Raw genomic sequence first — 115,714 nt, 5'->3', positions numbered from 1 at the left:
CACCTGTACACATAAACTGATACTCACCACAGGTAAAGAGCCGTCTCCGGTTATAACAATAACACTTGTTGGTATACTCTTGTTGGTGTAATACCATGTACAAATCGTCATTTTATGGCAGGTGATCCCATAATTATACTGGGGTGCACACAATGAATAAGAGGTCTTAGGCGGGCATTTATGATATTTCATAAAATTACGAGCATAAAACGGCTCTAAAACGTAATATCTTCAGCTGGCCAGAACCTCCACAGAGCACACATTTTTGTAGAACTATTATTACGTGACTATGATGGCAAGAGTCGCCAGATTACTTTACGATAGCAAGCATTATTATGACGAGATCATTATAAACTTACGTTAGCTACTCCCCAAGCACTATATACTCTGAAGCAACTAGTGAAAGGGAGATGTACATCACAGAAAAGTCGGTATTATGTGCTGTCTTTGTTGTATACCCAATATTTCTAATAAACAAGTTCACTGAAGTATAATAGGGAGCATCAACATCACACTATGCATTACCAAAGTGCTGTTTTTCGCAATAAACATGTCACGCTAACAACAACAGGATACAGTTAATGTCTAAGACACATTTAGCTGTTGAAAAGGAGAATATGTTTAAACTTACCGCTTGCTAAAAGATAGTCCTGACAGCTGTGGATGACCGTTTATCATTTTCCTCCAAGAGTTTAAAAAGGATCTGGAAGATGGAACGTGATTGGTCAAAAGTAAGCCCACAGGCCCAGGACGTGATTGGCCTAACGGAACATGAGGTCGTGCGCTGATTGCCTGGTATGGGCTTACTTTCAGGGCTTAGTTTGGGCTTATTTTGCTCTAACAGCAGAGTGCAGCAGGCGCAAGTGGGTTATTGGTCCACATTAGGCCCGTATGTGTTATATATCCTCAATTTATCGCTTTCCACTGGAGTTTTCCCAGCTTGTTTTAAATCTGCAATTGTTAAACCCTTATTAAAGAAACCTGGCCTGGACGCTGACTCCCTTACTAATTATAAGCCCGTGTCAAACCTGTCTTTTTTTGTGAAAGTGGTTTCAACTCAGCTATTGAAATATTTGTCATTAAATAATCTTTTTAGGCCTCTTCAGTCAGCTTTTAGGGCAAATCATTCCACAGAAACAGCGCTGACTAAAGTGGTGAATGATTTTCTTCTAGCTGCTGACTCAAAGGCATCATCTGTTCTGTTGTTGTTTGATCTCAGCTCGGCTTTTGATACGGTGGATCAAGGCATCTTATTGGACAGACTGGAGAATTATTTCGGCATCTCAGGCCAGGTGCTGAAATGGTTGAGGTCTTACCTGTCAGAGAGATCTCACAGTGTTTTCTTTAACAATGTGCTCTCTGAGTCCTGTGCTGTTAGACATGGCGTACCGCAGGGGTCTGTACTAGGACCCCTGTTGTTTTCTCTTTATCTGACACCTTTCAGTCAAATTCTGCACTCCTTTGGGATTTCTTTTCATTGCTATGCAGATGACCTACAACTATACATGCCCTTGGTCCCTCAAAGTGTTTTTGACACTGATAAACTCCAGGCCTGTCTCTCAGCTGTTAGGAGCTGGCTATCAACAAATTTCCTGCTCCTGAATTCTGCCAAGACTGAAATGATGGTGATTGGACCTGAAAGTGTTAATCCTCTGCTTGATGACCTTACTCTGTCTTTGGATGACTGTGCTATTCATTGTAAAGACAGAGTTAAGAATCTTGGTGTACTCTTTGATAAAACCCTCTCATTTAAATTCCATATTAAAGAGGTGACCAGATTGGCCTTTTTCCACCTCAGAAATATCTCTAACATCAGACCAGTTCTGTCATTTCAGGATGCTTATTGTTAAATGTATAGAGTGTTGCTTATTTTATTCTATTGCATTTAGGAATATGGAGTATTGATACTGTTTATTATTGTTCTCAGGTTTACTATTAAATGTGTAGAGTGCTATTTCCTGTATGTTGTTGTATTTTAAAATTTACATTACTGCACAGAACATTTCAGATTATTTTACCACAGATCAAGGGTACAGATTTTTGTTGTTCACTGTGTATTGGGTAGTACTCATTTTGATTTAGACTGATTAGTATACAGAACCCTATGATGTTTCTGGTTTACAGCTGAGAACTAGCTGCTAAAAGTGCAGAATATTAGTTCTTATTTTAGGTGTGATAATTTTCAGTAAATATTCTAAGAAGCGGAAACTGACAGGGTTGTATATAGTGCTGTTCTTGCACAATATTTGTCTCTTAATTGCCCTGAGGATACTGTCGTTGAGCTTACTAGTTTTACATATCAGGCAGATGTTGCAGCTAATGATGCTGTAATTCACATAAACAAGGAAACAAGTCATAACTTTCATGTTAACAGTCCAAAATGAAAAGGTGATATACAGCTTTCCTACTGTGTTAACGAAGCAAAAAACCATGAAAAATACTTTGCAAAAGTGATAGGTTGGTAGCAACTTTCATTTTTTCTTATAACTTTTCGGTGCCCCCCCAAAATATCTGTTGTACCCCCCTGTGCCCCCCCACTAAAATCAATCGGGATCCGCCCCTCCCTCGACAACATTTGAAATACGTTTCATGCTCTTCTTTGTGGGCAAAATCGATTTAGTTGTTTAACGTCACCCTAACTGTAAGTTTGATATTTAAGCTTCTTTTTGTTGGATTTAAAAAAAAATCAACCCATTGCATATAAAAAGAGAGGCCTCCTTTAACCGAAATGAAATGTGGAAGCAATTTTGGCCAAAGCTATCTGGCTTTGCTCCAAGACCAGCAGCTGAGGGAGAAAACTCATCCTTCAGTGACGTGAATGAGTGCCTCAGTTTCACTCTGGATATCCCTGCCACCTCCCTTTACCACAGAAGCTCAGGGTGACGTCAGAAGCAGAAGTGGCGAGAAGGGGAGTGGGGGCGTCTGCACTGCTGGTACACCACAGAACAGATACAAAAACAATATATTCCTTATGCACCAGCAGTCGTAAACAGCGAATCTCATATTTTATGGCAGCATTTGATGTGATTTAATCTGAAAAATGTAATCTTCAATGATAAATTAAAAGGGAACTTCACCACTGTTACATATTAGGATCTGTTTACAGGTTTGCTGCTTTTTGTTAAGAAAACCTGTATCTCATAATGGTGATAAAAAGAGTTAAAGTATTGAAATTAGCAAAATCCTTTGAGCGTATCATCCTGAACACTTCTTTCCAAAATTTTACCTAAAATTACCTTAAATGAACCCATTATTAAATCTAAATTATTGTTGTATTGATCAAATCAGAGGCAAACTTAAAAACAGAATGAGGAGAGAAGAAAAAAAGAGTGGGTGGGATTCATCCCAGCTTCTCTATTTCAGTTTGAGACCAGAGGGTGGGATGAGAGAAAGCAACAGATAAAGAGAGAGAGAGTGATGCCGGTGCACCAATGGGCCACACTAGTTCCAACATTATCAGAGGCTCTTTGCCCCATTTGGTGAATCCGCCCATACTAGGAAATGAGGGCTTCCTGTTGTTTTATAGAGCCTTCCTGCAAAAAGGTTGAGATAAGTAATCCCTACCCACCAGGGGAGACGGACAGAGCATAGTCAGGCAAAATGACAGTCACCAGACTTGTGTTTTCTGGCTGTTTTGCGGCTCTTCTCATCTGGGGTAAGTAGAGGATTTTCACTGTCCATTTCTCCACTCCTCTGATTGAATGTCTTAACTTTCCCTCTAGCTCACCTCTTAAGAGGAAATCTTAGGAACTTTCAGTAATTGAGTAGCCTTTAGAAAGGAGCTTAGCCAGTCCCGTGATCGAGTTTTACACTTAAGCAGTTTGGTTTAAGGGTCAAAGAGTGATCAACCTGAGGTAACAAGTTGATTTTTAAAGCATTTTGTGTTACTTTTTCTGAATATTATCATCACATTTATTTAATTATTTTTTTTAACAATTTATGCTGTGGTTATTATTTGCTGTTCTGTATTGAATGGGAAGTTTTATTCTTGTGCAGAGGGAATGATTGTAGACTGTTTAAATGTCCTTGAGTTGAATATATTAAGACTTCCTCAAAGCAGTGGCAGACAAAGGGAGGATGCACTGATGTGCTCACTCCCCACAGCTTACTCTTCGTTACTTCCCATACCTCCTTCTCAGCCACAAGTTCAGGACAGGATTTTTTAAAGGCAGAAATAGCTCAATAATATGACGTGTTAAAGATGGTAGTGGTGCTACTTTACAGCCTTATTCCAATTATCAGTTCTCTTATTATTTTTTTTCCTTGCAGGATGCACCACAGTGGTTTGTCTGGTTGATGAAAAGGAAACAGTGCAACCGACCATCACAGCAGGTATGTGTATTTTGAAGACAATAGAGGAAAAAGACACATTCACGACCTCAAATACTCTGACTAACCTGACATCCCTCCCCTACAGTGTATAACTCAACAGAGACGATGATTTCTGGTAAGTTTGTGATTTTTTTCCGACACATATCATTATACTGTCGACTAATAGCAACATGTCTGTGTTGTCCTAGCAAATTAGAACTACAAATGGTCAAATTGATTTAAGCCTTCTTAAGTCATTTAGCAGAAATACATGGATGCAGTTCAGGTTTTATATATTTCACAGTTCCAAACAGCGATTACATAATTGTGTCCGTTGGGTGATTTTTTTTTTTTGGATCGCTTCCTTAAACTTATTTGCTTGGCCTGGAACTGACAAACCCAGAAAGCAGAGCTCAGAGATCCTGTTGTCTGCCAAGATACCTCCTTGTGTGTATCATCATGAGAATCCAAGATAAACTCCCGGGGAGGTCTCTACCAGTGAGGGGTCAACAGCAGTAGACATGAGGCCCATAATGGTTCGGGGTTGAAGGTTAACTGAAACCTCATTACGAGCAGCCCCCACCTGGCTCAACTTCCTGAATTTGTTCGTCATTCGCCCCACGCAATGTCTGTGATCAACGCATGAACTCCGAGTTGTGAAACAACTGCAGCTTTGGAGCAGCGCCCCTTTCACTGTTCCTCATCCTGTGCCTTCCCTTTTTTTTTTCCTTTCCCCAACTGTCCCCCTCCTTCCCCTGCCAACTCCCCCCCCAACTCTGAGCTCCTCCTCTGCTCAAAAGACACATTTCCTGATGTCATTACTAAATCAAAATGCTGCTCGGCAAACAGATGTTGTGAGAGGCCCAACGTGTGGATTCAGTGACATAAATGAACAAGTTAGTTGTGGGAAAACATGGACTGTAGATTTCATTTATTCATTCATTTAGTCATTCTCGAAATCTGCTTTCCAAAGTGGTGACAGTGGAAAAACTATCTTACAGACGCACTCTGAGCTACTCGTGACATAAAACAAAGGTTTCCCACATTTGTTAGCTTTCTTTACTAGCACAGATGTGTAAATAGAGTTGTCCATTTAAACAGCTTGTCAGCTCTGACTAACAACTTCTTGCAGGTTTGGTCAAATTAACCCAAATATGAAATCATGGCTGTCTGCAAAGCACACCCTGCAGAGTCATGATTACATCCACCCCAGAACGCTAAGCCCTAAATGTTTACTTATGTTTCCTATTTGGCAGAGGCAGCCCAAAAGGCAAATAAATCACATGCTGTGAGCTGGCCAGGCCTTCGACTGTGAGAAACTGAGACTAAAAAGCAGAACAAGAGTTAAAGAGTAAAGGGTTTTCAGATGTGAGTCCAGCCCCAGCTTGGGTGTGCTCCCTTTTATTTGGGAGAATGGAGAGGACAATCTTTGTTGCCTCCACCCCTTTAAAAAAAAGGAAGAAAATCTTAAATAAGCGTGTGTTGGAGTGGGGAAGAGCCGCTGCCAAGGCGGAGGGCCATCAGACAGATCTTCGAAGAACATCTGGTAACCGCGGGTAACATTGTTTGGACATCTGGTAACCGAGGATTACACTGCGTCTCTTCCATCCTGTCGGGTTTCCTGTTATGCCTCGCTGTGCACAGTCTAAGAAGTTTAGGTTTGTTATACATGGTCATCAGCTGGGGGAAACGTATCTTTATTCTTTTTTTCTGACATGAAGCGAGCACTTGGTTTCATTGGGGTATTCCTCTCCTTTCTCTCCGGTGAGTGTGTGGTCTCGCTGCTGCAGCTGCAAATGCCTGCCTCAGCACTACAAATGTAAAAAGGCTACAATAGGCAAAAAAATCTCATTGTATTCAGTTGTATTTCCTAGGAAGCATGTGTTCCTTAATGAATTAGAAAGGGCTTGCATGGAAGAGGGTTTATGTTGAGTGTTTGCCAGTATCAGTGTTTGATGTACATGTTTTTAATCTAAAAGGGCTACTTTTCCTGCTTTTTAGATGTCACTGGACAGACTTCCTTGCCATTCGGTAGGTGACATAACCTTACAAACATACGCCATCTCTTATATCATTCTGTAAAGAGGAATTTGATCAAGCTCTTTGAAAAGATTTATTTTTATTGTCATGCTTTAACTTGCCTCTCTCTGCATCTGTCTTTTGTCGCCTCCTTGTCTGTCTTCCACTCCATTTCAAGCAGCTTGTGGAGATAATTCTCACCAATGTGTGCGTTTGTGCGGATTATGTCATGATCACAACATCCCAACAATGGAGTGCCTCCCCGCTCTGTATCTCCATCTATGTCTGACCAAATTTGAGGATGCAATGAATTCACTGAACAGCAGCGAGTGGTGCATTTGGGGTAATGTGAACAGGTAAAGATGCATGCTTCTATTCACATTTAATTATCTGCTGTATTAAAAAATATCGCTTAATATTCGCCAATTTCTGAATAGGCTTCCGCATTCTCCCTGTCTGCAGTTTGTATAGCAACCTAAGCCATTGCACAGAGGAGATATCCGACTGTCTCCTGATCCCGTGGCCCAACCCTCTGGTGGAACAGACCTTTGTGGACATTCACTCCAGGTTTTTCCAGGATTGTCCCACAGAGGAACTAAGCGACCCGCCACCAGCCATCATCTTGGCCCTGGTGATCACTCCCATCTGTCTGATCCCCGTCATGGTTAGCCTGGTGGTGCTCAAGACCAAAAACGGGGATGGCAGCTCCTGATGATCCAGAATCTCTGCTCTAAGATGGACCTTATCTTCCTTCTCTCCTGGCCTGAGGACTGCTTGTTAACTCGTAGACCGCTGCTATGCTTTATATCCCCACCAGTGACCTTGCAGAGGACTGGATCTTTCTGGCAGGTTTACTTGCACTTCACAACTTGGAAGAATTTTGAATTGAAGATTGAGAGATAACACCAATTTAGAGTTAATGTTCTGTGACATCACAATTATTGCTGTTCACTGACAAATGTCTCGATGTTAATAGAAGCTCGACGTGACAAAATCTATGTCCTGTGTCCTGTACTATACTGTATCTTGACTAACTTTAGTCAAAAGACTGTGACAAAAGTTTTGTTTTCAACCACTTGACTGGACCAACGATTAAACTATTGTTCACATCTAGTTTGCACACAATATGCAGAAAACAGAGCTTCGTTCATACTGGAGAACCCAGTATTCAGGGTTATTATGACAAAAGCTCTGGAGCTTGCAAAAAGTAAAGGCAAAATACTGTATATTCATGTTGACACTACACATTATGTAGGACACTGGCTGTGCCAAAAAAGACAAGGTAATTTTTTATTACTGAACTACTTTTTGTATGCCGTTCTCTTTATTTGCTGCTCAAACTTAACTATGAAGGGAGACAACATGCAAGCTCAACTGTTTGTAAGTCTGAGTTGGATAAAAGTGCCCATGTCCTCTATGTGTGTGTAGGGAGGACAGGAAAACAATTGAGTCTAATGCATGGATCTGGTTATGTGAGTCATAGCGTATGGAAAGTTTGGGGTCAGAGGTTACAGATGGGACACAATGAATGGGTGCGCCCAGAAAAGGAGAGCTCCAGGTATTCTCTATTTTTGAATAGGAAATTTTCCATCTGTCCAAACCCTCATATCGTCGCATCATCTTATAACGATAAGCTAACTGAAGGAAAGTAGACAGAAGACATTTAAATTGTCTGTGCAGCATCGTGATAAACACTGAGCAATGACAAAAAAGATGAGTGTTATCTTTGGCCTGAATCATGCTAATGTGGATATGTATTGTTCAGTTTCGACGACAAAGCCGTTGTAAGTGCTTCTAGATTGGGAACAAAATGTGTATTTATATACTTTGTTATATTTCTGCTATTGTCAGGACTATCGTACTGTACAGTCTGAGCAAATACATCCTGCCTGCTCTCACACCATGTACTGTTTGCTTTTTTATACACTTTTTTATGATTATATTTTAAACCATTAAACCGACTGTTGGATTGTTGACTGTTGCTTAATCTTTTACTCATCTGGACAGTCGGGTAAATGATTGCAGAAACTTCCACTAACATGAAAGAGGCAGATAGTATCAAGTCCGGCTCATGTTCAGCAGCATCAGTGTGGTGAAAGTACCCTTTCACCTTTGTCAGTTTTTGATTAAACACTCCTTTCCCTCGAGTGTAAGGCAGACGGCAACGCTTTTAGGCCTCAAGTAGTGTTTCACTGTATCTTCGGCGAACAGTATATTGTGGTGCGGTTGCTATGCTGCGCAAGTGCTGATGTAGTGAAGGAAGCAGTGACAGCAGTCATGTATCACACCCTCATCTGGCACACACAACACTGTAGGGTGGGCTTGCGTTAGTCTCTGTGTGTGTATGTGTGTGTGTATGTGTGTGTGTGTCTGGCAGGGCTGGGTGGGAAAGTGTGTTCGGTGACCTTCTTCCTCTCTAGATGCCGGGTCATCCTCGTCCCCACCCCCCCTCTGACCTCATCCATTTTTTGTGTTACTCCTTATTGTTACAACAAACCAGACACTGTTTGTGATGTCGTTATGCAAGACGGGATTGTGCAAACAGTACTAATCATATTTTATCGGTCACACTACATCAATTGTTTGGGGGGGGACTAAAAACATTATGTGTGTATGCTCCTCTCAGAATACAAGTACTGAAGGTCAATATCCAGGACATGGGAGTTTTAAAGTGTTTCCATTCGGGAAACTTTGCCCTCTAGTGGCTCCAGGCGATACAGAGACAAAGTGCTTTATGAAGTTTTAAATACCAGCACTTGACCTCTGAAACAAAAGTTAAATGTTGAGGAATCTTCTTGAAAATAACTCAAAATCAAGCCTTTCCCTGAGCGACATTTGTATCAGAGAGGCTCCTGGCTGACAGGCTGTTGTTTATCTTTGTACACAGACAAACAGCTGATGTGTATGTGTGAAATCTTCAGAAAGAAAAACAGCATCTTGTACTCTTTTTGGGTTTTCAAGGAAGGACAGAAAACTAAAAACTAGACAAAAATAGAGACAATTTCACTCATTAATATGGTAAACATTGTGATCATTCTCTGCAAGGTTTGTTTTTTCTTTCTTCATTTATTTTGTGCTTGTTTTTAAAATGGTTACAGCTTTTTTTCTCTCCAGTTTGTAGGCTAATCATCCTAAATCTGAATATATGTGTTTTGTCTGCGTGTTCAAATTTGACCAGGATAGAAGTAGCAAGTAGCTTAATTGCCTCCATGAACTGAGCTTTAAAGCCTCTCAGCTCCAACTTATTGGTGGCATCTTTGCATCTGACGTACTAAAAATAGTCATATTTCTTAAATTATTTTAAAAATACATAATCTGTGACATCTGACCATCTAATGTCAGTTACTGTAAGAACTTCCAATACAAAATGGTGTGTTTGAATAAATATTTGAATATTTCAATGAGGTATTCTATCACCACGACTCCGCCAACAGGTTTTCCTCCAACCTCCCAGCTGTGTCATCACACAGTTACATAACATGCTGAGCTGCCTTAATTCGTATAAATCAAGGGCCTCAGTTTCAAGGATCTCTGTTGACAGTGAAGTGGGCTGACTTGATGCTGTGGGGCTGGAATTATTCTCTGAAATGTATCAGGGAGCATGTCAGCAGCCCTACAGAGACATTTAGTTATGTAAAATCTGATGAAGTTAGTTTTGATTGACACATTAGCAAATTCAGGGACCGTGCAATCAGGAATACTTTCAAAAGTCATCGAGCAGGATTCAAATACTTCTGCATGTGTGAGCTTAAAATACTGATAAAGCAACAGCTGAAAGTAATAATAAATACTGCTAAATATATTTATATTTTTGTTCTATTCCACACAAGTTCGTGATGAATTACAAAGACACCACAGTTATACATTCTTTAAAAAATTATTCAAGGAATATATGGTTGCAAGATTTAAAAAAAGAAAAGAAACTAATTTACTCCTTTAGATAAACTATTTAAGCTGTAAAGATTATTTTAAAAGTTGAGCTGACATAAAAATGTTGGTAGGTCTATCAACTTAATACTGTATGTAGTTTGAATCTGCATATATTAATTTAAAACTAAAATTCAACTTGAGGAAACTTAATGAAATAGACCGAACAACTTGTATTTCTTCATTTTGAATTCAGGATTTCAAGTCCCCTTAACATGAATGGGCAAAATCTGAGACTGATAATTAAAACACCTTTGATTGAAAAGGTAATGCTAATTCCTCTGATTTGATATAGTTTGTGGGTTGAACATAATTTCATTAGAAGTTATCACAACTCAAAAAGACTGAAGCAAACTGTCATTCTGTTCGCTGGGCCTAAATACTATGTTTTTTGGAGTGTATCTGATATATTTTATTCTGTTTCATGCACCTAGTTTCACAAAACACAACCTCTAAAACTGTGAAGTAAAAGCAATATTAAAAACAAGCACATGCCTTTTTTTCTCTCTATGTAATGTAAAAAAAAAAAAAAAAAAAGGCAACCAAAGCTGACAAGGTACAAGAATAACTTAGAAACTGGTAATTATTTTCTGATAAAATGTAAACATCTAATTGTAAAGTATCCTTACTGTGTGTGTTTATATATCTGTATATGCAACACGGGCTGGTATATGACGGGTGTGAAGGCTGGGAAGGCTTTCATGAAGCTCACTTTCTTTTTCACACAGCCACAGATACATGAATGTATATTTCTAGAACTGAGACAAGGACTAGACGGTGTTTGCACAGCACAAACAGACACCAGAAGTCCTCGTCTCTCTGCAGCAGTGACCACTGAGCCTGGTCTCTGGTTGCAGGTGGTGGGTTTTGGCTCTGGCGTTGGGTGCCTCTGGGTCTCCTCACCATGGGACTGTTATGTCCCAGAGATCTGGCAGGATGGTTGGCAGGACGGCAGGTAAGGGCATCTTTGTATCAACTGCTGCTTGCTTCGGCAGATTTAGCAGCGTGGCTGGGGAGTTTGGCATCATAGGTGGCCAACAGTATCAGCTTCACTGCTTTTATGTGCTGCATTGATTAGCATCAACGACAGCAGACGGTCCTCCACAGCTGGCTGGGGGAGAGGCAGCTTCTTGGAGCAGGTTGTGCCAAATTATTGATAAGTTATTGATGAGTTATTAATTTTGCATTTGATTTACAGATGCCTTTATTCATAAAAATCAGTTTGCATTCAATTTTTTCCCACTAACCACTTCAGTGGGCACTCATGGACACGGGAGTGTTTCCAGATTTGATGAAAATTAAAAGATTGCACCCACTGAAGCGAGTCATTCAGTGTGACATGAGTAATTACTTTGTTGTGTGAGAGGCAGGCAGCTGGCGCTGCTGTGTCAGAGCTGACCCTTCAGCTGGCTCACATCAAGCTGGCAGCAGATGACTGTACATTCAAGTAGGTTTGACATCAAAACTGCTGCTCGATCACTCAGAATAAACTCAAGGAATTACAGAGCATGAATAACCCTGTTTCACTGCCAGCTGAAATTTTGAGTGACAAGTGACAAAAATGTTCTTCAGTTGGCCAACGATGATGGAAAAGGAGCAGGGCCTGCATTAGCCTGAAGGTCAGCGTTACTGGTTTGATGATTATCCTGAGAGGGATGGAGTTACAGCAGAACAACAAGAGCAGGCCTACCTGAGAAACAACCACAGGGAGTTGTAATCAGAATCAGGAAATTGAAACAATGCAAAGACAAACATTACCAACTGAGTTGTAACAGCCGGTTGAACTTGATGCAGCTCTGAGCATTAACAGCAGAGAACACAATGTATAGCAAACATGTACTGCACACGTGTATACAGAGACATATACTGTATATATTGCCAACACCGGAGAGAAACTGAATTGGGCACATTTTTGGGAGTAGTTTATCTAATTTTAGGTAAAAAAAATATAAATAAAGCAGGCTCATTAGTTCAACTCAGGCAGAGGGGGCGCAACATGAAAATGGACAAATTCATCTCCACTGAAGACCTGACGCTGGGCTTGAAGACACACAACATTGTGGAAAACAATATAACATAATTGCTATTTCTTAAAGCGGATTATTTTTAGATGAGCCAAACACAGCACTGACATAATGTTACCTTTTAAGCTGGCAACTAAAACTTCGAAAACAGACTCTTCTTTGCAGCCAGAAGATGAAGAGCAACATTAGCATTCAATTTAAGCTGTGTTTTCGGCCAGCTTGTGAGTGTAAAGTCAAGGATGCACGCTCATCTCCTTTTAAAGTCACTAACTTTGCCTGCTGTTTAGTCTTCGGCACATAATAAATAGAGCTTTTTGCTAAACTTGGATGTATATTGTGGACAAAAACGACACTGATGAAAACAATGACATTGAATCTAAGCAAAGTTTCCGGCTGGAAAGCTAAACAATGAGGCTAAATAAAGTTTCACAGAGCTGAGTGGTTGATTTGTTTCCTTGGTGGCATTTTTCCCATACAAGTGTTGATCATTGTTAACATAAAAATAGTAATTATAGTGGCTTTGAGGAACAATATAATGTTCCTGTTTTCATTATTACATTGTATTCTTGGAAACAAGGACGATTCGCTTTCACTGAAACAGAACTTATGATCACTGTCATCTACTTTAGCTTGCGTTCTTTCTTAGAATCACATCCAATTGAAGAACTGTGACAAAGGGAGTTTCTGTAAAACATGACATTATTCTAATACATATAGAAGTGGTAACAGAAAAGCAACATTTCTTATCCAACATGCAGCATTTATTACATGATTCATTGATTTTGAAGGAATGAAAGCAATAGGAAAGTCTATTCTAATACTGTAATAATACCAAGACTTTTAAATGTCCTTTCACAAGTTGTCTGTACTGTTATAAGATACTCATCTGTGTCACTCTGCATGCTGGGAGTTTCCGAAATAACAAACTAACATGGTGAGACAATTCCCCGAGCCTGCCAGGAATAACACGACTTTCAACCCTCGCATATCAACTGAAGGAATTCTGAGGAGTCAGCAGAATATAACCCACATAAATTTTGAAAAACAAAACAAACATGCAGGTCAGTGAGGCTCCAGCTTAGCTTGAAAGTATCTGACTGCTTTCTTTTACCCTTGCAGATTCTCTAGAGGTGAGCCTGACTGAGACCGAAGCCTGCAATTGAGATCCAATGATGGGGCTGCAGGCGTCTTCTACCAGCCTGACACACATCAGGTCAGACACACAGCGAACTATCAGAGAGTGCCAGGCCCTGCTGGATGTCAAGACATGTTTGCAGCTGGGGGTTGCAGAAGAAGACACAGGGTGATGAACTTTTTTAAGGACACAAAGGCAACTTTTTCTCTTAAAATCAGCCTTTTCCAGGTGTCTGAGGCCTTGTACAGCATATACTATACATTATAATGTGCTGTCATTGCATGCGGTATCTATAAATAGTCTAGAAAATATTTTGAGATCATTATTTTGTTCTTAAAATTGCTTTTTTTTTCTATTCTTTATGGCATGGCCAGAGCGCTACATTGTCTCTAAATTGTGTGAGCACACTTTATGTGAGAGCAGGCCTCTAGATGGCAGTCTTTGAGAGCAAATTCTGCAGTTGAAGACACTCAAGAATTGCAGCTTTTGAGTGTGCATCTATTCATTTCAAGTGAGCAGAATAGCTATTATGATGCTGATTGTGCTTTTTGTCAATGGTTTGTAGTGGTTTAAGCTGTCAAAAGTGCTTAAACTCACACTCAAACCTCAGGTCATGGAAACTTGATCGTTTTATGCCGTTTGTTTGGACACTCCCAGTTTAACTCAATATACAATTCAGTTCTCATGTGCTGTTGGAGGAGTTTCAAAGGAAATACAATGAGTTAAATTCAAAAATTGTGCAAGTTAAACCTTTAATGATGCTATAATCTTGAGAATCTAAGAGGTGAAAGTGTATGGAAATCTTTCTTTTTATGTAGGGACGACACAAAGCTGAAAACAGGTGAAGGTGATAACAGAAAGAAAAAGACTCCACTTCAAGTACAAAGACAGAGGAGATGCATGCTCCTGTGTTTTCTTCCCTCTCCAGGCCTATTTCTATTCATAGTAATATAGCAGAAACTGCAAAACAAATACAGAAAACTTCAACACCAGTTCAACAAAGTAAATCAAGGAGGTAAACATTCATTTTTCTGGTGTTAAAAATACAGAAAATACCAACACAAAGTGAAAATTCCCACATAACATTTAGAGAGGATGCACCACCTTTAAGTGTCTCACAGTGCCAGGGGGCCATGTTTTTCCGGGTTTTCTGGTTTGATGTATTTGAGGTTCTCATTGCAGTTTGTTTCTTAGTAGTTTCTTCTTTATCCCTGCTTATGTTCCAGTAGTGGAGCCTCACTGTTGTTTTAACACGATCAGCTGATGTTTCTCTCATGAAAAGACATGCCAATGTGTAAACTTCAACGATGCACCTGCACTGATCCACCTCTCTTTCCTCCAAACATCCTGGAAGGGTTCTGACAGAAGCTTTTATCAAGAAAAACAACAAGATTCCCTCTTTTTTTATACCTGAATAGCATCTTTCGCAGTCCTCAAATGCAGAGCTTCTTACGTTTATCTACACAGGAAAAGATGCTTTTTCTCATATCTTTTTCTTTCTGTTTAAGAAGTCTAATCCGGCACTTTTTTTTCCGGAGGAAAATACAAATCACATAATGCACAATAGAATTTTTTCCATATAAAACATCCATATCTGCATGTGCAGGTGCATGCTGCCTAGACTCAGAGATGCTCACCACAAAAGCACGCAAACACACACATACTGTACGTAGTAATGCAAACGCACAAACGCATGCAGTCAACAAACCAATACAAAACATGAAAGTCAACTCATGCTCGTGTACAGTAAACATAGATTAGATATTGAAAGGAAAAAATATCAAAGGAACTTATCCTCATTTTTAAGCTGACACAAACAAAAGTTTCTGCTTAGTGTCCCCGCCTGTTTATTGGGGACCATGTGTCATTTCCACAATACGTCACTCAACAATGCTTCAGGGATTGAGCCGAAGCAGGCCTAGCTGATGCCTCTATATTATGTATGGCTTTTATACAAATGCAACAGTGACAGTGAGCAAAACCTTTGATCTGGGCTTATTTGTGACTGGAACAGTTAATGCTGCGAAAGCATCATGAATCTAATGGGAAAACAGCATCAGGTAGGCACTATTGAGATTGCAAACGGAACCGCTGCAACCTGATAACTTCCTATGAAATGTAAATTAAGAGCTGATATTCTGCCTCCTGCCTCAGAAGCCCGCATTTTCCGAAGGTTAATGACAGTATCCACATAGAATTGGCCGAGCCATTACGGCAAAATATGTTCTTTGATGATGAGATAACACGTCAAGATAGTAATGTCTGCCCAATTAGAGAGTTATAAAGCTTCTGGTTAGTGTAATGAGTCACTGAGCGGCCATAATAATAGGGTCTCCACCTAAATCTCGTTCACCGTGCCAAGATCATAATCGCAAAAAAAGAAAAAGCGAGTGTATCTTTTCTCCTTGAGTTTACTGGTTCATAAAAATGAACCAGTTATTGTGTTTTGAACAACAACAACATAATAGGAGAAATGTTCCCTCTGGCTCAGGCAGTTTAAACCTTTTTTTTATCTCCAAAACGTGTGTACAGACAGTGTTGTACAGATTTTAACGATGCAAGGTTGTATTTAACGAAGAACTTTTTTTCCCTTCAAGTGTTTGTAAAGATATTGAATGCTCTTAATTTTAGAATTCAAATATAGGTTGAGCAAAGATCGCAACCGTTTTGTTGATATCTTCCATTAAATAAGCTCAAAAAAATTGATCTGCAAAAGTTCTACCAAGTCTTTTATGTACTGTAAATACTGTAATAGCAGTCACATATGCCCTGAGGCTAAGCAACATGAGAATGGGTGTATCCCTGAGTTGCTCCCGTACATTCATTGGGAAAAACTGCTTCTTTTATTTTGGTCTGTATCTCAGTTCCACTCATCATTATCCAGATGAAGCCCTTTCAAACACACAGTGTATGTTGTGGATAGTATGCATGCATAAAAACCACGTAATTTCATATTCAGAATTTTCAATCTCATTTCTTTTTGAGGACTTTTGCACTCTTCTAAACTCTTTCAACAGACACTCATACACAAATAGCTTCGGCAAAAAGGTTTATTTTATTCCTCAGACTACAGTGTCAAGGTAAATACAGACACATTCTCTGTGTATTTTATTAAGCCGTGTGCCCTCATCCTCCGGTGAGTCATCCTTTGATTTCCATTTCTAAAGATGCCATTTTAAAACTGAATGCTATTGAAACAGAGAGAGGCTTTGGCTTTAAAGAGGGGATATTGCTGCCTGAATTTATAAACAAACTAAGCTGTGATCTTAAGCAGATTTACTGAAGGGTAATACCCAGGTATACAGACACATGTCAGCAACAATGCATTTGTTAAATCATGCGTGCTGTATTAGAAACTGTCTGACAGGTAAAAGCGTGAGGCGAGGAGATGGATTCTGTTGCTGGCACACATTACAGACAGACTAGCCAGGCGGGGTCTCTAGTAGTGCTGCTGACCCATGGGTGTGAAAAGCTTATCCCACACCTCCACCTTCATGATGGAGTTTTCCAAAGGAGACATGGTGGCCTTGATATCTAGGTAGTTGCCCACATAATTGATTCCCGACCCAGTGGCTTCCTCCCTGACAAACCCATGCTCCTGCTGTTTCTTCTCATAGTACATTTCTTTGTACAAATCCTCGTCACAGTTACGGCCCTTTTTATAGATGCCCACTGCAAACCAGTTCTTGTACAGGTTGTAGTCCCATGGAACTGAGAACATGATGGCCAGACTCTCGATGTAGTCGTTCTGGGACCTCTCGAAGAGGTCGTAGGTCAGCACACCGATGCTGCCGGTTAGTTTGCCCTTGGACTTGGAGAAAGTGCAAACCTCGATCTTCAGAGGGCGCACTGTGGGCTGAGGTGGGTTGTATGTCTCCCCATTCTCAAGATACACCCTAAAAAAAAAAAAACAGATACCACATATATTACACGTTTTTCTGGAACTATATAGTAGCTTTCATATAGGCCTGGAAAATTCCAGTGCAGTCAGGGCTTACCTGGGGTTGATAAGGCAGTAGTTGTTGGTGACATTGGAAATTTCAATTGTCACACTTCTCTTCCTGTCTATGTCAGCGGCTACGGCTTCAGCTGACTCCGTCATGTTGCAACAGTTGTGAGATTCGCCTGTAAAACAAAGGCATTTGTAGACGTAAACCTGCCTAAAGCTATGACAAGCGTATCCCTCCCGTCTGAAATGTGCTGGGAATCATGAGAAGCCAATCTAGAATATATGCCTGCTGACACACACTATTGGCACTACACTGACCTTCAAAAGCACACATCGACTGGTACAGAGTATGAATGATGCATTTCAGCAGCTAATGAGATTTCAAAACTTGTGAACAATCATGCTGCAGCCTCATAAGAGAGTGTACCACTTCAATTATAGCTCTAAGTAGCATGCAATAATGAAGTTAGAGTGAAAACGCTGGAGAAAATGAGCAGCTCTTTTATCAACGGATACAAGATACAAATCAGACAAATGTCTCATCAGACTTCTACATTCTACAAATGACTGTTTTAAGACTCACTAAACGGGAATAGTGTAGCTCTTTTAAATGTCCTTTACCCTAAAAGATCTTACCTGCTCAGAAGCTCTGTAAGTGCTCCGAGTTCCAAAATGTGAGAACGTTCCTGGTACCTGAAAGGGAGGTGCCAGTTAATTTTTTTATTTATTTTTTTAAAGGACGTAAGCCCTCACCTGGGAAACCCACCCCCTTGGAAAACAACCCCAGTTCGAAAGACACTCCCTCTTTCTACACACACTCATCAAAAGGAAGACTTGGAATACAAATATTTCTGTGGTTTTCCCTCTGGGACAAAACAACCACACCCTAGTCTGTTGGATCACAGCTCCTAGGTAAGCTGGGAATCATTCACTCAGCACTGCTATGTTATGGGGACACGGATGTCTGATTGACGAACTGAGGGGGTTTGGAAATCTCATTCCTGCTGTATTGTGCAACAGAATAAAAAGCAAACTGAACAAGTCAAGACAGACATCTCCAGAGCTACTTTGGTCTGTCTTTTGTAGAACCTCTCGCATTCCAAATATCGCACAATCAGGCAAGATGGAGAATCTCACAGCCAGTGAAGAACAACATTGTTATCAAGTCGATTAAAAAAACATCTATGCAGATATTCCATCTGTTGCTGCTCATTAGAATTGGATGGATCCAGATAGGAGATTAAAAAATGATTACAGTTCATCAGTAATAATGAAAGCATACTGAGTGAAAACATAAAGTAACACAAGGATTGGGTCTGAATGTTTTATTACCATAATCAAAGAAAAAGGGAGTGCACAACGTACATGAGCCCAAGAAATAAGCTAATGGGGAATCAATGAGCTGGCTGTCAGATATTGATATCTTTCAGCAGACACAAAATACAGATGACAGCAAAATCAGTCTTCCTCTCTGCAGTGTTTTTCAGGATGACAACAGTTGTCAGATCAAATGAAGTTTATTCATTGTGCGGGTACAAAAACAACAAAGTACAGAGGAGCAGAACATTAGCAGACTGCACACTAACGACCCATTTTATCATAGAGCTCCACTTTAACAATGGCTTTGCCAACTGAAGACATCGTGGCCCTCAAATCAACATACGTCGCTTGATATTGCAGCCCAGTACCACTCGTCTCAGAGCGGACGAAGTTGCTGAGATCTTTTCCGTCATACAGCTGGTCGTACAGATGTTTATCGCAGGCACGGGAAGTCTCAACCACACCTACAGCCAGCTTATTTCTGTAAATGTTGTGGTCATAGGGCACAGAGAACATGATGGTCATGCGGTCAGAACAAACCCGGCTCTGCATGTGGAACAGGTCATAGGTCAGCAGGCCGACGGCGCCTGTGGCAGTGTTGCCATCCTTGGTGAAGGAGCACACTTCAGTCTTGGTGGTGCGAACCGTGGGCTGAGGTGGATGGTGACAGAAGCCACTTGACATGTAAACCCTACACAAGAAACCAAGAGACGCATCTTTACCATCACTGCTAATGAAATGACAGTTTTATGTCTCATACTTTTGATGAAAAAAAAAGCACACTTTTGTAAGTTTGGCGGAGATCGTCAATGCACTTTTTGAGCGTTGGGCTTTCCAGGGTGAAGCATCTTATGCTGATGGATGGAGTGTGACTGGAAGTACTACTGTGGACTTCTAAGCAACAGTGAGTGTACCTGCATGCGATGTGCAATGAGGCAGTGCGTGTCACTGCATGATGGATAGGTGGATGTTCTCAGCAAAGTAATGTCACACATGAAAACCACCCATCCAAAATATGGCCTGTCCTGCCACAACTAGATAAATGCAGGAGCATGGCATAGATTCCAGTAGACACAAATTATTTTACTGATCCTATTGTTTTGTTTTGTTTATTTTCACAGGTTTATCAGATATGTAAGAAATAGAGCAGGTGGCTGTATACAATTAATAATCTATGAATGTTATACACTTTATTTCACCGGCAATATCTCTGAGGTCAAGTAAAGTAAAACCACACTAACATTTACTTTCTATGAGGGAAATCTGTGCTTTTTCTATGACTATTAGGAAGGAGAAAAAAGTTGTTGAAACTTGTGGTGAATATCAACTTAAGGATGCATTTTGCACAAAACGAACATAATTATATGCAATTAATTCTTTTTAATGTGCTTTCAAAACAGTAGGCAATCAGACCTAATTACACTGTGATAAGTACAGGTTATATGGCAGGAGGTAAACAGCCGTATTTCATTGTTTTTACTATGCTATTAGGTTTCCGCTGTTTATCATATCATCTTTGCATGGCACTGTAACACGTCATTCATTAACATGGATTTTATACAGTAAAATGCATCAGTGTTTCTTTATTCAATCAGGTTTGATCTGAGGTATTGTTTCCATTTAACACATTTTAAACAAATAAATACGTTTACAGACTTACTTTGGGTTGATGAGGCAGTAACTAGAGCTGACATTGGTTATTTCAATGGTGCAGTTTCTGTTGGTAGTGAGAGTGGCTGACACAGCCTCTGCTGTTTCTGGCATCTTGACTGCAAAAAGGACGCGACAGAAAGCTTAGAACAGTATATGTACTAACAGATTACTACTGTCAAAGCGAACCGATTTCTCAGTCACAAAACTTATGAAAAAAAATCAGTTAACATGGGTTTACATGTGTTTTTGTTTTCTCAGACAGCACGGAAACAAAGCTTTTTGTACCCAGGTGTAATTAAAGTAGATAAGTAAGCATAATAAGTAAGCATAATTATATTCACCTTTTAGAGTGAAATGTCCTCGTTGTGCCAAACAGCAGCGCGGAGTTCTTTTTCTTGGGTCCTGCAGAGAGGAGAGAGTCTCCCTTGTGTGATTACACCTCTACAGTGCTTGTTCCAACACAAGCACAGGCGTGTCCGCTGTGAAATAAAAGCACACCATCCATTATGGGAAGTCATATCTTAAAAAGAAGCACATTGGCCGCCTAATATTCCATGGTCACACTCTATGGTAATCATTATCAGTAATTTTAATTAGATGAACCATTAAACATATTAAAGAATTAATTCAATAAAATTTCGATGTCAGCATTACCTTCACATCATACATGAGTGGTGCTGACATCAAGAAAATTAATTCAGTAACTCAACAACTTTCTTCAGCATCAGATTATCTACTTTAAGTTTATTTCCTGTGTTATTTTGCACTTGTTTCATTCATAATTAGATTTTGTTTAATTGACTGGAATGCATTTTCCCCCAGTGACCCATCCACTGCTTTTATTAGAACCACTGCATGCCACTAAATGCATTTCGTAAACAAATTTATGGAACATTTCCTGTTCTGTCTTGCTTAGAACGAAACCAGCATTTCCCAGGTATTGCTCAACTGGTTGCTTATTATTCTTGCAGGTGATGGAAAGCGACAGATTCCTGTGGGAGCCTCCCAACAGTCACACATTTCAACACGCTATCTGACTCTTATTTCACTAATTCTGACAACTGAGCATGCTCCCAACGGAGTGTGGAGAAGAAGAGGAGACACTCCCTTCTTCCATGTAACTTTCAAAAACAATGTATTGTGTAACATGGCACAGTACAGTGCAGCGCTATATTTATCCATACGATTAGAAGGCCTAGAGGGTCTTCCCAATTAGCTATGTTTTGCAACGGGTTCATTATTCCACCAACCAGCTCGAGTTATACTATGGAAGCTGTTCTATTCCATTTATCAGACGCCTGGAACTTGATTGAAATCCTTCAACTCTGATGCTTGAAGTCACCAGATGGCACCAAACATGCATTTGCAAAAATGCATTTGCACTACACAGACAGTCAGCTGCTATATGATCATCAGCCAGTGACCATGGCAGAAAATCTCCAACAAACATCACATAATTAGCATCTAATGATGATAGCATTCAAACAGACAGTAAGAACATAGGTAATAGCACTGAAAATAATAATAAATACCAATAAATTTAAAAGAATAAAACTGAGCCAATAAAACAGTCACAGAGTAAAATATTTTTAAAAATCCTCACACTTGACCTCTCCTCTACTGCCACCCTCAGGCCAAACAATATATCTTTTGTTTGAACTAATTTTTGACTCAAATTTACATTTATTGCACCAATAGAAAAATGCTTTGTTTGACTGGTGAGCGTGACCTTGAGTCTCGTTTGAAAAGAAAAAGATACAACTATAAGTAGATATGTAACCACAAATACTAACTCTTGAGCTACACATCCAAATTTCCTCATCATATTCATAAGCAGGCCTGGAAAATTCAATCACACTTGAGTTATCTGCCCGAGAACAGCTAGTAAGATGCAATTAAGAGGGTGACAAAAGGACAGAATATCAGTAATCTCTATTCATGGGTTGCTGAGCCTTTTAAAGTGTTACGATGACAAAGATAAATGTACACTGAATACGAAACCATATTTAATTATAGAAGCTGCAGTATCAGTATCTCAGCGTCGTGTCACTCAAGTCGCTTTTTTAGTCCATTAGACAACTTTCCTTGCATTCCCTTTTCAGTCTGTTTTTATAGGAGAAAGGTGAGTGTCAGTGCCTTTTTGGAGTGACACTATAAATCATTTTCTTTAGAATAATATGAAAAATGGCAGTAGCGGTCATCATTAGCCCAAAATCTGAGCTTAGGCTGAACAAATACAGCATTTCACGAGGTACAACAGAACATCCTGTGCCCATCCTTGTGCTTCTTTTGTCTATCCAGCCTTGATTAAAGTGTAAAGTGACGTGTTATGTCAGCAAGTTGTCACCACTGAAGGTTTTACAGCTCTGGAAATAGCTGAACTAATCATGCGGGCTACAGTGGAAAAGATTGCACCACCGTAATCACCTTCCTGGTATTATATTGTTTTGTTTGCTTTATGGCTGTGGCATAAATACAGTACGCCTCTGAAACCATCAAAGATTAATGATCGCACTTTGCAGAAAAGGCTGGATTTTCTAATGCAGGATTTATAAAAGCAAGATGAAGTTTAAAGAATGAAAAAATTATAAACGTTAAAAATGAAACAGTGAGACAGCATCCACAATCTGTTAATGGAAATTTGTTTGGTGCAGAAGGTGTCTAACCATGTTTTTCTTACATGTTATTATGAATATTATTACACATTTATCCAGGTTGCTGAATTCATGGACAGTCACTTTGCACCTCTGAACCATTTTAGCACCTTTTGGACATTTGGGCTTCAAGATGTTTGAAAAATTAACCTTCTCTTTAACAATTTTCTGCTACATATTCATCAATAATAGATAATAAGCTGGGTGGTAGAGCAGGCCGTCCAATGATCAAAGGGTCAGCAGTTCAACTCCCGCTTTCGCCTAGTCATGTGCTGCTGTGTCCTTGGTGGGTAAAGTGGCAGCCACACTTCTGTCAGTCTGCCCCAGGGCAGCTGTGGCTACAAATGTAGCTTACCACCACCAGAGTGAGAATGTGTGAGTGAATGAATACTGGATCCATTGTGAAGCGCTTTGAGTGCACAGAAAAGCACCATATGAATCTAATCCATTATTATTATTAATAAAGCATCAAAGGCTTGATTGGCTCAGCTTATACATCAATGGTACCATTTTTATTCCATGTTTTATGTGTTGTTTGCTAAACCTACTCTAATCACAGCATATTCCACTGTAATTTTTTTAATTGAATTGTATTGCTGCTAGTTATTACTACCAGTCTGTGTCCAACCACTTTACCTGACTTGAATTGCCAAAAAGGGACAAATAAAGTTTTTGTATTGAAATTGAATTGCCAGTTGTAACACTAGTCAGTCACTAGCTCTATTTTTCTTCTGTACTGCTTATTTCATTTTCTTTTCTTTATTTTTTTTGCACATCATTTGGTTCGAGGAAAAAGAACTGCAGACCTTGTTAACTTGTTAGCTTAGCTCAAACAACTAACTGAACTAATAAGTTTGCAACTCCTGTCTCACACTATTTGCAAACCATTGCTCCTGTGCAGAACAGTTTTAACAGCTTAAATTAAAAGTGAATGCTGCAGCACGTCTATATTCTGCAAGTTCTTCTTCTTTTCTTCCTCCTTTCCAGCTCTCTGTCTTACTTAACTTACTAATTCTTGTGTCAAAGAAGAACTCTGTGCAGACGGGATTCATTACAGCTCCTGTGATCTTGATGATTTGAATTAATTTCGGATATATTTATCTATTCCGGGAAATTAGCAGTGTGAAAAGTATGAAGATGGAGGTGATGTGTCAGGAGTAACAATGCTGCTGGAAGCCAATGGGGACACCTACTGGGCAGGTGTGAAATAGCAGGTCTGAAAACAACAGAAGAAACAGTGAAATGAATCACCCGGTGGAATCAGGTGCAGAGAAGCAGCCATGTGGTTAGGGAGGGACAGCTGTTGCCATGACAACGCCAGTGTATCATTCACAAATAATGTTTGGAGCAATAATGCAATAATGTCTGTAGAAATATGAAACTGTCACCGGCTTTCTAATCTGGTTTGTGATGTTTGTTGCTTGAAATTTCCACGGCTAAATTCCAGCACAAAATACAAACATCAACAGAAACAGTGGTAGGACGATCTCCTCCACTCATTTCTATCAATAATCAACTGTACCTCTATCTGAAAAGAAACTGAATTTTATTGCAGCGTCTGTATTTTAATACCCAAAGGTAATTTAGATTCAATGATATGTAACACAAGATTCTCAGCTTTCCTAAATTATTTCACAGTGAATTTTCAGGTAAGTTACTGTGCAGCTTACAAGACATAGATATGAAACGGCCACAATACCACAAACACATCAATATACTCCCGATTTTGCACAAATCTACAGAACTGCACCAGGCAGTTGTAATTAAGACATCTCATCTTTTCCAGAACATTTCACATTTTACTAAAAAAGATCATAAATTGTCTGTAAGAGCACTGCTAATTCGAAAGTTATTGATCCTCTTTTTAAGCGTTTCTTTTTTAATGTGACAGACTGTTAAGGATACCTCCCAGTTCTGACAATAAGTCCATTATCAGACTCGCAGTCACGCCTTGTCATCCAATACCTGATGTCTGCTTTTGTTTTGACCTCTTCCCAGAATCACTCTTTCACTTCCAAATGTGATATCAACATTACAGAGCTCTGGGATGCAGAATTGGCCACTTAGGAAGTGTGAAAACAAAAATCATTGTAAATTGCTCTTCTGTCGCCGGCTTTGGCAGATGTGCCAGAGCGATTTTAGATTGATGTGGCTTTGTTTTGTCTAAGCAGTAGTATAAAGCTGCAGCAATGCAATGGTGCATGTGTTTTCACCGCTGTTTGATCGTCTGGAGACAAAGCATTGCTAAAGATTTATAATGCTATCGCTCATTACATAAAAGGCTCCCTTTTTTTAAACGTAGTAATTGAAAAGTAACAAAACACTAGCAGTTTCGCTTCAGTTAAACGCTAATGTCTTATGACTTATGAGCACATTCACGTTCCATCCCCCCCTTTTTTTCAGCATACCATATGAAGTCAGCTACTTTGCAGCTCTAATGATGTGTAACATCAGTGACATTTCTCCCTCTTCAGGGAACAATGTGGTTTTAGCTTAATCTCTTTATCTCTGCTGCTATACCTCACCATAAGAGTTTGCCTAATGCAGAGCTTATTGCCACTTTTAAGACTTTTATGCCATTTTATAAAACAGTGTCCACCACCACCGTCGTTCTATATATTTCATTTATGGTGTAAAATGTATAAACAGTGTTTATCTCGGTAATGAATCAGTCACTTCAGCTCACTGGCTGCCACTTTTCCCACTCACTTTTCTTATGTTTATGTCTATGCTTGTAAAGCAACAGAGAGAAACAAGTGCTCCTCAATATACTGCCTACTTACATGGACTTATTTCTTTTGCCATTTGCATAAAGTGAAACTGTAAGATTTTTAGAAACCCCGAAACAGATGGCAACATCTAATCCTACAAGTCTATGTAAACATAAAGCACTAGGGGGAAGCCAACGGAAAGGTCACATCGCTGCGGTTTGTTTGTTTCAGGAATGCCGTACTAAATTACATTTTTATTTAAGGTCTCAGGTAGATGTACCGTACTGAGTCATGATTAGAATTTGTAAAATTGAGCGATGCTGTTATTAATACTGATAACCTTTCCGGGTTAATCAGTGCTCTCCAATAAACTGTCTTGGAAGAAAGTGTGGGAGATTTTTTATATAAATCATACGTAATGCTGTTAAATCACCACAGCTGATTTAATTACATAATGCATGCTGAATTAAAAGTACAGCTCTGACTGAAAAATGCATTTGACTGTCCTTGAATATTTTTAGCTGGAATTCTTTAGTTTTTGCAGCAGATATTTATCTCCAAAATGCAGATTATATGGCGACACTATACTCGTTATAAATAGCATATAAGAATTTAAACAAATGTATCTACACATGATAATATAGTTTTATGAAGTTACACAGACATTTCAAGCTTTCCAATAAATTAGTATATTTGCAGAGACCTGCACTATAGTGTGTGATTAATTATTGATACGTAGGGGTCACTGACAATGTATTTACAGTATATATTTTTTTAAAAAAGCAGCAATAACTCTCCACATTGTGCCATTTTACAATTTTTAGTTAATTACTTTTATATATTTTATTTATTTTGCAAGCGTGGTGGAAAGTGAAGCCTAAAAATTGCTAACATATGATTTGTTTAAATAATTTGATCTAATTTATAAATTATGGTTAACAGGGATACAGCAGTTTCTAAGTGTAAATTGTCGTATTTGCCAAAAAAATGCTTCAGCAATATATGTGAGTGAATATTTACTGCTTTTTACACCTGGGACAGATAATTTGACTGCAATTGTAATTGATTTTCCTCATTTATATTTGCATAAAACTTGTTTGTTCTTGTCATTATGATATTATTTCTATTTCTCATCTGAACAAACTAACAGTATTACATGTTGCAAGGTCAAGTTTATTCGTTTGCCCTTCTGTTTCCAATATTTTCTAAGAGATTTGTGAAATGTTCCGTAAAATTTGTCTAGCAAATTTAGGAAAGGAGAAGTTCAATTCTTAAGTTGGGATCAAACATTTCTGTTGTGGCATTTTCAGCATTTTAGCTGATGCACTGGCAGATCTCTCATCAGATTCTTCAATCTAGAACACACAAACAGCTGAAAAAATGAATTTTCAACTTAAATATTTAAAGCTGTCACACATTTAACCACCGCACACATTTCCAAACAAATATTTAGAGTCACAACAATCAAAAGAGGAGACCTTCATGATAATCAGAATACTTTTAGTCCTTTTCATCACACACAAAAAAATCCCCTTTTCAGACTGTCTGATGAAATCGAGCACACTGTAAATTACAAGCTAGCGATGTTGAATCTTTAATGATGCACAATCTCATACAGATTCTCAAAAGCAGCAAAGTAAAATTTCCAGTTAAGCCTGAGATTCAATCGCTGAATATAAATACCTCCTTTTTTATATATATATATATATCATATTATTCATTGCATAAACTGTTACAATTTCATCAGGCTTCAGAATGGGATATTCTGATTAATCCTTTCAGTCATCAAAATGGTCTTCAAAGGTAAAGGTTCCCAAACGCGGGGTAATGGGTGTGGGGGAAGTGGAGGGATTATGCAAACTTCACAGTGATTAATTTTGGCCAGAGACGTATCTGCAGTGATGGTAGCCGGGAGAGGAGCATATTGATTGATTGCTGCAGGGGGCGCGAGGTTCTGCACATTTACTTTTTGATGAATAGGCTGTCAGGGCCACGAACAACCAAATACGGCCCTGTAAATGAATGTTTAAGCGATTATGGTATAAGTGTAAATATTACACATCCATTAAGGAGGATTACATTTGGTGCCACTTTGAGAGGGGAGGAAATAAAGGGGACAAGCCTGCAGAATATCCCACAGCAGAGTAGGTGCATGGAGAAATGTGCTTTTAATCTGCATGTATAATGTTTTAGAATGCTAAATAGGAAAGTCCTTGACATTAATCTGTGCGTGTGTTAGTGTCTGCGCATGCATGAGTGCAAAGTGTGTATGTTTACGTAAGCTGGTGTGTGTTTTCAAGAGGGCAAGACTGAGGATGAGGGCTTTAAGTTGACAGAGCATGCCAGTGCATCCAGCCGCTCAAATTACCGCGCAATAAAACGCATCCAGGGTGTTGCACTGGAGGTGAGAGTGGGAATAAACGCCTGCTTCAAAGATGATTTGTGCTCAGCACGGATTAATTCCCCCACCTAAGAAAAATCAATAGCACCGTGTGGAATAGGAATACATTTGTGTCACCTCTTGGGGACAAGGAAGTGAAAACAGAGCTCAGAAGCAGGTTTAGACAACACACATCAAAATGAGTAAAACCCAGCCAACAACTAAACTGGTTACAGCGCTCATTCTGGAGAGCTGCCAGTAATTAAGGACTTTGTCTCTTTGTCTCTTCCTCTGTATCTCCCTCCATCTCGCAGCTCAATGTGAATTAAATACATTTTCCAAAATAGCACTTGTGTAATCTTTAACGTTTGAAACTCTACCATTTGATCACTCAAAATATGCAAATATATTCACCATATTCATCATTCATTGTTCAAGTAAGCACTTTCCATCTCATTTTTGGCATTCAAATCCCTACATCCAACCCTGGTCTCAGCAGCCGTTTTAAACGGGAGTCAGGCTATTTTGCTTGATTTATAATTATTGAAGAGCACACTTTATGTATTTAAATTCACAAACTGATGCACAAAAACACAAGCGGCTGCTGGGCATACACACTGAAAACATACACAAAGATGATACTGATTTCAAACACAAACAGAGAATCCACTGGGAGAAACCCAGTGTTTTTTTCCCCTCAACAACATGTCAAAAGACTGAAATGAAAACAAATCTGTTGTCCTCACTGTGCTCATTCTGTTACAGCTCTGCTACTTAACATATGTGAATACTTAATGCTGTGTCTGTGCTTTAACAGCTTGCTGCTTTGAGAAAAACATCTTGACTTTTGCCCTTTGCGGCCACGTTATCTTTCAAAGACATTTTTGGGAAAATGTCTGCATCGTGCAAACATGCTGCATCTCAGCCACCATTTCCATATCCCCAGACGGCGCGTCCTCATCCTCGCATTGACTGAACGATAAACACCAGGGCCTCTGTTTGCCACTGATCTTCTGAAGAGGAGACAGACAGGAGATCAATAAGCTCCCCATCCTCTTGCCCATCTGTACGCAACGGCTTTTCTTCAGTTAACACCCCCATCCCCACAATTGCCCCCCCTCAACCCCACTCTTTCTCCAAATTGTCGCTTCTGTCATCGCATCCCCCTTCCTTTGCCTTTCACTCACACGCCCACAATCCTGTGCCGCCCTTCCTGCCGCCCCCGCTTTCCTCTGCACCGTCCTGCTTTATAAGAAATATAATCCCATTGATCCAAAACCTGATGGGAAGCGTTGATCTGTAAACACACGAGTGCTCAATAAGAGTCGTCCAGTCCTCCAGAGAGGAGATGGAGGGATGGCGGCGGGTGTCGGGGTGGGCAGGTGGTGTTATAGGCGCAGCTGGTACTGTAGAGGTGTGCTTGTGAGAAGGGCTGCTGCGAGAGCAGAGAGGGCGGTGGTGGCAGCGGCGGCGGCGGTGGGGGATCTCAGTATTTGAGTGTCTTGGCGTCATTTATCAGTTTTATTGCTTTCTTGTCTTGTTGCTGGCTGCCATCGCCTCTCACCTGGCCCTCCTGCTCCGGGTAAACCTCGCTCCCATCCCTACTGCAGCCGCACTTCGATCAAAGCATGTTCTTCCCAGGCAATTAAAAGTCCGCAGCTCAGGGTGAACAGATGAAAGGTGTGACATTTTGCTTTTGACTGACGATGAATTCAGAGTGACAGGCCAGACAGACGCATCCAGGCACGGATATGGATTTATTTTTCCCCCCATTACGTTCCCACACTCTCCCGACCAACCCCTCCTCTGCTCTCTCTCTCCTCCAGCCTTCCCTGCTGTCTTATTTTGCCTCTTCCTGAGGTGATGGGGCCTCGCTGTAAGGGAGTGTGCCCCACACCCAACCTCATCCTAAATCATTACTTGACAGTTTAAAAGGGCACAAAGCAATGGATGGCTTTTTCTTCTGTGTTTCCATGGTTATTTTCTTTCTCTTAACCCTTTCCCTTTTGTGCCTTTGATAAAGTGAGTGGGTCTATCTGTACTTACACTGCTTCGGTGTCAAGGTCATTTGTCACTGAAAGAGTGAGGCACCGACTCCGTAGCCAGATGGAGGGTTTTTCGCAAGCTGATGTCTGAGAGGTGCAAAATTAGGATTGTTTCTGGCTGTTACATTTTTTATTACGGAGAGTTATTGGCGTCATTTCAGTCTGACTATACTCCAAGAGGATTTACTTCTTCCGTGTCAACTGAACTTGAGCCACAGATGGGGGATGCCTGTGCAGTAATGACGTTTTGTGGTCAGGCGGTTGATTTGGCTTTGGAGGACACCTCAAGGGGTTGCAAACAAAAAAAAGAAATATACAGAGAACAATAAAATGTGGTGGAAGGCTGTGCATTTTAAGATCACAGTCACAAATGTATTGTCATTTTCTCTTTCAGAAAAGTCATAAGACAAGGCAAGGCAATTTTATTTGTATTGCACATTTCATGTAACAGTGACAGCCCAATGTGCATTACAGTAAAGGCATATATACATTCAAAAACAAAATAAAAACAAATTGATAAAAGTTACATTAAAACAGATTAAAATACAGTTAAATAATTCAATTTCCATAAACACAAGAGAATAAAAAAGTTTTCAGCTTGGACTTAAAAATTGCCAAAGTTGAGGCTTGTTTAATTTCAATGGGAAGACTATTCCAGATATAGACCGCGTGATACTGAAACGTACCCTTACCACGTTCTGAATTTATTTTGGGAATCTCCAAAAGACCCTTTCCTGAGGATCTCAGAGTGTGGGATGGTTCATAGGGTACTAACATGTCAGAAATGTACTGTGGGGCAAGACCATGAAGAGATTTATAGGCTAATAGAGCTGCCTTGAAGTCTATTCTCTGGGCAACAGGAAGCCAGTGCAGTGATCTAAGCACTGGACGAATGTGGTCATATTTCCTGGTTCCAGTCAGAACCCTTGCAGCTGCATTTTGGATGCTTTGCAATTGTTGTATGGCTTCTTTTGTAAGACAAAGCAAATGATACATTTTTTAAAATCAGTAATCAAGACAGACAAGATGTAAAATGTAGGGCTATAAACAATACATAAAGTCAATGCAGTAACACTGTATCAACAATACATATAGTGTTGGTTAGAGGAGCATTACTACTGTGCAAAACGGTACTTTAAACATGCTATCTTGATGATCAATTTATGAAATCTGTTTGGATGACATTGTAGAAACTGCAGGAAAGTGCTGGCCAGCAGCATTGATCCATGTGCCAACATCGGCGCATTCATGGACACGCCCACGGTATTGACTGGAACATTCCGCGGAACCAACAGACGCGCTAAGGTCAAAGGCACATTCTTGCTAATGACCTGTAAAATAAACTGTACAGATAAAAGGTGGCATCAATACTGCACCCTGAACTCTTCTAACAGAGTGTGCGCCTCCATGAAAATTCTCCATCTCGGGATTCGTTAATCCAAAACCAATCTAACTTGAAAGGTAGGAGCTTAACACTGTGTGAAACACGTGTGTTCAGACTGTACACGGCTCAGACTGGCACAGGAGAAGCTGTTTCAAGGCCTGTCCACACAGCTCTCCGTATCTGCTGGGCTAGTATACAATCAGCTGGACGGTTTACAAAGAGTAACACTCAGCAAGCGTGTACAGCGTGTGTTCTTGCTGTAAGCATGCCTTAAACATAGATTAACAAAACCTCCGTTCAGTTTTCCGGCTCGCTCAAAATGTCACAAATACTGCAAAGATGCTGCATACAGAGATACCAGCAGGTCTAGTTCTGATCTGAAATGGGGTCAGCAGAGGTCCAAAGTGTGTGCTGTGCAGACAGAGAAAGTTGTTATTTCCACTTTGACCTGTCACACAATAGGCAAGAGAGAAGCTTTTCGATTTACAATTAAGCGGAGATGAAAACAATGCCTCCTGGTTTACACATGACATACACACACAAACTGTACGCTCGCATGCGTAGGCAAGAAAAGTTTGTCTTTTGAATTAGCAGAAAAATCACAAGTGACAAGCAATCCATCAAAACCCAACATGACCCATCAGGGCAATTGATTCTCCAATGTTCCAAGTCAGCAATAATCAGGTGGCTCTTAAGCTCCGACCGTATTGCATTTCAGATTCGAACACATGATGCCATTTTCTGAAGATAACAGAAATTTATTTCCATATTGGTAGAGAATAACAGGTTTTTTTTTATTTTTTTTTTATCCAGACAAAGGTTGAAAATACAGTAGATTGGTCCAAGAAGTCCTGGCAAAAAAGCAAACCTGACTCATGAAACAAATGTGCAGCATTGCATAATTAGAACAACAAATGATCATTTAATGTGAGAGGTTTATCCAGCATGTGTTTCTGTTTGTTTTTAAAATGACTAGACTTGTGCTAAAGCTGTACGTTGTCCAGAATGGATTATCACACATAAGGGCAGAAGCCAAAAAAAATTATTAAACAGATTTCCCCCCCAAATCTGAGCTCAAATTGGATATTTTATTATTATGGTTGTTGAACCAGCTGTAACCTGCCTTTATTGCTTCTTATTGTGCTGTCTGAGAGAATATTGTAATTCAGATATCACAATTATGACATATTGGTGTCTTCTGTGTCTTTTGTTTATTTATCTATTTTGGCAATTTATCACTGGTTCTGCTTGTGTTGTGTGAAAATCTGTGAATTTATGTTGTATGATCCTCAATAGTCTGTCTCTTTGTTTTTTTAATTTATTTGTTTGCACGGTTTTCCTATATTTCTGTTGTTATAAAACCAGATATTTTAACTCTAACTAAATTCAAGTATGGGAGTGCAACAGCCTTTTAAGCGTCATCATCATTTCACTGTGTTTATATTACTGGCAGGATTCCAGGGTGCAGACTTGGGTCTATTTGAACTGAGAATCAGCTTCAGTGAACAGCACTCGGGCTAGCTTTAGGCGGTATTGGACTTGGAATTCGTCCCAAATATAATCAATATACTGTGCGGTATACACTGTAAACTTTTATTTCCCACGGTAATGTTGAGTGTAATGTGTCTTGTCAATTTCAGTGAGTTAAAATGAGTTCTGTCAAAAACACATTTTGCCCACTCTTCAAAGTGTGTTCACACCTTTATCCCCCACAGCATTCCAGATCTTTGGGGTTTCCTCTTTGTCAGGCACTTGAAATATGAACTTGTGCTCTGCTGTACCAATAAGTTTTAAATAATATCGTAGATATTATAACTAGTGTAAACAAGCTTGAAAAGAAAAGTAATTTAAAACCTGAGAGATCATTCCTTCATGGTCGATGTCCTTGATAGAGTAATCAGCGTCTTAGTCATCAACAAATTGCAGTTGCCAGGCGTACTAAAGAGTCAACTCAGCAAGCAGACAGATGGCTTCAACAGAAAAATCATAGTCCACTAATATTCATCAATATTAATTGGCTGGTTGGTGATTTAAACTGGATATGTGTTATTGTAGTATTCTAAATGATCAAGACTGGTAGTGCAAGGGCATTTTGACCCCGGAGGATAAAGCTGCTGCAGGCGTGATGAGCGAAGTGAAAAAAGTTTTGGCAGTGGGGAAGTCATCAAGGTTGATTCCTGTGAAACACGCAGAAAGCAAAATTGAATCTGGACCAGCCCAGCACATTGGCAAGGTTCCCAGATGAAGGAAAACATGTTATTTGTTGCAAAGTAGCTCTTTATCGACTACCAACACATTCTGACAATCTTCTGCATCAGCTTTTCTACTTCATTCAGTAAAGCAGCGAGAAATTTCAGCCATTTACATAAGAGAGATCAAAAACAGTGTCGGGGAGCAGAGACGTGGAAGCTGCTGCTGTTAATTGTGATCGACTTGGCTTGTTGAACATGTATGATGGTGACATTGGCACTAGAAATACATTCTGCCACATGTTTAGCTTGGTAACCTAAAATCTTTTCTTGGTTTCTTTATAATTGCTTGGAAAGAAATTTCTCCCTCAAGGAAATATTTTCCTTTATGCCAAGTCTTTATGTATATTTGGAGGTAAAACTGAGAAAAGAGCAAAATATAAATGATAAATATCTCTGGATGTATCTGGTCCGATTGATATATAAAAAAGCTGTTAAAATTTTAAACTAGCAAAGAAAAAGTCCTTTTGAGAAGATTTGAATCTAAAGGGATAAAAGACTTCCACCTGACTGCTTCCATCTTCCCATTTTCAAAAATAATTACCACATCTTTACACTACACACCCCTTTTCTAAGTAACCTCTATTGCAGTGAAGAGTTAGGTTCTTTCTAGACAATAGAAAATGGCCACAGAAATATGAGTGATGCCTCTAAAACTTCTGGTAGGAGACAGACAAATTGGGTGCAGCATCGCATCATTTACACTGAAGACTGATATTGAGACGTTGCACTGGTCTTCAGCCTCTGCTCACAGCTGGTGCTCACACTGGAGAACAAAGGTGTTCAAAGAACATGAGGAGAGCCCTCAGATGTAACCTCTACACTGATGCTTGAGGCTGGAGAATAGACTCGTAGTGCCTTTTTACTCGCTTGCCTTTTGATTTCTTTGATTGTCTTCAGCCTCCACTACACCTCCCTATAGGCTTCTGAGCTTTAACTGAAGGACTCTGATGCTGCAGGCTTCACTTAATTGTTTTGTTCACTTCAGAAAAATCATTAGGTGTTTGCCTGCGTGTGCGTGTGTGTATGCATGTGCGTGTGTGTGTGTCTGTGTCGGGGAATGAGCATGGCAGGCCATCCTCCCAGCCGAAGGGACCAGGGGAATAATCTCAGATTGATCCATGAACATCCAGTAGAACTCCCAGGCTGTTTTGGCACCTGTGCAGATGGCAGACCTTAAAATACCAGTTTCATCACAGAGGTGAGAGCCTGAGAAAGTGAAGCACAAGGCTCCATAATAAAGCTCACACCAACACACTGTCAAGGGAAAGCGAGAAACAATGTGCAATGCGGTGCTAAGGTTTTGGTTGGAGACGTCTGATTGTGCAGACTACAGAAGAGTTACAAAAATTGAAATAAATAATAATAATTATAAGAAGTGTTGGGCCCATTGTTGCGACTCTCTACAAATACGTTCTGCTGGTTCACTCTGTATCTTTTCTTCTTTCAATGCTAGAAACAATGCTCATAACGGCATGTCCTTGTGGTGTGCATACAAAAACATCTATTGTATGTACATGATTTACTTTGCTCAACCTACCATAAAAAGACATGCTCACAGCAGTTCTGTTGCAGTATTTATACTAAAGGAGACACGTGTGCTCCACAGCAGGGTCAGAACAGAAAGTCTGAACTTGAGGGAGCTTTAATGCTGCAAAAACAAGAAAAAAAAGTGGAATGGCTGTAGCACCCAGTAATGTCACATAGAATTAAAACTGAGTGTATTAGATGATTTTTAGCTGAGTTCTCATGTACCATATATATGATAAAGGAGGAAAGTTTAGCTCTATAATAATCTGAAAAAAAAAACGTGCCTCTGACTTCACAAATACGTCAACAAAAAATAAATGAATAAGAATTATTGTTTGTCATTAATTCTGAGGGTTGAAAAAGTGACTGTCATTAGTTCTGATTAGTTTGTGAGCTACTTCGAATTGCTCCCATCTGCAGAAAGAAAAGTATTATTGTCCATAATCAGATTATCATGCAAATATACCAAACAACTTATTCATCACATTTTAACCAAATCAACCTCAAAGGCAGTGTTTTCCTTTAAATCAAAGAAACAATGTGGAGTCCAATATTTGCCTGATTTCTTTAGTGCGGAAGACTTTTTATTGTTTGGTGCCTGAAATGCGATGTTAGAATCTTTGAGCTCACATATAAAGACTGACATACCACTACAGGCCTGAAGTCAGTCAGATGTCAAATGTGTCACCAACAACAACAGTACAGACAAAAAATGAGTAACAAACAATTCCCTCTACTACCAAGCAAGCAAAATGCAACCTAAGAAACTGCCATAATAATACAATGCATGTATAAGACATAATTTTTCATTCTGTTTCAACTGGATGACGACGACAAAGTGCTTTTGATTGGTCACCTTATGACCTTCTGACTTAGATCTAGCAAGATTATAACCTGGCCTAATGGAGAGCTGTTTGAAAATAGTTACTTTTTCAGAGCAGTCACAAAATTCACTGCACATACTGAAGCATAATTTCCCAGTGGGCGCTCACCATCACCCGTGGGTGTGTGAGCTCCCGAGCACCTACAGATTCAGCACCTATGGCCATCGGTACTGAAGCAGAGGACAGTATTGCACATTTTGCTCAAGATTTTACAGTAAAAAAAATACAGTTGTTAAATGGCCTTTGCTACTATCCGACTCTCTTATATTCAGGATCAATAGGTAATCTACTTTTTCTACTCTCCACTCCTTTCTCCATGCGTCGTCTCTTTCTGGGGACAGCAAAGTTGCTCCGTTTGTTGTCAGAAAAAGTGACATTTCTCTGTAACTATTTGATGGACCGCCATGAACTTTTTCACAGTCCTTCATGACAGCCAAATGATGAAACCAACCACTAAAATCCTCCTTGGCGATCCTCTGACTTTTCATTTATAGTTCTACCAAGAAGTTGAAAGATGACACTAATCCAGATATCCATTTATATCATTGTATGCAAAAACACTCACTGACTAATGTTAATATACATTGTTGTAATGCAAAAATGTTTTTTTAGAACAGTGTTTCTTTGGTTTCATCCATTCACTTTTGTTTCTGGTATGTACACTACTGTTCAAAAGTTTGGGGTCACTTAGAAATGTTTATTTTTTAAATAAAAGCAGTTTTTTCAATGAAGACATCGTTAAATGAATCAGAAATACAATCTAGACATTGTTAATGTGGTAAATGACTGCTGGGTACAGAGGAACATTTCCAGCAACCATCACTTCAGTGTTCTAATGCTACATTGTGTTAGCTAGTGGTGCTGAAAGGCTAACCGATGATTAGAAAACTCTTGTGCAATCATGTTAGCACATGAATAAAAGTGTGAGCTTTTATGGAAAACATGAAATTGTCTGGGTGGCTGCAAAGTTTTGAACGGAGGTGTCGTAAGCAATAGCCTCTGTAGTCAGACATACAACTGCATTGTTCTCCTGCACAAAACAGGAGTTTGCATATGAGAGAGACTGCAAATTTTCATGCTTGTATATAGCAGTGCGAGTATAACATTTATTATTATCCAGCGCTACTAATGTACAAATAATTCACACTGATGTAGGTCTAGAGACATAATAATGCTTTGATTACTGAGCCAATTTCTGTCTGACAGTATTTTTTTTTCTAAAAAGCTACAGCGAGGAATCCGCAGCTTGATGGTTGTGAGGTAAATGGAAGTGGCACGGGACTGACAGTCAGAAAGACTGTGTGAAAAAAAATGTAGAAGATGCCAAAAAAAAATAAAAAATAGAAAGTGAGAGTGAAAGTGGAGGCAGGCAGAGCAACAGAAGAAAAAGATGGGCAGATGAAATTACACCTGCAGGTCTGTTAGCTTTAGCAGCCAGAGTCTAGCAGTGTGATGTCCCATAACATACCCCAAGGGCCTGTGAGGAATAAAGAGTGAGTAAACCTCACATATCAAAGTTTCCTTTCTCACACACTTCTGTTATTGCTCCTGTGCCTCTCCTTGACAGCCCTGTGATTCATTTCTTCCTGCCTGAAAGACGGGAAATGAATAGAAAGCTTGGATATTGTCAGGCGCTAAATGGGAAAGCGGCTGCTCTGGAGACACAATGCAGGTGCAGGTAAGAATGCCGAGTTCAGTTTAAAATGCCACTCAGTCCCATGACACCGCACACGGCAGCACCTGTCTCACATGGCTCAAGAAAAATGGAGGGACGGTTGATTGGGTGTATAACATTCACACATCAGCGTGGTTTATGTTTGAGGGGCTATTCATCTCTTTGCTGTCAGGCTACAGCATCCTGGTACTTTATTATACACCTGCACCCTGGAATGAGGGGAGCTTTTCCGCATTTGCATTTAATAAAGAAGAACACAGCTGACCTCAGAGTTTAACCTCTTTTGATGAAAAAACAAACAAACTGGCAACTGGTCAAGTCGGAGCATTGCCTGCAAGACAAATCTGGAGCGATACTGAGGAGTGCATGTGGGCTGAGCATATCCACAACACCTCTGATGTTTCCTCAACACCTGCTTAGATGTGCTTACTGCTGAACCAATAGAGCACCACATGTATTTGCTCACATGCTGATACACTCACGCAGCAATTTCTTACAGTGTGAGGGATGGATATCACATGAATGAGGTATAAAGCTGAAATGTACATTACAGCACTGCAAAGTGGGATGAGTTATTTCTGGGGGTCTGGGGTTGCGGACGGTTCATTTCTTCTTACTGACACTGGTAGATGACTTGCCACTGGAAAATCTCCAAGACTTAGATGGGTTTGAAACTCTTCCAGTTGAATCATCAGCACTAAAGTTAAAAATACAGGATTCACAGGACAAGAAAAGCAAAGATAAATACCAGCGAGCATGAAGACGTAAGAGGAGCAGTAAGGGATCTGGATTTTGCCAGCTTGAAGCACCCAGGTGATTAGCTCCTCAAGGTCCCTCAGGATTTACCTGATCTTGTTGATAGCCTGACTCAATCATCCACAATGAATTTCATGTGGGATTCTTATTTATTTATCTGCTATCTACATGCTAGCATGTTCATAATCCCCTACATTACGGGAAACAACAACAACCAATGGACATCCTGAAAACTGCAAGTTTTAGTGGATTAGCCATTTTGACGAAAGTGCTAACGATCCCCTCAACCCTATTTTGCAGGAATACAGCGGCTGCATCTTAGGTTTAGGGTCACCCAAGATGACTGTGATCAGTTTAAAGAAATACAATCAAGCCTGAGGACAATTATCTTCTATAGCAGAATGATAATAGGTCCAGTCAGACCATTCTCTAGTGTTGACAGAGTCTTGGCAATCTCTTCGATTGTGGCATCAAATCATAAAACACCGCTGTGTTTGTTCTGGAGAGCATGGATGACCAACTATTTTGCCATAAACCTGGAGGATTTGCGCTTGAATTTAAGTCACTTTTGGGTTGTAGGTCATGTAGCCCAGTGAAAAGTATTAATAAATATTTGTTCATGCAAAATAAATAGAGAGTTATAAAGTGTATTAAAAAGTGGTTAAATACATATTTTTTTGGTTTGTTAAAATTGTGTGTATAAAAGTTCATGAGAATGTTTAAAATGGTTAAATGTATTTTATTTCATTAAGAAATAAAATACATTCATTATAGAAAGGGAAAGGCTAAATCTTTCTAGAGAAATGTATGTGGTAATGAGTGCATTTTACTTTAGGTTAACTGGTTCACGTGAAGGGCATGCAGTGAGGACATGTGGATGAGACAGGAGACAGCGGAGAGGAGCCTGCAGGAGCGGATCGTCTTAGGAGTTTTCCAAAAGTTTTGCACTAAGGTGTAGTAATATGAGTGTACGCATTATTAGTAATGCAACGGGCTACAGTCAATTTTATGGCATAATATTTAGTTCCCAGCATTCTTAATTTGCTACAACTCTGATTCACTTCTTCTCCAGGCTTAAGAAAACTAAAGTACTCTGAAAGACACTAATGACAATGTTTAAAGAATGCTCTGACATGGTAATTTACTGGGAGAAAACATGAAGACTAACCGCCTGACCGACAAGTTCAAGGTTTCAGATGCGGCTTTAGAATGCAAAGACTCACTGTCAGCCACTCAAGGTTTCTATACTTGAGGATAGTGAGCCGCACTTGAGGTTGTTGAACTTTGTGATGTGTCTGAGTAGGCTGAAGTACTTTGGAGATAATCAGGGTTAACGTACTGTATCAAATTCAAGAAATCACTGCTTCCAAGTAAGAAAGACATATGGATGCATGCCTTGTAAAAATAACAGATTTCATGTGACTGAAATGTCTCCATACATTTTTATTAGGGTGAGCTTTAGGCCACATGGTGGTAGTATGACAATAACAGGCCCTGGCAGGCATGGAACGTCCAGAATCTGAAACAGGGGCAGATCTACAAGTTGTGGTCTCAGACATGGTGGATGATGCCGTTTGTGTTCGCCTGGTTCAGCGCAGTCTGTGACCTTCTCTCCACATGTGTCCTCAATGGGGCCTCGCTCTTTGTTTGTGATGGTATTGGTCCTGCTGGGGCATGCTGCTCAGCATGGCTGTGCCTGAGGTGGAACCCCGCTGGGATCTGGACTCTTCCAGATGTGAGGGAGTGAAAATAATGTTTGCTAGGCTATAAACAACTCCACTTTTCTCTTCCTGTTTGCATTCTATCGTTGGTTGAGTCGTGAAAGATAAAACTTTCTATGCATGTTGCAGTCTTTTGTTTCTTTGCGAAATACGGTGTTTCTAAATATGAGAATTACTGATTATTATATTTTGAAATCTGCCTAAAAACGGGAGAACACACTGCAGTTGTTTTCCATTCAAAAGTTAATAATAAATGCAGAGAACAAATAATATGCATGTTGTGTGATTAATTCACAAAAAACCCAAAACAAAACATTATAATGGTACTGATATTAGCCCACCTAGGAATTTATATAAATTGTGTTTAAAAAATTGTAATTCCTTGCTGTAAAACGTAATGTTTTCCAATGATTTGGAGCAGAATGTTTGGAGTGTCTTGTTCAATAACCATCCTCTCTACCTAATATTGCAAAAATAAAATACAATAAAACAGTCTTTCTTCTATCTGATTTTTAAAATCAATCTACAAGATAACAGTGGACGTTTCTGTTTGTGATTACAGTTTTCATAATACGACTTAATTCAGAAAGACAGTGAAAGACTGTCATCTTTTTTTAAAAAAAAAACTGCAGTACTGTTTAAAAATGTTCCTGTTTAAAGTAAGAAAAAGTTTTAAAAACTTGCAATGTAATCGCAATGAGTAGTAACTAGCACCAGACGTATGACATTAAAAAAAATCTTATATAACTATAAACACTTGAAGCATAACATAAACTAAAGGTTTCCTCCCACTTTGTTTCGCAGAAAGATCGGAGGCGCTGTGCGGAAATCACGAGTTTTTGACAATAATGCAATTATGTGTGTTAAGTAATGAAACTGTAAGATCAGTTTCTTAGAAGGATTGTTAAACGTCTCATGGCTGCGATGAAGACAGAAACTGGAGAAGGAGGAGATGAGTTGACTGCTTTATTGAAATGGGAGATTGCTATGTTGAAAGGGAGCAGCAGTAGTAATTCAGTGGGAAAAAAACCCCCAACAAAAAACGGTCTCTTGTCCCAATTCTGTGTAAGACAATAGACTGAGAGATGGAGACCAGAAGAAGAGCGCATGGGGAATAGATGCAGCAAGCGCGACAAAAGGCTCGTACAATGATGTCGTTCTCAATTAATAACCTCTGTCATCTTTGGGTATCATGGACAAAATTTTACCCCGAACAGAAAGAATAAAGTTGTAAAAAAGCCAGTCAGAGAGATGCACTGGGCTGATTTCAGTGGTGCTCTATTGCTAACTGTGTCACATTTGTTTGTTGAATTTTTCATTCAACGAAGTAGGTATTAATTATAGCATACTCATTTCATTCAAACCACTGTGCGGCACTGTAGAAGTGGGTGCGCATTATTGTTTGCGACGCTGGGGATTACAAGTAAGTCTTGTCTGTGCCAGAGCCTGCTGCTGCAGAGTCAGACCGGCTCTAGATTTAAAAGTCTTCATGCCGGGATGCTGAATTAAACATTGCATGCATGCCATCCTCAATCTGCGCCCCTTCAAACACTCCAAGAGTGTGTAATTAGTCACACAGTGCTGTCTTCTCTTTCGGAGAAGTGACACGCTGAACACACAGGAGGCTAAAGTTGGGATTACCGCATATGGACAAAGTGTCCCACAAAGAGGAAGGACAATTATGACAGCTTAAATCCCACAGCATGTCCCCTTAGACACCATCACTTCTCAAGACGTTTTTTTTCTCTTTTTTTAACAGATCTTTCTTCTGTTTTTTGTCAATCAAGCCACCTGTCAGTTACTGTAAAACACTTGCAAAGAGATGACAGAGCATCCAGTGGAGACGCTGCAAAAAAGAAAAAAAAAACTTATTCTGTTTCAACAAGCATGCATGATAGTGTGGATTCATGACAAGCCTCAGAAGAGGAGAGATCAAGATCTGTGCTTCTGGTGCCACAGAGTCAGAAGAGTTAAGTAGCCCCCTGTAGACAAGCCATATGGCCCAGGAAGACTTTCATGGTTGCGTATATGTGTGGCAGAAAGCACCATGCCAGTCTCTCTGCTGATTTCTCATTATCGAGGAATAAATAGAACAAGACAACAAAACAGTGGCCCTGTTGTGTCATACCCATTCTGACTTCGGTGTGAGACAGATGGTGCAAACTAAATGGCAAGATTTGAATAGTTGGGAAACTGGGCAGCAGCACTAAGCACAACAAACAACAAACTGTGATAAAGAGAGCATTCTATTCTGCCCCTTTTCGCCACATTTTGTGAATAACACCATAATTTTCCTTCTTTGTCACCTGTTTTGCGCTTCATAACCCAGCGTCACTTTGAACAACAACCCGAATGGCTGCACTCGCACTAGCTCTTGCATTATTGCCTGCACAAGCTGAGTGTGTGTTTGTGGCAGTGGCGTGGGAGGCTGTAGGGGAGTCACAGGGAACAGCAGATGCCAGGCCTCTTCCAGGGTGGCTGACGGGCGGGCAGGCAGGCAGGCAAGGCAGACAAGCAACGAATGCAAAAAAAAAAAAGAAAAAGCGAAGGCAGAAAGGCTACCTGTAAATATAGCACAGCAGCTCAGAAGCTTCGGTTTCCATTAAATAGCCATGTATTTCCCAGCTCCTGGCTTTATTGCACCGTTGCTTCGGGAGTGGGAGCCCAGGAGGCTCTTCAACATTATTAGCAGCTCACAGTACATAATCCCACAGCAGATTCTCGTCTATCTTCAGACCAGACTGAGATATATAGAGAGAGATGAGGAGTGAGAACAAGAGGGGGGGTGTTGGTAGTCGGAGAGTAGAAGAGGAAGACGGGAGGGGTGGTGGCAGTTGCCAGCCTTTGTGAGTTCAAGCCATTGATGCAAAGAGGCAGACAGAGAGACATACATTGTAAAGCCTCTGTGTTTCTCATCATGGAGTCAAGCTAATTCAATGACAGACAGCAGATGGTGGCTGGTCTACAGAGGTCCCATGTGCCTCTCTAAGTCATGAGGCCAGACTCGCTGCCAATGCCCTCCTCTGCCATTCCTTCAGAAGAGGGTGAAGCCACCTCATTCGGCCTCCCCGATGTCTCGGCCTGGTTCCACTTCTGTGATGTTGGACGCTCTCAGGTGCTGTTTGCCATCAGAGTGACCAGAGAAGGAGGGGGGGAAAAAAAGACAAAATTAAAAAAAAAAAAAACGGTTCCTGTTCTTTTGGACAATTACTTTAAAAAAAATGCTAACTTTGACTCTCAAGCGTCATCAATCTTCATGTTCACAGAGAGAAAGAGAAAAATAATGGTTTTAATCCGTCAACTTTAAGGGTTGGACAGCAAATGTGGCCTTGCAGACCAAGACAGTTTCTCATTATCATTTAATCAAACACACTACTGAAGGAAATTTGTCGTACCAACATTTCTATTTGGCACGTTTAGGACACGCTTGTGCATCATACATCATGATGCTTGTTTTCTATTCTGGTGACTACTAGGAAGTGCATTGGCTATTTGGTAATTAACAAACAAAGGAACAATTATGTGAACAAACAGCTCTCTGAAACCAGGAGGTGCCTCATATCTCAAGAGGCAGCAATCTAACTCACCACAAGCAGATAATTGGAAGATTAAACGATAAAGATCAAAATAAACTGTTGTGAGATATGCTCTCTCCTCCAGTGAAAATCTTGAACAAAAGCCTTATAGTAAACAAACTGTCTCATCAGCATCAGCTTTATAGCTAAAGAATCTGAAGGAGGTTAGGGGGTTTTCAGCCATTTGTGTCCCACTTGGATTTCTTAAGGGATCAGACGCATCAAAAACAAGTGTGCTTTGTGTAGTTTATTCTTCTTCAGATTTTTGTAGCCTCTTAAGGCTGACAACACGAAGCTATCTGACGCTGCGTGAATGCTACCAAAACAGTATAGACTCTCCAGGAGCGACAATATTGAAACCTCTGATACGTAGAGAAATTACAGAAACTGGACCAAAAGAAGGAGAACAAAAAAGATATCAAACTGGAATTCAATGCTGCTGCAATGTCACGTGAGTAAGTTCTTCAAATAGACATGAGGACGCTCTGTGCACACACCGGCTCATCACACACTGCTGTTGACTTCCAGTGTTGGAAGGTGAAGATGCAATCACAATATCCTTCAGTGAAATGTCTCATTAACAGTGTTAACGTATGTGCTATTCATGACTTGTGTCACTAGCCTGTTATTAGATAATGACACGATTAGGAGACTTGAGGCACAGGATGCTGGAGGAGAAGCGCCGCATCACAGCATCCCTCAAATCACACGCTTTTCCGATGTCTGACATGCAGAGAAATTTGTTGCTGTGGCACACACACACAAAAAGGAAACAAAAAATGAAACACCTTATCATCCTGAAATGACTGTCTGTGCACTCTGTGATTACAGGCCCATTGATGGCACAAATAAACAGTGTCACGCCATCAAAGCGGCCCACTCGACTGACTATTGGGCTATTTGTTCTCCTCCTTTTAGTTTGTGATGTACAATCTGTAATTTTGCCCACATGGATTTGTACTTTTGTTCTCCTTATCCTTTGAAAATTAAAGAGATCTGAGTTTAGGCTTGCAGCCAGATATTCGTAGAAGTAATGTAGTGTGAAAAGAACTGGGGTCTGTGTTATTTAATCACCACTTTTCTTCAAAATTGTGGTGCACAGTTGCAGTTCTTTCTGATATTATCTGTATTAAACAAAAAGGGAAAGAAGACAATACAATAAAAAATAAAAAATTCTGCACTGGTGTTTATCCAATGATGTTATATCGCACTAATAAGCAAACAAGAAAATTGAAATGCTCTGCAAAAATATTACACCATTACCAAGATTTTTGTAGTGAAACACTAAATATTAATCTCTCTTCATGTGTAAATGCACAGTTGATGGGCAATTTTGAAAAAATAAGGTAATTGCGGTTTGTGCAAAAGTTTAGGAGCCACCCCTTGAAAACTCGTTCAGTAGTAAAGAATGTTTCTAATCTTGTTTTATGAATTTTCACCCACTCTTCCTTGCAGATTATTTGAAACTCTGAAATATTTTTGGCTGTCGTGTATGCGCAGCATGTTTAGGATCTTCCCACGCACATTTTCAGTGAGGTTCAAGTCAGGAGACTGTGAGGACCAGTGCAAAAGATTCAGCTTCTTCAAGTTGTTCATGGTGGATTTTGAGGTGCATTTTGGATCATTGTCCTGTTGTAGAAACCCGTCACTTTTCACCGTCATTTTCCCTACTGGCTGCATGACAGGTCTCAAGAATTTCAGTGAAATCTCCCATCACAGGTAAGGCTGTGCCCAGCGCACAACTGTGTCAACTGAAGGAGAATGCAGCAAATGAGACGCTGTGGTGCAGCAGCTATAAGATGTGACACACCAGTGGACCTCTAAGGCACGAAGGAATACGCTAAACCGGGCATTTGGATACAGTATTATACTTAGCAATAGTAAAATCCTTGTTAACTTGGGCTTTTTCTCATAGGCATTGTTACATAGATATAATAATGCCTATGAGAGAACGAGCTATCTTTGAACATTTCAGATATTGGATATCGGTGCTGGAAGGATACAGGCATACATTTGCTTCTTTCTCATATCTTCAGTCAGTTTCCTGTATTGAATAGGATATGGAAATAAATATTGAATGTACAGGGTTTGAAAAATGTATTAGGCTTAACATTTGTCAATAGCTGGAAAGGGCTAATGGCAATTCTTGACTGGCCTTAGAAATCCTAATAAGTCAATCCAGTTAATGAAGTTCTCAAACTTTACCAATGGAAAAGAGCCACATCTCGCAGTTTTTCAATTCAACAGCAATGACGCATATCACGCCATTCATTTTTTAAGCAGTTCTAAAGCACGAAAGTTATGTCAGTGCACTTTGAATAAATGACATCAGTGGTCTTCTCCCAGAAAAAGAGCATTGGACCTGCTGTATGTACATGTCATTGTCACATGTGTTTTGCCTCCCAACTTCCCTGTGGCAAAACCCCTGGCTGCCTTTCACTGGCAGCTCAGCAACTCCGTTTGGCACGATCACTATCGCCACTCACCACTTAGCATCGACCCAGTAGCAGAACTGCAGCATTTCACATCTTGCTCACTTCTCCACCCCTCCACTCAGCGACCCACCCTGCCCCCGCCCTCTACACTAACTTTACACACCGGCTCACTTACTGTCGTCCTGCTCTCTGTAGCCTCTCTGCTGCCTCTGTGTGACATTTGACATTTAGACAAGGGAAGAGGGACACCAATCCAAACTCTGACCTTTCCCCTCCTACTCTCACTCTGGCATCACTGACACACTGGCAGCCAAGTTCAGCGACAAAGAATTTCCCAAAGTTAAAAGTGAAAATAAAATTTAACATATTGTATTTATTTGACTTGTGTTTTGAGTTTGTTTGAGCTGACTTCCTCTATTCAGTGATCTTTACTGGATAATGTGTCTAAACACTATACCTAACTGCCTCACTTAATTCAGGTAGCTGCTGCAGCTGCAGTAAAGGTTAATGAATGCTCAGTGAATGCCACATGCCACGGGTCGCTCTGGGGCATTATGTATTCAGCTTATTCACGGGTTGGCCCAACGACGAACTACTGTACATTTTCTGTCCACAGCACAGCAAGTAGAAATTTCCTCTTGAGACGGAATAAATACCTCATTATACCCTAACTGCATGTGAAGGACAAGCACTTTAAGTGCTGCTATATTATGAAGATAACTTTACTGCCAGAGCAGTTAAAGGACAGCTAACAATCAGGCAGGCTGCTGTTAGACAACAGGTTTCTACTAATTTCAGTTATAAAGGGGCTCAAGAGTTCCGAAGTGCTTGTCAAGATGAGGCTTACCTGACATGTCAAAGCAAGAGCCATCCAACAATCACCTTGTCATCGCTGTGATCTCCCTTTCATTCCCTCCAGCAGCAGCAGTGGCAGCACAGTAGGGTGCTAGTGACACATATGGCCAATTATAGGTAGAAGTAGAGAAGATGTGAGCTGAAAGCTTGTTCACACGTGGCGGGTGTCCAGACGGCCATGGGCTACATGGTGGAGGGCCGTGGGAGAGAAAAACTCATCAATAGCTGGCCTCTCCTCTCCTCTCCTCTCCTTCTCCTCCCCTCTAATCTCCTCTCCTCTTCTTTCCTCTCCTCTCCATTCATCGGCAGATCTGTGGCAAATCAAAGACTACTTTTTAGCTGATCAATACTGCCCCTTAACTCCCCTTTATTACTCCGCAGCCAGAATAAGGGGTAGAGAGGGAGATGCAATATTCAGTTCATAAATCATGCAGTAAAAAAATGTCAGGAGGGTAATTGTGGTTTTCTAACACCCTTTAAAGGAAGGCAGATTTTATTAGTGGGTTAATGCTGCTGGGCGACCCTCATTCCTTCTCATTATGGGCTCACGGAGGCATCTACAAATCTTAACCGTTACAACACTTCTCAGCGGACCCTGTCCTCGTTTCTCAAATAGACCTGCGGATACACAAACAAAGTGAGTGACACTAAACATGATTTACTCCCACGTGAACACCATGTTTATTTGTAATACTTGGCAAGATTGTCGTGGTCAGACTGATTGTCTGGGTTGTCTTTATTCTTTATCAGTGACGTGTTTTGTGCATTGCTCTCATCATGGCCAGTTTCCTGAATTTAAAAAAATAAATACTCCTTTTCATGTACAAATAAATAGCACAAGTAAGTGGAATGATTGCCTAGTTACGGTGCAACCGAGAACGGATTTCTGTAGGTCTTTCTCCCCTCTCTCCAATGAATTTCAATTGACCAATAATTTCCCACCATATCCCCAAGTTACAGCGTTTTTGTCACATCTTTTAGTGATTAAATGGATCGATTTCTGTTCTCTGTGGGTGATTAATCCCACAGGGTTAGAGAGATTACAGAGAGGGAGCCACAGTGAAGCTTTCTTAATGGATTCACACAGAGAGCCTTCCATTCATAGGGCTAATGATATTGGATTAGGGAGCTGGAGCTTCAGAGAGGAATGCTCACAAGAGTTAAAAAGCTAGCAGGGAAAAAAAAGAAATGAGGTTGTATGATGAGAAAAATCTGGGGGCAAAGGATCACATGCACAGAGTGACCTTGAACCATGAGCTGTCCAAGTGACCCTCCCCGCTGTTACTGACTGGAGCTGGAAAACTTAACACCTGCTTGGCTGGTGGGGGATTCATATCTCACCTCCTATCTCATGCGATATTCTTTCAGCGAGGTCTCACATATGATTGATCATAGTCATTATTAGTCAGTGGGATGGATAAGGAGCGCAAGGGCTCATTGCAGTGAGTCACTGCAGCCACTACAGTCATTAGGGTGTCCAACATCGCCCAGCTGCTTGCAGCTGGAGGGAGATGGAGTGAACCAGGCGCTGCTCGGGCAGTGAGGGCGCTCAGATGTTGGTGACGGTGGGTGGGGCTGGAAAAATCATATCTCTCCTCCACAGCTGGGCATGGAAGCCGGAAGGGAAGCCGTGACTCTCGTGGTCCACAGGACTGGAACTCTCCCACAGCCTGGCGATCTGTGTCACACCCCACAGGGCCAAACCTCCTCTAAAGCTCTGTCAGATCCCGACAGGAAACAGCGCCTGCCCAGTCCAGGAGAGGGGGTTAAAACGGGAAGCCGGAGGTGAATGAACTAGAACGGGAGGTGGAGGAAGGAAAGCGTATCGTTGGGTTTGAAAACACACGTATGACCCATGAGGGGGATCAGAGGCCCCAATCACAGCTGGAGGTCATCCGTGTCACTGGGAGGGAATAAGAGGCAAAGCTGGCTGAAGCTGGTGACTCCAGGTCAACGCACAACATATAGCTCCATTACATGTGGAGTGTATAGACTTAACTAGAGAATGTAGCAGATTACAGAGCAGAAAGCACAATCTTCAATCTTCTTCTGGCCTCTCATTGGACATCTGAGTCATAAAATGGCATGTGTGTCTGTAAACAGTATTTGGAGTGTTTTTTATAGAAAAAAATTCCACTAATTTTTGACCACACGTTGTGACTGAACAGCAGCTGCTTTCACATCTGGATAGGTGCAACTCCACACTGAACGACAGATGAAAGGAAGCTGTTTTTCCCTTCGAATTAAGGCACTCATTTTTGTGCACAACAGAGAACAAATACAATCTTTTTGATATCTAGATGAAAGAAATGCATTTACTTTGGCGCATGTTTGGAGTCTGTCATACCACTGTACAGTCAAACGAGTAGTGACAGGTCATGAGGGGGCAACGAAGAAGCAAACAGCACCCTGAGGTCTCGTGTCTCATCCGAGAGCAAAGGGCAGTCGCTGTCAGGAAACTGTGAAGCAACTAAAAAAACAAGCAAGTGACTGGGTGCCCCGAGCAAGCCGTCACATACTGTCCCCGACCCACCCTGTCTGCTGCAGCCTGGCCAGGATACCCCCACTATCACTGACTCTACACACATACAAATAACTGTAACACTACACATGCTCATTTTCTAATGGGATTTCCTATTAATAGCACAACTGTAAAGCATTTAATGTGAACTTTTACAGCTTATGCACGTCAGAGATTCAATACATATCATGTGGAGTTCAGTATTATTGAATGTGGGGGGAAGAAAGTGATCTTTTGTGGCAAGTGTGTCAAATCTGATCAACCGCCTTAATTGATTTAACGCGAGTTGGAGTCAGCTGGGGTTGAAATATAACCACAAGTTTGAAAATAGAAAAAAATCTGCGGGTATGGATGTGGAAAGAAGTGCAACCTTTGTAGTCCGCTGGTCATCTATGTCTGAACCTAGCAGCTCCAGACTGCACTGGGACCAATTCCTGCTTCTTGTGCACAGGCTGAGAAGTGGTCATGCACGCCCACACAGCTGTGGTCATACTACAATCACAGTCTGCAATTTGCCCCTCATGTCATACACAGAAAAACAAGAGGACAGATTATGCAGTAGTAACATATCAATATGATTATTTCTGAGGTTTGCCCGGCACAGTGGGTGGACATAGTACCTGAAGAAATTCCTACTTCCTATTATGTTTGTGTTCCATCAATAAAAAGTACGTACAAATCAAAAATCCTCAAAGGTTTGGCAATTAATCATTTAATTACAACTCTTTTAATGGCAAATTATAAAGGTGTGAATGACGGACAATCACTATTATATTATTTTAAGTGCCATTTCTTTGGTGTTTTTGCTTTTGCTCATAGTACAGACAGTCTTCGCAGTCACAAATTTCGGGCTATATGCAGAACTGTGCAGACCTTTGTGGATTTGGATAGATGACAAAATTTACACACCCTCATAAGAAAGCATGAATTAAGCTTAAGTCTCTACTAGCAAAACACGACCAGATGTACTTCTAAACTATTGAGTATATATATGCACAAAATAGCTATATTTAGCTATTGGCTAAACAATCAAAGCGCATGCACACAAAAAGAGTTCACTGCTCAAAAATTGAAATGTTTCTGAATCCTGACTGGTGCACAAAAGCATGTGACACATCTTTCCCTATCAGTATCCTGTTCACTTCAAACCAGGAGAGCCCAGGAGATAAAACTACAGAAATTTTTAATGAGAAACGATCAAAACTCATTACATTCTGAAAGAGAAAAAAGTGTGCTCATGTAGAAACTCATAAGAAGAAGGCATTTAACAAAATACATTTTTTCAGGCTTTTAAAGTTCAGATAAATAATCTGATAGTTACTGTTTTGTCAAACTGTCAAAAGTTTGCTCAGTGAAGTAAGCAGGTAAAACGTGGTGCCAAAAAAGCATGCAAAAAAAAAAAAAAAAAGGAATCATGTCAAAGCCAAACACATAATAATTGTCTATATTGCATGGTGTTGCCGTTTTAGTTACTGCTAAACTTAATGGAATTTCAAAGCTTCTCCTTATTTATTTAAAATGAATGACTGAATATTACAGCAAAAAAGCACACAAAAATAAAATAATCACTTAGAAATTGTCAAAAAAAAAACTAGCCAAACCCCATGACGCACAACCACTTAGAGAATTCAAAAAGGTATTTTTTGCAAAGCTTTTATGACTCATAAAAGTTACATATCTGGGTTAGTCGTGTGCTTGTGCGCTCACCCTGGGTGATTTTTTTTTGGAATCCAGTCCAAGGTTAGTTTTGTGTCAAACACTTCTGACGTCAGACAGTTGCAGTTACGGGGGCTAATTATGGACCGGCGCAGGGGGATTTCTGCCTCCAGTGATAGCTGCTCACATGGAGGGGTTAGTTGTGCTGCTGACTCTTTCAAAAACTGTCTGTCTGAGTGAAGCGCTCGTATATGCTGTTTATATATATATATATATGTACACACACCCTCCACACACACAAACCAAACGTAGCCTATATTTTTTTGCAGTGCAGAAAAGTCTCCAGGTAGAGAGGCGAGAGTTTTCCCTCAGTGCAGAAGCCATTAGTCAGAATGGAGGTGATTTATGGGTTGTCTCCTTGCAGAATTTAAATTAACTGCCGTGCTGTATGGAGGTAGGAGGGAGGGTACCACTGCTTTTTGGGTTGCTCCCCTTTGCACTCCACCTCTCACTCTCTCTCTTTCCCTGTCTTGCTTCCTCTCTCTTTCTCATGGGAGAAATTTGGATCGTTTTTTTGTCCAGGTGTGTTGTCAGGTGGTCAGCTCACTCATAGATCTCGGAAGATTTCACTGCTCAGCCGCTTGAAAACATTTTTTCTTTCCAATAAGCAGAATCATAAAAAAGAAACACACAAGGTCAAGGTCAGCAGTTACTGCTGAGAAAGTGCTATGTCTTATGCACAAGCTCCTAATACATCTGTGAAAGGCTGCAGTAGAGCTTCTTAAGAACACAATATATGTAAATATGTTGCATACTCTGTGTTTCCCTCACTTATGTTTTCAATGATTAATAATAAATGTAAGCCCAAATGTGTATGTACAGCATTACTAATCATGGGTTTCTCATTATTTCAGGATGTGCTCACCCTGCTCCCAGATCCATATTAATGATTTTCATATTAATGATGTTTTGTACTGTACTCTTTCCCCCCTGATGGCTGCATGATATATAACTAAGCTGGGTGACAGGGGAGCTTAAGGGACAGAAACTTCATCAGAATTCATCAGAAATTCCCTCCACATTGCACATGATTCATCGAGAAGACTTCATATACATAAATACATACTTATTGCATAATACTTAATGCTGTGCGGATGTTCTGTGCCATGAGGGCGGTGAAAGTGGCTTGATGGAGTCAGAGGTTGGAGGTCAGGGGCTCACGGGTGACTGGCAGAGTGACGGGAGGGTGAAGATGTGGAATAAAGGGTTTAAGGAGGGAGGATGGCTCTCTATGTGATCCCACTGTAATGAACCAAGATAGTCTTACACACAGTTTACTTTAAGGTTATTTCCTAGGTAGATACAGATACAGTCCACGTTTGTTTCTGCTGCATTAGTCCCACTTCGCTGATGAAGAGATGCACCTCCTGCAGCTTTATTGTTTACATCCCCAAAACACACACATACTGCACCTACACACACCTCCTGATTCTCTCCTGCAGGCTCAATGCGCTCGCAGTGAAATATGGGGCGATTTCATTATGCATCTGTTTCCGGAAACAAGCCTTGACCTTTAGTGTACTTGTGCAATATTGTCTGAGCCGAGCTAAAAGAGGGACGCAATTATTAGCTTATAACTTGATTTTAATATTAATATCACTGCAAGGCAATGCATTCATCACTTTGCATAATTTAAAATAATTTCAGGTTCACGTCGCTTTGCCTCAAGTTATTTAATGCTGAGGTAAGAAAGGAAGACAAAACAAAGCATATCAAAAAATCAGTAGGAACATACAGTAAACAACCTGGACTTGGACCTGGAACTGTGCTAAAATTGGCTTCCACACAGTTGGATGAAAAGATTAATGCTACTTACACGTCTAAGTATGAAGTTACAACCAACAGCTGGCTAACCTGGTTCTGTACAAATATCGGAGACGGGGGAAACGGCTAGCTCTTTCCCACACTAAACACAAAAAACAGCTGCCAGCTTCTCAATTCTCAGTAATTAAGATGCATCTTCTGTGGTACAAAAACTGCAAGACAAACATTACAGCTCTATTTATTTATTTGTGTGGGTTCATGCACAGTACTGCAATGTTTTCTATTTTATTTTTTTAACCTTGGATTAGTAGCTTTTTTCCGACTCCTGACCAAGCCATAGTTCAGAAAATAACCTCTTGTAAAATGGTGCAGACTGTTTTGGTACACAATAAAAGAACCAGATATATGTTAACTACAACACCGGGCAGTGTTACAGTAATGTCAAAGTGTGAAAGGTGATTAGACATCATCAAAAGTGAAGACATTTGCCTTTTTGACATCTTGATTGTCACTGGTTTGCTATATTTAACTTTGTTTGCAGATGGTCAGTACATGAATGTCTGAGTTTTGGAGAGCTGTGTGCACCCCCTGAGGCTAAAGTTGCTGCTGGACTGTCAGTAAATCCCTTCAAAATGTGGGACTGTCTGCTTCTTACATCACAACGTCTTGTTTTCTACTTCTAAACACTGAAGATGTGACATGTGGAGGCTTTGTGGTTGCTTAAATGCACTGTTAATTGACGCAGCAACAAGGTCAAAATACCACAATGCTTTACTTTTGCTGCTGAGCAAAGTAACCTTAAATGTAGAGCAAGTAGATGCACTATCGTAGAGAGCCTCACTAGTCGTTTCCCCTCAAAAGCTTCATATTCAGTGTGCATTAATCATCACCTCTAAATCTCACTGACAGATGAGCATGAGAGCTTGTTTCCCAAAATGTGCAACTATCTCTTTCAAACTTATGACTTTCTAAGTGTCTAGATCATAGCTTCAAGTGCAGCATTTTCACCGGTGCACTGAAAAATAACTAAACCTTCAGCATTTAAAGCATCTTCTGGTTGTGTTTTTCCTGCACACGCCCACTAAATCACAAGATAATAAATGCATAGAACACAGGAGATATAACACCTCAATCTTAACACTTTTTATCTCCTTCCTATCATCTTACTTGTGGGGAATTTGTCCATCCCAGTCCACAGACGCTTGATCGTCTTTCTTCGGAACAGAATATTCCTTTGTGGGTTTTTTTCCCTTTCTGCTGCAGCCCTGCCATGCTGGGAGCAAGACCAGACCACAGGGACTCTTTGCTGGACTCCAGCTGAGGATTTGACAGACTCTTGTCTTCACTGCCTGGATGAAGGAAACCACCCTGGGACATCCCCTGGGTCGGACAAGAAGAAAGAAAACAAACAGAGAGAGAGAGAAATACACAAAACGAATGTCATTTATCTCTAACATTTTCAGCACGTTAACAAGTTTTCAGAGCTGATCAGGAATCGAAATGAAATGTTGAGTTAAAAAAAAAACACATACTCACAGATTTAATTTACATTCTCAGGGTTAAATTAACAATCACTTGTGAGTCTCTGTATTTGTCGCATTTTACACAAGATTTACTTAGACAACTAAAATCAAAACACGAGTAATGCCTGACAGATGTTACTACCTGACAGATTTCAGACCACCCATTGGTTAACACATGACCCTCACTCATCACTTGTCAACAGACACCCCACGCACAAAGACGCACATAAACTTTGAATTTCATGACCTTGTAGCAGTAGGATGGATTTAGTCAGAGAAGGACTATCGATTCAAGGCTACTCTGTTCCACCGTTTACACAGAAACAAAATGGATCACTGAAAAACCTGAAAGTAAAAGAAATAAAAATATATTCTGAAATTCTCATTTTTCCTATGAAATATCTGTTTATTTATACTCCATACTTTCCTGTGTTTGTCCACTTAAATGCTGAATAGAATCCTTAACAGGCTGAATGCAGTCCTTGTGTAGAAATAAGTGCACTAGAAATGCACTGTGCAATACTTTTTCAGATGTTTAATTGCTTTTTGAAGTAACATGGAGTTCCTACCAGTACTGCACTGCCAATGAAAAATGGTGAAAAGCGCAGTCGTACACTACAGTGATCGACTAATTCATTGTTTTGTTTATAAAACATGAGACCAATAATTAAAAGCTTCAAAACACTGGATTCACCATAAGGAAGACAAGGAAAATCTACAAGTTCTGAAGTTTCACAACATGGAACCATCAAATTTTGTAGTATTTTGGATTGGAAAACGACTTAAGTAACAACAAAAATGGTCATTGGAAGTAGTAAATTATCTGTTATAGTAATTATTGCTGCTCTTCTGTATAGTTCAAAACTCAAACACTGTAAATCCACTGCATTCTAAGAATATAAAATGGGGATCTTTCTTGTAAGGCAGGATTCAAATCAGATGCAAGTGGCAGCAGAAAGCAGCGAGGAGAGTGATGTGAAGTGTTTAGCGAGGGGATGAGTTCTCAGTTCATGCTGTGAGTGACGCTGCAGTCCTGGCCGAGGTGGAAAGGTCATCCCATCATTTGGGAGCCTGGAGGGAGAGGAGTCAAGACGGAGTGAAAGCATAACCAGCTCGCTGCAGGCAAGGCAGACTGAGGGAACGTATACATGAATCATACACACTCACACATAACACACCACATTACCACATTACCACATTCATTATGATACCTGGATATAATGGTCAGCCCTTCAGCAGTGCCAGTCAAAGAGCAACTCTACAAATTCTCACTTCTCTTCATTGTATACGGACTGGAGGACCAAGAGTTAAACAACAGTTTACCTGGAGCCCTGCTGCTCAGTCAAGGACAAACTGGAATTACCACCTCGCGGTTTTATGCCTCCACCGACGAGTCGCAGTTTACATCCATGTCCGTCCAGGCTCATATAATACATGAAGTGAAGACACATCTTCAAGCTGGCAGCACAGCAGATCTACACAATCAACACAGTTTAGAGTTGGGCACTTAAGACTAGTGTCACCAATTCAGTATCCAGCCAAATGTGAAACATGGTTACAATCTCCCCTTGAGCTCTGAATAATGGCTGAAAAGTGATTTTACAGAACATTATGGTGTCACAGTGAGGCTGATCTTTGACATTTTGTATATAAAATGACATTTGCTTGAAATTTTGCCATAATTTGGACATGAATTCTCAGTTTTACGGACAAATTTGTTTTGTAAAGTTAGTGACAGTTGACCACCAAAACTGAAATCAGCTGCTTCTTGTGGCAAATTTCAAGAAATTTCCACAAGGCATTCCAAAGATATTGCATTCACGCGAATGGAAGGGTCAGACATAGATAGATAGATACTTTACTCATCCCCTTATGGAAATTCAAGGTATCCGGTAGCTCAAACATGCTGCACTGAAATTAGAGAAGGAAACAATGTACAGAAGAACATGCAAGTAATGTGCAAATTTTGTTGGCCGAAGAAATCGAAATCGAAATCAGTGTCATAAATGCTGGTAAAAAGGTGCAAAAATTGTTGGTATTTACAATAAAATAAACTAGTAGAAAAGTAATAAAAGGTACAACGTATAAATAGAAACCTATAATACGTACAGGATGGGTGCAGAACATGGGTCTTGGTTTTTGTACGGGTGCATGGATGGAAAACCAAACAGAGACAAAAGACGAAGACATGTTCTTGGTGCCAAACTTCAGCTGCACTGTACCTCTTCACTAAATTGTCTGTACAGTATCTTACTCTTGGCTGATGTGCATGCCTGTGCATTCAACTACTAAACATTAAATACTTCAGATTCTTGCATAGAGAGCATGCGACTGTAATGAGCTAAGTGCAGTGAAGAGTGCATGCAATAAGGCTGATTCGACTGCCCATGTGACATAACATGCAAAGCGGTTACAACATGTCATAATCGCTTTGGTAGCAGGATTTCCCGTGCAAACACGAACCCCCAAACACAAAGAAGCACCAGACTGACTCGCCTTTTAGTGGATGAGCTCTGATTTGCAAAGTCAGAGTTATTACGTCTTGTAAAAATGCAATGCTGTCACATGCTTTGGTGAACAGAGCAGACGTCAGGCTTGATAGAACCATTGCTGCTGTAGTGAGGAGGAACACGTGGCCTGAGGGTATTTTGTGAGTGTGTGTGTGTGTGTGTTGCTCTGTTTCCTCTGGAGTCATGTCCTTCACTGTTTCTGCATTCACCTGGATATTCTGTGCATTATAGCGTGCGTCAGCAAGAAATCACTGAGGCAGAGAAGGCATAAAGCAAATACATATTAATTTTCTCAGCACATATATAAAACAACTCCTCCCCAGACTCAGAGATTACCCTCCTTCTCCCTCCTCGCTCTGTCATGAACAAAACAACGCACACTTTTTCCACAGACACTTTGCAGAAGCCGTGGGCAATTCCCCCCCGAACGCAGCCTTTTTCCTTTCCCATTTTCTTTTAAATGCACAAATGCGCCATCTCCCCTTCACTCTCCACCTTCAATTTTGACTTCCTTTGCCTTGTCTTCTATATTTTGAAGCCACCTCTCCCTCCCCAACCTCCTTCTCCAAACCACCGCGGGTGCCAAGCAGTCACAGCAGTGGCTTGATCCTGGCACTTATGAAAGGGGCTCTTTGATAAGCCTCGGCCAAGAGCAACACAAGGGAAGCAATCAGAAACACAAACTCAACGAGAGATGAGGCATCTACTGTGTTTGCTTGTGTGTTTTTGATGTTGTTTTGTTTCTTTGACCTGTTAAACTTTCCTCCTGAAAAAAAAAAAATCAAATCCTTGAAAGTCTTTTTTTTTTTTTTTACTCTTCCATGTTATGTGGTTTTCCCTTGTGCACTTCTGAGACTCTTGGAAACACATTTGTTCTGCCTCCCCATCTCTTTGTAACCGGGGAGAACAACAAAGTGATTAAAAGCTTTTGAGGTGTGTTTGAATGTGGCTGATGTCTGGACACAGTGCTACTGAGGTTGCGGTTTCCTGTTCTTGCTATGTCCTCGCATCTGCTCACTTATTGGATTTCATAAGCTTACCCGCGCTCAGCTCAGTTTGATCAGCTGTACTGTGCAAAACCTGTCTGAGCTTTCCTTTAATGACAACATCCTGAAAAAGAAACACTCGGTACATTCAAGGAGAATCCTATTCTTGTAGTAGCGCCATCACTGCTCTTGTTTACGGTGACATAATTAATTTAAACAAAGCTGCTTCTGTGTCATTCAGCAACTTTTCTAATTATTGCATCCTTATGGAATATTTTTTGCAGGATATGCGGGTTCTTCAGCTTCAACATATCTTAATTTATATTTGGATTTTACTGTATGGCAAGTACTCAAAGACTCAATATAGCACAACTCAACTTAAATGCTGACAATATGTCAATATTGTGTTCAAAGCTTGTTCATACTGCCCTCAAGTGGCCAAAAAGTCAGCAGCTATTGCCTTTTAAGATGCAGATCAGTGGCAAATTAAAAGAAAAACAAGCACAAGGTGTCTGAGTGAGGTGCTGGTGCCATTATGTGCCACCGGATTAGCTTAAATGTATCGTGGCATTGATTGTACAAGTCTCCAGTGGAAAATTCCTCCAAAATATATCCCCACAGTTGCATTAAAATGTTGTCACTGTAAAGGCCACAAGGTATGATTCATATCATTTTCATGGATGGGGACATTGTCATTCTAGAAGATTAAAGCTGCTGTCCGGAGTTTCCGTTTGTTTTCAATTTATGTATCATTTTTTAACAAAGCTTAAATGTGTTAGTCTAGTTCGATACTATAATATAAAGTTAGTATAACACGATATGAAAATTTATTCCTGAGCTCCGCCTTCCTCTCATAGACCCCCATGTTATTCCAAAAAGCGCCAGTCGCTGCCGGCCAATCAAGTTCGAGCTTCAGCTTTGTCATGCTGTCAATCAACGGTTACGCGCACAGCAAGCAAGCCCATGCAGAGGTGGGCGAGCTACGCACTACGCAACCGCGCGCACATTTGTTTTGCTTGGGGAGGAGAGAGCATCAGGGATCAGCAACTTCCAGAAAAGTTACCAATCCCACGGCTTCTCAGGCCAAGAGACTGCAGGACGTTTTTTGGCTCGGGGTGCTCGCGTCGCTCCCCGACCACAGCCTCCATAGCCCGCCTGACGGCTTCGTTTAGATGCCCAACCTCTGGAGGAAGATGTTGGGGCGTCTGGGACATACTCTTCGTCAGAGGAGTCATGCAATTCTGAACTCTAGATAGAAATAAATAAACAATGTAACACATATACACGCGTAAATACACTAAGTTTGATAAACGATGTCATCGAGAGGGATACACGAGTGTAATCACATATTGAAACTTTACTCGTTCGTCCTAGCAGATTCATGTTATTTTGGTATTAGGACAAGTTAGACTCAATACAGAATTCTAACGTAATTCCTTTATTATTTACTAAATGTACTAAATGTAGAAGAGTGGAAAACAGCAAAACAGGCGAGATGCTGCAGCACTCCGGGCACTCCTGTCATGTACTGCGCGCGTGCACAAATAAAGGGGCGAAATCAGAGGGAGGGAGGGTGGGACCACCAGTGTTTTGGGAGACGCTGCGATTCAAACTCCGGACAGCAGCTTTAAGTAAGTAATTGAGTGGTAAATGCTGAAAATATGATAAAATATCAAAACATTAAAAAAAATTAAGATTATATCAATGTAAATTCTTTATCTGCATAGAAAAATTAGCCCTTAGTTTTTCGAATTTTGAAACATCTAGTTTAACTCACCTAGATAGAAGATGCAGTCATAAGTCTGCCACTGGTGCTAATTTCAAGTGGCTTTGTCCTTCCCTTCCAGTATCCATGTCTGACTGTTCCCTAAACGAAACAAACAATCTCCGAGCAGCAACCTACAACACTGAAAATTCTAAGTTTTTCAGAGGATTTTAATCGTGCACTGAGCCAGCCCTGCTAATGTAGTTTTTTTTTTTTCCCGGTGAATTATCCCATTTTAATTACAAAGCTCGTCTTTCCACCACAACAGTTTACCTGCCAAAGTTCTGAGAGAACACCAAATCCGTGGCCTTTGCTTAGCCCCGCCGCTCGACAACTGTGATTGGTTTGAAGGAATACAAACAAGTCAGAGCATTTTTCCCACTATAGCAGAATGATGGCGTGGTGCAGCCAGACCATTATGTTCTACAATACGGGCCAACAAACGAGACTATGTAACGCCTAATCCCTGAACACTGCTGTCCTTGTCAAAACCATCCTGTTGAGGGCAGCAGACAGAAAACAAGACATTTGGCATCAGAAAATGTCTTGTCACTGATGAGAATAACTGGACAATATGACGTTCGTGCTTCACGCTATCATACTCTACTCCATTCTTCACCAACCATTAGGAGTTGCTAGTACAGCAGCACTTATTTAGTTTCCCACCTGTCAATAATTCCAAAAGTGTTCAGAAATAAAAACGTGGAAAGGTTCCGTGACTGGGAATCGAGTCCTAACTCCTTGAGATGATCCAGAGCTCTGATTTGCAAATCTTTTAAATCTAAAATCTATTCGATGCAAAAATGTATGATATTATGTTGATCCGTCTCTTCCACATGCTGCTATTTGGGTTTTAAAATGTGCTGTCACTTCCATTAAATTCCATCTCACTCCATGAGTGGCTCTGACACTCATCGATTCGCTCCCTATATGTTGTCACTAATCATGCAAAACAAACTGATGGAACGCTCAGCTGTTACAGCAGCAACTCCCCCGCCATGCTGTACTTCCTGCTCCCCTCTCTATTGCTTCCCTTCCCATCTTTCTCATCTCTCCTCCATCACTATAGCTCTCTGTTTGTCCTCTCTCGTGTACATTGATCTCAGTGGTTCGGAGATTTAGAGATTTGGGGCACGGTGATCTGACTGGCAGCTACAGCCGGCAGGTGTGAAGAGCAAACAATGGCCCCCTAAACAAACCCCAAAACCAATTTAGGGCTTGTGTGCTTGCTCATATAGGCAAACTCCGTGTCTGTTATGAGGAATAAAACAAAACAGGCAAATATGCATCGCATGGCCACCTGGTGTGCCAGTTATTTGGGTATGTCTCACACGCTCTGCTCAGTGATAAATTAGACAACCAACTGGTGATGCCATAAGTTTGTGACTGAAGTTTAATGATGATAAAGAGACAGAAATGCAGAAAAATAACTGGTGATATGTCAAGTGCAGTAGTGACAAATAGGCAGGCATCCTGTGCATTGATCCATCTCAATCCGTCACAAGAGCTCAGTCCAGCTCTGGCACAAGCCGTTTTTTTCTGAGCCAGAAATAGGCAACTATGACGTGTCTGCAGAAATCTGCAGATTTCTACCAACCAATCACCACACAAGCTGATTTACCTAATTAACAGGAGTTTCAACAGATCAGTGGAATTTATCAGTGAAAACAAGGGGTGGGTTAAAAAAACAGCTCTTGGTTTTTGAAGGGAAAGACAAAACATCATCCAAAAATGAGCACATTAGAGGAAGAACACTGAATTTCTGCACCTACAAAGCATCCCGAGTCACTGAAACAGCCACAACTAAAATATGCAGCACAAACAGCATTAAACAGTGACTTTTCAGACATGATGGTAACAGACTGAACACAAGAGATAATTTAGATTCTGCGACTTTGAACTGCACATCAGTGCGTTGTGTATACTACAGTAGCTGTAGTCGCTTTTGTGATTCAAAGCCAAAGATATCAGTGCAAAAAAAAATGCCCACCTTGGCTGATCGGAATGGTTTTTTTCTCCCTCAATTGACAGTTTGTTTTAACATGAACGTGCTGAATTTTCTCCAGCCGCCTTACGTATGTGCCCAGTTTGTGTTTAGAACTGTATTAGACCAAAAGCACTGTCTGCAAACACAGCACTCATTTCACGATGGCTATGTTTGCCATCTTTGTCAACTGCTTTCTTACTTCACCATTCATCACTCCAAGGGATGAAAATGTCAAACAAATGACATCACTGCTGCATATAGATTTTTTTTCCCCTCCCAACCAGGACCCTTAATTTGATAAAAAACCATGAAATCAATACCTAAAAAAAGACACCGATAAGAAATGGTGTCAGCGCATTCAGGTGGAGAAACAGGCTTATTGACATGAGGGAAAGGCAAGTAGGGGAAACATATAAAGGCAGAGAAGTGTCGGTGTCAGTCACCACCAACAGAAGGATAGACGGCTGCTGTTACTCTTGAAAAGTGGCCCTGTGTGACCTGCAACCAAGATCATTAAAAAAAGTTCTTCTACGTGTGTGGTTGTATGTCTCATTTGTATGGACAGTTTGTCTATTGGCTCATGAGTCTGTACTTGGCATTAACTTTTGTAATTAGCACCTTTTTCTCCTGCAAAGCTGCTAGCATTTCCTGGCATTGCACATTTAAGTGTTGTCTAGTGTCTGTGCACATATATGCATGAATCTTTAGAACCCACCTCCAGGAAATGAAAAAAGAAAGATTGTCTTTCCACAGCTCCATCTTTATTTTTAGAGGCTGGATGCTGATGAGAGAGAGGAGAAAGCAAGGGAGTGAGAAACAACATCAGACGTGGGGTGGGGGGTGGGGGGGTGAAAGGAAGGAGAGCGAGGAGAGGAAGGAAAAGAAGGGGTCGAGAGAAGAGGAGGTGGAGGAGGAGGAGGAGGGGAGCAAGGTGGTCGGGAGGGTCGCGCCGGTTCCTTCGCCGTTCAGGAGAGTTGGTCGGAAAAAGAAATGCAATGTGATGAGAGTCCTTCCTCTGAGTGAGAGAGAGAGAGAGAGAGAGAGAGAGAGAGAGAGAGAGAGAGAGAGAAGGGGGACGTAGCCACACAAACCTCACACTCGATGGGGGAGCAGAGGGGGAAGGAAGGGAGGGAGGGAGAGATGGAGGGGTGGATGTGGGGGGGGGGCTCCGCTGCCGCCGCCGTATAAAAAGCCAAGCCTGAGAATCCGGCACCACAAACTCACCACACATACACACACACACACATGCACACACAGATCCAGTGGCTGCTCTGTATCTCTCACACTCACCCACTCTCATCATTTCCCTCTCTCTCTCTCTCTCTCTCTCTCTCTCCCTCTCTGTCTCTCACTCCATTCCTCTGGGCTCTGCATCCTTCCTGCTTCTTCTTCTTCTTCTCACAAGTCAGACTGTTTGTAAGTACGCGCTGAATGTCTCCCCGCGTATGCTTGGGCTTTCCATTGGTCTTTTTTCTATGTGTGAGTGACTGCTTGCCTACTTCAGTGTGACTGAGTGGAGCAGTGAGGTGTATCAAGTGTATGTGGGTCTCTGTCTCACCCTCACACGCTCGCCGCTCCTCCTGCAACTCTACTTGGGATCTCCGGGTCCCTTTCCTCGGTGACAGGCTCCCCACACCAAGCAGTCACCATTTCCGCCCCCGGGAGACCCACGCTGGCAGCACAGCCCCTTCCCCGACTCAGCATCGGGAGGAAGACCCTGGTGGCGGCTGCTGTAGGGGTTATGCTGGTCCTGGTGCTGGTGGTGCTCATCCCCGTGCTCGTCAGCTCCGTGGGTACAGATGCCAGCCACTACGAGATGCTGGGCACCTGTCGTATGGTGTGCGACCCCTACCTGAACAAGGGCACTCCAGCCAGCAGCACGAGCTCCACAGGTCTTCAGGCTGAGGCAGAGGCGCTGAGTGACCACAGCAACGTGCTTCCTCCCTCCACCTTACTGCAGGGCCCACAGGGGAAGCCTGGCAGGCCAGGCAAGCCCGGACCACCCGGACCTCCAGGGGAACCGGGGCCACCTGGACCAGCTGGGCCTCCTGGTGACAGAGGGGATCAAGGAAGGACTGGGATTTTGGGTCTGGGGGGTAATGGAGCTATCAGCACGGCCACCTACAGCACGGTGCCTCGGGTGGCCTTCTATGCAGGGCTTAAAAACCCCCACGAAGGCTACGAGATCCTCAAGTTTGACGACGTGGTCACCAACCTGGGCAACAACTATGATGGCATTTCGGGCAAGTTCATCTGCAGCATACCGGGTACATATTTCTTCATCTACCATGTGCTGATGAGAGGAGGGGATGGCACCAGCATGTGGGCAGACCTCTGCAAGAACGGCCAGGTTAGTGCTTTGAAACTTTTCCTGAGTTTCCTTTCCTCAGTGTGAGCATGCCTGACTCCTCACTCTTCTCTCCCTCTTTGCTTCTCTGTGGTTTAAAGAGTAGTGCATTGACATTTTGACAAATCTATTTCCATGCACATATTGTGTGCATTATTCTTTTGCATCTCTTCCTTTTTCTTGTGTCCTTTCAAGTTGCGTAGTCATGTTATTCTGGTAATTGTTGGAGCATGTGATACAAGACAAATTTCCTTGCGAGCCGATAAAAGTGTCATCTTATCTCATCCATTACGCCCGAAAATAAAAAGTGACATTGTGAGGAAAGCTCGGCATCTGCCGTCCGCCTCCAGAGCCCAGAGCGCACAGCTGTGGCACACACCGCGCCTGGAGATAAAGATGTGTTGACTGGTTGGAAGCGGCGTCCCCTCTTCTCATGATGCGTCCTGACATTGTTGCACCCCGCGTTGCGCGACCAGAGGACGGTCACAGTTTGGGCTCAGCGTGGAGGAGCAGTACGAACTGAGCGGGGTTTTTTTAATTTTTCTCCACCTTTACGCAACAAAATGTCCGGTTTTCTGTTTTGTTTGAGAGAAATTTAATGGCAGTTTGAGAGGATTTATGAGTATTTCAGAGTGGAAAAAGGTGGCGTGGTGATGAAAAATAGTTGGAAGTGCTTCTATTCTGCCAGAAGACATGTTAGAAAGATACGGTCGTCTGGCGTTTGGTTTTATTTTATCAATGTTTAAGGAGTAACTGCACTTTATTTGCTGACTTGTCTGACGATATTATCACTCTTGCTGTTATTATTATTATAAATATATTATAATTATGCTGGCAGTGGACACAATTATGTCACAAATAACTTTGAGACTCGGTTACAATGTGTGCGTAAAGCGGCAAAGAAAAAAACATTATACATTTCGCCCACGTTATTAAGTTCATTTCTGTCTTTGTGAGCTTACCGGAGACAGTTTTCTTTCCGCCGCTGAATCCATCCGCCTTTACGGCCGTGATAAATGCATTACGACGTCTTTGTGATCTACTCTCGGCATCTCTGATGCATCATTTTAATGGAGCTCTAGTATTTTTTTGCGCCCCGGAGGGTCTCCTCAGGTCGGTAATGCGTGCCAGTAGTTCAGACTCCCGACCAGCCGTCTGTCTTTAAAGCAGCTCCGAAAAAATACGCGTTGCCTGTCAAAAGATGGATGTTACTGTAATTGCAGATGTTGCTTCTTTTGTCAGGCTGCAAGTGTGTTCATTTGTTAAAAGGACCATGTGAAGTAAAATAAATAGAGATATGTTATTTTAAATGCATCAATTGCCACATTTGATCCTGCAAAACTAATTCCAGTGATAAAAAAGTTCACTACTTTAAACGCATTTTTAAATGCTGTATTCATATATTATAAGAAATTATGAAAGAGCAAAAGTTAGTGAGTTGCACTTCACATGCTATCAGACTTCTGGATGCTTCACAGCCTCATGTGCACTTTTTTTTTATTGCCACCATTTATGCACAAAGTGAATTCCACCCACTGAGACACAGGCTGTCTTAGAAATGCTGCTGGTGATAGACATTTTTTCTTGTCATGTCTAGCTGTAGAAATTGTGCCAGACCACACTTATCACAAGTCATTTGAAATATATATTTTAATCAAACCCAGAGTCCAGCACTGAGATAAATCATAAAAATATGGAAAAATCCAAGAAACCTCCAACTGTTATCTGACATCATGGTCCAGCAGTCTCTCTGACTTAAAAATGCTGGATGTGAATTTTTTTTCTTTTCATTTTTACAGGTTTAAAATGTCTTTTGCCAAGTGGAATATTCTGAAATGTCATGTAAATGAATGAACTACCACAAGGAGATATTTGGGTGCTGAGACCATGATATGTGCACAATAAGTAACAGCTGGCATCGACTTCATGGAAAGAACCTGCAGTCCGCCATGGCAGCCATAGAGGTTAATTCCTGTGCCCTCATCAAGCTCACATCCAGCAAGAAAAAGAGAGTTACAGCAATCACCTTCTATATATAATGTCTCACTCAACAGTAATGTTTATGGGTGGGTGTAAAAGCATTGATATATAATAGGGGAAGAAGAACATATGTTCCTATAAAACGCCTTCTGTTCCTGCTTCATTGTGCTCCCAAGAGGAGGGTGTGGAAGTACTTAAGTTAGACGCACACAGTGTGCATCTCCAGAGACCTGCGTAATGTTTATAAAGTGGTAACTGCTGCTCTTTCTGCCTTCTCTGTCCTATGCATTACTTATGCATAAATGTGCATAAGCACTCGTGTTGTTTATTAGGTTGTGTGCTTGGCTGATGGAGAAGGCCCCAGAGCCTCAGTCTGTGTAAATGACTGTGAATGGTTATAAATGTTGGGCCAACTTATGCTACATCGCTGATGAAGTGTTAAGAGTCTAACCGAAACTCCTATAGTCACACTGGTGCTTTACTCAGCTCATTAAGGCTGCAAAAAGCTACACTGTGAGTTGGGGTGGGGGGAGACCAGGGAATTGCAGACAATACTAGTATTTTATCATCTTTTGACTATAGGGAAGCGGTGCGTTTCCAGGCCTTGCAGTGCTGTTTCGCCTCTACATGAGCTCCTCCCACTCCAGGGGTTCTTAAAAGCTGCATCGAACATCGTCCATGGGTCACTTTACTTTTCTGTTTCTTCCACTTTCTCTTTTCTTTTGGCAGAGAGCAACTCAAGAATGCAAACGCTGTCCCCAGAACTTTGACATTTTTCGAGCTAAACCAAAAAAAAAGAAGAAAAAAAAGTGAAGCTTCCTGGAAAACAAACAAATAAGAAATCTATTTTCAGCGCAGCACACTTTATCCGCTTTCCAACTCCCTCTCCTCACACTTTTCTGGCTTCTTCATTGCGGCTTCTTTTGACTTCTGTGCCAGCTATTCCAACCAATCCTAAACGCTCTCCAATAAATCAACGCTATGCTATAACCTGTCTTTGCGCGCATCCTGAGAGACGTGAGTGACAATGGAGACAAATTTAATGGACACAACAGAGGGGGGTGAGAGAGAAAAGGGGACAGAAAAGACATAGTTATTGTGCTATTGTGCCATCGAGTCTATTTAATTGTAATTAAAAAGCTTGAACCAGATCCAGGATGTGTTTGCGCTTCTCCTCTCCGTTCCCTTCTTAATATTGTTATTAATCCGCAAAACCGTTTCAGAGTTAATTAAAAGCAATGACTTCAGCGTCAGTCTCTCAAGAGGACCATAGTGAATAATCACTCTGTCTCCTCCTTTAATAAGCTTCAACGTCCTTCGTGCACATGGCTCTTCCCTAGCAATTACCGCTGCAGTCTCCTCCTTACATACACACACATTCGCACATGCTCACACACACGCGCCGGCTTGCCACCCCCTCCACCACCGCCTCCCTCCTTCCTAACCTACTGCCTCAACCCACCCCAACTGTGCACTGCCCTCCATCTCTCCTCTATGTCTGGTCCACGGAAAGCTTACTTTTCTGAAAGGAGCAGAAAGTTTTCGTCTTTAAAGGGAGAAAAAAAAAAACTTGAGCAAAAGAGAACCCGGATTACCGTATCACAGAATTGATTTGCGAACACACAATGCCATCAATATTCTTCATTGCTCTCAAGTGATGCATTGCACTGTGGCAGAATAAGTGAAGTTGTGCCATCCTTTTCTCAGTTTCTGTTTTCTCGCCTCGCCAGTGAGAAAAGCGACTTCACCGAGTCACGTGTCATTTCCCCGTCAAACCATTTGCCTCAGTCCATCTCCTCTCATACAGACACCTCCACAAGGGGGGTCTTCAGCTTTGATGCACATGAGCATACCACTGTTTGTCCTGTTGCTGTGTATCCAGGTGAAACCCACGCATTGTGTTCAGCATCTGGTGTCAATCCCAACATTAAACATGGGAGCTGAGCCATCTGGAGAGGTTCTGTTCTGTTTGATGTAATTACTGACAAAGGATGATAGAATTTTTTTTTAACCCAATAAGGTAAAACAAGACAGAATTTTTTGCATTTTTTCATCCTTGAAATGAAAGAAAAATGTGAGCGACTATTGCGTGCACGCTCGTGTGCTGTCTAAACACAAATACAGCAATACTTAGACTTGATTGATTTTAACATTCTGGTAATGTTCAGACCTGCTATTCTTCATCGTGGTCGGACTTCAGCACTGAGAGGCCTCTGTGTGTTTGCCTGGTGCAACAGAGAGACTCTGTCTGAAATAGACAGGCAGGGTTTGAGAGAGCCATCCTCAGTCCCTTAGCCTCTTCGCCTGCGGTATTGATCCCCTTATGCGTGTGCGTATGTGTATGTGTGCATGTATGCGTGCTTCTTTCCTTCTTCTGACAGACCTGTTTCTTTCTATGTGATGTATGTTGTGGCACTTCTTCTATAATCAGCCTGAGAGGTAGTGGAGGCGGACCTTTGGCCTTGATCTGCTGTGTAATTGGACATTGGATTTGACACTCTGCCGAGTGGAACATTAGAGCTGGCCTAATTAGGTGCGAGGGCTATTAAATGAAGATTGGCCCACGTTGTTAGGAAATACCACACAGATTGGAAATGTCAAGATGACATCGGGCTGTCATCTGCAAGCGCGAAGAAGAAAATCTATCATTTATTGGTGAAGTTTCAAAACTTGTTTGAAAACTGCCCACCACTTGTCTGTAATAATTCAATTACTTTTCAAACATTTTGCACTGAGCTTCTCACACAGAAAGCCATTACAGCTCAGCAGTGCACACACTCCCTGTGCTAGCATCTCTGATTAAGCAGCTCATGAAATACTGCTAATGTCTATCGTCTCATGTACTGAGAGACTGAAAAACATACGGTCTAAAATAGGCTATGGATTGTCTCCTGTGGCTGGCTGACTCAAGGATTCTATGGTGTTGACTCACAAGGTTTCTTCATTATAATGAGGGCCATATGGGAGATAGACAAGTGCCCCTGGCCCTCTTATGCAAACATCTCTCTCTCTGTCTCTCCCCACGCCCCTGACATTTAGACGTCCCCCGAATTCAGTCCTCAGTGATACCCACAATTATCCTCTCCCTCTTCACAGGAAAGCAGCAAGTCAATGGCTTCAAATGACTCACTGTCTACATAACTCAGTGTGCTTAACACCTCCTGCCCCACGAATATGGGTAAAATATCAACAATCACCCAGTGAGAGAGGATGAATCGGCTACTATATGAAAAAATGTGTCATAACGACTCTTACTGTCTCCCTCTCATCCAGCACTTATACAGAAACCCACTTTGCCTCATTTCGAATGGGTTCTTTTTAGGCGAGAAAAAAGGAGAATCTTAGTGCCTCAAGGCTTACTAGGAAGCAGAAAAAACAGCCTGTGTGTGAACAAAGGTTGAAATTTTTGCAGTAAAGGTGTCTTTTCAGACAGCGCTATGAGCAATGATTGTGTTTTTTGGTGTCGGAGCTTAAGGCAGACAGTGCTGTGTATTTCAGTAATTAACTGAGCGTGATGAGTCAGACACAAGAAAGAAAAGAGTGGCTGGACTGCAGGTCAAAGTCGATGCCCCTTTTTTTACCACAACTGTTTCCTCTGAGCAGTGGCTCTTTCAGGAGAAGCCGTCTTGTTTCATCCTCTTTGTCACCACTCCTGAATTGCGATCCTGATATTCGGGCCCTTGAAAGGCTTCTACAGCATTTGGATCTGGCATTAGCGATCCGTGTGTTGTAAACTAACTCACTTTTTGCATTACCGTAAGCAATTTCACAAACGGCGAGAGGTTTGTGCAGAGAAGCCACCACGTTTCAAAGCAGGTTGAGCAGGTACAAAGAGAACAGTTGGTGAAATTAATTCAGGAGACCTTCTTCTACTCTCGTCTGACAGATGGCAAATCTCCTGTTACCATTTCATTTCTCTTATCATGTTTAGGCTCCTCCAACAAATGAACCTGTAACACATGGCGCTTTCTGACGCTACGATCCTCTTGCAACTTGACGCAGTTTCCTGTTCTCATTAATTGAAGTGCATCCCATGTGTGGATGTGCATGCACAAAAATGCCTATGGATGTACTGTATGTTTGCGCCACTTAGTCACTGTGTGTGTTTCTAAGTGTGTTGCAGTGAAATGCTGGATGAAGCTCAATAGTAGTGGCAAGCCATCTAAGCTGCCATTAAGCATGCGGTTCACGGCTGGAATGTTCAAACACAATTAGACGGCAGCACACTTTGATTTAAAAAGGACCAATAGACTCGTTGATCCAAAATGGAGGCTCAACATCAAGTCAACAAATCCCTGTCAGAAAAACCACAAGACATGTCCTTGTCACAGTGACAAAGCCTCTTGTAAGATCACTGTCCCAGTGCGACGCTTCAGACTCCTCCTGCGGCAGACACAACAGATAAAACATACAATTGTCATGATTTTCATGAACTGAATTTTAATAGGGGTTTTATAATTAAAGCTATCCAGCCAACCATACAATACTGCACAGTGCAGCTGCTGAATGAAAACAACGTAAATTGCCTTTTAAATAAAAGGCTGATTGTAAAAGTAGTCCCATGTGACTCCAGGAGAATGACAGTTATTTGTAATGTGCCATAAATGCATCTTTGGCGCATATTCTCCCCATAAATGCCGCCATTATTGATTAACTGCGATGTTCATATTCACAGTAACACAGTGCAGAAGTTATGAGGAGTTGCTCTTCACTGTTACAGGCACGCATCATCTATTAAGCCAAAGCACAGCCTTGGATTTTCTGTCTTCACTCAGAATATTATTCAATCAAAGCCATCACGTTGACGATATGACGGATGCAATCACGCACGAGCAGCCACAAGGAAGACAGCATCGCCTGACACCTCATTTACCATCGCTGGAGCCGGCGCTTACGGCCTCATGCTTTGTTTGTCTTGTCAAAGTTCCTCTACATATTCTGTGTCAAGGTCACGCACTGCCAGTTGGCTATTTGTCCCGCTCATCTCTGGATATACATCTGCCATACATTGCATTCGAAACCTCTATTTCCTAACAAGTATGTAACGTGCAGAGAAGGAAATAAAAACTTCCATGAAGAGCTCCCTGATCATTATTTCAAAAATAGTAAGAGGTTTTATTCATTCGTGCTCATCATTGAAAGCATAACAAAGACTGCGGCAGTTAGTCTCAGAAGGGGATAAAAACCATTAGAGCAAAGAAACAAAACAAAACAAAAATATCATTGTAGAAGGAACTCTGGATTTCAGGGAAATTCACTTTCACCAGGGCTCTGCTCATTCTGTCTCTACCAAAGGAAGACGTTATATTTGTACTGCCCCGCTTCTCCTCCACCAAACAGCATAAATTAGGAACTGGAAGATTTCTTAATTCCAGCCCCTTAAAGAGTAAATGAAGAGAATAACTTAACTATATTGCACATCTGTGACATTGCCAGAGGCTCCGCGGTTCTGTGTGACTACCTGCAATGCAAATATTTTGATAAAGTTTCATTAAAATCCCAACTGACAAATCCTCCAGAGCCATCATCACCTGCTTCCCCTACAACCCAAAGGCAGTAACCCTCTAATAAGATGGTGTTGACTTTGCACGCTCGTGGCATATCATATTATATTAATATGCACTGGACGCTGGCATCTCAGAATTAGAGCAGGGGGGCTTTGTTTGCACATTGATATGAGGTATGCTAGATTTAATCAGGAGGGTAAACAACAGAGGGAAAAAAAAGTACAATATTCCATATATTACTCCCACATCTTAAAACCCTCCTCAGTATTTCATTATCCAGATTAGCTTCTATAGCACTTGCGCATTTCACAACAACATGACAGCTCTGCATACTGTCCAGGGCATGTTGTCAAAAAGTTTGAGAAGCCCTCCAAGCCTTCTCCTTTGACCCACAACTGTCTCACTTGTTAATTATGAAGAAGAAAGCACACCTGTGCCAAGAGGTTTGGTATTTATAGTGAGGTTCGTCTGGCTCTTCCTGCAGCCTGAGGAAGGCCGCGGGACAGAGATTTTCACTGTAAATAAATGATTTGGATTTTTAAAGAGCAAGATTTTCTTTTAAAATTGATCCGACTCGCTAGAAAAGTTTTGTATGTGTCCTTTTATTATTTCCCTTTTTTTTTTGCAAAGCAGATTTTTTTTATATTATTGACAATAACGCCTTTAAGAAGGCTGAAGAAGTGCCAGCCTTGCCCGTCTTCGCTTCATAATTCAATACAGCGAGGTGAAGGCAATGCTGCGGTCTCTTTGAGGCTGTTTGAGGACTTCACAAAATATCCTGAATGCAAACTATGGGTCTCTCTCTAAATTCTGATTTAAAGGAGAGAGAGAAAAGTACAGCCACAAGCATGTACCCTTCAGCATTTTAATATGTTGTAATTATTATGTGACCTTAGAAAATCTGTGTCAAAAATGTGAACATCAGTGCACAAAACAGTTCTTCTAACTACAGGATCATGGGAAGCACGTGGCAGCGCTTATGTTATTTCTGAGGGATTTTAGCAGAAATGTTGCCTCACCTGGAGTAAGGTGTAAGAAACGGAGTGTTAACATCCTCCTGTAGCACTCGCCAAGCCTGACTTAGTCAGACTGAAAATATAGTGTCACCAATGTGGCACCGTACCACTCTAATGCTTTTCAGAGTAGTTGTTCAAGAAAGGCTCTGCGTTTGAATTCATGACCTATTGCAGCCTCTTGTGCCTGTTTGTCATTACGCAGCTGAGGAAAGAAGCACTTAAGACTCTCATGTGCTTTTCTTACAAAATTTTCTGGTTTCTATCAGGGGCTTGCAATTCTTGTGGCATTTACAACTCGAAAATGTGCAATTTCAAAGTAATCATTTTATACGAGTAAGAAATAACTGTGTCCACGCTGCAATGTAACAGCAAATCGAACCACAGAATATTTGGTTCATGAAACCTTTACAATTGCTATTTTAATAAGACTTTGCACGCCTCTGCACATCCTCTGCACGCTTTCATGTTTCCAACAGCAGGATTTTAAAAATCAACAGAAAATGAGCTGAGTTTAGCATTGACAGAGAGGGCTATTACAGCAGAGGAGACAATGGAAGAACATCCAGAAGCTGCAAAGCTCAACAGTATTAACAGAATCACACAATGAGCTTGATTTAAAAAAACAACAACAACAACAACAAACAAACAAAAATAACCTTTGGATAATTTAAATAAATCTGTAAATCACTGAGAATGTGAGTGTGTTCGTTTGTCTCTCTGTGATAGACTGCTGACCTGTCCAGTGTGTCCCCTGTCTTCACCCTAGTCACCCCCTGTGACCCTAATGAGGATTAAGCGGCGTATAGATGATGGATGGATGGATGTAAATCACTGATATAAATTGCACAAAAATATATCATGTACAATTATAATGTATTTAAATGTTAGAGAACCTGTTACAGACTGCCCTTTAGATTTGGCAGCAGTGATACTTCCTGTGCAGGAGATCTCTGTCAGTAGCTGGCCTGTCCTCTCACTCGTCAATATGCCTGTTGTGCATACTCCTTAAAGAGACAAGTAATTATTGGGCATTCTCTGTGACGCCTGTTGGGCCATCTTGTCGACACCTGCTGCAAAAGCCTCGATTTAAAGCTGTATGGACAAACACTGAGCTAAAGCAAGCGCCAGAATGGACTTTACAGACCCATAATGAGCCACAAAAAACACTTCAAATGCACATAAACTATTGATTTGGATTCACCCCTACTGACCAGACTAAGTGACTAATAGGCTTATTTAACCACCAGCTACTTTAAAGGATGTACAGTGCTTTCTTTTTTCTACCTCTGGAGAAAATAATGATTTTCTTGCTCGATTCTACTCAATTTAAGTTACAAATGATGTGGCTCTCCTTGTTAGTAATTATTTAATAGCACAGAGATACAGTGCAAACTATAAGTGGAGACTGGCTTTTTTTTTCTTGTTCTGCAACCTGCACAATGGACCTGAAGTGGCTATGACTGATATTTTTATAATAACAGTGTAGCTAATGACAATGTGAGAACAATAAAAGCAATCTCTAACAGAGAGTCCTGACCTGAATCTATAGCTCCCCTCTGCTTTGGGGACATTTATTGCAAGCTTCAGCTCATTGTTTAGCAGTCTGCCCACAACTTTATTGTTTTGGTTCACCTTCACTGCATTCATTGTGCCGTTTCCAGCAGCATTTTCATTGAAACGGCCCTAAAAACCGACTGTACACAACTGACTCAGCACAATTAGCAGCTTGCTGGTGAACACAGTGGAGCATTCACCTACTACAAAGCCAGATATTTCCCTAAGGAGTTTGTACAGACCAAAAACAGTGACAAAAGAGAATGAAGATGCAACACGCATCATCAGGTGACCAGAAACAAGGACTCAGCATGAATGATAATGTTGTTCTGTAACTGATAGAAGCGTAAATAAGGAAATACAATAGATATAATATAGAACAAGTTCACTGTATTACCATAAAGTTGTTAATGCTGGGTTCAAGGGTTGTCTCCATTGCAGCCAAAAGTAGCCAAAGTGGTAAATTTGCAATGAAAATTAAGTTCATGCTTAGTTCTAAATCCTTTGCAGTCAATTACTATTGGCACTTTATGGCTCACAGACAGGAGCTGACAGTGGTGATGCTCTGCCAGGTCTTTATTCATACGAGCTTCTTGCTTGCTTCAGGAGCGTTTTGCCCTCAGTCCTTCTAACGTATGATACTGATGTTAAGTTGGATTGATATCAAGTGACATAAGATGGAAAATTCCCCCTGGTTGTCTGTATCTGTAAGTTAGGATCACAGTCCTACAGCGTTCTAAATTTGGGGGATTAAGAAGAGCAATAAGTCTGCTCTCATTTGAAAATGAAAACCCTATTTAGAGCTTTAAGCTCATAGTTCTTGCTTGAACTTACAAAATTATGCACATCAAAGCGTGTTTCACAGGTTTTGAGAAGTATTACTGTATGTAGAAATTACATAATGCCTAATGCAGCTCTAGAAGGGCTGTGCAGATTTTCTTCAAGGAAGGCCACTTTAGCAGCATTAATCAGGGCAAAGAAGTTTAAAACAAAAAGAATTTGGTGGTGTAGAGTGAGAAAAGTTTGAGAAACCTCAGTAGTCCACTCCTCTTCCACCTGGAGAGTGTGGCTCGAGGCTGTATTAGGTGCTACAAGTGGAACATACCAGTATGCAAGCTGAATCGTGGATTACCGAGTGCACAGTGGGAAACATATGTGCTGGAGTTTGACAGGGGAGAACACTCAGTGAATGAAAAATACTGTATCTCTTCTGCTTCTGCACTGATTAAAAATAAAAACACTCCATAATGAGACTAAATGCAACAGTGTAGGTGTGTACTGCTAATATGGTTGAGTACTGCTTCAATTTGAAATCTGATGCAATTATAATACTGCACGTCACTTCCCAAAACACTGAGATCAAAGCATAAGGTTTAAGATCATAACTGTTGCTGACCAATGTATGACCTTGACTTTCTGCTCACTCTCAGTATTTTTTATTTGGGAAACAGAAAACAGTTGTGTGCTTTTAAAACTGCAGTTTCAGTAATCAGTGCTCCGTAGAATCTGCCACTGTGTTGGTATCACTCCATGCCACACACACTTGCATGAAACACAGCTATAATTTTTGGACCCATGAGGCGCTGCAGCTACACTTTCCAGCACGTTTGTGGTGGAAGTCTTAATTACTGGGGACAGGTTATTTAGAAACTGCTCCAAATGTCCTGTAGTCAGACTGGCAGATCATACATGCATGCACACAGAAGCACACGTGATCAGATAAAAATTCTTCCATTTCTCTCTCAAATTATGCAAACTCATTCCAGTGATTCTCTCCACTTACTGCTCTGTGTTATTAGATATTCCTGCTTGTAGGCAGTTTGCATCCTTCATGCTTTGTGTTGTACTTCTCACTAATTTTCACCACAATGAGACGTCCCCAGTGTAAGGCCCGTTGTTGAGTTTGTGAGACTTTTTCTTTCCATGGACCTTTTGTTCCAAGGTGGAGCGTTAGGTCTTCTGTGAAAGACCAGTGGCTTGATTGAAACCATAAATCTGCTTGACAGAAAGACCTGAGGTTTGACTCAGCCTGTGGTTGGTCCTGTAGGTTCAATATCAATATGAAGAAATATTTGTGCCATTTCAGTGTCCAATAAATCATTTGGCTTCAAAATGAAACACCTTGTGAGATTCAGTTTTTTTATATTGAAAATTGAGTCTTAATTTGAATATTCAGTAAATGAGTAAAAAACTTTGCTGTCTTTTGGTGATAAAGCTGCACAATGATTCTTAAGCTGTTTTTCAGCTCTCCTCTTGTTCCTCCTTGATTCCCTGCGACAAGAATTAATGACCTTCTTGAGTTATAAGATTTTTTTCGTCTCTATTGTTTGTTTGCTCGTTAATTAAGAGAAAATATCAAAACTTTGTCAATACTGTAATAAAAAAATGGGTGAACTTTAGGGCATGGACGAAGAAACAGAATATTAGTTTTGTTGCAAATGCAAGTTAGGGCATTTTTTGAATATATTCATTCCTGCACTTTTTTTGAATAGAAAAGGAGAATGACCCAAATTCTGATGCATTTTTTTTGCTGTGTGTATTTTCATGTATATCTTGGGCTTGGAAGAGCTGACATTTAAACATTAATAAAATAACAAATTTGAAGAAGTGTGCAGCTTTGATGGAGATATATGAGTGCTTTCAAGCTCTAAATGCAATGGAGGCTGATAGTAGTATTAAAGAATGACAACCAATTTGGAGTATTTCCAAATGAATGAAGCAAATGTCCTGATATGCACTGTAGTAAACAAGCCTGCCTGTTCTCTTACTTGCCTCTCTGCCCCTTTTCTTGCAGGTTCGTGCCAGTGCCATTGCCCAAGATGCTGACCAGAACTACGACTACGCCTCCAACAGCGTCATCCTCCATCTGGATGCAGGCGATGAGGTGTACATCAAACTGGACGGAGGCAAAGCCCACGGCGGCAACAACAACAAGTACAGCACCTTCTCTGGCTTCATCCTCTACGCAGACTGAGAACAGACAGACGCAGAGACAGTCAGACAGGAAAGAGACTCAGAGAAAGAGTTGTACGATGGGGGGGAGGGTGTGTGTTAAAAGCCGGAATGCTTTCTAGTTTTCCTAATTCTCTCCATCATCACGGACACCTCTGCTTCGTATCCATCAGCCAAAACATCCAGGCTCTGTAGCCGAGCCTGGATGCAAAGCTCCTGAGGACACACTGAGAGGGGCTGGGCGGGGGGGGGGTGGGGGGGGGGGTGGGTGGGAGGAGTGGGATGTTGGGCGGAGGTGAGTCGGTTTCTCTGCACTCCTCGCCACAATGCCGACATGTCAGACGCTCCTCACTTTCAGTGTCTCTCCTCTTCAGCCCTGCTCCATTGCACAGAAATATCAACAAAAATGAAAAACCCTGCAAAAGTGGATGTGGATCTCACTCTTCTCTCCACAGTGTCAGCGGTCGGCTGTACTGTCAGTGGACTGGATTGACTGAAACTTGTAGTGTTGTTCCGTGCAACTTTCCTTAGATTGTGTTTTTATTTTGTAGACATGCATAATATTCTACACAAATGAGATTTACAAAAAAAAAAAAAAGAGAATATATTTGTCCCTTGTGAAGATATCCTGTTTGACTGAGAGATGTTAATTGTGATGCAGCTCGGAGATCTAACAGCTGGAAAAGAAATCTTTAAATCAAGACTAAGTATTTCATGGCAGTGGGTGTTTTTCGTCATCGCTGGGTACAGCAAGGTAACTATATATTGTTCATGTGGAGAATAACAATACATTCTGCACCTCCAATGTATCCGAAAAAGGAAACATCTCAAATAGACAAGACCCTTTCTGCAAGTCACCTCACACTCCTCCTCACGCTGTCACACAATGTCCTGCTGCTCTTTGGATTACAGTTCAAACAATCTTTTTCAATGTTCTAGCTTAATGTAGATGCTCTACTCGGCACAACCAGCCATGTGATGAAGCAAATCCTCACATTCAGAGGTTGAAGAGCGTCGATCCTCTCTTCTTCTCTGCTGTGCCACCCTCCAAGCTTTCTTTGCGCTGTTAAAAAAAAAGAAAAAAAAAGAAAAAGTGGCTTCTGAAGCGAAGGCTGAGGGAGAGAAAGTCACAAACACAGCCAGGGAAGGAGTCAGGATGGAGGAAGATGGGGAGGTAGGGGAGGCGTTCAAGCACAGCAACAGTGAGTGGGCAATTTTTTTGTGCGTTTCAATGTCTCTGAGCTTCACTGGATGTCATCCATTCATTAGCTGCATATTCAATGACACATAGACATTATGGTAATATTTACTCAACATGGCGGCCTGACAGCTTGCTTGAGAATGAAACTGATTGGGTGAGTGACTTGGCCCTATTATGACTGCACGTCTGAGTGTACGCGTGTCTGTGCGTGCGTGTATGTATCTGTGCATACCAGTGAGTGTCTGCATTTTAGCATGTGCCGTGCCATAACTACATCGTTCCTTTTCAGAGTACTTCTGTGCTACAGCCAATGACAGATATTTTACTCAGCAGCCAATGAGATTGTGCTCTGTAGGGTGGAGCCTCTATAGATATGATGAGAAGAACAAACAGCTTGTAATTGAAATCTATGACTTGTTTGTCTATCTTATCTTTTGGAATTGTTGAATACATTTAAATAATAAATGGGAATTTTTTTGAGTGACTTGTCTCACGAGACTTCTTGAATCCCAGATACACTAATTAGGGAAAATGATCTGTAAAGGATCTCGTTCGCTCTGTGAGACAAACTACAGCTACAGCAAACAGCATGACTGAAAATGTGTATTTCTCGCTCTTTTTAAAATAAGAAATTTTAATAATGGACTCTCAGTGCAAACAATAAAAAAAAAATCCTACCAGCAAATCCCTCATCTCTCTTTTTCTCTCCAAAAAAAGTAAAGTATATTTAGAGTGATGGGTATCCGGGGAAGGATGCCTGTGTTTATGCTCCCCTCTATCCCGTCTTTAAGTGATCCTGTGGAGCTTCTCACCATCTGGAAAAGGTGCACTTGGAGATAAAAACCCTCCAACTTTAGCAACATCCACCAGTGGCGCAAAATGCCGTTTTTGAATGCAGATGAGCCCTTAAGGAAACGCAAGCAATTCCTCAATCGGCAATCACAGTGTCTTTTCGCAGATTCTCATCAGCAACGGTGTGATATACCCAGCGAGAAAGTGAGGACGGAGGAGAAAAGACAGGGAGGAGGAAAGATTGGCCGAGATAGAAGAGGAGCGGAATATGGTTTGACAAAGACAGATGGAAACACGAGAGAAAGAGTAGGCCACAGATAGAAGTAATGGGGAAGGGATAGATAGGGAGGGAGAGGGTGAAGAGAAATATAAGGAAGATAGACAGACAGAGAGGCGGGCTGGTACTGATTTGGGGTGGAGAGGGAGGAGGGCTGGATTGTTTTCAGGGTAGAGTGATTCCCTGTCGGGGCTGTGTGAGGTGTCAAGAGAGATTAGCCAGCGTGAAGCTGGAGGAGAGAGCTTGAGATAGCTTAGATTGGACAAGTGTCAAGGACTGGACATTCCTCAGACCTGGCAGGAATGGGATGTGACACTGGCTGCCATGCTCGTATGCACTATTTTGCTCTTAAGGGACGCATTCACCCCTCTCTGCGTCATTTCATCCATTTCCCACGAGCATATAATAAGCTAATGACATGCACACTCGTGGGAATGAGAATGTCTAGGCATGCTTACATCTGTAAGTTGTTTCTGTTGTAATTTTAAAGATGATAACAAAAAACAGAACCATCGCCGGAAAAGAAGAGTCTACACGCTGCGATTTAGTTTGACATTTTCTGGTTTCCTAAACTAGCATAAAATAGAAAGTGACTTTTCTTCAGCACGAATGGACTGACTATTATTAAAGATTGTTGCAAAGGCATATGACAAAAGAAGGAAGTGGGCACAGACGGAAAACACATTTCATGTTTGTCATCGAATTTTGACGAAAAAGCCTCCACCTTGGGAAAGAGTGACGCATATTTCATGGAAAAAGTGGGTGAAACGTTGTCACAGTCGTAAAATACAGTGCAGCAGACCATTTTGTTGCAACAAAGAAGTCATTTATAAAAACAAAATCCATTGGTCAAATCTGTAAAAACAGTAGTATAGAGAGTGCGGAGGTGAGAATGTTCTGTCACCGCAGTGTGGATAAAAGATGGGCACAGCCAACGTTACCTTACCCTTTGGTTTGTTTACTATCACTCTGAAGCCTCAAGGTTGGCATTTTGGCCGTCTCCAATGCAATGTTTTTGCCACTGGATAGTGAGCTGATGATGAGTGAGAGATGGAACACTCATAAAGTAGCAACATGTCAATCACAAACTAGCTCCCAAATCATAGCCTGCTTCATTGTCTATCTTCCTCTAAGTGTTGCATTAAAGGAGACTTGAAACTAACAATTGAGACCATAGATTCATTACGAAAATGTTTCTTATGGTAACAAATCAAGTGTGAAGTAGCATCTTTTACAGTCAGACTTATCATTGTAGCCAGAGAAGTCACCCCCTGCTGGTGATTAGACATAGCGCAGGTTTCAGCCACTTTTGCATTCATTTCACTTTTCGATCCATACGCTACGTTCTGTACAGTCTATAGATGTGGCATTGTCTTAAAGGATCAGAGTGAATGATTTTGTAATAGTTGTCAACTGAATGCACCTCTTTCAACCTTTTCTGTCCATGCCCCTCTCTAGAGCCAGTGTTTGAATTGTCTGTTCTGAGCTACTGCAGAAATATGGCAGCATGCTATGGCTGTTTTCATATGTTGGTATGAAGGGCTCATGTTAAGCTAGCAAAATCACAAGGATTAATAGGTACAGATGATTAGATACAAAAGAAAACATAATTATGAATACTATGCTGCGTTTCTGCCAGTAGATACCAACAAATCCGACACACTGGTCCTTGAACAGCAACCAAGCTAAACAGAAGCCATATTTCTTGAGTGCAAACGAAGAGGAAGCATGTTTGGGACCTAACGCTTACGGGTTGATATGACGTTTTAGTGGACTACAGCATAAGACCATTTTGTGGCAAATCTGACTCAATAAGTGCAATGAACACGGTGAGCCATGACGCCTGCATTACAAAAAAATCAGAATCACACAAATCAGAACTGACAATCAGAAATGTTTTATCTTCTCTTGCATGAAAAGGTGCAACAGCTTCAAAGATCAAACTGGACAACAATGGTAGTAGTCTGGGGATTTTAAAATTTGGCCAGAAAATCATTTTGTAAATGGAGAATGAAGTATGCTACAAAGCTACAGATGAAGTCGGAATTAGTCCAAAAAAAATCTGAGATGTTTTACTTGTAAATGCTGCATATTAATCACAATCTGACATAATTACCTAACAAAGATGAGGTGATTGATTAGCTGCGTTTTCTGTGAAACCCCTGTTTGTTTTCGTTTGTGCTGTGAATTGCACAACAGCTCTTCATCATTTTAGCAGTACATTCTTTTTTTTTTCTTTTTTTTTTACCTGTGAAGGCACCTACTGGATGTGGAATGGTTGCCTATTTACAACTAAGGGGGAAGCAACTGTAGCAACTTCTGTGCTAATAGTATCGTGTGCATTTCCTCCAAAGAAAAACTGAGTCCAGGTGTCTCACGCTGTTAATTAGTCACTGGGGCGTAACGCTACCCTTAAAGACAAGCAAGCAAAGGCAGCGTTCAAAATCACACCGTGTGTTTACACTATAGAGCACTCTATTTGCTCTCTGCCATTTCATTGGAGTGTCGGAGTCCTGAGTGTGTGTTATATGCATTATATATGAGTTTGGCAGCTGAAGACATGGCTAAGGGGAGGAGGCTGTCATGAAAAAGTCGTGTTCAGGGAATGAACACTGCTTGTACAAACAATCTAGCACTTCAGTGTTCGACATTTTACAAAAATTAGTGCTGCAAATTTAATGCTCATAAGAGAGTCAAATACTGGGATATCGGACCCAAACGTATAGAAAAATATCAGTAGCCAGGGCACTGTGTTACTATTTTGTTGTGCGTTTCCATATATACATGCTGTGTATTATTTACAATATGCATATTAATGTGACACATATCTTCTCTTGCATATTTAATATCTGCTGCAAGGGACAAAGAAACTGAGCGAATGAGTTACACCATGAAAAGGGAAACTAAACCTCACTATTTTAATTGAACAAAGATGTTGATTCATGTAATGTTAATAGTGACTTTCAATGGTTTTAGCACCTTTATTTGCAGGGTTTCACTGCAACAAGTTGGAGAATTTTTTGGGAGGGCTTTGCTCAAAAGTTCTTTGGCAGCCAGCTCAGGCTTTCTAAAGGCTTCCCATCTTTTCCCACTCCAACGATAAATTCTACAAATCCGACGTGTGTGCACTCTAGCACCATTATTTTCTTTCTATGTTCAGCCTGACCTTTTTCTCTCACTTTCTTTTTTCACCCATTTCTTTTCCCTTTACCATGTCCTGCCTTTAACCAGGTATGACACACACAAAGGTTAGGAAGCAGACAGCTGTTAGTAGACTGGACTCCTCCTGCCACCCTAGAGCATCTACTATATACATATGCACACACACACACACACACATGCATGCATAAACGTACACACAGGAACCTCTGCATGATAGCACAGTCACACATTAACACTGCCAACCCTGCTCTGTTCGCTCCTACAATCGCACATGATTCCCTTTGTCAGGTTGGGCTGCGGCCGAGGAAGGAGCCTCTTCCAGTTGTCCCTGGATGGTCTTTAGCTGCCAGGCCAGGTGTACTCTGCAGTCACTCCCTGTGCTGGGGGAGCTGGCCGGGCTGAGCTGCCCGGGCTCTCATCTGCGAGGTCTACCCTCGGTTAGTGTGACATCGTCAGCTCGCCGCTCCACCGCCTTGTATAAACTCGTTTAACACCGCAACAGCACATCCTTGGCCAGAGCAGAACCAAAGTTGACTCACAGAACTTCAGACACGTCTGAATCGCATTCCTTTCACTGACTTTAGCTCGCCACATCTGCAGTCTCGCATGCTGCTCTCCTTGTATTTTTTTTCTCTATAAATGTGTGATCACGGCCTGCGTTGGCCCTTACATGCTGCAGGCAGGAACAGGCAGGATGCAATGCGGTAAATGTTTCTCACTTTCTCCTTCTCCTCCTCCTCCCTCACAGTGAAAGCACCGTGGTATCCTCGCATGTTGTAGTGCCGCATCTCCAGAGAACTCACTGTAAAGAGAGATAAAAAAGCACAAACAAACATCCAACATGCCTTTTTTTCCCCTTCAGCAGGCTGAGTGCATTAGTGACCTTTTAAAGTGCTGCCTCCCTCGTGCTTTGCACACACCCCAAAGAAGAACAAACTACTAATAGGGCTAAAAAGCTGACACACTTTAAACAAAGATCAAACCATTTCTTGGCTATGAGGCAGTACTTGCTACATTAATGGTATTCAATTATGTAGCCAAGACAAACAAACATCTTTGTAGGCAAACAGCAAGCAAATGTGTAAAAGTTTGTGCTGGATGAGGACCACAGATATGCAAAAATATAATTTATATGTATGGCATAGAGAACTGCATTTACTGATTGTTCATTAATTTTGATAACACTGTAGTTCTGACTCACCATCTAAAACAGTAAAACAGTATCCATAAGTTTATATTAATCTGTTTCACATTTCATTCCTCATGCAAATGGGAAATAAAAGACTGATTCTGAAGAGACAACAGTTGCGCAGAAATAACCAAATGAAAACACTGTGAATACAACAGTATAAAAGAGATTGAGATTCACTGTTTGGTTGAGGAAAAGACAGAACTGAAAGTACATTCGAAATGGGCAACTTGCAGCAATGGAAGTACTTGTTTTCTTCATCTACAAAATGACCTTATTGGGTAGAATCGTAGGAGGCAGTAAACTCACACCATATGACTCTAATTGCAGCAAATCTGTATGTGTGGTTGTATGTTTGTGCGAGTGTGCACGCTTGTGTGCGCGGAGTGCAGTCATGTTTGCGTGAGCGGACATCAGACAGAGCTACAGGGCCTACGGCAGGGAACCGCGGCGAGGTGGAGAAGCTCAGAATTGCAGAGGGCATATGTCAAAGAGGAGATATTACCCTCCACATTACTCCCACTTGAACAGAATAGGCTATTACATAGTGTATTTCAGACATTAGCATGCAGATAAAATAGATATTGACAAGTAAGAGAAGCAGTCACCTTAGCTGGTAAACGAAGATATTCTGAATAATACATGAAACCTCTACAAGACGTCTGAAGGAGTCAGTGCAAGCGGAAAATAAGTAATCATGCCAAACTTCTAATAAATATAAAAGCTAACAGATTCTTGCATAACTTTAAGCAGTCTGCTTGGACTGAGTAATATCTCCCCAAATTTAGCTCAGTTTGCTCCCTCCTGCTGCTTTTCGCAGTCTGATGGATATGTGGCATGCTAGTCATGCCGCCTTGTGTCACCTGTGTTGCACTCCCTCCGGGCAGGGAGGGAGCCATGGGAGGTCTGGGGGAGGCCAGAGTGGGGGAAAAACAGACATCTGTGATTAACACATACAGACACGTGTCAGTGTGGAGGATTCGCTGGGAGGCACGCTGGGAAACACTCGCACACGACCTGCTCCTGACGGCAAAAGTTTCCCCAAATAGAGACCCAGATGAAAGGGAGAGAAATTCTGGGGAGGCCGCGATGAGCCCGACAATGCACTCACACAGGAATGTCAGCAAACACACAACACGGGTGGAAAATAATTAATAGATTGAATGGAAAATATATTTCCCGCTGTAGTGAAAGGCTTGCAGCTGTCTGTGCAGGTGCATGTGCACAACCATTCACACATATACACAGACAAAGAGGCACGTGTGCATGTGTCTCACACCTGCCTTTGGCATGGACTGTAACAATGAATTGTTTGTGGAAACATGAAAGGACCTCTGGAGTTGTGCCAGTTTAAGGAGGACTGGGGATTTGGGGTAACAATTCCATTATTCTTTTCTAAAGCCATATGTTCAGAAACCTTCTCTTAGCCCAGTGGTAACCTCAGCCCTCACAACTACAGTACACACTAGTGAAACTTAGGTTTACTACGGCCTTAACTTTAACTGCCATTTGTATTAATGATGATAATAATCATAATCATAATAACATTATTCTCATTGAATAAATTACTGAGAAGAAGAGACAGGGCAAGAAAGTGAATGGTCAAATGATTACACAGGTTTCAGACAGCTTTAGTTTAAACTAGGTAAACAGTAAAATTACAACCCAAACTGTCACATCAATATGTGTCACAGTTTAAACATCAACCTCCTGCTTTAACTTTGACCTACTGCACTTGTCCTTGTGCAAAAACACAGTGTTCCTGGATAATGAGGGTGTAAATTAATGACATTTTGCTTATTCTCAAATTTTCTTGCCAAACAAACCAGTTTAGATAACGGAGCCAAAATCTTAGCGTGTGAAGATCTGCCCATATTTCAACAAGAAGCTGGAATATTATAATTTCCAAAGCAAACAACCAACACTGCAGAAATAAGAACACGATGTATTTTCTTAACTTATCTCTGACTCAGTCTTAACTCACAACCTTTTGAAGATGTCAGAATGAGACAAAATGTCCTTAAAATGAGTAAAACTCAAATTGGGCTTCGCAAAAATACAGGAGCACAGCTGCACAAGTGGGCAAGGTCAACTTGTTTGCTAACTGGAGAAAAATCTGATGAGGACCAGGATGACATCTCCTAAACTGAATGCATTAACCTGGTGGTTGGCTGGGAATAAGACGAAGGTTTCAAATAAATAGAGGAGGTAATGAGCCCCTGCAAGGTGAAGGAGATCACTACCAGCATCCCCTACCGCTATATGGCTTCCAACTTCTAGTGCTGATCCTGATGTAAACTTGAATCGTTAAGAGGACGCTTTGCGTATTCTTTGTCTCTGGGGACTTACACAAGCACAAATACACACACCACACACACACACACACACTTGAGGGAATGGTTCCATGGAGAGATTCAGTGAGCCATCTGCCAAATTAGGCCATGAGCCATGAGCCCACAACTTCACTGTTCTATTCAATTTTCAATTACTGGGCTAGAGGCTTGAGCACAAGGTCTGCATACTCACATTTGAACACAGACACACATAAACAGAATAGATATTTTTCACACATGCATGCAATATGAGATGAGATGAATCATGTAAACACGGCTGAGTTATTCATAATGTTTCCATAATGGATAAGTTACATAGCACCACTACTTGTTTGGAATTTCTTAAAACTCAACAGTTGGCACAAAAAGCACAGAGATGAGACGCAATAGCTTAATGGAGACATCAGCTGTTGGGTAAAGCAAACATGACAGCATTCATCTACATACATGCACACACACAACCCTACAAAGATACATATATTCGGTTCATTAGCAAGCAGATAAAGACACTAACTGAAGCTCCAGAGCTGCTTCTGTACCCAGCGTCGGCTCCTCCCCTTCCGAAATGTCAGAGGCGAACATGGCGGGGAGGGTGTGAGGTGATATATGCAGCCGACTGAAAATGTCAGAGTGTCACCTGTTGCCATGACAGCCAGAAAAGTTTGGCAAGAACTAGAGTGCTTCAGCCAAAGGCCAGATTATTTGCAACATTTAATTGAGCCTGGTTTCTAGTGTGACTGCATACAGGCGGGCACTATTAAAAAAAATGCAGCAAAATCGGATTCTCTGACAAAAAAAAAAAAAAAAGAGAAAGAAACAAGGAAACAACAGACAAGGAAACAACAGAAGCAGTTAGAAACATATTTCAGAAACGGAGTGTTGGTGAAGATCTGAATGAAGCAGACATACAGAAGGAGCTGAAAGCTGTTTCAGCAAACATTTGGAGTTTCTGTGGTTCCTGCTGTTGATCAGCCATCAGTAAGCTCACCACTGGGTTGCCTGAAAGGTAAAACCTTTAAAACCATCTTGGTTTGTCCAGACACAGGGAAATCACGTTGCATCTATGGAAACTGTAAGCGTGTTTAAATTGGCGCGTCAACTGTAGATCCAATGACACCAATAGAGCGACGCATTTTATATGTTGAGCGACAAGAAATATATATATATTTTTTAAAAACACCTGTATGGTGACTGTAGCAATGCAATGCAACAGCTATTTTATGAAACTCTTGTGATTTTGTTTGACATATATTCCCTATATGCAAACGCTTATTTGAATAAATATATAAAAATGATAAAATGCGCAAATCAGATGCAAGATCAATACAAACTACAACTTAAAAAATGATAGCTGAGTTGAACCAAGTTTTACAAAGTTAATATTTATTATTGGAGAGTTGTATTAGAAGCACTGATTAGCTGGTCTGGAGTTTCTGACAAATTTAACAGCAGATATCAGTGATAAAACTGATTGCTGAATGCATTTTGCATTTTGGTTCGCAAACTTCATCCAATCCTCAACCAAATTTGATGACATTTTCAGCATTAATCATTGCTCTGTCATTCAAACTGTTTTCATACAACTTGTTACCAAATATTTTAGAAATCTGCACAATTCATTAACACATCACCCGCAAGTACAATCTGACACTGTAACACTCACATCTGTCTGTCACTTTATAATAAGAAAACAATAATGAATAATCTGTTGTAAATAAAAACGCAAAATATGAGATTTTTTAAAATGATGATGCACGTCCCCAAAACCATTTCTTTGTTCAAAGTGATAAATTGTACTGCTTTGAAGTGACAATTGCCAGCCAGTGTTTTTCTGCTGCTCTCTGGGTGTGTGAAGCAGCTGCTGACTGCATTCCTGGAGGCGTGCATGAGGCTCACAGCAGACTAATTATTGTGGAAATGTGATAAATTACTATAGTTGACTGAGACATTGTGGATGCCAACAGTTTGAAATGTTATGCTAAGTCCAACGCATTTTAAAGCAATATCACTTATGTAATTTTAAAGCCTCGATGGCAGGTTTTGAAAGGTTTAAACGTCTCTGTGGGGAATGCATTCGCAGTTGTTTTTTGTAGGTTCAGGAGATGTTCTGCTTGGTTAATGTGCAGACAGTGCTTTCTTCTCTCCTTCACTAAAATGTAAACAAAGACTTTACAATCTTACCCAACATATTTCAGCACTGTATCTGTATGCATTATTTCTCTGTGACATTTGTGATGTTTAGGGGGACATAAACAATTTTGTAAATGTATGTAATTGCAGGGAGTAATAGCGCCCACAGAGAAAAAGTGATAAGCATTCAGGGTGGAACACATGGATGAACACAGGAGCTGCCTTTCTAATTACAGATGGCCATGCTAAGCCATCTGCTTGTACCAGGAATGTGGTGAATTTTACAAGTTCCAGCTACCTCGGGATAAGGTTAGATGTCACATAGGTCGGTATTTAACCAGGCGTGGGGTTACGTATGAGACCAGTCGAGGGCAGGACTAACAAGACTCAACACTAATGATTTGTTTATTGCATGTTGAATTAAAATTGAGCCCTGTGATCTGAGACACATTTACACATCCACACCATCTGGCTTCTTAAGAAATGCCTCTTAAACACCTTTTTTTTCTTTTTTGGGGAGCAGCAGATCTGGCTTAGTGAACAGAAGTGGGACATTTGTAGAATGTGCATGATGCCTCGGTGTTTATACCTTTACACAGACTAATGATCGACCGCTCCATCAATACATGCGACCCTACAGTCCTGGCCATACAGACAACTGCAGAAAATGGATGTGTGACTTTTACTTTTTACCTTCGCAGATGCAGCACTTTGGTTCAGTGGTCTCCAGATTGTTATCATTATATGTAATCTTTACAGAGAGAACAGCCACGTTTGTCAGAGGTGTAAATAGAGGTAATAAATCTTCATTAACTGGTCAAGCATCTTTTACAGCAGCAATCTGTGCTTTGTCCTTACACTGCGCACTGAGTAATACCACAACTAATACATTTCTTTGATTTAAAGTAGTCTATGCTGTGACACAGAAAGATTAAGCGAAGTCAAGTGACAATCAAAGCCCACATCTCTCGTTAATTTGCAGCGTCATTTTTCTGATAGAGGTAGGTCCTGAGAGATTATGGGCTTCTAAGAGACACACATCAGCAATAAAAAATCTAAACAACCTCAAAATTCAAGGCCTTTTAACAGAAGACAGTGTTTTTCTGCCGTCTTATCTTAAAAAAAAAAAACACCTCTCTTAGGGTTAAAGCCACAATAAGCACATTTCAATTAAAATTGACTTAAAAAAGGGATGAGAAAAGTAGATGTAGAGGAGTTTTAACCTAACAAGGAATCAGTAATTGTAATGAAAACTATTCAGCCCCACTGAGCATGTAGGGGTTTACACATCAAATGTTTTATAATAAGCAAGAATTTTGTAAACTATGTCTTATTATAGTTGGAGTTGAGTAACATAATCACATGGATAACTAAAATGTGTAACACAATCTCGGTGAGTTGAAGGATTTTCTGTAATCCAGACATAAAGCTGTGTAATTATTAAACTCTTATCTAATATTAATGTTTTTTTAATCACTTACTCATATGTAAAGCAACTAAATGCTTGTTAAAAAAAAAATGAAGTTAAGCTTTTGGGGAGCTATAAAGACGTTGAATTTGCTTGAGCTGCAGTACAAATATAAATCCTGCCAAGACAGGTGTTCAAGCTGAGCAGCGAACATGCCGAAGCTAACGGAGCTGTCTCAAAAGCTAAAAAAGAAATGATTTTATTACACACAGAAGGATTTTTTTTTTTTTTAAAGTAGACTTGAAAAAGAATAATAAGAAAACACAGATAGGCCTGTGGAGTTCTAGAGAACAGATTTATGGAGTAGTGAGTCTCGGCTGAAACTGCAGTATGTCTAGTGGAAGAAGGGAAAAGTCTATATAACTAAAAGAACATTATGTCGACAGTGAAGGGAGGTGGGTCCATGCTGCTGTTTTGCTGCTGGAACTGAAAAAATGTGGAAAAATATGACCATGTGACTGGCATCTTGTATTCTCAGTGGCATGGTGATGGGTAAACCTCCCAGCAAGACAGAGATTCTATAGACTTACATCAAAGACAACCAAAGCTCGGTTCACAAATTGTTCCTGGATGTCCTTAAGTGGCAGTCTCAGTCCCTGGATTTAAATCCTGATTTTTTTCTTTCTTCATAGTTTCAAAGAAAGCAGCTTCGAGAAAATAATATTAGAAAGGTGGAAATTCTGATACATGAGATTCCAAATGTGTCAGAGGCTCATCTGGATGATCAGGCGTACAAAAGCTATAGCCGCTCGGATTCGATTCCAGCTCTTTGTTATTTCCTGCATGTCGTCACCGCTCTCCACTCCCCGCTCTCCTCTCTCTCTCTTCGGTTATCTCTGTCAATAAAGGCAAATGCCACAAGAAAAATCTTTAAAACACTAACTTTGGAAGTTCAGTAATTTTACTCACTGGCCTTTATGGAGGAAAGTATATTTATTTTGTTGTACTACTAGTGAGCTCAAGTATACGTTCTTTAAAAATCCCTCAAAATTGCATTTTTAGAGTTTCTTTACGACAGCTTCAGTTGACATGTTTTCATAAAATGTTGTCACGTGCAGGACAGGGAATCATTTTGATTTCAGCGGGACTCGGTGCTTTGTAACTCGGCCAACAGTAACCGTTAATGGGAAGCAGTCTCAGGTGGTGATGAGTTTGCACAGGCAGCACATTAACAATTAATTCCAGCATGCAGCCAGAAAACACAGCCCTGTCTCTTATATGGATATGAACATAGGAGTTAAATACAACAGTGATTACTGCATTCTGTAACGAAACGATAGAAAATTGATGAAAATAATTTATGCCTTAAATACCGCCTTTTTACAACAAACAGTGAGCGTGCCCTTATTGCAAAGACGAGAAGTCATTCTGAAAAGACGTCTAAAAGCACATCTTTTATCCCTCTTATCCCTCTAGTTGTTTACTCATTATTTGATATGAGTTGACTCAGCCCAAATAGAATCAATTATGGGGATTTGCTTGCTTTGTTTACTTTGTTCTTGGAGAACAGACAGGTGCTCAAAGCTCCACCATTCCCTGGCTAATACGGGTCAGCGTTAGTGTAAAGACTGAGCCTGTTTAAATCCAGAAGTTACGAAAACCCTCACACACTGAAACGAGCAAACAGATGACTGATGTTCTGACATCTTGCAGTAACTCTCGCGCAACGTGCATCTTACACACTCCGACAACACACTACCTTGTGCAACACAGTCAACACAATCACCTTCTGATCCACGAAAGGCCAAGTGTTGACTTTGATAAAGGCCAAACCGCTTTTCACTTTCTTTCATTCCCCCTCCTTCCTGTCCTTCTCTTTTTACCCCCAGCTATCTGTCTTTCATGCTGTTACCTGCATTACCTATGGTTTGGGTTTTTATTATGAGATCGTGCAAATTTGCTAAGTTTCTGGTGGTTTATTGTAAGCCTGAAGTAAGAATTCTTTGCATTGTTTACATGCTCAATTTCAGTTCATCATAGGAAAATTGAGACCAAAAACACCGAATACAAGGATTCAATGCTAAATCTACCCATTCCAAAATGTGATATTAACCCCTTACTGGAGCAAAGCTCACCATTGTGTTTGGGCTTTTCCAAAATAAGGAATCTGGTGGCAAGACAAGATGAAAACATGTGTTGGCATCAAAGTCTCCAGGGGATAAATGTCCAGTGTACCTGAAGCTCTCACTCTGCCTGGCTTTTACCAGTCAGTGCTTCTGTCCAGGCCACTGGATTTTTCCAGGATAAAATCTCTTTTCTCCATCTGTCTCTCCTGGGCTGTTTCTCTGTGGCGCCACAGGGGAACAGTGAGACCAAGAGTGAGCCTCCGAGAGCAAATTATGTACATTTAAATGAACCGTTTCCTTGAGTCTGCTCAGCTCAGCGCTGAGAAAGAGTTCAGATGGAACGGAGTTGGAACAGTAGGGTTGAGAGGATATGTGTGTGTGAGAGAGTGTGTGGCAGAAAGAGAGAGAGAGAGAGAGAGAGAGTGTGTCTGGGCTACACACGGTGCAGCCCAGGGTAGGAGTGTAAAACTTGAGTGGACCCCAGGCCCTCGCTTTGCCTTAATAGCTTTCCTGTCCACCTCCTCCTGCTGCATTAGAGTTACATTTCCACTCTGGGGGGATGTTCTCGCTTTTATATATTTATTTTTTCTATTTTCCATCCCTGCCCAAATGCACCATCTTCATTCACGCAGTCACTTCACAGAGGTGGTGCTGCAAGGCTCACTTCAAAAAGCGCCTAAACACTCCTACAGGGGTCTGACAGCGATGGAGAGACAAGGAAAGTTTCCGCAACCATCAGTTCTGCTCACATACACAGCGCCCCACGCACACACACACACACACACACACACACCTGTGGCTTTGTTTCACATTCAGACAATGCATCATGGAGCCCCCTTTGTTTGTCAGGCTGTTCCATTATTTACCTCCTCCCCCTCCCCATCTACCTGGGCCTTCAAATGCCATTTATCATCCCTGAGAAACCTTGTGTCCGCTAGAACTTGAAAACCTGATGAATAAGTAAACTAGTTCCTCCACATTGCAACACACTTCCTGTGCTTTTCGCAGGAACAAAGACAGAGAGATGTGATGTGGTGCTGCAGTCACAATCCTGAGTGGACTCCACACTGTACTGGCTTCGGCTTAGTTTGGAAAAAAAAGAAAAATTACATATTCTCTGACCTCGAAAAAGCCTTTCTTTGATTCTCAAAGCCTTTTAACTGTTTTCGGACTTTTTCTACAAGTCATTAAAGTCATTAAGCTGCATGATAAGAAGAACTCAGAAATGGTGTTAAAGCGTTCCCCTGTGAGATTACACCGCCTCGAGCCTTATCCTCGGCTCTTACGCTATCAGCACCACGGCTAAGACTACAAGCTCGACCCAGTCCTGCTCAGTCGTGAGCTCCTTCGTTCTCCAGCAGGCTTCCATACAGTCTGCTGTTTACCAGCCTGCCAGCCAGCGCTGTCTAAGCATTCCTGTCTATCCAATGAGCTGGAGTCAGCCAAATAGTGATCTGCTGTTAGTTATTCAATTACTTCACCTGGCTGGCCTCCACTCCCTGGGGCTGCTGGTGGGGGGTACCAGTGAGGATGGGGGGCGCTGTGTGGAGCTACCTGCTCCCTGTCGTGATCAAGAAAGGTGTGTGGGGGCCCTGCAGCTCTGCGGTCATTTCCCACTATAACAGCACGGAATAACAGATTTCCCCAATTAGAAAAACAAAAATCAGCTATGTCATTTCCCTAACAGTTTTTTTTGTCACTTGCTGCGAGCGTGTGTGCAAATCCCTGTGAATGCCCGAGTGTGTTTGAAGTAACTGATATTGTGAAAATATTCCCATGTGGACTGTAAGCTCCCAACAACTTTTAGCCGCACTAATACCAACAAGGCTTTAAGCTGCAGGCATACCCTGGATGAAATATTTGCTGTGTCTGCCAGGAGACAAATCTATTCTCTGCTTTCAGTAAAATACTGTCTATGCGGCAATATCTTATTTGTAGGCTGAGACCAGAGTCTCACAGGGACCAATTGAAGCTAGCTCCTTCAATCCCTGTGCTTTGTGTGTTAATTACAAGGGTCAGAAAGACTGATGGCTTAACAGAGAAGGTTATAAGATGAGGTTATCAGTGTCTGATTCGCTCCTCTCCTTCTTCATTCCCCTACTTTTTCCCCCCATTTTTGGTCTCTATTTCAAGCTTTTCTGCTTCTCAACGGGGTGCTCATGGATGAAAAGACCATCTCAGCTGACTAGATATATCAAATTCAAGAGCTGCCATAAATGATAATGGCTGACAAGGGTAAATTTCCATATCCTCTGGATGCCATGCCAATGTTTGTGCTCCAGGTAGCACCAGTGGATGTACATGGAGGTCATGTGAAGGCTCTTCCTTCTGTCCCACTACCCCTCTGCCCCTCCAGGGCACCCTCTCTCACTGTCTTTCCCTCTCAGTTTCACGCTCACTCTCTCTTTTTCTTTATGTTGATACAGTTCTCTGGAGATGAAGGAGGATTAATGTGAAAAATGTCACGTTACATCTCCCTTAAATTTATAACCTTTTTTTAACCTTGTCATGTCTCTATAAGACGAGGTTAGAAAGGAGAGCCAGAGAGACCAAAAGACAAACTCAGACTTTTTAACACGTCTTCACACTCGCAGATGTTCCTGTCTCTGCTGTCTAAACACATTTCGCAGTAGTTTTTTTTTTTTTCCCAACTTGGAGAAATCATCTGCGTGCCAGAAAACATGCTGCAGTGTTACATACAGTCTCTCCCTCCAATTATATTGGAAGCATTTTAAAGCTGAGATATGCAGATTGCTTCCACCAGGACCTCCATAGCACACAACATTATGTATTTTCACTCACCCGTGCAGTGTAAATGTGACTCAATATTCATCATCTCAAAGAGCACATATTAAACCATTAATGCAATGCACGCCCCAGCCCGCCCTCTGAATAACCTAATTAGTCTTTAAATGAGATGTCGGCTGGTCTCTCATATTGTCTCATTTCACAGAAATCGGGGTGAAATCCACCGAGACAAGAGAGATAGCACAGCTGTCTTAAGAAGTGCTTAACTAGACCTCAGCACAATGACAATGCGAGAGGGATCATCCTCAGCCGCACTCACAAACAGCACACAGCGCAGACACTGACTTATAGATACATATATATTCTTGTAGATAAATGTAACATAAGCAAATGTATACATGTGTTGGCTACAGATGCTAGCACACACAGCGCTTGCTCCAGGTCCTAAATGCACTAGCTGGGTGGGGGAGCGGAGGGGTTCCCAGTCCCCGGAGAAGAACAAGCACCCTCAGGTGGTAATTAGCGCTTCAGTTCGGCGACCTTGCTGTGGATTGAACAGGAGAAGAAAGAGCCTTGAAAGTTTCAGTCCGACATCTGCTTCCCACATGAAATCTGAAAAAAGTTGCCCAATGGCTTGTTGCTGATCAGAGCTGGCAACAGAGAAATAAAAGCAAACAGGAGGAATCTAGTAAAATCAGGGTTTCAGGTGCTTCTCAGCTCAAGGACAGCAAACTACTGACAGCAAAAGGGGACTCGAGCTCACCGACTAATTCACAATCTTTAATTCAATTCAATTCAATTTTATGGTGCCAATTACAGTCAAACCGTGCAAACAGACTAAGGTTTCAAAGAGGAGGAGATTCAGAAGCGTAGTGCTGTTTCATATATTTCATTATGCTGAAGTAAACTCAATAACAGACAGCATGGCTGCGAGGGACCAGTTGTACTCTTGGGCTATGACTGAAAGGGTTGTTTTAATTTGACTTTCATTCAGATTGCGCAGCACACATGTTAATTTCAAGGAGAAGATAATTAGAGCTGCAACAATCAATGCATCAATACTTTAAAAACTGTGCTTTGAGCTATTAAAAAACACACACACACACATTAAAAGGTCAAAGGTGTCCATCATAGTTTTCCAAGAGCCCTTAAGGATGTCTTTAAAATTTCAAAGTAAAAGTTTTTCAGAGACAACATTCACTTTTATGAAGGTATAACTGTGACCACCTGTTATTTTTGTGTGATAAATCACTTATTATTCAATTAATTATAACTATCAATTCATTTTCTGCTTTCTATGTGGATGTTTATCTGAAGCATATGTGTGAAATAAGAATGCAACATGGGTCATACATTAATCATAATTGGGTTGAAATGCATGTAATGTATGCTTTTTTTGGCAGACATCTCTAAAAATCTTTTGCAATTTGAAGGGTTTTCATATATTTCCACATTTAAGGAGTTACAGTTTATTTGTCCAGTCTGTGGACGTATTGTTTATAGTCACTCACCCACTTAATAAATCAAAGTGTTTCAGTGTTTTAGAGAAAAAGCTGCGTCCGTTTTTCTCCATCAGTGAACCAGTGACACGAAGCTGCCGGATGATGGAGTATCACAAACCATCACTATCACTCCGGATCGCCAGCAGCCACTGAGCATGTGCGTTGCCAACACCCAGAGTCCCTCAGGGTCACCTCCACCCACCTCTCCTCTCCACCACACAGCTTTGGCTGTTGTGACAGCCCTGCTGCCATGGGAGCATCTATTTCAGCACAGGCCTTGATCTTGGGTGACTTCACATTTGAACCTCAGTCTCTAATCAGATGTGCCACACATAAACCCCAGTAGATCAGCTGCAGGAACTTGAAGTCTTGACCAGGAGTGGGCCTTTAACAAAGACACTTGGGCCTCTGCAGGCTGGAGATGAACCACACAGCTCCTCTGACAGGACGAACGAAAAGTGCAGTTTCTGTCAGCTACCTGACAAGTGGGGATCAAGAATTGCCAAATTGCTATTGAAAATGACAGAATAATAAACTGGATGGGGATTCTAACTCAGCCAGAACAACAGGATCACCAATCCAACCCTAAATTACCCTCTCCAACATGTTCTCCTTTATTTTCAGTGAGTCACCCCCATCTTCAGTGCAGACACACACACACACACAAATGATCAAACTCTAGTGTTATTGCAGATGTCCCACCCTCCGCAGGCGGATAATTACAGTGTTAGTGATGGGGTGAGGTGGAGGGTGGGGTGTGGAACAGACTGGGGTGGAGGGGGGGGGGGGTGGTTGGGGGGGGAGTTGAGCAGCACAATGATTCATCACCACAGTGCTCAACACAAACCCCTCCTCGGCAACATGCCCGCTCCAACCCCCCACCAGCAGCAGTTTGGCGGCGTGCCCGAGAGTGACAAGGTGACACTGGCTCTTTTTCATGTGCTGCAGCTCCACGCCACTCCAATCAAACCGCGAGAAGCACCTCTGCTTCACAACAACACAGCAGCCACTGACTGACAGGACGAGAGGTAAACCAGAGCTGCGATCGGACATAAATCATTCACTGGGTGACAATCGCTGCCAAATGTTGATTGCCTTTCTGGTTATCTTCAAACCCCTTGTTTCATTGTCTTTGTTAGAGGAAACATATGTTGGGCGTAAAACAGACACGTCTAAATATAAGTCACCGTGCTTTTGAGTCGGCAGGCTCGGTGACACCATCCTGTGAAAACAGTGGGCTGCTTGAATGCCCATTGTGTGGAAAATTTGATATGTAATCAAGAGCAGAGTGTGTTACCAAAATGCACATTGATTACCTCAAAGCTCTCTTAGCTGTTCAAAATCAACAATGACCATCACAGACAGTTTCAATTTATGTTTTCCTATTCAACAATCACAAGCAAAGTACAGCTCCACTGAAAGGAGAGCTGGCTGTATTTCCTGTGATTCAAAAGGGAAACGCAGGTGATAAGTGTATTCATTTGCACTGAAATATGTGGATGCATCACTTTCTGGACCCTACAATCTATTATTCAAAATGGAAGATTTTTTTTTGATCAGCTTGAATTAATGATTAACAAGTCTAGTCAGAGTATTTTAGCGTCGCCCAAAGTAGACATTCAGGGTGATGCTGCGGCTCTACAGGAACGATACAACAATGACGACAACAACATCAACACCGCAATGAATTTTAACACAAGGATCTCTAATACATTCACCATGACTCCCTAATGATTCTCCCTAATGTGTCTCTGAAATGCAGCTACTGATGACAGCACTGTCACTTTACCATGAATTGCTTCAAGGTTGACCTAGTACTGAACTTAGCTTTTCCATTTGGGCTCTTGACAGCTGTATCTCTTACTATGCGCATCACAATAATGGTCAAACAACTGAGACCACAGCTCATATAAAGAATGACTGCTGATGCTCAGAGGTACTGTACATTGCCGTAGCCAGGCGTGGCAGATTTTCTTCACTTGAATTAGCAGCGCTGATGTTCAATTGCGTGAGCTCTATACACTGTACTACTAAGTATTTAGCGAAGGCAGGGCTTAGACTGTAAACATGTTTTTAAAAACTAACAAAAGCTGACAGTGTATTGCAAAGATTTTTATCTCTCCAGGGTAAAAAGCTCACAGCAGGTAATGAGCCATTTTGCATCGAGACCTTAAAGAGAACTGCTACAAAGTGTCTTGTACCGTTATGTATAAATATATACCAACCTCTGCTAATATGGCATTAAGTATGTGGATACTGATGTGAAGAAGTTGCTGGAGGAGACAGTATTCTCAAGAAGAATCACTTGTTTCACCAAGTGCCCCCAAAACGACATGTGCTTAAACTAAAGTGACAAAGCCCTCTGGTGGCCGTAGAAATTACGATGGGAGCTTGGGAGGAGGTAAGGTGATGTTTTTTTAGAGAATGAACTAAACTTTCAGAGGAGGCTGCTTGCTTGAAGCATCAGAATGATGATATGAATGATGACAAAGTTCCCCCAACCTTAATGAAGTATTCATTTTAACCCAAGCTATGCTCTTTCCATTATTTTTCTGCCTAAATGTAACTAAGCCTTAATAATACTGTTGTCACATTATAATATAGATTTCAATTGTGATGTGGAACGGTTTTCAAAAAGCACAGACGAATTATGTTTGACTGCTCTGAAAGTACTTGTATGTGTTGCTCTAGAGGGCATGGAAAGATTAAAATTTGTTGTTTGCTTGGGCAGGACTTGTGCTGGAGAAGTGAAGGGTTGCACATTTTCCAATAAGAACTGCGCTTCACTAGTGGGAAACAACAGATTGCACTGATATGGTTTTAACACGCCATTAGGCTGTCATTTTACCAACTCTGCCATTCAAGTGAGTACACAACATCCAACTTATTCAGGATGTAATCTGCTTGTACTACCAGATAATCTGTGCCCTCCTGACTACATCCCACTGCTGTCACGCTGAACAACGTTCCACCAGCTGTCCTTGTTCTACTAGACAATGAATGACTCATTGTCTGTTTTTTGAACCCTGAATTAATGTACCAGTGCTTCTTTAAAAAGCGTGTGACTCTTCTGTTGCAGGTCACATTACTCACTGCACTCATCTTGGGGTGAAAATACCGGAGTCAATGTTCATTTCTAAAAACCACAAATGTGTCCAGCTTTTATCCAGTTTGACGAGAGCCATGACCTAAGAAAGTGTCTGCAACTAGCTTCAGTAATAAGCTTCAGCCTTTGCAAACTGTCACACAGGGCTGCAGTGAACACACTGCTCAGCCAGGCACAGCAAAATATTGCACAGTTCACACAAATTCCAAGAATGTTTGGTGACACACAATAGCTAGAATTCCATCCAAATGAACTGCAACTTTTAACCGAAATTTTAAAGAGCAGTATAATGCAAATTAACACCTATTTCCCCTGCCGGTATGCAAATGTTAGAAGTGGGTTTGTGGAGATAAACAGCTGCTGGGTAATTCTGGAGTTTGATGTCATTAGGTATATAGTGCTGAATATAGATTATATGAAGAAAATATGGCATTTTTGTTTGCTTCATGTTTTACTCTAGGAAAACTTTGTATTTTTCATCAGTTCACACAGTGTTTTGTTTGCCCCTGTGTTTATCACTCCAGTGGAATGGTTCACCAGTGGACACATGTTTAATTTATATAATCATTTATTTGCTCAATCTGTTCCCATTGATGCCTGTTGGTTTTGCACGTCAGCCACAGGTTAAAGCTTTTCTGCTATTTTGATACTTTAAAGAAAAATCTACACAACCTTTCACAAAAAGCAGGTGAATGAAACAGCACCCATTGCAATGAACAAAAAGGAATCAATAAAAAAAAATTCCAGTATAATAAAGGGGACATAAGTTCATCATCTGAATTGAGGGAAGGAATATAACCAGTTACAATCCTCGCTGTGCATTTAAAGCATACATACTCTTCTACTGCAGGTCAGTTCTCCTTATATCATAAGGTCTCTTGAGCACCTCTGAGTTCAGTTCCTCGACTACATTACAAACCCTACAGGGTTTCAGTTATTTGGCTATCAACTGTACACAGCTTTTTAGAAACTGTAAAAAAGCTCAACACATTTAAAGCAAGAAAAATACAACTGGGATGCTTAAGCACAAAAAAAGAAAAACACTCCTTCTGGCTCTGTTGAGAACTTCCAACAGATGTAGAAGAGAGAGAAATTTCCTTGTCTCAACGAGACGCTATTTTCAATGCTCAAGGACAGAGTGTGTCTGTGTGTGAATTTGTGTGAGAGTCTGTGCTACTTCAGAACTCAAACAAAGCTAACTACTTCATTTCCACCCAAGAATATACAGTAACAAAGGGTCAAAGCCTTCCAAAGCTATCAGATACTGCGGCCTCTCTACCATAAACGGACAGTGCAGCAATGTAGGACTGATTGATTTCTACATATTGAAGACAAACAGTGCTACCTTGTGGGAGGCATTGTTTTTCTTCGGGCTGATGTTGATTAAAAAGCGCAGAAAAGAGAGGATCAATTTGCATCTGACAACCCAAAGGTAAGCAGAAAATGATAACGAAGGATTTAATTGAACCCCTGTGCATGGGATAGGAAATAGATAAGGAGTATGGGAAACAATGCTATAAAGAGTGGAAAGCTCAAATCGAAGTGCAGAGCATCATTTTCATAATTAATACACTTGGTCTATATGCAGCTTTATTGTCTAAATGGCAAACCCTTTTGAGCAGCCTGTATAATTAGGGTTTGCTTAAATAAGGAAAGTTCTGTCACAGCATCACACACACACACACACACACACACACACACACACACACACACACACACACACACACACACACACACACACACACACACACACACACACACACACACACACACACACACACACACACACACAGACGCGCACACACCAGCACTCACAGAAAGCCAAATCTGCACAAACTGTGGGAGGTGTTGTAACAGTTTGCCAACAGGAGACATTCACGCTTTGGTGCATCTGGAAGGGTGCTAGCTAACGCCCATGACTTCCTATCCCATAAGAGAATTGTGGATGACTTTGTTCGTCATTAGCCATTCACACAAACCACCAGCTCTGCATGTGAGCCACTCGCCTCTCCCTCTCCCACTGCGACCTCCTCTCTCTTGTGTCTAGACTCACACCTTTATTTTCTCTGCTATCAAACCCACACATCATGACACAGTGTGTGACCACATGACATGTCATCTTCCGATATACCTCTGTTGTCACAGGCAGCAGGTGCTGATTACTAAGGATGTCACCCATTGCGCCCTGTCTGTGGTATCACACAAAGGTCTGTGATCATGGCGAGTGCAGAAACTCACAGTGTGTTCTCAATCCAACTGGGTGATAGAGGAAAAGTTGTGATACGGAGGCAGCTAATTTGCAGCCTTCCTCACACTCAGGTACCACATCAAACCAGTTGTTTGCCCTTTTATCTATTTGATCAGTATGATGTGTGATTTTGGACATGTTTCTTTATACTCCTAATTGATTAAAACCAATCTGGTGTGCAATCAGTGCTGCACAGTGGTCTGGTGGTTAGTACTGTTGCCTTGCAGCTAGAAGATCCCTCGTTCATGTCCCAGCCTGGGCCTGGGATCTTTCTACATGGAGTTTGCATGTTCTTCCTGCACATGCGTGGCTTTTCTCTGGGTACTCCAGCTTCTTCCCACAGTCCAAAAACATGCTGAGGTTAACTGGCGATTCTAAATGATAGACGTCAATGTATAGGTTTCCTTGGGTTCTGTAAAGCGTCTTCAGACAATCAGAACTCTAATTTCCGCTATATAAAAAAAAATAGGCTGAACTGAATTGAATTGAATGTGAATGTGCTTGCTTGTCTTTCTGTGTAGCCCTGTGATAGACTGGTGATCTGTCCAGGGTGTCCTCAGCCTTCACCCTAAGTCAGCCGAGATGGACTCTAGCCCCCCACGACCCTAATGAGGATTAGGCGGTGGATAGATAATGGATGGATGGATGGATGATGTGCAATCACACCTGAAAGCAGCACAGCCACAGTTATTTGTGCATCCTCTCAATGGTGACTTCTTTGGAGTCCTGTAGCACCTACTGCTGGCTACAACAAGTTTTGTTTGTGAAGAAATGGAAAGTCCAACTAGCAGTGCTGCTCTGGGTCAAAATGTGTAACTTGGAAGGTGTGAGAGTTGATGTGGTAGCCATTTTGGTATTGCAATTTGCAGCGCTGGAAGCTCAGTCTGTAATTCGTCAACAGCACAATTTGAACACCAGAGTTGAATACCACAACAACTTGGACACATTGTGGCAAACTACACACTGAAATTAGCAGATTTCCTCCAGTAATTATTATTATTAGTAGTTTTGCAGTTATTAAAGCTTGCAATGATGCATTCCAGTAAGATGCTGTTCACAGAAGTTCTGATCAAAAAGAAAAATACAATTCTTGTCTGTTTTCTGAACAAACTGTAATCATATTTCTTTTTACCGCTTGCTCTGACACATAGCTTTGTCCGTAACAGTCCAAAAATGTGAACACATGACTAAAATGTAATCACATCTTTTAAGTTTGCCTTGAAACTAAATTCAAACAACTCATTTGTGTATAGCTGCAGAATCATCGTGACTAAAGCTCAAAGCAAGGGAAGCAAAACTAAAAATGCAGAGAAGGAACATGTGCTAAAGTTACAGCACAGGCAGTCCACATGCCTGTCTCTGACATGCAAACACAGATATTGGCTCAATATTGGTGTTGCTTGGGGTTTGAATTCTAATCACATTATTTAAAAAAGACATATCTTTACCACAAAATGTATACACTTGTGGTTTAAAAGCAAGTATAAAGGAGACTAAAAGACAGATTCCTGTTATTGACAGCTCTTCTTTGTAAATCTTAAGCATCAAGCATGATGTCTCGTGCTACATAATATCACAGACTGCTGTAAATGTAACTAATCAAGATTTCTGTTGTCCATAATATTTCTTATTACACTGTTTGCACCTTTAAATTTTCAGTCAGTGCTTAACAGAAAAACAATGCTTCCTTAATGCAGAACATTTATTGTGAACAGTGGGACCAGCTGTTCTGAATATTTATGTCTGCCCTGAAAGTTTAAAAAAGGCTCCACATAAAGTTTCCACTATCCGAAATTTAGCTGCAAAAAAAGACTATGAATAGTGGAGTACAGAGTGTAGACTAATTGTAACAGATCATGGTGTTATAATACCAATAAAACAAAAACACAAAGTACAGTACACTTGTATTTGCTGCGAAAAAAGCCAATGCGATGGCAAAAAGAGTAAGAGACTTGAAAAAAAACTGTCATGAGAGGTTTTGGTATATTTTTGGGAGTGACAAAAGTTTCTGCTGGAGTCAGTAAGTGAGAAAGTTGTGTGACACCAGCAGGGGTGTGCTCAGCACCATTGCACATACAGCAGCCGGTAGCCAGAGCAGTCGACTGTGCCAAGCACCACAGAACTCTACAGAGCGATCTGATGATGAAGCTATCTATGGCATTGTCTGCTGTCACTGAAGAATAGTGGGTGGCTGCTGTCCTTTGATAAGGGCAGCACCCCGAAGGATTGAAGAGGGTCATTCAGATTGTCTGAACATGTACCTGAGCGACTAGAAGAGACACGGAGAGGCACTTGCGTAAAAATAGAAAATATAGATTTGACTTCTGATGATTCATCACTGCTCCTTTTAGCTTTCCTATCCCCCTGTGCTGTGCTCCTCGGACTTAATGATTTAAACCCAGTCCTGTGAGGTCAAATCACTGATGCACAAATGTCTAATCAGTGATGACATGGAAATTCTGCCTATTGTTTTGCTGCCATTCTGTTGAAACTGGCCCGTGTGTGTGTTGACTAGTGTGTAGAAAGCCCAAAGTCACTATCAAGTGTTTCCTGAAGTGTGATACAGGCTTGGCCAACTGCAGTCCTTTAACTGAGTCCAAAAGACGTAATCAGTTGTCATGACAAAAGCGGCGGCACAGCAGTTGATGTCATGCTGTTGCGTTTGTCGAGGTATGAAGAGTGAGGAGTAGATGTGTAAAAGTCACATGGAATCTAAAAAAAGAACAAAATTACTCATCCTTTTACCCTGGTTCTTCATGAGTCACTAATGTAATGAATCAGCCAGCGCTGAGAGAGATGTGGGGCTTTTTTTTCAAATTTGACTTTTACAGCAACTTTACCATTTTTTAATTAAATTTTTTATCCTTCTGATGTGGTGAGCATGGGTAAAAATTGAAGAAATAATGTCCTGTAACATCCTCCTAAAAGAAAAACTAAAATTTATCCCATGTACAAGGAGCATTTTAACCCACTTTTTTTTTTTTTTTTACTGGAGGTATCATTTCAGAGTCACTAAATTTAGAATTAATGACAATAAAAGACAAACTTGGGATCAGTTTATCCATAAATCAATCTCCTCTAATCGACATTTTCATGAAAAACCTCAAATTCTAGAGCAACACTGACTATCTCTACTATTGCATAATCAAGTGTACAAATGATGAGGAGGGGATTTCTGCATGTTTGAGTCAGCACCGTCTGCCCATTTCTGCAGTTAAATCTTGGCTGAAGTGTGGAGCTCAAATCCCCAAACACAGTAGCTTCCACGCTCTGACAACCACACAATTCGTATTTTTATTAACTTTTTATTTCAAGTGGCAGAGCAGTAGATATTGAGGTTTATCATCGTTATTCATGAGGAGGAGAATGTATGTAGCAAGGCCCCCTCAGCTGAGCGGAGAGAAAACACGAGACAGAAATAGAGGGCCAAGAATAAGGGCCCATTTTCATTTTAATCAGTCAGCTTGTTGATTCAGTTGGCTATGAGCACTCTACAAACAAAACCAAATGGCAGCTCCTGGCACTGTCTGAGGCACAGAGACTTTAGGAAGAGAGATGAGAGGAGAAACATACAGAGAGGGAGTTTGGGAAATCAAGGTTTCATTAAGCTGGCCAAACAAAGTAAAACTCAGCACTGACCAGCCACTCCAACGTAGGACTGCTGAAGACAGAAGACTGCACAAAAGTGGACATTTCTCTTCTCTGAGCCCTGCAGTGTCTGTGGCAATAGCTCAGTATAAACTGAACACACAGCAGGACCTAAAGAAACCGACATGGCAGACAGAACAGAAGCGTTTTATTACCCTGAATGAAGAACTGAGATAAGGCAGTTTTCCCACTGTCTGTTTGAATTGCCCTGCATGGTCAATAACGGGACTAGCAGATCCCATGTCTGAATGACATGTTTGGAGTCATAATGAAGATAAATGCACTCCTTCAAAGCTAGTCATGTCTGATAACCTCTTTTATTGATAACAGCTTCATTATCCCTCCTCTTCCCTCCACAGCTCTTCATTTTAAAGACCTCCTGTACTCGTACAGGCACAGAACTGGAGCCTGATGAAGTCTGCGTCAATCACAACGCTGCGATGTACCGAGCGCTCGCGCAGGTCAAGCTACTCGGTCATTTGACTACATGTGAAACAATTAGGGAATACGCCGCCTTTGCACCTCGGCTTAATTGGGAAAACGTCAAGCTGAACAGCTGAAAGCGGGCTGATATTTCACCCAGATTACTGTCTCACTCTAAGGCTTCTCCATTAGCGAAGGCATGTCTCCTCCTCTCTGTCTCCCTGTCCTCTCACTCCTCTTCTGTCTTTCGGTGTTTCTCTCGCTATCTGGCTCCTTCATTCTGAGATCACTCTTTGCTTCCCCATGTCAGGACCACATTTACGGATACCTGAGAAACAAAGATAGCAAACCGACAAAGTGCTTCCATCGTACTCCTAGCTGCACTATACCTGGCATAAATTATGGGCACAACTCCCAGGGCTGGTTTTATTTCAGATAGACAAATGTATTTGTTGCACAGAGCTGTTTCGGTCTCATTTAACTGATACAAATTTGCTATGAATTCTGGATGAAATATTCCTTCTTTTAACAATGAAACTGAACATGCTCTAAATTGCTTCAACATCAACAGCCCTGTTGAACATGTTCTCCATTCATAAAAAATGCAGCGATTATAGGGATGTTTGATGGAGAAAATTCAGCATCTGAGGCATATACAACAGTGGCATAAAGAAGATATAAAATGGTCCAAGATGCAACAGAGGACATAGTAAAAAGAAGAAAAACAAATCCTAAAACAGAAGCACAACCGCAAGAAAAGCTGAAAGACACGACTGAAACGGTGATGAAAATTTACGCGGGCAGATGTCTCTGTTTTAGGGGATAAATGGTGGATGTGAAAGAAGAGTTCATGGGGTCAATAGTGATGCTTCTCTCAGCATTCTTCCAAATTGCCCGGCGCTGCACTGACAGCCCTCTGAGCTGACAGGGAGTGACAGAAGCAAATGACAGCCAAGAGGTGAAAAGATAAGGAGCAACCATTTTCATGGGTGCGTCAAATTAGGAAATGATTTTTAAAAAAAGGCTTTGTGGTGGTTTCTTTGGGAGGATATTATTAATAACAGTCTGGTGAACAGTTTAGGGGCGGTCGCATTACTCTAATCACACTACATCTAACTGGAATGCAATAATATAATGCATTACTGACCTGAAATTCAGTCATCGCATTACAGTTACTGATCAGCTAATACTATTTGTGCCACCTTTAGTGTCTTAGATATGCAAATGATCCTTGTTCTTGACACAATATTTTTCTGTGAAGTGTTTGTTGGCCTGGTTTTCACCAGTGCTGCTGCTGACTTTGAAGTAATACTTCATAAGTGGACATATTCAAGATTTAATGTTTGGTGTTAACTGTAGGTAGACTGGAACAAAATCAGACTACAGTGGGTACATGACTAAATAACATAAGTATAGTTAAGGAAAAATTAGGTCAACACATATTTTTATGATATAATTAAAGATCAAAAAGTGGGAACAGTCACACATTATATTACACCAAACATAGCTATTGTTAGCCGTTGGTATAGTGGGATATTAAGTTCTGATCTGGCTCCAAGTCTGTTTCCAGATAGGGGGGTTTGTTCCATCTCCTCTGACAAAACACACAGCACCTTCTTACAAAATACTGATCGGTCTCTGAGCTTCTCAGATTGTTCATCGCTTCACCAGTGGTAACAAAAAAATCAATAAAGCGGCTAAATACACCAATGTCAGAAAAACTTTTCAGGTAATCTTCCCATCCCCTGAGCATCATCCTGTTAAGAGCAGCAAATACACTGAAAAGCTGGATCCACATCAGTCTGCAGCTTCTACAGTCCAGTTATTCTGAGTTGAAGTAGGTCAGAATAAACAATGTTGTGATACAAGTGCGTATGCATCATTTTTCAGTCTAATGAATTAAGTCGAATCAGCCACAACAACCACAACCAGTGACAAATGAAGCAAACAACATTCACTATCTTCTTACATTTGTACCTTTTAAATGGTGGGATATATCAGGTGGCTATTGAACAGTCAGCTCTTAAAGATTGATAATTGGAAAAATAGGAGAGTGGTGGCTGTGATGAGGGCTAGATGTCAGAGCGTCTCCAAAATGGCAGGTTTTGTGGAGAATCTTACAACTGACCTGTGTGGTATGTTAGCACAAATGACTGAAAACCTTCATGTCGCCCATGATAGAAAGATATCAGACCACACAGTACATCGCTGCTTCCTACGTATGGAGCAGCTGCAGACAGGTCAAGTATCAACGTTAACCCCTGACCTCCTCTGAAGGTGCCTACAATGAGCATAAGCATCAGAAATGGAGTATGAAGCAATGGCAGACGATGGATTGGTCTGATAAATCAGGTTTTCTTTTCAGTCATGTGGACGGCTGAGTGTGTGTGCATTGTTTGCATGTGAAATGATAGCAGTGGGATGCACTATAGGAAGAAGACGAGCCGGCAGAGGAAGTACGATGCTCTGAGCAATGTTCATCTGGGAAACCCTGAGTGCACAGGTTCAGGTGGATGTTCCACCAACCAAAAATATTGCTGCAGACCACGTACACCTCTTTAAAACAGCAGTATTCTCTCATGGCAGTGCCCTCAATGCACCTTGCCACACTGCAAAATATTATTCAGGAATGATTTGGGGAAAATGACAAAGACTTCAAGCTGTTAAACTCCCCAGATCTCAATTTGATCAAGCATCTCAGGAATGTGTTGGAAAAACAAGTCCTATCCACGGAGGCTCCACCTCACAGTGTCCAAGACATAAAGGATCTCGTGCTGACATCTTGCCACCTGATACCACAGAACACCTGCAGAGGTCTGTGGAGTTCATGCTCGGACTAGTCAGAGCTGTTTTGGCAGCACGATTGGGGACCTGTCAGGCAAGCGGTTTTAATGTTGTGGCTGATCAGTGTACCGGCAATAAGTCAAACTGTTTCATCATGATAATGTGATTCTCAGACGCATTTAATCAGTTTTGTAAAACAACAAACAAGCATACTAAAACCATCAGCTGTGGGTTTATTTACAGCATTGCCTATCAAAAGTACAATCTCATTGTAACCGCACAGTACCGCTGTCAGAAGCGATGTCCCACCATGATAAACATTTTTAGACTTTGAACTCTTTGATAAGCAGCACAGCACAGTTTCTGAAGTCTGATAGCCATTTATATAACAGGGTGCAAATTGCCGGGACAGCTACATAAAATCTGTCCCGATCAAGATGAATTTGAGGCAAAAACATAGATTCTTCTATACTGATTACAGTAAATTGTTTGTTTCCATACCATATTTTGCCAGTTTGAACTCACTCTGTCCGAGTTATTCAGTACATTTGATGCTGCCTCTTCAAAGTATTAGCTACCATGTTATGGATATGCATGTTAACAAATGAATGGCACCTGCAAAAAAAGCACATAACCTCTCAGTTGTCCAGATGATACACTAGTTAACAGAACTTACAGATGGGTGTCATGTTGCTGAAACTATCATCAAGTTTCAAGGTTTTGTTTTGCAAAGACCTGAGCAATTGGAGGGGTGAGGATAAGGAACTGAGTAGAGAGGACAAAAGACATCCTGTACTGAAAAAAGACGAGCATAATACACTGTCTTACTAAGTGCTTGGATCTATTTAAGTTTAAGGGAGGCCACAGAGAATTGTTTAAAGGACCTTGGGTCTTTTGGTTCTGTGATTGGGCCTTTTTATGCTTCTTGTAACTGTTTGTCAGATTCATTGAATTCAGTCATATTTGGACTGTTACAAAATAAAAAACACAATCTTATGATTGTATGATTGTGAAAAGGTTTAAGAAAAATGCTTCAATTTGCAAAATGAAAAGGGAATCATACAGTGGTCTGATGTTTTGTCGATCGATCCATCCACATCGATATCACCCCTACATGAACTTCAGTCTGTATAACAATGGCATGGGTTTATGATAAACATATATTCTTTTTGGAAACTTGTTAAAACAACCGATACTGTTTTTTCCCCCGTTTCTTGTCAGGAAAGGCTCAGCAGACCCAATATTTACACCATAAATATATGAACATTTGAGATGAGCCCTTCTTCACTTGTTTATTCTGTCCAGGGCTGCAGCATTTCCTCATCAGTTGTCAGATACAGACAAATGTAACTCAACAAACATTGTTTTGATTTGATTTGTTTTCTTTTTTCTCGTCTGTCGCATTCAATCTTGAGAGTAATAAAGACTACAATTTAATAAATCTTCCTTAGGCTACAGCTGCACTCACTCAGTAGACTCTCCACTGTCTAAAGAAACTTTTTACTGACTTGACACTTTGAAGGGAGGCGAGTTGATAGAGGATAGGAAAGGCTTGGGGCTGAGGCACACACAGACAGTTGATGGACACTTCTTAACCCCTCAGGGACTTGCTGCATTTGTCTACTTCAGCTTGTTGTACAAGTCATTGCTTTTTAATCTTAAAGCCAGAGCTAATGTTGTTTCTTGTGGTTGTTAGGGGAGGCATAAACACGAAAAGATATAATGCACATCTTAATTTCTTGTGATTTAGTGTTGTGATGTTGTGTATAGTTTTGGTGGGCTCACTTTAAATACGAAAATAAATTAAACCCAAAATAATCCTACTCCTTGGAAAAATATTGTACATTTTTTGTTGCCAGGGTATGCTCACTTGTTCACAGATACCATCAATAAATAATGCCCAAACAGGAATAAAAAGAGGTGACCACTTCCACACATCTGTGCACGGTTACACAACAATAATCTCTTTGGACAAACTAGCAACGGGAAGCAAAAATATTGTTCCTGCTGTGTGGTTTAGCAGTCAAAGCCTGTGTACAGTCGCAAACAATGCTGTCACACATTGGCTGTGCTTAGATAAACAGAGCATACAACTTTCTGTTGTTTTTTTTTTTTATTAAAATAACACTTGTAATGCAGATCTAAAGGCAGATTTCACACATTTTCAACAATTAAAATATCAAATTCAGCAACATCTTCAATTTCCTGTAGCTTCGCACAGCTCAGCAAGATAATCAGTTTTGACAGAAACTAATTGTGCAAATTTTATTTTGTAGTTTTTTGTCATTTGACAAGTACAAAGTAGCACTGGTATGCACCATCAACACAGGTTATAATGCCTTCAAGTGTGATGCACTGATACTCATTTTGTGAGATTCATAGCATGAGATGACATAAGTTCGTGTCTCCCTTTAGTACAGAAAAGGTTTTCACAATTGTCTCTGCATGTAAAAATAAAATGAAAGCCTTTAAGTAATTCATGTTATTTATTAAGCTTCTGCTTCTGTTTTGTCAAATGATGCGTTTTCATTTAGTGTTCATGAAACGTCCACTTGCCTTATGTATTCAGTTACAATGATGGTGCAGAGAGGCTACAAGAAAAACTGTGTTGGATTTTTCATTTAGCTCAATCATGGACTGGGCGGACGGCTAAGTTGTCCCAAGGTGTTTGAGATTTTCCACGCCAAGAACAGCATGACCTTTGCACTGTCAATTAGCAAAATTTCATAGCCAGCCTTCAAAACCCAATGTTAGATTACTTAATTTCTACCACTGCCAGCTAATTGCACACACAATTAACCTTATAATACCCACAATGTGTATTCATTAAGTCTTAAAGGAGCACACAGTTGGAGCAGTTCAGTATGTTTGCATTGTCAACAAATCAATTTAAATATGTGTTTTGGAAAATTCTGTTGTTCTTTTTTTTAAACTGACATCTGTGGCTTCTTAACTTCCCTGGCATAGACAGTACACACAGCAGATTGAAGAGAAGCCCTGAATAAATGTCAAACTGTGAATATTTTCTTGGCATTACCCACTGACCCATAGAGAAGCTCACAAAACAGTTCCCCATAATGTGGTGTTCATCCTTTCACAGCAACTGCCTTTAGAGAGTGGGACTGTTAACATGCTGGAATGAACATCAGATTCCTTTTAGAGGAGCTAAAACCTCCAATAGTGCCATAAAGGCCTGTCCTCTTTTTTTTAATCACCATCTGAATCCATTTCTAAGTATTATTTTCCCAGCGAATAAATGGTAAGTAAACCAAGCCGAGTGAAGGAAATAGCTCAACGCAGAACTCACATCATTTTCCTCCAGTTGCTTCATGCCAAGTGTGAAGGGCTAATGAGTTTAGTAAGGGTGTGAAACACATAGCCAACAGAAAAGGGCAGGACCAGGCCTTGCATCTGTAGAATCTGCCTCCAATTCCAAATAGCACTTTATGTTATTTTTGAAATTCAACCGCTTGAGAAGTTCTCTCTCGCAAAAGCCTGCGCACTTCTCCTCCGCCTTATCTTCTTGTTGTTAGAGTGGCAGATTGGCACAATTACTACCAGCAGCAGGTTTGTAAGTTGGCTTAATTAATATGTGGAAATGGCTGTGGCGGGTAAGGAGGGATTTACATGAGCGCACGATCCTCCTCAGCCAATAACCCCTGTCTGCTCTGACAGCCAGCCAAGAATAAACACACTTTGGTTACAGACTATGTGAGAGTTTTTTTCCCCTTGTAGATACAGAGGCTGTACAGTATGTACTCTTAGGTATCTGTGTAACTGGCCTGTCTTTTGGTGCATCTTCTGTAGGTAAAGCCAGGCATCCATAGCAGTGGTAATATATGACGTCAAGATGTATCATGTTTAAGCTCTGGAAATGAGCAAAGGTCCTTCAGGGTAAACTAACTATGATACTCCTACTGTATTTCTGTAACATATGACTCTAGAAAGGCAAATGTTAAGCAAATTTTTAGCTCAATCTCCAAGGCAACTAAAGTCAGCGGGTTTTTGATGTTTCCTGCCACAGACAACACAGAGCATAGAGAGAGTGAGTAACGGGAAATAACTGAGGAGTGTGTGTGTGGTCGCTAATCTGTCATCAGTCAGTGGGGATTATCTGTTACTGCAGTTGCTCCTGAACAGCATGGACGAATTTCATCACCGCAACTGAGCCAACTAATGTAGGTGCTTGACAGCAAGGGGAGCAACCGGTAATCAAAGTGAAGTCAACTGCAGACTACAGACTGACATTGTTGTAAATATAGCCAATGTGTAGGAGGTCCAAACTGCTTGCAAATGAAACACAAGCGCAGACATGACCCAAGAGAGTCGGAGAAAGAGCACGAGGGTACTGCAGCATGAAACATGTCTCTGTTAGCAGCTCACGGGTCTTCTTGAACAACACTCTTGTCTCGCAAAAGATGGGATAAAACAGGAAACAAAGCTGATAACAAACGGAGAACTTTATTGGTGGCATCCCCCTTGTGGGCAATGGCATCGTTCAACCATTTAATTGGAAGGGACTGACATTTGCAGAGCAGGGTGTCGCAGCATTTGTGTGACTGCAGAGGCCCAACTTGCTGCCATACAGATGCATCACGCTCCAATGATTCAAGAGGCGCCGTTTCCCTCCTCCGAAAAGGAAACTCAGTCACACGCAGCGGATGCAAACACACTCGCTCGCACATTTCAGCTAATGGGCAACTTGGGGAGACATCAAGGTGCGGCTCAGATAACATTCAATAAGCACGTTCAATAGGCCCACACGCTTTCACCCACTGGTGTTTGAAGACACTCTTAACTATCAACTCAACACAAATGCCGCAAGGCTCATTAATCACATTAAAAAGATATTAAAGTGCCTCTGACTTATCTGCAGTATCATTCTGTAATTAGAGCTCTAATGTCAAAGATTAGAAGGAGAAATGCCACATGCGTATGGTGTGCATCTCAGTAATTCCAGTCAAACAGACCAGATTTCACCATAAACTGAAACACTCTTCCATTATCTAACAGATACAGATCCTTCCTCTAGTGCTCATGTGTAACCAGAAAAGACAACACGGATGAATAACATCCATTCATGCAGCTTGACGAACACAACAAAGAACAAATAACTATGGCTCAAATTTAAGAATGCCTCAAATTAATTCTTGCACACTTGTCAGGAATACTGCCATTGCACCTTAGTATCAAGAAAAATCCAGAAAAACCTCAAGATGAACATCTCAATGACTTTTGGTTGTTCTTAATGGTCCTAATATCTTACATTTACTTTTATTTTAGAAATACGTCCCACATGTTGCTCTCTCGCTTTTATGCTTTTAGTTTTGTACAGTTTTATTTAGTGTTGCAAATTGATTTTTTTTACAAGTTTTCTGTTTTTTTCTTCTTGCTGCCTGTCTGAATACATGTACAGCACTTTGATGAGCTCAGGTTGTTGCTATACTGACACCCTGGATTTGATTTAATTAGCAGACTCACGTACAGCATTAAGGCTGAAAATAGCTTCCTTTACGTGCAGGATTTGAAGTTTCACAGCAGAACTTTGCATTGTAACTACATGATCCATGTTATTCACTTAACCTGTCAGCGGTTTTCATGTTGTCACTCATCAGTATATTTCTGATAAAGGGTTTTATTATGTTGGCCCATTATTAGGGAGGCATATTTTGTTGCTATTTCCATTTATAAAGATTTTACTTGAAAGATAAGAAATCCATTTAAATGAAGCTCTAAAAATAATGAGATTTCAAATGTAGTCAGTAGATACAAAACACAACCTCCCGGTGATTCTAATTCCACGCTACCACCCCAAGAGAACCATCATTAACCACTGGATTACTGTTTTAAGTAACCATCATCAACAATCATGGAAGCAACCAGTCGAGTTAAATCCAGGTAACAACTCCCTCACGACTGCTGCTATTCTAATCTCCTCTGGAGAAAAAGAACAGAAAATAGAGAGAAAGACGGAGAGAGAGAGAGAGAGAGAGATGGGGAGGCAGCACAACAGAGGCTGAGGCACAGATAGCAGCAGTCAAAGAGACACACAGTTTAATATGTAATGACATTTATGTGTAGTTTGCGAATATAGGATGACCCCGCGTTTTCATGTGTAATTTACTGCGAGAGAACACTGTTATATCGGTGCCCGTGAGATGTAACACATAGACGCATGATGTGAGGGAAAGTTTAATGCCTTACACATTTCCTCCTCTATTTCATCCAATTCTGTGGCCCCTGTTGTTATTCTCACCTCAACTACAAAATCCTCCCTGCAGACAGCTGAGGCACAGAGAAGACCCTCAGGTTTTCTCTCACAGCAGTTGTCTTAATAAACTTCTTTCGGTAAATGAAGTTTGTCCAATTCCATTTCAATGTCCTTATTGTGTTGCATTTCATTTTAACAATGGCCCTGGTGGCTTAAGAGTGAATCCTGACATCTCTGGTTTGTTTTTGGATGTGGGCCTTTGCTGCATGTCAATGCCCTCATTTCCTGTCTTTTCAAAGCACGAAAAAGTCTGTCTAGATTCTGACACAAGTGTTAAAGAAAATAATTAAGTACACTTAAATAATGTAGGTCTGTATTTTGAGGAGCTTTAGCCATGCTAGTGGCATATTTCTATGTTGGCCTGTTTGGTCAAGACTGAAATATCTCAACAATCTCCCCAATTCTAACACTGGCTGGTACAAAATTTTGTGCAAACATTCATAGCTCCAATGCTAACTTTGCTGATCCCCTGATTTAATACATTAATATCCCTTTCAGAATAAAATGTTACCACTTTGACTATGTCTTTAATTTTCATAAAGCGGTGGTCACAGTTTAATTTTGCCCAATATGAGTATTTTTTTTATCAAATATTTCCAAAACTAATTAAATTCCTTTCCATCTCAGTTGTACTTTTTGCTTAATTGCAGCAGCTGTTCGACATTAGCTTTTACCTGCACTACCAGTCAAAAGATTGGACACACCGTCTCATTCAATGGTTTTTATTTAATTAATTTTGTATTGTAGATTAAAGGCATTATGGAGGATGGGTTTTTTTGTTTGTTTGTTTAATTTGTCTGATTCACATAAAATGAATATACTGACCTTTAGTGGACTTGTATGTACAGCCATGGCCATAAGTTTGGACACAGCATGACTTACTATGTCTGTTTTGATGTCTATTACAGAACATAACTAATATTTTTTGACAGCACCAGTTTAATTAGTCAACAAATCAACAAGGGATATATTATCAATAAATTCCAACAATTGGAACAACTTTGTTCCCAAAACATAATATTAGAAGAAAATAACAAAAAAATGCA

The 115,714-nt window shown here is 41.0% G+C and overlaps 4 protein-coding genes across 6 annotated transcripts; 2 read left to right on the top strand and 2 right to left on the bottom strand.

Moving 5' to 3' along the window:
• Positions 1-3,409: 3,409 nt before the first annotated feature.
• Positions 3,410-8,304, top strand: ramp2 (receptor (G protein-coupled) activity modifying protein 2). The gene is made up of 6 exons (XM_022205550.2): positions 3,410-3,655; positions 4,270-4,332; positions 4,418-4,447; positions 6,313-6,342; positions 6,512-6,686; positions 6,793-8,304. Exons 1-6 carry the CDS (start codon positions 3,601-3,603, stop codon positions 7,040-7,042), a joined length of 603 nt encoding a protein of 200 aa, XP_022061242.1. The 5' UTR covers positions 3,410-3,600; the 3' UTR covers positions 7,043-8,304.
• An 8,148-nt stretch (positions 8,305-16,452) lies between these two features.
• Positions 16,453-18,579, bottom strand: apnl (actinoporin-like protein). Its single transcript, XM_022205567.2, has 3 exons — positions 18,002-18,579; positions 17,415-17,541; positions 16,453-17,312 (listed from the first exon to the last, which is right to left on the bottom strand). The coding sequence occupies exons 2-3, from the start codon at positions 17,516-17,518 to the stop codon at positions 16,856-16,858; spliced, it is 561 nt and encodes a 186-aa protein (XP_022061259.1). The 5' UTR covers positions 17,519-17,541; positions 18,002-18,579; the 3' UTR covers positions 16,453-16,855.
• A 96-nt stretch (positions 18,580-18,675) lies between these two features.
• On the bottom strand, positions 18,676-65,599 carry LOC110958855 (uncharacterized). 3 transcript variants are annotated; one of them, XM_051941334.1, is made up of 6 exons: positions 65,274-65,599; positions 54,361-54,573; positions 47,185-47,503; positions 20,680-20,817; positions 20,346-20,454; positions 18,676-19,376 (listed from the first exon to the last, which is right to left on the bottom strand). In XM_051941334.1, exons 5-6 carry the CDS (start codon positions 20,447-20,449, stop codon positions 18,947-18,949), a joined length of 534 nt encoding a protein of 177 aa, XP_051797294.1. In that variant the 5' UTR covers positions 20,450-20,454; positions 20,680-20,817; positions 47,185-47,503; positions 54,361-54,573; positions 65,274-65,599; the 3' UTR covers positions 18,676-18,946. The 3 variants fall into 3 exon arrangements, with proteins under 3 accessions (XP_051797294.1, XP_051797295.1, XP_022061258.1); XM_051941335.1 differs by lacking the exon at positions 47,185-47,503; XM_022205566.2 differs by lacking the exons at positions 47,185-47,503; positions 54,361-54,573; positions 65,274-65,599 and adding an exon at positions 42,890-43,210.
• Positions 63,142-79,005, top strand: LOC110958844 (C1q-related factor). Its single transcript, XM_022205549.2, has 2 exons — positions 63,142-64,314; positions 77,163-79,005. The coding sequence occupies exons 1-2, from the start codon at positions 63,706-63,708 to the stop codon at positions 77,340-77,342; spliced, it is 789 nt and encodes a 262-aa protein (XP_022061241.1). The 5' UTR covers positions 63,142-63,705; the 3' UTR covers positions 77,343-79,005.
• Positions 79,006-115,714: the final 36,709 nt, after the last annotated feature.

Source organism: Acanthochromis polyacanthus, chromosome 21 (genome assembly GCF_021347895.1).
Source record: "Acanthochromis polyacanthus isolate Apoly-LR-REF ecotype Palm Island chromosome 21, KAUST_Apoly_ChrSc, whole genome shotgun sequence".
In the NCBI taxonomy this organism is placed as follows: Eukaryota; Metazoa; Chordata; class Actinopteri; family Pomacentridae; genus Acanthochromis; species Acanthochromis polyacanthus.
The sequence above is the reverse complement of the archived record's forward strand: the minus strand, read 5'-3'. Positions and strand labels throughout refer to the sequence as shown.

Bases quoted from the DNA above. Each gene is read 5' to 3' on its own strand.
- ramp2 (XM_022205550.2), top strand. From the start codon at position 3,601: ATGACAGTCACCAGACTTGTGTTTTCTGGCTGTTTTGCGGCTCTTCTC. The intron at 3,656-4,269 runs GTAAGTAGAGGA...TTTTCCTTGCAG, and splicing joins TGCGGCTCTTCTCATCTGGG to GATGCACCACAGTGGTTTGT. The intron at 4,333-4,417 runs GTATGTGTATTT...CCTCCCCTACAG, and splicing joins GCAACCGACCATCACAGCAG to TGTATAACTCAACAGAGACG.
- apnl (XM_022205567.2), bottom strand. From the start codon at position 17,518: ATGACGGAGTCAGCTGAAGCCGTAGCCGCTGACATAGACAGGAAGAGA. The intron at 17,313-17,414 runs GTAAGCCCTGAC...TTTTTTTTTTAG, and splicing joins TACTGCCTTATCAACCCCAG to GGTGTATCTTGAGAATGGGG.
- LOC110958855 (XM_051941334.1), bottom strand. From the start codon at position 20,449: ATGCCAGAAACAGCAGAGGCTGTGTCAGCCACTCTCACTACCAACAGA. The intron at 19,377-20,345 runs GTAAGTCTGTAA...TTTCTTGTGTAG, and splicing joins TACTGCCTCATCAACCCAAA to GGTTTACATGTCAAGTGGCT.
- LOC110958844 (XM_022205549.2), top strand. From the start codon at position 63,706: ATGCTGGTCCTGGTGCTGGTGGTGCTCATCCCCGTGCTCGTCAGCTCC. The intron at 64,315-77,162 runs GTTAGTGCTTTG...CTTTTCTTGCAG, and splicing joins ACCTCTGCAAGAACGGCCAG to GTTCGTGCCAGTGCCATTGC.